Here is a 144,179-nt window from a genome sequence, read left to right on the forward strand (position 1 = left end):
AAAGACGGTTTAAATTTGAATCGTTTCTGTCTGTGAATGTTTTGCTTTTAGCAAACTGTATTGCTATAGGCTACTGAGTAAAAATCGAGTGAAATATGTTGAAATTTAATGTATTTGTATAAGCAACGTATTAAACTGCAAATTAACATTTATATTTCTTATAATAAAAACGAAAGTTACTATGTTACAGACATATGAAAGACAACATTTCATTGATTAGTTTTGGATAGATTATACATTTTTACTGTAAAATATCTGCCACCTCAAATAAAGTGTTTTTGTTTGCCAATTTTTGCTCATATGTTAAATATAGTATGTTTTGTCAACAATAAAGTAATCAAATAATATGTTGTAGTGTTTATTCCAATGTAGCCTAGGCTATATTCAAGTAATGAATCCTTAACTTTGAAATATGTATGATAAAATGTATACTTTAGTTTTTACAAAGAAAGATTACACTTGAATTGTTGTTGTAATTGTAACCTTTTTAATTAATAAAAAATACAAGGTAGATGTAAACAAACTAATAAAAGGTAAATATAAGCCTTTTCTTTAAAATAATTTTTTATTGTGTTTTATTAGTGACAAATTTGGGGAGAGGATAAATATTCCAAAACTGAAAATACAGTATGAGATTTAACTGCACAATTACTAGACATGTTTTACTTTTCATATTATAGCCCAATTTGCAAGCACAATTTGTGTAAAAATAAAAAAAAACATGAGATGCTTCCAACTGTTGCTCTTGCATTCTTTCTTGTGACACACCTGAATGAATGCCTCATTAAGTATGCGGCCCCATTGTCTCCAGGTGTGAACCACTAAATATGCATGATCGTTGACGCCCACTCCGCATATTGCCTTTCCAGACAGAAAGTGTTTTGCAAAATATAAATCAATGTATTGTGTTCTGTGAATGATTAGGCAGGATGATTTTCACATCATTTTGAAGAAAAAACACTAGACAATGGCATCCATAAGTCAAAAGTCTTATTGAAACATATTTAGTATGTGTTTTGTGGCCTTATTTCAGAAACTTTAATTTTTAGTTTTTTCAATAACCATGCATAAACATTATTCTCTCAAAAATGAAAACATGTACATACATGTGGCTCACATATTATGGTAGTCCTGTTTGTGCTATATAGAGTGTATTTTTTTTTTGCCATTGATATGTTTATAAGCAAATAAAAAAAGCACAAATGTCAGGGCATGTCAGAACATCTCAAGGACCCCAAAAACACCTCAGACCCCAGAGGGTTAAACTGATGCAAGTTAAGCTCCATCCACAAACAAAAATAAAATCAGCATTTTTAAGCCATAAACAGCTCTCATAAAGGTAGTGGGGGAACGGATTTCGACAGCTGAACTTTTGCCGTCGAATTCCGTTCCCCCTATGTTTATTACGCAATAAGGTTCCAAAATGTATCAACATTTTAGTATAAACCGGTCTACAATAGCCTAGTGGTCAGTTCCCTGAAAATATTTACTTTTTTTTAGCTTTGGACGACCTAAGATCAAGTCCCGGTTCGTCAAACATTCTTGATACTATACTGTCCTATCATAATAAAAGGCAAACAAATATATTCTTTAAACTGATGCAAGTTAAGCTCCATCCACAAACAAAAATAAAATCAGCATTTTTAAGCCATCAACATCTCTCATAATGGGAGTGGGGGAACGGATTTCGACAGCTGAACTTTTGCCGTCGAATTCCGTTCCCCCTATGTTTATTACGCAATAAGGTTCCAAAATGTATCAAAATTTTCACATATATCTGCCCTTAATAGCCTAGTGGTCAGTGCCCTGAAGTGTTTTTTTTTTTTTTAGCTTTGGGCGACCTAAGTTCAAGTCCCGGTTCGTCAAACTTTCTTGATACTATACTGTCCTATCATAATAAAAGGCAAACAAATATATTCTTTAAACTGATGCAAGTTAAGCTCCATCCACAAACAAAAATAAAATCAGCATTTTTAAGCCATCAACATCTCTCATAATGGGAGTGGGGGAACGGATTTCGACAGCTGAACTTTTGCCGTCGAATTCCGTTCCCCCTATGTTTATTACGCAATAAGGTTCCAAAATGTATCAAAATTTTCACATATACCTGTCCTCAATAGCCTAGTGATCAGTGCCCTGAATTTTTTTTTTTTTTTTAGCTTTGGGCGATCTAAGTTCAAGTCCCGGTTCGTCAAACTTTCTTGATACTATACTGTCCTATCATAATAAAAGGCAAACAAATATATTCTTTAAGCTGATGCAAGTTAAGCTCCATCCACAAACAAAAATAAAATCAGCATTTTTAAGCCATCAACATCTCTCATAATGGGAGTGGGGGAACGGATTTCGACAGCTGAACTTTTGCCGTCGAATTCCGTTCCCGCTATGTTTATTACGCAATAAGGTTCCAAAATATATCAAAATTTTCACATATGCCTGTCCTCAATAGCCTAGTGGTCAGTGCCCTGAATTTATTTATTTTTTTAGCTTTGGGCGACCTAAGTTCAAGTCCCGGTTCATCAAACTTTCTTGATACTATACTGTCCTATCATAATAAAAGGCGAACAAATATATTCTTTAAACTGATGCAAGTTAAGCTCCATCCACAAACAAAAATAAAATCAGCATTTTTAAGCCATCAACATCTCTCATAATGGGAGTGGGGGAACGGATTTCGACAGCTGAACTTTTGCTGTCGAATTCCGTTCCCCCTATGTTTATTACGCAATAAGGTTCCAAAATGTATCAAAATTTTCACATATACCTGTCCTCAATAGCCTAGTGGTCAGTGCCCTGAATTTTTTTTTTTTTTTTAGCTTTGGGCGACCTAAGTTCAAGTCCCGGTTCGTCAAACTTTCTTGATACTATACTGTCCCATCATAATAAAAGGCAAACAAATATATTCTTTAAACTGATCCAAGTTAAGCTCCATCCACAAACAAAAATAAAATCAGCATTTTTAAGCCATCAACATCTCTCATAAGGGGAGTGGGGGAACGGATTTCGACAGCTGAACTTTTGCCGTCGAATTCCGTTCCCCCTATGTTTATTACGCAATAAGGTTCCAAAATGTATCAACATTTTAGTATAAACCGGTCTACAATAGCCTAGTGGTCAGTTCCCTGAAAATATTTACTTTTTTTTAGCTTTGGGCGACCTAAGTTCAAGTCCCGGTTCGTCAAACATTCTTGATACTATACTGTCCTATCATAATAAAAGGCAAACAAATATATTCTCTAAACTGATGCAAGTTAAGCTCCATCCACAAACAAAAATAAAATCAGCATTTTTAAGCCTTCAACATCTCTCATAATGGGAGTGGGGGAACGGATTTCGACAGCTGAACTTTTGCCGTCGAATTCCGTTCCCCCTATGTTTATTACGCAATAAGGTTCCAAAATGTATCAACATTTTAGTATAAACCGGTCTACAATAGCCTAGTGGTCAGTTCCCTGAAAATATTTACTTTTTTTTAGCTTTGGGCGACCTAAGTTCAAGTCCCGGTTCGTCAAACATTCTTGATACTATACTGTCCTATCATAATAAAAGGCAAACAAATATATTCTTTAAACTGATGCAAGTTAAGCTCCATCCACAAACAAAAATAAAATCAGCATTTTTAAGCCTTCAACATCTCTCATAATGGGAGTGGGGGAACGGATTTCGACAGCTGAACTTTTGCCGTCGAATTCCGTTCCCCCTATGTTTATTACGCAATAAGGTTCCAAAATGTATCAAAATTTTCACATATATCTGCCCTTAATAGCCTAGTGGTCAGTGCCCTGAAGTGTTTTTTTTTTTTTTTAGCTTTGGGCGACCTAAGTTCAAGTCCCGGTTCGTCAAACTTTCTTGATACTATACTGTCCTATCATAATAAAAGGCAAACAAATATATTCTTTAAACTGATGCAAGTTAAGCTCCATCCACAAACAAAAATAAAATCAGCATTTTTAAGCCTTAAACATCTCTCATAATGGGAGTGGGGGAACGGATTTCGACAGCTGAACTTTTGCCGTCGAATTCTGTTCCCCCTATGTTTATTACGCAATAAGGTTCCAAAATGTATCAAAATTTTTGCATACACCTGTCCTCAATAGCCTAGTGGTCAGTACCCTGAATTTTTTTTTTTTTTTTAGCTTTGGGCGACCTAAGTTCAAGTCCCGGTTCGTCAAACTTTCTTGATACTATACTGTCCTATCATAATAAAAGGCAAACAAATATATTCTTTAAACTGATCCAAGTTAAGCTCCATCCACAAACCAAAATAAAATCAGCATTTTTAAGCCATCAACATCTCTCATAAGGGGAGTGGGGGAACGGATTTCGACAGCTGAACTTTTGCCGTCGAATTCCGTTCCCCCTATGTTTATTACACAATAAGGTTCCAAAATGTATCCAAATTTTTGTATAAACCTGTCTACAGTAGCCTAGTGGTCAGTTCCCTGAAAATATTTACTTTTTTTAGCTTTGGGCGACCTAAGTTCAAGTCCCGGTTCGTCAAACTTTCTTGATACTATACTGTCCTATCATAATAAAAGGCAAACAAATATATTCTTTAAACTGATGCAAGTTAAGCTCCATCCACAAACAAAAATAAAATCAGCATTTTTAAGCCATCAACATCTCTCATAATGGGAGTGGGGGAACGGATTTCGACAGCTGAACTTTTGCCGTCGAATTCCGTTCCCCCTATATTTATTACGCAATAAGGTTCCAAAATGTATCAAAATTTTCACATATATCTGTCCTTAATAGCCTAGTGGTCAGTGCCCTGATTTTTTTTTTTTTTTTAGCTTTGGGCGACCTAAGTTCAAGTCCCGGTTCGTCAAACTTTCTTGATACTATACTGTCCTATCATAATAAAAGGCAAACAAATATATTCTTTAAACTGATGCAAGTTAAGCTCCATCCACAAACAAAAATAAAATCAGCATTTTTAAGCCATCAACATCTCTCATAATGGGAGTGGGGGAACGGATTTCGACAGCTGAACTTTTGCCGTCGAATTCCATTCCCCCTATGTTTATTACGCAATAAGGTTCCAAAATGTATCAAAATTTTAGCATAAACCTGTCCACAATAGCCTAGTGGTCAGTGCCTTGACAATATTATTTTTTTTTAGCTTTGGGCGACCTAAGTTCAAGTCCCGGTTCGTCAAACTTTCTTGATACTATACTGTCCTATCATAATAAAAGGCAAACAAATATATTCTTTAAACTGATCCAAGTTAAGCTCCATCCACAAACAAAAATAAAATCAGCATTTTTAAGCCATCAACATCTCTCATAAGGGGAGTGGGGGAACGGATTTCGACAGCTGAACTTTTGCCGTCGAATTCCGTTCCCCCTATGTTTATTACACAATAAGGTTCCAAAATGTATCAAAATTTTTGTATAAACCAGTCTACAGTAGCCTAGTGGTCAGTTCCCTGAAAAGATTTCCTTTTTTTTTAGCTTTGGGTGACCTAAGTTCAAGTCCCGGTTCGTCAAACTTTCTTGATACTATACTGTCCTATCATAATAAAAGGCAAACAAATATATTCTTTAAACTGATGCAAGTTAAGCTCCATCCACAAACAAAAATAAAATCAGCATTTTTAAGCCATCAACATCTCTCATAATGGGAGTGGGGGAACGGATTTCGACAGCTGAACTTTTGCCGTCGAATTCCGTTCCCCCTATGTTTATTACGCAATAAGGTTCCAAAATGTATCAAAATTTTCACATATACCTGTCCTCAATAGCCTAGTGGTCAGTGCCCTGAATTTTTTATTTTTTTTTAGCTTTGGGCGACCTAAGTTCAAGTCCCGGTTCGTCAAACTTTCTTGATACTATACTGTCCTATCATAATAAAAGGCAAACAAATATATTCTTTAAACTGATGCAAGTTAAGCTCCATCCACAAACAAAAATAAAATCAGCATTTTTAAGCCATCAACATCTCTCATAAGGGGAGTGGGGGAACGGATTTCGACAGCTGAACTTTTGCCGTCGAATTCCGTTCCCCCTATGTTTATTACGCAATAAGGTTCCAAAATGTATCAACATTTTAGTATAAACCGGTCTACAATAGCCTAGTGGTCAGTTCCCTGAAAATATTTACTTTTTTTTAGCTTTGGACGACCTAAGTTCAAGTCCCGGTTCGTCAAACATTCTTGATACTATACTGTCCTATCATAATAAAAGGCAAACAAATATATTCTTTAAACTGATGCAAGTTAAGCTCCATCCACAAACAAAAATAAAATCAGCATTTTTAAGCCATCAACATCTCTCATAATGGGAGTGGGGGAACGGATTTCGACAGCTGAACTTTTGCCGTCGAATTCCGTTCCCCCTATGTATATTACGCAATAAGGTTCCAAAATGTATCAAAATTTTCACATATATCTGCCCTTAATAGCCTAGTGGTCAGTGCCCTGAAGTGTTTTTTTTTTTTTTAGCTTTGGGCGACCTAAGTTCAAGTCCCGGTTCGTCAAACTTTCTTGATACTATACTGTCCTATCATAATAAAAGGCAAACAAATATATTCTTTAAACTGATGCAAGTTAAGCTCCATCCACAAACAAAAATAAAATCAGCATTTTTAAGCCATCAACATCTCTCATAATGGGAGTGGGGGAACGGATTTCGACAGCTGAACTTTTGCCGTCGAATTCCGTTCCCCCTATGTTTATTACGCAATAAGGTTCCAAAATGTATCAAAATTTTCACATATACCTGTCCTCAATAGCCTAGTGATCAGTGCCCTGAATTTTTTTTTTTTTTTTAGCTTTGGGCGATCTAAGTTCAAGTCCCGGTTCGTCAAACTTTCTTGATACTATACTGTCCTATCATAATAAAAGGCAAACAAATATATTCTTTAAACTGATGCAAGTTAAGCTCCATCCACAAACAAAAATAAAATCAGCATTTTTAAGCCATCAACATCTCTCATAATGGGAGTGGGGGAACGGATTTCGACAGCTGAACTTTTGCCGTCGAATTCCGTTCCCCCTATGTTTATTACGCAATAAGGTTCCAAAATGTATCAAAATTTTCACATATACCTGCCCTCAATAGCCTAGTGGTCAGTGCCTTGAATTCGTTTTTTTTTTTTTTGCTTTGGGCGACCTAAGTTCAAGTCCCGGTTCGTCAAACATTCTTGATACTATACTGTCCTATCATAATAAAAGGCAAACAAATATATTCTTTAAACTGATGCAAGTTAAGCTCCATCCACAAACAAAAATAAAATCAGCATTTTTAAGCCATCAACATCTCTCATAATGGGAGTGGGGGAACGGATTTCGACAGCTGAACTTTTGCCGTCGAATTCCGTTCCCCCTATGTTTATTACGCAATAAGGTTCCAAAATATATCAAAATTTTCACATATGCCTGTCCTCAATAGCCTAGTGGTCAGTGCCCTGAATTTATTTATTTTTTTTAGCTTTGGGCGACCTAAGTTCAAGTCCCGGTTCATCAAACTTTCTTGATACTATACTGTCCTATCATAATAAAAGGCAAACAAATATATTCTTTAAACTGATGCAAGTTAAGCTCCATCCACAAACAAAAATAAAATCAGCATTTTTAAGCCATCAACATCTCTCATAATGGGAGTGGGGGAACGGATTTCGACAGCTGAACTTTTGCTGTCGAATTCCTTTCCCCCTATGTTTATTACGCAATAAGGTTCCAAAATGTATCAAAATTTTCACATATACCTGTCCTCAATAGCCTAGTGGTCAGTGCCCTGAATTTTTTATTTTTTTTTAGCTTTGGGCGACCTAAGTTCAAGTCCCGGTTCGTCAAACTTTCTTGATACTATACTGTCCCATCATAATAAAAGGCAAACAAATATATTCTTTAAACTGATCCAAGTTAAGCTCCATCCACAAACAAAAATAAAATCAGCATTTTTAAGCCATCAACATCTCTCATAAGGGGAGTGGGGGAACGGATTTCGACAGCTGAACTTTTGCCGTCGAATTCCGTTCCCCCTATGTTTATTACGCAATAAGGTTCCAAAATGTATCAACATTTTAGTATAAACCGGTCTACAATAGCCTAGTGGTCAGTTCCCTGAAAATATTTACTTTTTTTTAGCTTTGGGCGACCTAAGTTCAAGTCCCGGTTCGTCAAACATTCTTGATACTATACTGTCCTATCATAATAAAAGGCAAACAAATATATTCTTTAAACTGATGCAAGTTAAGCTCCATCCACAAACAAAAATAAAATCAGCATTTTTAAGCCTTCAACATCTCTCATAATGGGAGTGGGGGAACGGATTTCGACAGCTGAACTTTTGCCGTCGAATTCCGTTCCCCCTATGTTTATTACGCAATAAGGTTCCAAAATGTTAGCCTGGGTTTCCCCATACTGCCTTGAGCAGCGCGATTTTATTCACGCTGCAAGGTAGTCTGGACACCATGGACTAATTTTTCCCCTGAAATAGGGAACCAATCACAGAACGGGGAGGGAGCAGGAAGACGATGACGAAGTATATGCGACACACCGAAGCAGTTTGTTTATCTATGGATCCAACATGACAGACGTAAAAATATATGCATATTTTTAGGAACACATCTACAAAAATATGCCTGTATTTCAAGTTGATAAAATAATTTAAAATCCACATCAGTTTATTTGTGCCGACGCGCCACGCCCTCCCAGGATCTATAACGTTACCAAGGCTACTTCCACTTTTAAAAATGCATCACAACCGCGCGCGCGCGTTCTGCTTGCAGTCGTCGAGATAGATGCTGAGGAGTTGAAGAAAAGAATAGCTAGTGGAGATTGTAAAGTTGTCGACAATACGTCATCAAAAATCAAGTCTAGTGTGTGGGAGAAATTTGGAGTTATCTGAAGAAAATATTGTGAAAGGCTTTGCTGCAAACATTTTCGTGTTGGATAGCCGCAAATGTGGAACTTCATCCCTGAGGAAGCACGCAGATAACTGGTAACAAAGCAGCTCTATCGAACGGTATTTTTCATATTTAACACTGTTAAGTATGTGTGGTGTGCAGGGTGTGTTTGAACCCAAAATTGTCAGATGTAGGCTAGACGAAATTGTGTGGCATATAGTGGTGTAGCCGCGTCTGTTCGATTTGTGTGGTAACGTTAGCCATGTTCTTCATGTATCGGCCTTTTGACAGCTTCGGCTATAATGGTCGTGTAATAACTTCTGTATGACCTGGCAATAAAAATGTTTGTAAGTGTGTCTATAATGTGATAGTCTAAACTGATTTTTTTATTTCGGGTGCGGGTCGGGTGTCGGTTCTATTTTAAGCGGGTCGGTGCAGATTTTTATTAGTGCTGCTGTTGGAAAACGGGTCGGGTGCGGATTTACAAAATCGGACCCGTGCAGGACTCTCTGGTGTACACATAAATCTCTGACCCATCGTCGTCTTCTTTGAATATCTGTCGCTCTACATACGTCATCTGGTATAATTTGAAACGATTGGCTATGAGCTGCGTACAGGCGCATTTGATAGACATTCGTAGCGCCCAATAAACGGCTCTTGGGCATTCGTAAACCACGCCTCAAATACGAGAAAATGTACATGTGGTTTCCAGACCACGTCTCAAAGAGAAAGTGGTCTGACGTTAGCCAGGCTACCAAAATGTATCAAAATTTTCACATATATCTGCCCTTAATAGCCTAGTGGTCAGTGCCCTGAAGTGTTTTTTTTTTTTTTTAGCTTTGGGCGACCTAAGTTCAAGTCCCGGTTCGTCAAACTTTCTTGATACTATACTGTCCTATCATAATAAAAGGCAAACAAATATATTCTTTAAACTGATCCAAGTTAAGCTCCATCCACAAACCAAAATAAAATCAGCATTTTTAAGCCATCAACATCTCTCATAAGGGGAGTGGGGGAACGGATTTCGACAGCTGAACTTTTGCCGTCGAATTCCGTTCCCCCTATGTTTATTACACAATAAGGTTCCAAAATGTATCAAAATTTTTGTATAAACCTGTCTACAGTAGCCTAGTGGTCAGTTCCCTGAAAATATTTACTTTTTTTAGCTTTGGGCGACCTAAGTTCAAGTCCCGGTTCGTCAAACTTTCTTGATACTATACTGTCCTATCATAATAAAAGGCAAACAAATATATTCTTTAAACTGATGCAAGTTAAGCTCCATCCACAAACAAAAATAAAATCAGCATTTTTAAGCCATCAACATCTCTCATAATGGGAGTGGGGGAACGGATTTCGACAGCTGAACTTTTGCCGTCGAATTCCGTTCCCCCTATATTTATTACGCAATAAGGTTCCAAAATGTATCAAAATTTTCACATATATCTGTCCTTAATAGCCTAGTGGTCAGTGCCCTGATTTTTTTTTTTTTTTTTTAGCTTTGGGCGACCTAAGTTCAAGTCCCGGTTCGTCAAACTTTCTTGATACTATACTGTCCTATCATAATAAAAGGCAAACAAATATATTCTTTAAACTGATGCAAGTTAAGCTCCATCCACAAACAAAAATAAAATCAGCATTTTTAAGCCATCAACATCTCTCATAATGGGAGTGGGGGAACGGATTTCGACAGCTGAACTTTTGCCGTCGAATTCCATTCCCCCTATGTTTATTACGCAATAAGGTTCCAAAATGTATCAAAATTTTAGCATAAACCTGTCCACAATAGCCTAGTGGTCAGTGCCTTGACAATATTATTTTTTTTTTAGCTTTGGGCGACCTAAGTTCAAGTCCCGGTTCGTCAAACTTTCTTGATACTATACTGTCCTATCATAATAAAAGGCAAACAAATATATTCTTTAAACTGATCCAAGTTAAGCTCCATCCACAAACAAAAATAAAATCAGCATTTTTAAGCCATCAACATCTCTCATAAGGGGAGTGGGGGAACGGATTTCGACAGCTGAACTTTTCCCGTCGAATTCCGTTCCCCCTATGTTTATTACACAATAAGGTTCCAAAATGTATCAAAATTTTTGTATAAACCAGTCTACAGTAGCCTAGTGGTCAGTTCCCTGAAAAGATTTCCTTTTTTTTAGCTTTGGGCGACCTAAGTTCAAGTCCCGGTTCGTCAAACTTTCTTGATACTATACTGTCCTATCATAATAAAAGGCAAACAAATATATTCTTTAAACTGATCCAAGTTAAGCTCCATCCACAAACAAAAATAAAATCAGCATTTTTAAGCCATCAACATCTCTCATAATGGGAGTGGGGGAACGGATTTCGACAGCTGAACTTTTGCCGTCGAATTCCGTTCCCCCTATGTTTATTATGCAATAAGGTTCCAAAATGTATCAAAATTTTCACATATACCTGTCCTCAATAGCCTAGTGGTCAGTGCCCTGAATTTTTTTTTTTTTTTTTTAGCTTTGGGCGACCTAAGTTCAAGTCCCAGTTCGTCAAACTTTCTTGATACTATAATGTCCTATCATAATAAAAGGCAAACAAATATATTCTTTAAACTGATGCAAGTTAAGCTCCATCCACAAACAAAAATAAAATCAGCATTTTTAAGCCATCAACATCTCTCATAAGGGGAGTGGGGGAACGGATTTCGACAGCTGAACTTCTGCCGTCGAATTCCGTTCCCCCTATGTTTATTACGCAATAAGGTTCCAAAATGTATCAAAATTTTTGTATAAACCTGTCTACAGTAGCCTAGTGGTCAGTTCCCTGAAAATATTTACTTTTTTTAGCTTTGGGCGACCTAAGTTCAAGTCCCGGTTCGTCAAACTTTCTTGATACTATACTGTCCTATCATAATAAAAGGCAAACAAATATATTCTTTAAACTGATGCAAGTTAAGCTCCATCCACAAACAAAAATAAAATCAGCATTTTTAAGCCATCAACATCTCTCATAATGGGAGTGGGGGAACGGATTTCGACAGCTGAACTTTTGCCATCGAATTCCATTCCCCTATGTTTATTACACAATAAGGTTCCAAAATGTATCAAAATTTTTGTATAAACCAGTCTACAGTAGCCTAGTGGTCAGTTCCCTGAAAATATTTACTTTTTTTTAGCTTTGGGCGACCTAAGTTCAAGTCGCGGTTCGTCAAACTTTCTTGATACTATACTGTCCTATCATAATAAAAGGCAAACAAATATATTCTTTAAACTGATGCCAGTTAAGCTCCATCCACAAACAAAAATAAAATCAGCATTTTTAAGCCATCAACATCTCTCATAAGGGGAGTGGGCGAACGGATTTCGACAGCTGAACTTTTGCAGTCGAATTCCGTTCCCCCTATGTTTATTACACAATATGATTTATCAAAATGCTGAAAATAACGGTCGTCAATAGCCTAGTGGTCAGTGCCCTGACAATATTTATTTTCTTAGCTTTGGGCGACCTAAGTTCAAGTCCCGGTTCGTAAAACTTTCTTGATACTATACTGTCCTATCATAATAAAAGGCAAACAAATATATTCTTTAAACTGATGCAAGTTAAGCTCCATCCACAAACAAAAATAAAATCAGCATTTTTAAGCCATCAACATCTCTCATAATGGGAGTGGGGGAACGGATTTCGACAGCTGAACTTTTGCCGTCGAATTCCGTTCCCCCTATGTTTATTACACAATATAATATATCAAACTGCTGAATATAACGGTCCTCAATAGCCTAGTGGTCAGTGCCCTGACAATATTTTTTTTTTTTTGCTTTGGGCGACCTAAGTTCAAGTCCCGGTTCGTCAAACTTTCTTGATACTATACTGTCCTATCATAATAAAAGGCAAACAAATATATTCTTTAAACTGATCCAAGTTAAGCTCCATCCACAAACAAAAATAAAATCAGCATTTTTAAGCCATCAACATCTCTCATAAGGGGAGTGGGGGAACGGATTTCGACAGCTGAACTTTTGCCGTCGAATTCCGTTCCCCCTATGTTTATTACACAATATAATATATCAAACTGCTGAATATAACGGTCCTCAATAGCCTAGTGGTCAGTTCCCTGACAATATTTTTTTTTTTTTGCTTTGGGCGACCTAAGTTCAAGTCCCGGTTCGTCAAACTTTCTTGATACTATACTGTCCTATCATAATAAAAGGCAAACAAATATATTCTTTAAACTGATCCAAGTTAAGCTCCATCCACAAACAAAAATAAAATCAGCATTTTTAAGCCATCAACATCTCTCATAAGGGGAGTGGGGGAACGGATTCCGACAGCTGTTTTGTTCCCTTCGGATTCTGTTCCCCCTATGTTTCTTATACAGTGAGGTTCTAATATTTATCAATATGCAGCTAATTACTAAACCCTAAAATTAATTGCTTTTCAGCTTATTGTGACCCGAGTTCAAGTCCCGGTTTGTCAAACTTTCTTGATACTATACTGTCATATCATAATAAAAGACAAAAAAAAAAAAATTCTTTAAACTGATGCAAGTTAAGCTCAATCCAAACACAAAAATACAATCAGCATTTTTTATGCCATTACATCAACACCTCTCATAATGGGATTGGGGGAACGGATTCCGACAGCTGTTTTTTGTTTTTTTCATCGGATTCTGTTTCCCCCATATTTCTGACAAACTGAGGTTCTAATATTTATAAAATTGATGCTGTTTAAGCTCCATCCACACACAGAATAGAACAAGCATATTTTAAGCCGATACATCAACATCTCTCATCATTGGGGTGGGGGAACGGATTTCGACAGCTGAACCTTTTGCCATCGGATTCTGTTCCCCCTATGTTTATTACACAATAGGTTTCTAAGATTTATCAAATTATAGCAACCTACTAGCCTCAATAGCCTAGTGGTCAGTGCCCTGACAAATTTTTTTTTTTAGCTTTGGGCGACCTGAGTTCAAGTCCCGGTTCGTCAAACTTTCTTGATACTATACTGTCCTATCATAATAAAAGGCAAAAAAAAATATCCTTTAATCTGATGCAAGTTAAGCTCCATCCACACACAAAAATAAAATCAGCATATTTTTAAGCCATTACATCAACACCTCTCATAATGGGAGTGGGAGAACGGATTCCGACAGCTGTTTTTTTTTTTTTGCCGTCGGATTCTGTTCCCCCCATATTTCTGACACACTGAGGTTCTAATATTTATCAAATTGATGCTGTTTAAGCTCCATCCACAATGAAGACTCAAATTTGATCATTTAATGTTGTTTTTAGTATTATTATTACGTTTTATTAATATTCATAATCAGTAGTACTATGTATCTCTTTTATACTTTTTATATACATTCATAATTATTTGTACTCATTGTATTTTGTGAAGATGTGGGGGGGGGGGGGGTCGGGGGGACTTTGGGGGACTTTGAATGTGTGATGGACTGAAATGTATATGCAGTGTTTCACCAAGCATAGCATAAGGGTATACATTCCAACATTAATGGAAACCATATGTTTCTCTGGTAATGTATGTGTTCCTATGGTGATGTAGTTTTCTTCTTGGTTAGAAGTATAAAGACTGAGCCCTTTGTCCGAAAGGCAGAGAAGATGATGAGAAACTAGAATGAGGACTTTTGTTTGGTCCATTGCCTCTTCTCGCTATGTCTTATATAATTAAATAAATAAGAGATCTCTTTGCAAAATCACTGCTGTCTGTTTCCATGAAATCAAACAACAGGGTAAAGCAATATTTTTAAATCAACACACACACATAATAGAATAAGCATATTTTAAGCCGATACATCAACATCTCTCATCATTGGGGTTTTTGTTTGTTTTATTTGGATCCCCATTAGCTTCAGTATAAGCTAAAAGCTATTCTTCCTGGGGTCCTACAATCTACCATTTGACAATACAATTTATGACATCACATTACACACATACTCACAAGACATTACACAACATTTGAAAATACATATTGTACAGTGAACGTTATTAATCACACAAAATAAATAAATAAATAAATAAAACATAAATAAAAATAAAATGTCGCTACTCCTAATAGATCTATATCAAAAATAAGATAACTAAGAACCCTATAACAGTATCTCCTTAAATTAAATTAATATTAACTATTTTAATTTCTTTGAAGGTAATATTTCTTAAGTGATGTTTTGAAACCATACAGAGTGTTTTGTTGTTTGATAGTATTTGGGAGAGAGTTCCATCCACACATCGCTCTGTACCTGGTTCCTGACTGAACGTTGAATTGATTTGGTTTTCACTATAGGTAAAATAAAACTACCTCCTACTGCATGCCTCGTCGGATAATGATGTGTATCAGTACTAAAGGATAGTTTTGTATATAAAGTAAAAGCTGTTTTGTTTGTTATAACATTATATAAAAATACCATTAGTGAATACACCAATCTATTTTTAACTTTAAACCATGAGAGGCTTTCATGCATTTTGTCAACATTTGATCTAAACCCACATGAGAGAGCCACACGTGCAGCTTTATTCTGAATCACCTGTAGTTTTTTTATATTAGTTGATGAAGTATTGGACCAAACCACAGAGCAGTAATCAAGGTGTGAAAAAAACAAAGCATGAAGTACTTGTTTAACGATCTGTGGTGTAAAATGTTTTGCACACCTTTTAATAACAGACAAAGTGTTGCCCATTTTAGTTAACAGTTTCTGAACATGTCTGTCCCAACACAATCTATTATCAATCATCACTCCCAAAAGTTTAGCTTCTTCTCTTTGCTCAACAGAATTTTGCTCTATGCTGAGTTCAAGTTTTGGTTTGGAAAGTAAAGAAAAAGGAGTTCCAACCACTAAACAGGTAGTTTTAGATGCATTGAGAATCAGTTTGTTACTCCTTATCCAGTCCACCACTAACCAATATCAGTTCCTGCTAAATATATAGTGGAATCATCAGCAAACATTGAAATGCTTGCCTTATCTAAAACAGATGGAAGGTCATTGGTAAAGATTGTGTAGAGGAGCGGCCCAAGACAACTTCCTTGAGGCACGCCATGTTCCACAACTCTTACCTTTGAAAAGCTTCCATTAAAGTAAACTAATTGTCTTCTGTCTGACAAATAACTTTTCATCCATAATAATGCGGGTCGTGAAAAACCATAATATTCCAGTTTTTTTTAACATTAAGTCGTGGTCAATTATATCAAATGCTGCAGTGAAATCAAGCATTACAACACCTATTATTTTCCTCTCCTCCATATCCTTGAACCAGTCATCCACCATCTGAGTCAGGGCAGTGGCTGTTGAGTGTTTTCCTCTATATGCATGCTGAAAAGTTGTAATTAAATCATTATTCATAAAATAAGACTGAATCTGTTCATAAACAATTCTTTCCATTATCTTACCGAGAATTGGTAATAAACTTATTGGTCTACTGTTTGACCCAGAGAAAGGCAGTTTCTTATTTTTAGGTATTGGCACAACTTTACATATTTTCCATGCTTGCAAACATATATTATCCATAAAACACAAATTAATTATATGAGCAATAATAGGAGCAATGATTGCAACTATTGGCTTAAGCAACTTATGTTCAAGGTAGTCACCACCAGGTGGTTTGTTTTTACAATTCATCAGAAGTAATTCCACTTTGGAACCACTGACACTCTTGAATTTAAAGCTACATGATTTACTTTCCATCATCTTATTTATCAGTGTATTTGATAAATCTGTCTTGTATGGCTGGGTAGTATTTTTAAGTTTATTTATTTTATTTATGAAATAATCATTAAGATGATTCGCTATATCACTTGGTTTAGTAAAAAATTCACCTTCATGTTCTAAATAAGCTGGAGTTGATTTATCATTTCCTCTTAATATATTATTCAGTGTTTTCCATAATTGTTTACTATCATGTTTTATTTCTATAATTTTCTTAGTATAGTACAATTTCTTTTTCTTCTTATTTACCTTAGTTACAAAATTTCTAAGTTTATAATATATTTGCCAGTCCGATTTGAATTTAGATATGATTGCTGCTTGTTTAGCTAGATCTCTCTCTTTCATAAGATCTTTTAATTCTTGATCCAACCACGGGGTGTTGACATTTCGAACTGTAAACTTTTTTATTGGTGCATGGTTTTCTACAATTGTCATTAAAGTTTGATCAAAAAGCTGAAATGCCTTCTCTGGATCCTTTTGTAGAATTACCTCTGACAAATTTGTGTTTCTGACATCATCTTCATATTGTAAATGATTGAATCTTCTAAATGACCTTTTCATTATTACTTTTGGACCCGATTTAGGAACTTTTGTTTTCTTTACAATTGCAATAAGATTGTGGTCACTAAAACCAACTGGCACTGATAAGCAATTTGAGCAAACTTGTAGTCTATTTATAAACATGTGGTCGATACAGGAAGCTGATCGAGTGCCATCCCTTTGTATACATATTCTAGTCGGTTTATTAATTACCTGTGATAATCCACATGCTGTTGCTGTGCTCATTAATTTGATTTTCCTAGGACAGTCAGAAGAATTCCAATCTATATTGAAGTCACCCATTAAGTAAGTTTCCAGATTCATACTGCTAGCATGATCTAACATATCACATATTTTAAACTCAGAATCGAAGACCAGGAGACTTTGGGATCACGTTCAAGAAGGTTGTATTACAAATTTATTAAAATGTTTAATTTAGGTTTACATTGAATTTAGCATGTTAAAGCTCCACTATGTAACTTTTGTATGTGACCACAAGAGGGCGCAGTTTCCAACAATAACAAAGGCGAAGCTTGATGACGCTATGAAGGAGGTGACGATGGGAGATGTCGTTTTTAATGCGTTTTCACCATAGCAATGTATCTAAATGAAATTAATGAATCATGATCACGGATGAGGTAATTTATTCGTTTTTGTATTACCTGTATGTCTGATCGTATTATTTTATGTCATCATAATTAATGAACTGCAAGGAACGTGAAATGTTATGCTATATTATCCCGTTACAACATACAGCTATTTGTCAAATGATTTGTTTGGTTTATGTTGTGCAGTTTTACGTTTTTATGGTTAATGCCGTGTTGTTTAACGTGTTCAAACCAATATCTAAAAGTAAATTTGAACTAACATTTGCAAGTAATGACTAAATATATTTTTTAACAACATATCCGATTGTATTTAATTGTACTGCCATAATCTCGGTCACCACACGTGATAAAAAGCCTAACCGAAGTACAAAGAGCAATATAACTGTTTATAAGTGCTATTATTGACAGTTGCATGTCTTACCTGTCTATCAATACACTCGCGAGAGCAGAGTCTCTGTCAAGTCCAAGATAGTCGCGCAGCTCTCTCCATCTCGAAAACGCCTGGCGATATTTATCCGGGTTTTATTCCTCCGTTTGTCACACAGTCCGTGACTCCGCGTGTATCCGAATATGGACGCTTTCGTTTTGTTGGCACTTCAATACTCGCCAAAGAGTAATCGTGATCCATAACAGCTATAACCATACAGTCTATGGCAATAACGCTATAACCACCACTTCCGCGTTTGACCGTGATATTCCTGTGTGGTTGGTCATATTTTTTATTTTATTCTTTTTTATTCTTTGTCAGACGTCTTTATTGTTTATTGTGATAAGAAAAAAAACTCAATAAAGTTGTTGTAAAAAAATAAAATAAAAATCCGGTGTGGTGGAATATCCTATCACATGGTCGGAAAAAAAGGATAGAGCGGACATTGCGTCACTGAGGCGCGACATTTCTTTTCCGGGACGGCCAGTTATTTAAAATCGGAATTTCTCTGAAATAAAAAATCTTTGGAGACTTTTGAGATATTTTAAGTACACAACTGGAGGAAATATATCACACTGTCCAAGTTATTTTCGGAAATTTTATTACAAAATTCCTACATATTGGAGCTTTAAGGTTAGGTATAAATTATTATTATCAGAGTTTTCTAGCAAAAGACTCCGGTCAGTCCTGTTTTACTGAAACTCTTAATGGCTCTTGGAGCTTGTGTTTTAGCAAGAGAGTCCTGCCAGTCCTGTACTCGGGTCTCAGCATTTGAATAGATATGCTGAGTGGATTAGGATGGGCAGCACTCTCAGTCTCGAACAGGTTCCTAAACCTGTCTCATCACAAAGTTTTGGTATCTGCCCCTAAATGTATATAAACTGTATGTGAACGTCCACTTAGTCAGACTTTGGAAGAACTGCAGCCACGTCAACGCGAAGTCCTCAATAAAGAATAACTTCTTGAACGTGATCCCAAAGTCTCCTGGTCTTCGATTCTGAGTTTCCAACAGTGCCATCTTGGAGGTTTTACAATCCTTGATGAACGTTTAGGTTTCACACAGTCATCCTCAGTCTCCATTCCAGTAGCCTCTCTGGCTCGAAGGACCATGTAGAAATTTAGCAGAAATTCTAGGCTGATTTGGCTGTTGCTACTGGAATGGTGTGTCCATTAAAACTCATTCAGTCATCAAGTACTTTTCCCAGTTTATTTGTGGTGACATATAGGAGTAGACATTTCACAGATGGCGGTAATTGTTGGTTTCTAAAACCTATAAACAAAACCATTAATAAATACAAACATAATTGCAAATCTTAAATCATACATCTGAAATCAGCTTTAACAATCAAACGAGTATAACACTGAAGAGCTACTAAACATAACTAGAATTCAATATATCATATCAAACACACATAATCCTTTAAACTAAACAAACAATCAAAAAAGGAAACTTACATGGTCAACAACGCAACAATTCCACACAAGCCATGTCCGAACGACAGCTTTTTGGTTCAAACAAGAGGAGACTGAAACATAATTAGTAAGGGGCAGTGGCGGCTGCTGGTCTTTCAAAGAGGGGAAGCTCATTTTCGGCCTACATCATAAAAATTGTCCATTTATTTATACGTAAATTCTGCCCTACGTTCCTTTTCAAGAAAATACTCTGTGACCCTGTCGTACCAACTAGGCGTCTTTTCCATTGACTTGACCAGTGTCCTCTCAATGGCCAGCAGAGTTAAATATAATTGTATAAATGTAATAATATAATAAAGGTATAAATAATAATATAATAAAGTATAATACTACTACTGTTACAGAGGCGGTTCCCGTACCGTCTCCTCCGCACCAAGTATTACACCAAACTGGATCTACGCAACGCCTACAACCTGATTCGTATTCGTGAGGGTGACGAGTGGAAGACTGCATTTTCCACCACTAGTGGGCACTATGAATACTTGGTCATGCCCTTCGGGCTAGCCAACAGTCCTTCGGTATTCCAGTCATTCATGAACGACATCTTTCGGGACATGTTGGATAAATGGGTAATCGTGTACATCGACATCCTAATTTATTCAAACTCTATGGAGGAACACATCCAGCAGGTCAGATTGGTCTTACAACGTTTAATACAATTTCAACTTTATGCCAAAGCTGAAAAATGCGAGTTTCATCAAACCAGCATATCATTTCTGGCATATATCATCAGTCAAGAGGGAGTCGCCATGGATGAGAAGGTCAGGGGAGTTTTGGACTGGCCGTTACCCCAAACCATCAAGGAACTACAATGGTTCCTGGGGTTCGCAAACTTCTACAGGCGGTTTATAAGAAATTTCAGCATTGTCGCCGCTCCTTTGACTGCCATGACCAAACGTCACTCTGCTCGTCTAGACTGGTCCACAGAAGCACGCCAAGCATTTCATGAACTGAAAACTCGATTCACATCAGCTCCCATTCTACGACATCCTGATCCAGAATGACAATTCATCGTTGAAGTTGATGCCTCTAACAAGGGGGTAGGAGCTATACTGTCGCAACGTCAAGGTAACCCATCAAAGATGTATCCCTGTGCCTTTTTCTCCCGCAAACTAACTTCCGCCGAACGTAACTACGATGTGGGCAATTGTGAGCTGTTGGCCATGAAACTGGCCTTGGAAGAGTGGTGTCACTGGCTGGAGGGAGCAAGTCCACCCTTCATCATTCTCACTGACCATAAGAACCTTGAATATCTACGATCAGCCAAATGTCTCAATCCCCATTAAGTATGTTCAGAACTGCCTTAACTGTAACACCTCCAATTCTCTCAGACAACTCCCAGCTGGTCTCCTAAACCCCCTTCCGACACCTCAACGCCCAAGGTCTCACATTGCCATCGACTTCATCACAGATCTACCCAACTCCCAAGGACATACCACCATACTCACCATCGTTGATCGATTATCCAAGGCCTACCGATTAATACCACTAACCAAACTACCCACTGCACTTGAAACAGCAGAACTTGGCTTACCAGAAGATATAGTTTCCGACCGGGGACCTCAGTTTACCTCCAGGGTCTGGGCTGCGTTCTTCAAGCATCTCAATGTGAATATTAGTCTTACCTCCGGTTATCACCCCCAGTCCAATGGTCAAACCGAACGCCTGAATCAGGATGTCATCCGCTTCCTCCGTTCATACTGTCAACAGCAACAATAAGAGTGGAGCAGATAACTGTTTTGGGCCAAATACGCCCAAAATTCATTGGTCAAACCTGCCACGGGTATTATTCCCTTCAAATGCATTCTGGGCTTCCAACCTTCTCTTTTCCCCTGGTCCGACGAACCCACTGAACTTCCTTCCGTCACAGAATGGTTACAGAAGAGCGAAGAGGCCTGGGATTAAGCACACACCCACTTACTTCATGCCGTCCGACGACAAGAACAGCAGGCCAACCGTCATCGCCGTCCAGCTCCAGAATACCACATTGGCCAATGGGTTTGGCTCTCCACCAGAGACCTAAGACTCCGACTTCCATGCCGCAAACTCAGTCCCAGGTATGTTGGTCCGTTCCAAATTATTAAACAAATATCTCCTGTATCATTTCAATTAGACCTGCCCGCTAATTATCATATTTCTCCCACTTTTCATGTTTTCCTACTGAAACCTGCCGGTGGTCCGAGAGGAAAGCCGGAGGAGGGAGCCACCTCTCAGACTCCCCCACCTATCTTGGCGACGGCGAGGAGGCATATCGTGTGGACAAGTTGCTTGACTCCAGACGTCGGGGTAATATTCTCCAGTATCTGGTTGACTGGGAGGGGTTCGGTCTGGAGGAGCAATCCTGGGTCAATTCAGGGGATATCCTGGACCCCACACTCACTGAGGAGTTTCACCGGATGCACCCGGAAAAACCAGCCCCTCGACCTCGTGGAAGACCCGGCGTCGTTTGCCTCCTCGCGTCAGGAGCCGCTTGCAGGGGGAGGGCTCTGTTACAGAGGTGGTTCCCATACCGTCTCCTCCGCACCACCGGAGGGATCCGTCTCCAGAATATTAACCTCTCTCTCCAAACTCAAATTCCCATCATGCCTCACACCTGGGACTGATTGTGCAACACACCTGCACCTCATTTACACACACACATAAAAGCCACTTCCACACCACACTTATCTGCGAAGTCTTGTTTGCCATGGCTATCACTACTGAGCGTTATTTCCCGTGTTTGCTTTCTGATTTCTGACCTTGGACTGTTTACCCATTTCCTGATTGTCTCTCTGCCTGGCCTGACTCGGATTGTGTATTGGATTCTGATTATTGCTGCCTGCCCTGACCTCTGCCTGTTTCTCGAATGTTCTCTGTGTTCTCTCCATTGCCCTGTTTGCTGTTACTGACCCTGCCTGTATGACTATTCTTAATAAAGCTGCAAATGGATCCAACTGAGTCTGGTGCTTTGTTACAACTACCAATATTTTTTAAATTATTTTAATAATTATTTTTTAATTATTACTTTGGAAGTAAAATAATGTCAAATGTTTTTGAAATAAAAAGCCTGTTGAATTGCACTACTTGAAAAAAAAAAGAGATTTCATTAACCATGCTTGCATTTTAATGCATTGTATTTTTAGGGCTTGCATTTTTATGGGCTGAAATTCAACATGGTTGAATATTTAAGCTGTGAATATTTCAATTAAAAACATTTCAAACACCTTTTCATTATTAAAAATTCAATAATCCATATTCACCATTCATATTTCACTTCCAAAATATTCAAACTGTTTAAAAATACAATCAATAATATTCAACAGGCAATTTTCGGTCCATTTTATTTCGCTTTGCAAATTCGCTTCCACAAATTCAGTGGGTCAAATTCGACAGTAAATCCAACATTGACGTCCAGGAACTGCAGGAATAGCAGTAGATTGCCGAGCATATTCTCCATCTGCTGTTAGTCGACCTCACCATCAGATGGTGCAAAAGCGCTTGTTGTTGACGAAGACATTCATTCATAAAATGAAAATGATTATCTGTGTCAGTATGCGGAAAAGATGATAAACACACAAAAGCTGTGTGTTTATGTTTCATTCAATAACTTCATTGTTACTTTCCCTGTGTAGCCTACATGTCATCAGCTTTCTCTACCATGAACAGGATTATAATCGGTTTCCCTCAATACCTCATACTCAAGGATTCCCCTTCCGTTGGGACAAAACGCTTAACGTAGCTTAATGGACTAATATATGAAAGACCAATCTTGCACCTTATTGGGGAAGTAGGCTGTAGGCTACTATAGGCTACAGGCAAGAAGATGGACTCAGAATATGAACTTAACGCGCAAAGTTTCATGCTGAGCGTTTCGTGATATACTGGCATAAAATCAACACTTGATCAATTAATACTAACACTCTATTCTATTCTATTCTATTCTATTTTCTCTCTCTCTCTCTCTCTCTCTCTCTCTCTCTATATATATATATATTTATATATATATATAGGGGACCATCTCTAAAGTTGCATACAACATTGGCATACACGTTTCTAACTTCAATAGCAAACTTAAATTTATTTGAATAAATATCAAAAATCCAAAGGGTGCGCATTATGCCTGACACTACATGAACACTTTACAGTTGGTTTTATGACTGTAAGTCATTTTATTCAAATGCTATCGGAGTTAGAAACGTGTATACCAAAGTCGTATACACTTTAGAGACGGTCCCTAAATGTGCGAATGTCCAACATCAAGCCATCTTTATGCCAGTCTGGGAAACGCTCAGCATTAAAGGGGTGGTTCGGGATTTTTGACATCGGACCTCATTTTTAAGTCAGCCTGGTTGTTATTCATCAGTGGAGACATTTTTTTAAAAAAATTATCCAGTCCTTATATTTGGATATTTAGCCGATGCTAGGCTAGCGCGAGTCAATGGTATATGTTAGCCAGCCATTAAAAACCGTTTTACCCACTCCACAGTGCACCAAACGCAAATCAATTATAACACTAGACTATCGATGCAAATGTCCGTTGAGAGAATAATGTTAGAAATCAAACTTACCTTTCATCTCAATGATCCCAAAGGAACTAGTTTCTCAGCAGCTGCGGAATTTTACTTTGCTCCGGTTAGTAATGCGGCAAAAAGTAAACACAGAACAGAAGCGCACTACAGTTGTGCCAGCGGCAGGTAAATACACTTGCGTCATGTGTGTACCGGCTCACTCGGTTGCCTAGGTAATCAATATCACTCCGCTGCTGCTGTAGACAAGGCTTATGATTACAGGGAACAAATTATAACTAATCCAATGTGATGAAAGGTAAGTTTGATTTCTAACATTATTCTCTCAACGGACATATACATCTATAGTCTAGTGTTATAATTGATTTGCGTTTGGTGCACTGTGGAGTGGGTAAAATGGTTTTTAATGGCTGGCTAACATATACCATTGACTCGCGCTAGTCTAGCATCGGCTAACTATCCAAATATAAGGACTGGATAATTTTTTTTTAAAAATGTCTCCACTGATGAATAACAACCAGGCTGACTTAAAAATGAGGTCCGATGTCAAAAATCCCGAACCACCCCTTTAAGCTTTGCGCGTTATTCTGAGTCCATCTGCTTGCCTGCGAGTTTGGTCTTTTACATCACTGTAGTCCATTAAGCTACGTTAAGTGTTTTATATGTCCAGCAGGGGAATCCTGAAGTATTGAAGGAAACCCTATAGCCTGCATGCAGCACATCGCCACAATATAAAGTTAAGGCAACTAAACAACCAAGAGAAATATATGTCAACCTCAAAAATGTAACATTGGATCTGTATATCCGCATCGGGGAATAACATTATAATCTTGTTCACGGTAGAGAAAGATGGATGTAGGCTACACAGGGAAAGTAACCGTGAAGACACTGAATTTAACATAAAACAGCCATTTTTTCCATTATTGATCGTACATCGTACAGAGGTCAAAATTATCGTACAAATACGATAATTATCGTACATCTGGCGACACTGATGCTCAGCAATCTAATGCTATTCTTGCAGTTCCTGGATGTCAATGTTGAATTTACTGTCGAATTTGAACCACTGAATTTGTGGAAGCGAATTTGCAAAGCGAAATAAAATGGACCGAAAATTGCCTGTTGAATATTATAGGTTGTATTTTTAAACAGTTTGAATATTTTGGAAGTGAAATATGAATGGTGAATATGGATTATTGAATTTTTAATAATGAAAGGGTGTTTGAAATGTTTTTAATTGAAATATTCACAGCTTAAATATTCAACCATGTTGAATTTCAGCCCATAAAAATGCAAGCCCTAAAAATACAATGCATTAAAATGCAAGCATGGTTAATGCAATGCCTATTTTTTTCAAGTAGTGCAATTCAACAGGCTTTTTATTTCAAAAACATTTGACATTATTTTACTTCCATATATTACTAATAATAATATTAAAAAATATAATAATTAATACTATAATAAAGATATAAATGTATAATTGTGTGAAATGTATTATGAAAATTGGCTAGCAATTTCGACAAGCAAATACCAAGAAATAGGTTGCAGTTTGTCTTTGAAAAATCCGCGATGGGACTGAGCTGGAATAGCTTCAGCGTCAGCGACTTTTTATTGTATGAAATCGCTGTCAATCAAAAGGAGATGCAGCCTTGCAACAGACCCTCCAATCATCACGCGGAAGCCCGGAGTCCAGGCCAGCCCACTCCTCATTCACTCCAGAGACGCTGAGCGTCCGTGGGCGGGACATAATCGCAGCATTTATCCAATGACCGTCTAGTTTCAAAGCACTGAAAAAAACTGTTCAGAGCAGCCCCATTGAAGTCAGTGGACGCTGGGCTTCAACAGGTAAATGCACTGTGACGCTACGGAAATGTATGAGAATCAAGTCAGCCGACCTGCTATATGTAACTGATTCTGAACGAACTCGTTTTTGAGATGAACGTGTTCTAACGCATTTTTAGTAAATAAAATGTTAACACAATAGTACATATTTGACCATTATTTTTTTTACATTATAGGGGAAGCCGAGCTTCCCTTGCAGTCTTAAAGAAATCCCCACTGGTAAGGGGGCACAGGTGCTCTTTATCAAGACTCAGTCAGCCAATCAGATCACAGCAGGATTTTCTACACCATTTAATGACAGCAACAAGGCAGATCAAAGTGCTGTACAACACAAAATAAAAGACTATAAGATAACAAATAAAAGAAAGCAGAGAAGAACAAAACAAGATAATAAAAGCCAATGAACAGAGATATGTTTTAAGACTGGATTTGAGTGCAGATCAGGTAGAAGCAGCCCTACTGTGGTTATAAAGAGGGACCAGACACAATTGCAGCCAAAACTTCCAATTGCATCTGTGCTTAGATTCTAAAACAGCGTGCTAAGACAGGTTGCTTTTTCACAGGACAACACTGATTGCAAAACGCTATTGCTTTTTGCAATTGTTTAAATATGCAGAATGGAGAATGACATTTAAATGCTGCAGCAGAGGGAAAGATTTTTAGTGAATAATGACTTAAAGTTCAGTTTTGTTTGTCTACTATATGATAGAGCGGCACAATTACTTGTTAAAAGATTGTGATCTTGATTCAAACACCCACGTGATCTTATTTCTAAATGACAATGATTCTGAGCAGTTGCCATGTATCGGTATGAACATATATGCTCTATATAAATGATGTATGACATACACTGCTCAAAAAAATAAAGGGAACACTTTTTAATCAGAGAATAGCATCAAGTCAGTTAAACTCCTGGGATATTGATCTGGTCAGTTAAGTAACAGAGGGGGTTGGTAATCAGTTTCAACTGCTTTAGTGTTAATGAAATTAACAGCAGGTGCACTAGATGGGCAACAGTGAGACAACCCCCAAAACAGGAATGGTTTTACAGGTGGAGGCCACTGACATTTTTTCCCTACTCATCTTTTCAGACTGTTTTTCACCAGTTTTGCATTTGGCTAGGGTCACTACTGGTAGCATGAGGCGATACCTGGACCCTACAGAGGTTGCGCAGGCAGTCCAGCTCCTTCAGGATGGCTCATCAATACGTGCCATTGCCAGAAGTTTTGCTGTGTCTCCCAGCACAGTCTCAAGAGCATGGAGGAGATTCCAGGAAGACAGACAGCTACTCTAGGAGAGCTGGACAGGGCCGTAGAAGGTCCTTAATCCATCAGCAGGACCGGTATCTGCTCCTTTGTGCGAGGAGGAACATGATGAGCACTGCCAGAGCCCTACAAAATGACCTCCAGCAGGCCACTGGTGTGAATGTCTCTGACCAAACAATCAGAAACAGACTTCATGAGGGTGGCCTGAGGGCCCGACGTCCTCTAGTGGGCCCTGTGCTCACTGCCCAGCACCAGGGAGCTCGACTGGCATTTCCCATTGAACACCAGAATTGGCAGGTCCGCCACTGGTGCCCTGTGGTTTTCACAAATGAGAGCAGGTTCACCCTAAACACGTGACAGACAGGAAAGGGTCTGGAGAAGCCGTGGAGAATGTTATGCTGCCTGTAACATCGTTCAGCATGACCGGTTTGGTGGTGGGTCAGTGATGGTCTGGGGAGGCATATCCATGGAGGGACGCACAGACCTCTGCAGGCTAGACAATGGCACCCTGACTGCCATTAGGTATCGGGATGAAATCTTTGGATCCATTGTCAGACCCTATGCTGGTGCAGTGGGTCCTGGGTTCCTCCTGGTACACAACAATGCCCGGCCTCATGTGGCGAGAGCATGCAGGCAGTTCCTGGAGGATGAAGGAATGATACCATTGAAGGGCCACCACGCTCACCTGACCTACGTCCAATAGAACACCTCTGGGACATTGTGTTTCGGTCCATCTGACATCACCTGGTTGCACCTCAGACTGTCCAGGAGCTCAGTGATGCGCTGGTCCAGATCTGGGAGGAAATACCCCAGGACACCATCTGTCGTCTCAGTAGGAGCATGTCCCGACGTTGTCAGGCATGCATACAAGCACGTGGGGGCCATACAAACTACTGAGAACCATTTTGAGTTGCTGCAATGAAATTTCAGCAAAATTGACAAGCCTGCTGCATCATTTTTTCACTTAGATTTCTGGGGTGTCTTTGAATTCAATCCTCTGTAGGTTGATTATTTTAATTTCCATCAAACGATGTGGCATCCTTTCGTTCATAACACATTACCCAGTCCATATTAGTATAGATATCCAGCATGATATTTTTCCCCATTGAGATCTGATGTGTTTTCAAAGTGTTCCTTTAATTTTTTTGAGCAGTGTATATGCTCTGATAATATAGGGTATAGGTTATATGCTGTTATAAAATAAATACATTTTCTGTATTCAGATATAACATTTTTTTTTTTTTTTTTAGTAGGCCTACAAATAAAATGACAAAATGTAGATGTTAAAAGACATTTATATTAAATGTAATATTACAAAACAACACATTAATGAATTGAACCAATTTGGAATTATTAAACAACTCACAAAAATATTGACATAAACACAAAAAATATTACAAGACCTTGTACTCAACAGAACAGATATTACTTTACCCTCTGAGAGGAGGTCAGATAAATAAAATAGGTTTGAAAGCAGTGAGGCTTGTCTTAAGTGAGACCACACTATGGATACGAGGCCTCCACACACGATAACGTCCTTTAGAAACTGTGTATACTGATTCTGAAACTCTTTAACTGCATTCTCCTCACGACTGTTAAAATAACAACAAACATCTTCACAGAAAGTGCTCTCCTTGCTTTCACTGTTCCAGACAGTGACTGACACCATGTATTGCTAGCACTTCTCCTGCTACTGCTTTCTCTCGAGACAAAGTGCTTGTTGTATTCCTCATTTGTAAGTCGCTCTGGATAAAAGCGTCTGCTAAATTAATAAATGTAAGTGTAAATGCGCTCACCTAAACAGCAGTTCGCCAGGTAGAGGAGAATGGAGAAAGACTTTATTTGCAAACTAAATAAATTAACTGTCAATTCAAGTTATAAATACTATCACGTGATTTAATTTATGGTAAGAATAACTAATTCAACAAACGCTGAAAAACTACTGTCAAACACACACTGAAACTGTCTGATTACATTTAAAATGAAAGTTTTTATTCATTTCAAAACACATCATATTTGATGCTACATTTGTATTCAATCATAAAACATAGAATCCAGAAAAATATAATAAAACACACTTTAGGAAGAAAAATAAAAAATAAATGTGGGCCCTAAATTAAAAGGTAGCTTACTCTGTGGAGTTTAATTGTGAACAAACAAATTATGATGATATTTTTGGCCATATCCAGCTCTATTTTTGAATTATGAATCATTTGTGTCTATTTAAGAGGTTTTAAACAGGATTTAGAGATATATGTGGTATAATATCCCGCTCCAGTGCAGTAGGTGTCGGTGTGCAACTGTTCAGCTGTTCCAAACCCTCCTGTAAAACACAGGAAGAAGAGGAAAACGAAAGTAACAGCACCTGGGCGTCGTTTATCACCGCTGCGTCGCACAGAACAGGCCCTGAGAGAGGCGGACGACACTTCCGACGCATAAGATGTGATTTATAAAGACAAACTTGACGGGAAAATGTGCGCATCTGAACGCAAACTGTGACCTATGTCTATGTGTACGAACGTTTTGGAGACGAAGCAGTGCTGGGTCGTTTAGTGAAACTGACGCATATCTAAAGGCAGAAGAAGGAAAACCGTACATCTTCATTATGAGTCATAATCATAAATACAGTGCATGTTCACAATAACAGTTTAAATAAATAAAAGAATGATTTAAAATGTTTTACTTCTGATATAAACATTTAGATTAAATATAATCGATAACGGACGAACGGTTTTACAAGTCTGGATATTTTTTTGGGCGTACGCCATTTTTGGCTTTCGGGCGCACGTACACTTTTAGTAAGGATCCTACGCACAGTTTTATAAATGAGAGCCCTGATACCCAAACCTGTTACTCACTGGATTTGATCTGATCTATGATCCAGAAAACATTTCTCCAGATTTAGCACAATGCCTCCAAATCTAATAACACTCGCGGCCATTTATGTGTTTAATCCACAATCCATCGAGACCAGCAAGAGATTCTGAGAACGACGCGCGCGGACTGACAACAAGCGTTACTGAGTTTACAATACTTATAAATTCGTATAATTATTATTATTAATACATTTTCCATTAAAGTCATTTGTAATTATTAGGAACTTTATATTGTATATAAAGCGAGATTTAAATGTGAAGTTACAGAAGGCTGTTCTTCTGCTACTCCGAACAGACGAAGAATCTGCCAGAAATTACAATCTTTTGAAGTTAAAACATGAAGTTTTATTGAGAAAGGTTTAGTGAAAACGAATATGTTTCTGAAAGTTTCCCCCCATTTCCTCTTCAGTTTTAGGCTGTTGTTTTTGTGATGTGAAATCGAAAGTATTTTTGAAGCAGACATTTACAGTAGACAGACAGATGAAGCCTGACGTCAATGAACAACAATCTGCTGTTATTAAACTGAATATTTCAGTTCATATATGGGCCATTCTACAGAATTGGTGCAAACTGCTGTCCCTCATCCAAAAAACACATTTGAAAAGCATTTAATTATTAAAATCTTAGATGTTTACTAAGATCCTTCAATTATCTATTGAAACCCACAATAATATTTAAGATATCAGTAAGCTTTATATATATAAAATCATAATTTATGGGCTACTTTCAATTAGGAGGTGGCTGTCCCAAACCCTAACCCCTAAATTTCAACTTGTGAAAATGATATTGAATAATTTTTTGCAAATTTTTCCATTCTTGTTTTAAAAAAAATATTTTTGTTTTTTTAAAAAAAATGAAGTTAAAAAAAATATTTATTTTATTTTTTATTTTTAAATCATGAAACTTTATCTAAAAAAACATGTCCCGCATTTTCATGTCACTACCAAAACAGTGAATGTTGTAGTCCATTGGCTGAGACTGATTTTAACCACACTCCTACATTTTTGATCAGGAAATATTCCTGTGTCCCTCTCTCTCATGTGCTATATGGTGAGTAGATTGATCCCATCATTTTGAGGTAAATGTGTTCTAAAGTCTAAAAATCTGTGTGTAACTTTAAGGAATGTCACTACCAAACTCATTTTTTCTGCTATTGAGTATTTTTTTTGGGATGTTATTCCATAAAATTTAGTTGTTATATGTGTTCAACTGTTCTGACCAGTGATGGCTAACCATGTGCTGATTAGCATCTTCGAGCTAGGCTCAAAAGTTATCTAAAATTGTCACTACCAAAACAGTCACAACCGAAACATTTTCTTGAAGTTTCGGTTGTGACATTGTTTTGGTAGTGACAAAAGGGAACACATAATCCTTTATTTGGAGGAATAAACTACATTTTAGTACAGTTATGCAAATAATTACTACTGTAGTATGTTTTAGTAGTGTTTTAGTATGCAATATTCTGTTAAAATTCTGTAATGTGATGAGGTTACAATTACTTAAGGTTGCAGTCCATGATACTAGCTTAGGTGTAAGGTTGTTGTCAGTAATGTTAATTTCTATGATTAACTTGGCAAGGAGAATGACATAAAACACCAACATGCCTAAAAAAAATAGAAAAACTACAACAGAGAGACAGAGAGAATACAAACAAAGGTTGAGGGAAGACCCAGTGAAGTACGAGGAATACTTAAGGAAAGAAAATGAAAGAAATAAGAAACGAAGGGAAGAAGGAAAGTTGAAGAGTATCAGTGAATTATCTGACAGGGAGCAAAGACATGTCAGAAAAGCATGGAGGAAAAGACAGAAAAGACACAGGATGATGGTGAAAAGACAAAAAGAGATGGAGACATTTTGCAGGGCTTCCACACCACCTAGCACTTCCAGTGAGGGTGATCAGACACCAGTACACACACACACACACACACACACACACACACACACACACACACAGTTCAGTGGTTCTGGAGATTTATCTGAATGAGGAAAATTATTCTGAAATTAATGTATTATGTAAACACACACACACACACACACACACACACACACACACACACACACACACACACAGAGTTCAGTGGTTCTGGAGATTTATCTGAATGACTCATAAACAAAATGTTGAAAATGTGAAAATAAAACAAAGTGGTTCTGAGTCTACATTGTAAGTTGTTGTTTTTTTAGGAAGAAAAATCTATGAGCATACCTCTTCTCACTTGCACCTCAAGACCAAAGTATAGAATAGCTCGAGGTGTTCTTATAAGATATTTACTGTCAGATGTGTGTCTGCTATATGTACTGACTGCATATGTGCATCATAGTTATTTATTTATATTAACATAAAATGTGGACAGTCTGATTCAGCCATGGCAAACTAATTATTGTGGTCACTACCAAAACATTACTGTCACTACCAAAAATGTGCAGTCACTACCGTAACATGGGATGTTTTGTCAAAAATAAAGTATATTGAATTATCAACTAAGATGTTATGATAGTGTTTGGTTCAATGCATATTAATACTAATGAATCCTTAACTTTGAAATCAGTACGATAAACTTTATGCCTTCTACAAAGAAAGATTGGGTTCAAAATACAACAAATCTCATAAATCACACTTAAACTATTATTAAAATTATAATCTTTATTGATTTAACCAGTAAAAATATTTTTTAAAAATAGAAAAAATATATATTTATAAGGTAGATGTAAACAAAATCTTAATAGGTCATTATAAGCCTTCTTAATAAATTATTTAATATTGTGTTTCGGTAGTGACAAATTTGGGGAGAAGGAAAATATTCCAGCATTTTCTGAAAATACAATATGAGAATTAACTGCACAATTACTAGAAAAGCATACCTTGGATATTATACAATTTGCATACATGCAAAATTTGTGGGAAAAAACAAAAAAATTTCAAGATGTTTCCAACTCTGACTTTGCACCAATTCTGTAGAATGGCCCATATAGCAATTATGATTAGTAGTTATACAGTATGTCTATTATAATTCTGCTTTTACTCAATCAGTTATTTTAGGATCATTTGAAAGTAATGAAATCAATCATCATTGTGAACTTGAAGTAATGATTAAATGACAAACGATTCAACAATTAATACAGATTGGGTAAATATGATTGTAAAATGACATTAAACTGTAATAGAGAATATAACAAATCAGCTTCAATTTTCCCACTCAAAGTTTTAAACACAATTTCTGTTCCCCAATGAATTAATATTTAGAGTCAGTTAAACTCATTAAACAATCAGAAATGATTAAGACCATTCGGTTATTTTACATGGCAATATATTTGTCTGTAACTCACTTTATTTTATAGATAGTTTTTGCTGTTGCTGTTGTTGATGATAACTCCGCATTCTTCATTATTGTCTTAAATAAGATGTTCTTCATCTGTGTAAAATGGTGTCATCTCCAGGTGATGCTGAAGGATTGAGTGTTTCCAGAAAGCAGTGCTGATCAGTTTTCAGTGTCAGTTTAGCTGCAGTATGTCAGAGGAAAGAGGAAAGGACTCTCTCTCTCAGATGAGTCTCTCAGAGAAACACAGGTAAGACTGTGTCTGTTTTCATCAGTTTAAACTCGACTGGACTTTGTGTTTCCCTGTCAATAGCACAACTTTAAGCATATTTGCACATGCTTTGCACAATTTCTATTTTTAACTTCTTAAATTAACTCTGACATTGTCTATAAAGCCCTGTTTGCTCTATAGAAAATATCACAGTTAATAATTTGTTAATAAACTTCTAGACGCTGAATTAATCCAAATAAATGACTTCAGTTTTTAGATCATACAATTATTGACAGACATTAGGAAACAACTATACACTTAATTTAATTCAAGTATGCTAACACAACTGTGTCACACAGACATTTCTGCTCTCTATTTCTGTCAATAAACAAAAACTTGAAATGTTCTCATAAATTAGAGTGAAGTATTTTTTAACATATTAAATCTCTCTCATATATACTGAAGAAATCGTTAAACTAATGTGAGCCAGTAAAATAAAATAGTAGTTAACAATAAAACAGTAAATTGTGTGAGTGTGTGTATTTCTGTGGAGGATTAGATTAAGACACAGATGTGTTTCACACACAGTTGATCCTCCTTTACTAAAGTGTTTTCTCTCTGTTATTTGTGTCATCAGTGTAAGATCAGGCTCACATGTGTCCAGCCCAGCTCGCTGTGTCTCTGAAGAGTGATCGGTCTAAAGGTGGAGGACCACCAAACTTCAGTGAGAAAACACCATCATCTAATAAAAGGTATTTTGTGTTTACATTGCATTATATTGTTGTATTATTTGTCTACAGTGGTGTATATGAATGGACTTGACTGAATGAAACAATAAGTCTCAATAAAACTCAGTTCCTGGGAACCTTATGAAACTCATTCCAGTAACACAATTACACAGGCAGCCACAAGGAGACACAAATACACTATGGAAAATAGATCATGAAACTAAACATGTATATATGTTTATCCCTCCGACTGTAGTCATAAATGGACAAATGCACAGCTATACTGCATTTAATTACTATTTGCAACATTAAACCTTTTCAGATGAGACTAAAGTATCTCCTGTACTAAAGTGTTTTCTCTCTGTTCTTTGTGTCATCAGTGTAAGATCAGGCTCACATGTGTCCAGCTCTGTGTCTCTGAAGAGTGATCAGTCTAAAGGTCATGGACCATTCTTCAGTGAGAAAACACCATCATCTAATAAAAGGTACTTCATAAGTTTCTAATTTTTTGTCACACGTTGTCTGTGTTTAAAAGTTGTATCAGCGAATACCAATCATGAAACATTTCTAGATCCAATATTTATCATTATTTATCATTGAATCATTTATCATGATATTTATCATTGAATACTCTGATAAATATTTGATCTGATAAATATTTATCAGAGTATTCACAGCTAATGCTTTTTCTCTTTCTGTGAAATTTTGCCTGGAAAATCAGTATTTATTTTATTTATTTGATTACAGGCTTCAATATGAGACATTAGACTCAGACGTTCAGACTCACAGGAACCACGAGAATTTCAAAGACAATCTTCTAGGAATCTTCCAGGTAGGAAAACACATTTTTATAAATGTTTAATATTCTAATAAACAAATATGTTATTGAACAAATACATTTTATTTAATTCCTCCAGATCCATTTTTTCCTTTGAAGCACTTATATATTTTTTATTTTTCTATTTGTTAAAAATATCAGCTGGTTAACATGTTAGTCTTTTAACTGGATTTTTTTTATAGATATTATAGTTATTGAATAAATTGTGTTGACAAAATGTAGATGTACAATTTGGTTTAAATTGTGTCTTTTTTCTTACTTTTGTTTGTAGGATCTTGAGAGCAAAATAATCATGTTTCTGAAGAATGAGCTGGAGAAGTTTAAGAAAATATTACAAAAGGAGAACACAGAACACTTTGTGAAGGACTTTATTGAGAACAGATCCAGTATCAAAGAATCAGCTCTTGATCTCACACTACATTACCTGAGAGAGATGAAGCGAGATGAAGCTGCTGATGCTCTAGAAGGTTAGAGACTCATGATCATCTGTCTGATTGTCTCTTATAAATGTAGGAGAGAAAATGAAGACTAAAACTGTCTATTTTCTGTTCCTGTGTTTAGATGAGCTGTTCTTCATTCATCAGCTGAAATGTGGCCTAAAGAAGAAGTATCAATGTGTGTTTGAAGGAATTGCGAAGCCAGGTGACTCCACACTTCTGAATAACATCTACACAGATCTCTATATCACTCAGGGTGGCAGTGAACAGGTCAATACTGAACATGAGGTGAGACAGATTGAAGTTGCTTCCAGGCGTCATGAAGCACAAGAGAAACAGGTTGAATGCACAAATTTGTTTGAAGCTCATGAAAAAGACGAGGAGATTCGAACTGTACTGACAAAAGGAGTCGCTGGCATCGGGAAATCAGTCTCTGTGCAAAAGTTTGTTCTGGACTGGGCTGAAGGAGAAGAAAATCAAGATATCAGCTTCATATTTCCTCTTCCATTCAGAGAGATGAACTTAAAGGAGAAAGAAAAACTCAGTTTAATGGATCTTATAACTCAATTTTTCCCAGAGACAAAAGGACTGAACCTTACAAGAAGGAATCAGTTCAAAGTGCTGTTCATCCTTGATGGACTGGACGAATGTCGCCTTCCTCTGAAGTTTGACCGTAATGAGACATGGAGTGATGTATCGTCACCAGCCTCTCTGGATGTTCTCCTAACGAACCTCATGAAGGGAAATCTGCTTCCTTCTGCTCTCATCTGGATCACCACCAGACCAGCAGCTGCCAGTAAGATTCCTCCTGACTGTATCGACCGGCTGACAGAGATACGAGGATTCAGTGACGCACAGAAGCAAGAGTACTTCAAAAAAAGATTCACTGATCAGAATCAGGCCAACAAAATCATTGATCACATTAAACAATCAAAGAGTCTCTTTATCATGTGCCACATCCCAGTCTTCTGCTGGATTTCAGCCACGGTTCTCCAGAACATTCTGGAGGAAAAAAGAAATAATGATGTGAAAAACACTCAGGCTCATGCGATCTCTAAAACACTGCAGGAATCAAACACTGAAGACACTCCCAAGACTCTGACACAAATGTACACACACTTTCTCCGCTTCCAGATCCAGCAGAGCCGCCGAAAGTATGATGGAGAATACACACCAGATGTTTCCTGGGATAAAGACGCCATCCTTTCACTGGGGAAACTGGCATTTCATCAGCTGGAAAGAAGCAACCTGATCTTCTATGACACAGACCTGGAAGCCTGTGGTATTGACGTCTATAAGGCATCAGTGTACTCAGGCATGTGTACCCAGATCTTTAAGGAGGAAACAGGGATCGTTCTTGGTACCATGTACTGCTTTGTTCACTTGAGCATTCAAGAGTTTATTGCAGCCCTTTATGCACATCTGTTTCTGGACATCAACAAGAAAAGTGGGTTTGACCATGAGTCTACAGAACAGGAAAACAGAAATGAAACCATGATTGATTTTCTCAAGACTGCAGTGGACAAGGCGCTCGAGAGTGACAATGGACACCTGGACCTTTTCCTTCGCTTCCTCCTCGGTCTGTCGCTCCAGTCCAATCGACGACTCTTACGAGGTCTGTTGACACAGCAAGACGGCAATGACCAGAGCAACAAGGAAATAGTTCAGTACATCAAGCAGAAATTAGAAGATGATCTTCCAGCAGAGAGATCCATCAATCTGTTCTACTGTCTGAATGAACTGAACGACCAAACTCTGGTGAAAGAGATTCAGACCCACCTTAGCAAAGGAAGTCTCTCATCTGGTGACCTTTCACCTGCCCAGTGGTCTGCTTTAGTCTTTGTGTTGTTGACATCAGAGGAGGAGCTGGAGGAGTTTGAGCTTCAGAAATTCAAGAAATCAGACGAGTGTCTCATTAGATTATCGGCAGTCATCAAAACCTCCAGAAGAGCTCTGTAAGTATTTTAATATATTTTGTCATCTTTTGCTCTCATCTGAAAAATGTCTTATCTACATTACTCTATAGTGATTCCTCATCATGAACATGAACTTATCCCTGTAAAGCCTGACATATGAAATAATAGTCTGAATTTTTTTTTGTGTGTGGAGACAGTTTATCAAACCTTTAGAAAAAATATAAAAGACCATGTAAAAATGTTTGCATGTTTGTCTTGTATCATATGATACACCAGACTTTAATGACTTGTATAGAATTATATATTAGCTCATACTCATACTTGTGGAAAAATAATTGGGGAAATAATGTGGGGGAAATAATGTAATTTGGTACAGATGTTATTTATATTGCCAACAAGTAAGATGAAATTCTGAAAGGTTATAATATAAAACATTGAGATTTTTATAAAACAGGCTTAAATAAAGTACATATATATTACCACATCATATATTAGTTGTCACGTGTCAGCGTTTGTTTGGACTTTCAGTTCGAGTTTTGCTTGGTCTCTATTTGCCTTTCTATGGTTACCGTCATTATCAGTTCAGTTGTGTCACCTGTTTAGTCATCATCATCATTAGTGGTCGACCGATATATCGCCAAGGCCGATATATAGGCAGATATTTGGCACTTTTAAAATATCGGCATTGGCCGATTCGTTTTTCTGATTGGCCGATGTGTTGGAAGCGGGACTTTTATTTTGACGGCGCTCCGGACTTTTATTTTGACAGGCGGCGCTGAGAACACCAGCGCCTGATCACACAGCGCTCACTCACATCTCCGTCTTCATTAGTTTACAATCTCTGTCAGTCATATCTAATACTTTGTTAGACAGAACTGGTAAACAAAGAAAGTAAATGGTATGCGAAAAAGTAAAGTGTTGCTTTTATATTATTTGTAACAGAAAAGGCAAACAATCAGGCGAAAATACTTTCTCGTTTACTGTCAACATTCAGCAAATGCGCATCTACATAATTTAAACAAATCTCTGAATATCTAATAAACATTTAATATCACAAACCTTGCAGATTTAATTGAATCCAGCTGTGATATCTTGTGAGGTGTGCATTTGTAGCCTGATAAACGTGTGACTGCGGGTGACGGTCGAGTGAAGTGAGTGAATGTGAACAGAAGATCAGCTTCACAGTAGACGCGATCGAAAAACTTTAAATCCTTAATATTAAAATATGCTGTGCTATATCCAGTTGGCCACTGTGTCATATTCATATAGTTTTCACTGTGTGCTGTATGTAATATTAGCGTTACCTTGTCTTTATTTGCAAAAATATGATTACCAGTGCGCACGATATTACCAGATTACTGAGTGCCCTGTTAGTGTTTTCTTCCTTTTTATTAACATATTCATGTATTTTTAAACAATTACTTTATTTGTGAAAAATACTGTAATAGGATTGCAGATTCAAGAAGTTGCCATCTAAGCATGTTTATTTTAAAGATTTGTTTTCTAATTTATTTAAAATGTATAAAATATTGATTAAAATAAATATCAAGTATATAATAATAATATCGGCTTTACATCGGCTATCGGCCATCCTGCTCTCTAAGATATCGGCATCGGCCATCAAAAAACCAATATCGGTCGACCACTAATCGTCATCTATCTCACCTGTGTTCTGTTAATCAGTGTAATGTGTGTTTGTATTTAAGTTCCATTCTGTTCAGTCAGTCCTTGTCCGATCTCCGTCGTATTTAGTGTGTGTGAACCTTCTGCCCGTCTTCTATGTACCTGTATTATTTATATTGTGAGTAAATGTTTGCATTGGAACTTTAGATTCTCCTTCGTCTTCTTCTGCCTGCACCACACCGTGACAGTCCCTCTGTATCTCCTAGTAATTAGACATTTTAAATGCTTATTTTTATCAGTAATTCTGTAGTTTAATGTAATAATAATGTAATGTAATATGTAGATTGAGAGATTTACAAATAAACATTTATCAAAAGCCTGTTGTATAATATGTGATGTACACATTTAAAGTTGTTTTTTCTACAAAAAAAGTTATTTATTTATTTAGTAAATATTAAGTAAAATAAACTATAAATGTAATTTCAGTAATTGTTATGGATGCTTTTTTACTATCTTTAAATTAATGATATATCACCCATTGATCACCCTGCTCTCTAAGATATCGGCATCAGTCGTTGGTTAAACTTAATTTTGAAATAATACAAATGCAATTTCTTAGGTTCTTAGGTTAGGGGTGGGCGATATGGCAAAAATATCATATCACGATTTTTTTCAGGAAAATCACGATTCACGATTTTATCACGATTCTTTTTATGTTGGTTTTACTATTTTGTGACTTAGCATTACAGCCAATCTAATGTCACTATTTTAAAAACAAAGCCTTAGGTAACAAAATATAAAAATATTTGTCATTATTTTCTTTGTTATTAATTATTAAGATCAAAGATACATATTACACATACACAACTTAATATACAAATTAAATAGGCCAAACAGTGCTTTATATTTTCAGCTACAGTAGGTGTATTTAACAGTAGCATTGAAGAAAGTAATTAAATGAACAAATATGAAAATAAAACAAAACAGACTTCACTGTATAAATTATACATTGATACTTATTAAAGCTACTATTAAAGTTATCAGTCAAGGGCAGTGAGTGATTTTCTCTTTGCATTGTGTTGTTTTATTAACATTAAAGGGATAGTTCTCCTAAAAATTCAAATTATCATAATTTACTCTCTCAAGTTGTTTTAAACTCGAATAAGTTTCTTTCTTCTGTTGAAAATAAAAGTTATTTGGAAGAATGTGGGTAACCAAACAGTTGATGTACCCCAGTGACTTCCATAGTATATTTTTCTCCTATGGAAGTCAATGGGGACCAGCTACTGTTTGGATAGCCACATTCTTCAAAATATTAATATTAGAAAAATATTAGAAAATATTAGAAGGAAATTAATACAGGTTTGGAAAAACATTAGAGTGCGTAAATGATGAGATCATTTTTATTTTTGGGTGAACTATCCCTTTAAGGACAAGCGGCAGCATGTTTACTATTACTACTGTCTCTTTAAGAGTTGGGCGCGACGCGTCTAATATACACGCATTTGACAAGCAGATTTTCTCTCAATTTTCTCAAGTTTGCTTTCACTTTAGACATAACCGACTTTGTTTATGTAAACCTTGTGTGTATTTAACAGTATAAGCACAATAAGACTCGAACGATAACTTAGTCCAGTATCCAGGCGCTGGTAGACAGGCTTTTAGTGCATGTGAGCTTCACATGTACGCGCTGAGAAACGCACACGTTAGAACAGCGCATCAGCATGCGAATTAAATGTTTAACCGACAAGGCATTAAAACACATGCAAATTGTGAACTTTTGTGAACTGCAGTGTCCCGTTCCGCTGCGTTATCAGTTTATGTGAATATACGTCGCGTTGTTAAGTATGTTGGGACAGAGGCGCCAGAACAGATATAATGCACGATTCTACGATATTTCTTCAAAAGCAGATCGTGGAGACATTTTAATCGTCCACGATCAAAAATCGTCATATCGCACACCCCTATCTTAGGTTTAAGTAATCTTAGCTTTACTTAAATCATTAAAGATTTTATAACAAAAAGACATGTACATGTGAATGAAGGCATTTTTAGAATTATAGTGAAAGGCCTTTAACTTGCCATAAAACTGTGAACTGTCTCATTTAATAGTGTCAGTGCAATCAAGTCAAGTCAATAATATTGTTGAATTTTATGTGTCCCCAACTAAGCAAGCCAGAGGCAACAATGGCAAGAACCCAAACTCCATCAGGTGACAGAAATAGAGAAGAAATCCTATAGCTATAAATCTTAACGCAAATATTTTTTTCAAACATGCTTAATTTTATCTAGGAATTTTGTCACTGAATAAAAAATGCTAATGTACTGGAAATAGTATTTTTTGTAGATGAATGCTGTTTGAATGCATTGTATGCTGCATTCAAACAGCATTTGTTTATAGAAAATGTATTGTATGTGTGCCATCTAATTCTGTGTTGTGATTTATTGTAGGTTAAATGATTGTAACTTAACAGAAAAAAGCTGTTCAGCTCTGGCTGCAGTTCTTGGATCAGATACCAATCTGAAAGAGCTGAACATGAACAATAATAATCTGCAGGATTCAGGAGTGAAGCTGCTCTGCACTGGACTGACGAATATAAATTGTAAATTGGAGATACTGAGGTAAGTTGAGCCACATGAGTCACATGACTAAAGTAAGGTGCAATGACTGACGGGACGATCCCAGAGGCTAAAAGTTATAAATAAAAGTTGCATTTCTTTGTTTAATATAAGTAAGTTTGTCTTTGTTCTATTGTTGTTGTGTTTTTCATTCAAAATAATAATGAGCCACAAACTAAGCAGTCCAAAGATCTTTTATTTATTTGTTACAACGTGGGTATAGCATATCATCCTTCTTATCAATTTTGTTAATAAAAGTCCAATGTTTAATATAAGTGAATTTATCATTGTACTATTTTATTATTGATGTATTTTCATTAATACTAATGAACCACAAACTAAGCATTTGTTTTAAATTTAGGGGAAAACACTAAGACCTTCATTTATCAGTGTTACAATGGGGGTATACTATGCCATCTGTCCTATTTGTTTTGTTGATAAAAGTTTGATGTTCAATATAAGCGAGGTTGTCATTGTGCCATTTTACTGTTGTTGTGTTTTTTTCAGTGAAGTGAACATTAAGCGTTAATTTTGTGCTGCATTCATTTGGTGCTGCACTGTAATGCAAATAATTGCGAGTTTATAATATTTAACCCTCTGGGGTCTGGGCTGTTTTTGGGGCCCTTGAGATGTTCTGACATGCCCTGACATTTGTGCTTTTTTCAGTTGCTTATAAACATATTAATGGCAAAGGTGTAAATTCACTCTATAAAGCACAAACAGGGCTACCATAATATGTGAGCCACGTGTATGTACATGTTTTCATTTTTGAGAGAATAATGTTTATGCATGGTTATTGAAAAAACTAAAAACTAAAATTTCTGAAATAAGGCCACAAAACACATAGTAAATATGTGTCAATAAGACTTTTGACTAATGGATGTCCTCGCCTAGAGTTTTTTCTTCAAAATTATGTGAAAATAGTCTTGCTTTATCGTTCACATAAAACCATACATTGATTTAAATTGATGTAAAACAGGTTTTGCTTGGAAAGCCAATATGCGAGGGGGGCGTGAACGAGGAGTGGTTTACACCTTAGAATACAATGTCCCACCCACTCTGCATAATGATGAGCCATTCACTCAGGTGTGAAACTGACTGAGCCACAGTGCAAGGACAAAATATATATTTAGAAGAAGACTTATATTGACCATTTAAGATTTTGCTTACATCTATCTTGTAAAAATGTTTTGCTATTTTAATAAAAAGGTTACAATTACAACAATAATTACAATTTCAACAATATTTCAAGTGTACTCTTTCTTTGTAAAAAAAAAAATGATTATAGGCCTACATTTTATCTATGTATTCATTAGTTTGAATATAGTCAACATTGGAACAGCTAAAATCTTAGTTGATGACTTTATCATTTTATTTAAAATGAGTATTTTATATATAGAAATTGCTAAACAAAAGCTTATTTGACGTGGCAGTATATTCTACAGTAAAAACTGTACCCAAATCTAGTCAACAAGATGTTGTCTTTCATATTTCGCCTGACTGTAACATTGTTTTCATGAAATATTAGGGCATATTGTTAATTTGCAGTTTAATACGTTGCTTATACAAATAGCCTACATTTTATTTCAACATATTTCAGTCGATTTTTACTCATCTCAGTATAGCAATACAGTTTGATAAAACATCATCATTCATTCACACACGCGATTTAAATTTAACTTCTGGCAAAGATGAAGTTAACGATAGGCTATTGACTCGCGATCTTCGCAGTAGGCTAGTGAACGCACCGGAGAAATGCACATTTATTAGGCTACATAGTTTTTTGTTTTGGATGGTTTTGTTTAGAACCAGCTTTCTGTAAATATATTTCACATTTTTTAGACATGTGAGGCGAGTAGGCTACGGTCTGGTTCATGATGATCTCCAGTTCAAGCACCTTATGTTGTGATTGCTATATTTACTTTAAATCCAGGAAATTTGTTAATGAAAAAATTATTAAAATTAAGATACAATTGATACAAAACGAAATTCGTTTTAAAGAAAGGATTTGTACTTTCTGTTTTGAGGTCTCTGTGAAAGTTTGAAAGTCTTTTAGTGCTTTTTTTAGAGCGCTCGCGTCCATAATGGAGAACTGTCACGTAATGTTGTTTTTTCCTCATAAATGCGAACACGAAAAATAAAAGACAAAAGACTTTTAAGTAAAACTTACTCCGAAATTGTGTCCTCGGCGGAATTCAGTCTTCAAAATGCTGCCGTTCGTCGTCTGAGGCATTGATCGGGGGGCGGGTGCGATGCATACTAGATCACCTAACTATTTACATGTGAATCGCGCCGGGGGGCGGGGCGGCCTCAGCTCATTTAGAGATAATGAAGGGAGAAGGAAAAACGGTACCTCTCCTTGCTTTCAAACGGATTACATGAGTTGAAAACATTTGTTTTTTATATAAATTACTTCATTTAAAAGAAGAGATTTCAAGCTTCATAGAGACATATCTCACGTGCCTGTGTGAGAAGAATTCGCTGAGTTATGATTCATTCTCGGACGCGTTTCAGAATGGACTTAACTGGCAGAGAGAAGGCAGAACTCGCCTCGTGTTTATTTTTCTTTATTTGGCAAAAAGCACAACACTTTGTTTTTATTGTGAGTATACACAAAAATAATACACATTTAACAGAATCGATTGATGTATGAAACTCCTATGGAAAATCAAAGTCAACAGAGTTTTTATGAGTTTCTTTTACACTGATAAAAAAAAAGCGAGCTGGTATCGCCGGCGATACCGCCGACCTCAGGGGGTTAATGGATAATGTATATTCCATATATGTATATTCTGCTTCTTATAAGTTAACACTTAAATTGGGCTGTTTTTGTTTATAGTAATTTATAATTTAGTGATTTAATCGTTATTTGCATACCTAGTGTTGAGTCAGAATTCAGATGATTCTGTTAGAGCTGGTAAATCTGCCACAGAAAGGAGGGTGAGATCTAGTAGAAATCACTTATCTTAAGATTGTATATAACATAGGGCTGACTTCTAATAGTCGAGGATTCGACGATTCGATTCGGAGAGGTCTGATTCGACTATGAACCTCGTAGTCGAATTTACATGGGCTTCAGTTTGGTTTGAAATGTGCTGGGGACAGAGACGCATTCGCATTTTCAGAAGGGCTGGGTACAAAACATTTTTTTTCCGCTTTCACGCAGGTCATGTTTTGAAAGACGGTGTCCTGTAGCTTACTAATGTAAATAAATAAAAATGTATTAAAAAATCTGCTTCACATTTTCAGCAGGGCTGCGGAGCGGCTGTGGGTTGACTCCACACGGTTCTCATTGGCTTTATATATAGGCTAAGTCCTAACGTGAAAAAAGCTTTACGTGGTTTAATGTACCTAAACAATGATTACCAAATTTCCCTCTCATATTGCTCCTCATAACCACTGAAAATGGTCAAAAAATCAAACCCAGAGTCCAATTATTATGGACGTTATCTGACATTAAGCGTTCACATTTTCAGCAGGGCAGCGGAGCGGCTGTGAGTTGACTCCACACGGTTCTCATGGGCGTGAAAAATCTTTACGTGGTTTAATGTACCTAAACAACGATCACCAAATTTCCCTCTCATATTGCTCCTCATAACCACTGAAAATGGTCAAAAAATCGAACCCAGAGTCCAATTATTATGGACGTTATCTGACATTAAGCGTTTCTGCTTCACATTTTCAGCAGGGCAGCTGAGCGGTTGTGGGTTGACTCCACACGGTTCTCATGGGCGTGAAAAAGCTTTACGTGGTTTAATGTACCTAAACAACGATCACCAAATTTCTCTCTCATATTGCTCCTCATGTTTATGAAATGTTATGATATATGAAATGTTTTGTTCATCTGGCTTTAAATGGATAAAAGGTATTTGTTACACACCATGTTTTTCTTTTAGTTTTTTTAGCTCTTTTGTTTGAAATGGAAAAAATCTAGCTGCTATCTAAAAAAAAAAAAAAAAAAAAGGTTCGACTATCAGTCGACTACGGCAAAATCTAACGAATCAGATTCGACTATGAAAATCCTTAGTCGAAAACAGCCCTAATATAACAGGATTAATGTATTTTAGTGCTTTTGAGGAAGCTGTGTATCTTTTATTCTGCTTTCAGCTTTGCAGCTAGTCTCGACTAAACACTTCCTGTAGTTTATGAGTGTTTTACACCACTATTAAGGTATTTTGGTCCGTTTGTCTCACTCAGTGGCTTAAAAAGTGGGTATGCGCTATATGCGGCGCATAGGGGCGCAGCACCATGCGATGGTAAAATAAATAAATAATTACAATTCTTTTTTTGGTATTTTCTATATGTAGCTGCTGTTGTGCATTTATAAATCATTTCCGCATTTCCTCAATGTTATATAACATTTTATAGGACTAACAGGCTAGAGTAGGCGCCCTCATAAGATTCCATCATAGAATTTTGACATTGAAGATATCGTGAGCGTAATATTGCGAGGGGCGCCGTGAGCACTGAGCGAGCAGGTACGAGTAGTGAATTGTCGTTGAAAAAGATGGATAAAGCAAAAAAACTGTCGGGGCTAAAGATAGAAAAAGAAAGAGGGAAAGTGAGATGGCATGTCAAGGGATACCAAAAGCAGCTAAATAAGTGGATGGTGAATGGCAACAGGTAGGATTTAAAGTAGGGCTGAATGATATTCTGTTTTAACATCAACATTGCGATGTGCGCATGAGCGATAGTCACATCGCCGGAACATGCGATGTGAAGGTTAGTAGCACCCATGGTGTATTGAGAAGGGTAGCACCAGGGTAGCACACAGTAAACACGAGTTTGTTGTATGTCTTGTTGCTGGGGTGACATGTACGTTCCGCGTGCCTGCACAGTGATTGATTCGCTGTGCCGCTGCTCACTGCTCACAGCCAACATTCAGTCGTGATTATCTATTGTCTGCTATATTTACTTTTTATTTATTAAATCTAGGAAATTGGATAATGAAACACTGATTAAAATTAAGATACAATTAATACAAAACGAAATTCGCTTTAAAGAAAGGCTTTGTGCTTTCTGTTTGAGGTCTCTGTGAAAGTTTTAAAGCAGTCTTATAGCCTGGATTGATGGCTCGCAATATCGCAATATATATCATTGGGAAAAAAATATTGCAATGTAATTTTTTCCCAATATCGTGCAGCCCTAATTTAAAGTGTGATGTCTGTGCTTGGAGGCTTTCAAATGTTCATGTTAACAGACATTAGCGCTCTAAAGTTCTCTGAAGTGTGGCTGAAAAAGCCAAGTAAAACTTTAAATAACCATTGAATCAAATTAAAATTGTATTCTTATCTGTGAAATAAGCATGTAACCCGTTTCAACTCCACCACTCAAAGAATTGTTAAATTGTTCACCAAATTTATTGCTTCATACCCCTCTGACACTGGGTAGTTGCGCCCCTGGTCTCACTCATCCTTGCAAAGCTGCTTCAGCTCAGTGACATTTGTAGGCTTTCCAACATGAGCTGTGTTTCAAGTCCTTCCACAGCATTTTAATGGAATTGAAGTCTGGACTTTATTGGGCCATTCCCAAACTTTAATTTTCTAATTTTCCGACCATTTTCAGATCATAGACTTTCAGAGTTGTACAGTTTTAGTTAATTGCAATCTTGAAAGGGATGTTGATGTCTAACATATTAAAGTTCACTGAGCCTTTTGTTTGCCTCCATATTCAATTGTCAGTTTTTGCAACTGACTTTCAATACATTTGTATGAAGAATAAAATTAAATTCAGTTTAAGGATTTATATTGTTTAGGTTTAACTGATTAATCAGCTGAATGTTTTCCTCTCTCTTCTAGACTCTCTAACTGCAGTGTGACAGAAGAAGCTTATAAAGCTCTGGCTTCAGCTCTGAGATCAAACCCTTCACACCTGATAGAGCTGGATCTCACAGGAAATGATCCTGGACAATCAGGAGTGAAGGAGCTCAGTGATTTACTGCAGGATCCAGACTGTCAACTGAAGACACTGAGGTGAGACGGGATCAAATAATTAACTAAATTAGCTATATGCAGGCTAAATATTCATAACTAATATATTATTTTAGTTATATAATAAGCTGTACAATTTGTTGCATCAAAATGATCAAGATCAGATCAGATGCTGCAGGTTCTGTCATGATGATGATAACCGTCAACACAGTTTAGTTGTGATACGAGCTACAGGTCAAATAGACATTATGGGTCAGTATATGTGTGCTGACATTCAGGAGTATACCTTGATAATTAACAATAATAGTTTTCCATCAAGCCCAGATTCACTGCATCTCTCTACACCAGGTCTATGAGTCTCCAGATGTTCTCAAACATGCAGTTTCACAAGCCAGTTTTCTCTGTGCTGACGTTTCTCACTCCTCCTGCTTTAAAGACAGAAAGATCTTAATTTCACACTCTGTATTCATACTGAAAATCATGATCTAGTGAGCTTTTGCCCTTCTGCTCTGTGAGACGTTTCTGTTCTTATGCTTATGTTTGCTTTAGGACTGAGTGTTGCTCTAGTTTCTTTTAAATATATATTTATTTGTGTATTTAAATGTTTAAAGAAAAAATTGACATCTAAATAACTAACTTAAGCTTGTCTTTAAAACAATAATTACGTTTTTTATCATATCAATCATTTTTTGTAATGCAGTGGACATTTAGTTGATACCTGAATTGCCTCTTCTGCAGGTTTGTGAGTCCTGCTGCTGAGGAAGCCTGTCAGTATGTGAATAGAGTTGTGGGTATAAACCCGTTACTCCAGAGAGAGCTGAAGCTGAGTGAACATGAACTAGGAGACACACGAGTGAATCAGATCGCTGCTCTACTGCAGGATAAACACTGTCAACTCAACACACTGACGTGAGTATTGCTCATTCATTTAATATATTACTTTCAAGCAGTTTTTTCCCTCAATCACACAGAGCCAGAACAATTTAAAGTAATAAAATTAAAGTCAATTAAACTATTAAGCTGCAACCCCACTTTTGAAAAATCCCCAGAATGTCACATGATTATGGCACTTTTTCATGTGTTCCATATATGGACTAAAGCTGCGTCCGAAATCGCGTACTATGGGAGTAGGTACTACATTTAAATTAGAACGTACTTCACGACTGTTAAAAAAGTACGCTCTATATAGTATGAATACGGGTATTCAATATTGGTATTGTCACGTAACATGCGCGGTCACATCAGCGCGAAAAGTTAAAGAGCCCATTCCACTGACTGCACCATCTTAGAGCAATGTTTTTAGTTGTTCTTTCCGCTTTCGTCTGCGTTTTTACGTCGTTCGTGCTCACAATTCAGAGGAGTCGTCGGTCAGCTGCTCGCAGATCACGCCTTTGTCGAGAGCTTTTGTGTAATTTCTCAAATAAGTTAAATATCATTTAGCCAATACATTTTACCTCAGAAAAAAAACAAAAAAAAAAACACACACACACACATAAACCTGTGAACAATGACAGATGTTGATTTTTGGTAAGGAAAAAATGATGTATTTGCTTGTGATATTACCATCAATGAATAAACATGAATGAATCAATAGTATGTGTGTGTGTGTGTGTGTGTATCTCTGTTGATTCATTCATGGATGGCAATATCACAAGCAGTGTGTGTGTGTGTATATATATATATACAGGGTGGGCCATTTATATGGATACACCGTAATAACATGGGAATGGTTGGTGATATTAAAGTCCTGTTTGTGGCACATTAGTATATATTAGTACACTATACACATTAGTATATATATATGTAGGGTAACACACTGAGGTCAGATACAATACACACACACATTCATATACATGTGTATACATGAAGACTTCAGATGTAAAAGAAAAAAAATATTCTAAAATGAGCATTTTTATCAAGCCTGTATATTTAGGTTCAGTAATTTCACTTTAATGACAATTAATAGGTCCTTTTCATTGCCATTAAAGTGAAATAACTGAACATAAACATACAAGCTTGATAAAAATGATCAAACTAGAAGAAAATTTCAGATGACACTTAGAGGCTTTTACATCTTAAGTATTCATATATGTGTGTGTGTGTGTGTGTGTGTGTATGTATGTATATATATATATATATATATATACACACACACACACATACATAAGAAGTGGATCATATACATATAATACATACATACATATTATATTTATAAATAAGCCAACACAGAAAACAAAAAACTATAAACACGTTTACAGATTGTGAGCCCTACAACCTACTGCGCCAATTCTTCATCTATATTTTAAAGATGGAGCTGACCTCCGCCCCGACCTCCGACTCTCACGGTAGTCCATCCAGTCACTGATTGCGACCATGGGTGGAAAAAAAGCACATCGAGGTGCTGGTGTTCTAGCTACATATCACATATTTGAGCTTAATTTTTTACCAATTATTTACTTTAAATTTGGGTAGGAAAAATTCAAGTGGAAATCCAAAAATTACTATCTTGTACACATGCTTTTAAAGAAACAGATTTTGAATTATTTTAAAGTGATGCCCTACAATTGAGATTGTTAGTAAGAAAGTCCCTTTAGATCTTTTAGAAACCTGTGAAGGTTACCTTACTGAAGCTGCTGACGTTCATTTTCTTCCCTCAAGACGACGTTTTAAAACTTTTGCTTTTGGTGGTGCTTTAAGCTCTATTATACTACTTTGTGCCAAAGTTTTGTGATTTTGTTATAAGCTTTGTATTCTGTATCCATTTAAAAGTTAAATAACATACGAAAATAAAGCAAATACATTTTAAAGGTGTCTGGAGTGTGTGGGTATTTCTCTATAGTGCGGCACTCATATTTTTCAGATATACCTGCAATTTGCTAGTTTCAAAAACCATCTGGAATCTGCCACAAAATAAGTGCACACACAACACCCTTTAAAAATATTAATTACTCAGTTCCACATATTAAACACTTTACAACTGACAATCCCTGGGAATTAAGTGTTTTGTAATAAAACTTGCTAAAACAGCATGACAAAATGAACTTAATAACAAATAAATGGAAAGAGAGTGTGTAACATTTGTTTTCTTTATTATTATTATTATTATTTTAGCAATTATTTCTAAAAGCTGAAGGAATCTTTCCTCTCTCTGGCCTCCTGTTCTCGTCTCTCCTCATGCTCTCGTCGCTCTTTCTTTTCTTTCCTCTCTTTCATTAGCCACTCTCCACTCTACAAGAACACAGGTGTGTTCATCAGCCCCCTGCAAAATCAACACAGAATTTAACATTAGTGATGAACCATGGTCAATCTATATTATTAAATAAATATTAATGTTACATGGACAAGTTGAGGTACACTTGATAACAGTAGCTTGCTACGTAGCCAACACATACAGTATTACATATGAACACTGGTAAAGGAGAAATAATATCGCTGTAAAATAAAAAATAAAAGTTTTGTAACTATCATTTAACTGAGAAACAACGTCGTTGTTTAAATAAAACAGTGTTAACTAGCTGACAGGCATTAGCTCGTTCTTTTCGGTAATAATAATGATAAAATTTTCAATTTTGCAGCCAATTCACAAAATTGTACCCTCGATTTACATTATTTAAACTTTTAACAAGTCATTCATTTACTTATATGATGTTAAACAAATACAATTTAACCACAAAGAAACAAGAAGTGTTTTGTAAAGTATTTACACTTGAAAACAGCCGCATCTCCGTTTTCTGCCATTTTCGAATATAACGATGACAACTCCTCTCCCGTGGCATCATGGGATAGTAAAGTGTCCATTATATGCGCACTTCAGAATCTCGCCGGAAGTAGTAGGTCATCCGGGTACTTTTTACTATATAGTAGGGAAGTATTCGATTTCGGGCGCAGCTTAAATGTGCATAGGGCGCCCTCAGGCTGCTGGTATGGATTAAAAAACACAGTATACAGCACAGTAACACATTTTTTCATTTCATAACTCCTGACACAAATTAAGACATAACTGTCACTATAAGTTTCTCAGAATACAATAGTGGTCAAATACTGAAACTTGAGTCTTATATCTTTTTAATGATGTATAGTTTGTCAAGGTATAACATTAAATCTGATAGTAACTTTGAACTATAAAAAAAAAAGAAAAAAAAAAAACGCTTCAGTGTGCCGGCGCACTGGCGAAGGTTAACAGGTTAATAAACACAAAATTAAAAAGGTGATATCAAGCTTTAAATATTTGATTAAGACAGACAGTTTAATCATGGATCAATAATTATATCAGTTTCTGTAGAGGCAGAACAATGTTTTTTTCAGACATCAGGATCAGAACTGTTCATAACTGCTTTCAATTTAATCTTTGTATTTCACAAATATCAAATTTTGGTGCAACATATACTGTAACTTGTAAAAACCGATTAAGTGCATTTTAAAAGTCTGTGATCAGTATCTGCCTGTAATAAGATCCACTGAAGGTAAGTTGACTGAACGCTAGTGATGGGCGCTTTCGAAACACGGTTCATGAAGCTGTGAAACCTTTACGAATCTTTTGTTTCGGATCAGTGGTTCGGAGTGTGTATCAAACTGCCAAAGTCACATGATTTCAGTAAACGAGGCTTTGTTACGTCATAACTGTTTCAAAACGTTTAAAAATGTCAATGGTTCACCACTGGGGGGGCGATGATCTCTGTGAACCCATGAATCATGCAGATTCACTGAGATTGAACAAGTGTCTGTGGGTTTTACCTGATCTCTGATCAGTTTTATACATTTGTAGACATTTTAATTAGACATTAGTATAATTAAAAGCAATAATAGTAGTTAATAGTCTCTTATTGGCCTGTTTAGCTGAGCCATCCATAAAATACACCGACACTGCCTCACGGTGCAGCACTAAAGCAGATGAACTACCTTTTACAAAACTTGTTTGATTGTCTTCTGCTTAAGGAAATACTTTTATTCCTTAATCTGATCATGTTAGTTTATACAGTTATTCTTTGTTCATGTTAGTTCACAGGGGATTTACTAATGTTATTCTGTTAACTTTTGTATTTAAAAATGTATTAGTAAATGTTTAAACTTAAGGTTATTAAATGCTGTATAGTATTGTCCATCATTGGTTCATGTTAACTAATGTAGTTAATGTTAACAAATGAAACCTTACTGTAAAGTTTTAGCAAGTAGACAATGTGTCTGAAAACAACCGACATAAACACATTTGACCCAGTGAGCAAACCAAGGGTAACATTGACATGAAAGACCCTTTAAGATTAAATGAAATTAGTGTGTATACTAACATAAATAGATCAACGCTTTCAACCTTTGTATTGTTACAGTGTTGGTAGTATATTTAAATGAACAATGTGTAGTCTTTCTCCATGTTACCTTTACCTTGATATCCCTGTTTATTTGTCAGCAAAAGTCTGCTGGATGAAGATGAACACGTTAGTTGATCATCATAGATCTGAGTCATTTTCTCTTTCTGTCTTCAGTCTGAATAGATACAGTATTACAGAGGAACAGAGTCTCATCCTGACTTCAGCTCTGAAATCAAACCCGTCACACCTGAGAGAGCTGAACCTGAGCTGGAATACACTAGGAGACTCTGGAGTGAAGCACTTATGTGCCGTACTGAAGGATTCACACTGTAAACTGGAGAGATTGAGGTCAGTCACATTCACATACAAGAATCAAAATGCTTAAAATCACTTCAACAGTTTAAACTAAAACACTGTAACACTGTATTTGTGCAAACTTAGTATTTTGTGATCTGGTGAAATAAAGATGAAGATCTCTCTTCCTCTCTCTGTTTTATTTGCTTATGAAGATGATGTGACTTTACAGAATAAAGAGTTTTCTTTTCTTCTGTCTTATTTTCTTCTCTCTCTCTGCTAATGTAGTTTAAGCTGCTGTGATATGACAGATGAAGGTTGTTCTGATGTGACTTCAGCTCTGAAATCAAACCCGTCACACCTGAGAGAGCTGAACCTGAGCAGGAATACACTAGGAGACTCTGGAGTGAAAAACCTCAGTGATCTACTGATGAACTCACAATTCAAGCTGGAGAAACTAGAGTTAGTATCATTATACTGTACAGCAATTACAGTGTGACTGAAGTTTATTTATTTGAAGACAGCAGGGCTTATGTTTCATTGTTTATAGCAGTGCACTTTCTGGGTTTCCCCTTTTGCTCACAGGGGGTTAAAGTGGGATGTGAGTGTGCCGCTACGAGTGTCTACACGTATAGGCGGGAATGAAACGCTCCTTTCCTCTGATTTGTCAGCCGAAGATCAAACTGTCCCGTCATCAGTTCTTCCTCAGCTCTGCTCTGAACGCGTTTATTGCAACTACTACATTTCATCTTTTTCTCATCAAACACCCAGACTAATGGCTCGACACGACCCGCACCGGGGAAGAGCCTCGACAGGGCTTTCTTATGAGGCTTTCAGTTCTCAAGTGCCAGGGGGTCCGTGAAATAATTTACTATAACCTGCTGTATTTTCCGGACTGTAAACTAAAGTCACGTTTTTATCATGAAACACGTTGTGATTTATTCCAGAGTGACCTAGGCCTTTATGATGCATTTAACTTAGTTCACATAATCTAAATGTTGACTTTCAAAAGTAGGCGCGCCAAGAAGACTATTCACTGTATTTTGGTTTATATATATACAGTATATACTTTTTTTTTTTCATCAATCTCTTTATTAAATTTTGAACATGAAATAAGAACTAACAAAGTTCCCCTTCACATACAAAGAAAAAAAATACAAAAACATAAACACCAAGAATCAACAAAAATAAACGACAAACAACATAGTAACAATGAAGAAAAACAACAACCATTAACTAATAGCTGTGAGTGACGGTCCAAGAACTACTGCCCAGTCATTTGCAGCAAAAAACGTGGGACACTAAGTTTACTCAGGATTGTCTGGGAAGGTCAACTTCCCAACATATTCAAAAAAAGGGGGTATATATGTAAGGGTTAATGCCCGACGAGGTGTCCATTATCAGGTTTTAATGGACGACGGCGAGGCGTGAACCGTCCGACGCGCAGCGGTTGCCTCCGCCGAAGTCCATTAAAACCTGATAATGGACACCTCGAAGGGCATTAACCCGCTTATACCATGGTTACTTACGAAAGAAAGAAATATTTAATCAATTAATAATACTTTAATGTGTTTTAGAGTAAAAATCGTGAGGGTTTTTATTTATTAAGTCGAGCGCACTATTTAATATCTCCCGTATAGACCCTTTTACAGTTGGTAAACATGGTGACGTATTTGTGTGGGCGGGGCTTAGCTGGAGGCAGAAAGATCCCTCTGGCCGCTTCACTAATGCTAGTTTGCCAGTTTTGTTAGCTTGTTTTTTAACAATGACGGGAGAAAATCCAATCTTATCTTAATGTGCAAGGTCACTCACTGTCCAGGACCGCGATTGTTATTTGCAAAAGTTAATTTTAACGGACGGAACCAGATGACCGTACACGCTCAGTCAATGGACGAACTAACAGGATTAACGTTAATACTACCCCCGGTTGAGTGGCCTGACTTCTACACCTAGCTGCTACCCGATAGAGAAACCGAGGGTAAAGAGAAACTGAGGCCATATAAATATATTTAGATGCCTATATGTGCTGAATGGTCATGTAAAGACGATCCGCAGTTCTGCCTAGTCAGCGCCATGAAGACAACAATGTAAAGAGTGACACTACGGTGAAATTTTAATGATATGAATATTTTCTAGAAATAAAAATTCCAGATACAGCATATCCATTTTTCATCGATTCTTGCACCCAACAACACAACAAGATGACATTTAATAATAAAAATAATAATTTAAGCTCCTTATTATGTAGCCGAATCTGTGCTGGTTTGTATTGGCCGCCTCCAGTTTTCCGTTTGTTTTGCCTCCAGCTAGCGCCGTGATGTAACTGTGACGTCGGCGCAAAAGGGGTCTATACAGGCGTTGCCAAGCAACGTGGCCACAGCGACCCGACCGCAGCAGTTGATCAGTGAGTTTGAGCCAGCGCATCATTTAGAACTGTCATCAGGCAAATTGACGGGACGCCTTTCCTAGGTGTCCATTATCACTTTTTAACGGACACCCTGCAGCCAATCAGAATCGAGTATTCACCCAGACCATGGTATAAATATATAAAAAGCATATATATATATATATATATATATATATATATATATATATATATATATATATATATATATATATATATATATACATATATTAGGGGTGGAACGGTACATGTATTCGTATTGAACCGAATCGGTACGGGCGTCACGGTTCGGTGCATGAATTTACACAGAGAATACACGGTATAAAAAAAATCTTTATCTTTTCTATTATTCAACAAAAACAAGCAATAAATCATTGTAAAATAGGGAAGGGAATCTTTAGGCACCTCATGAGCCGATCTAATTTTTTTCTTATTAATTAATCTTATTAATAAAACTTAAAATATTTAATTACATATGTAATTATAAGTAGGCCTACTTTTATAAACAATTACACATTAAAAAACTAAATTAATACAATTACATGTTAATAATTTTAACTAATATAGCTTCAAAACAAATAACAAAGAGGGGAAAAAAATATTACAAGCAATAAACAAAGTGCTTTCAGTATTTAAGAGTCGGCTGTCTGAACTTTTTCATCTCTTTTGAAATTATAAGATGTGGTTTGTCCTATCTGTTTAATAACTTAAGATATAACTGACTGTGTCACATTAATTTTGCGTCATAAAAGCATTTTGAGATGTAAGTACATTTAACCACGTAGACGGAGTCGCTCACAGCCGCATGCTCAAACGCTCTTCGCAAAGCGTGCGTGAGTATTTGAAATTGAAAGCAGCTTCTGTCGGTGATTTTCATATTTGTAATATATAAGCCAACTGCATTCCAAAAGACATATGATGCCTTCGTAGAGCATTTGTAAGCAAAATACCGGCGGGCGAGACCGTGCACTACAAAAGTAACATCAAGCAGACCGCGCGTATCATGTGCAATGAAGCATGCGAATGTTCTTGTAATTCGCTTCAACTTTTCCGAACTTTATGAAAGATTATTTTTTGGAAGGTTCGAGTGGTGTCGTGTGTGTGTGTGTGTGTGTGTGTGTGTGAGACAAAGGAATTAGAAGCAAGCAGAATACGGTTGTTTATAAAGCACACGTAGCGTCATCACGTATCTGTGTTGAGAACTAAGCTCAGACATAAATCTGAAATTATCTTAATCAATACAGAATCGTTGGAGAGAATCTATAACACAATATCACATAAATTAAACATAAACTGTTATTTCCTGTAGCCTACCTATGCCAGGCCTATGCGCAGCGTGACAAGTTGATGCTTCATCTGCAAGACTGGTTTACTCTCGCGTCACGTGACCAGAGTGTAATCACGGCTTTGCGATTAAAAAAAAATCGCATTTCATCAAATCGCGATATTATTGCAAATGCAATTAATCGTTCAGCCATACTTTCAATACATTTGTATGAAGAATAAAATTAAATTCAGTTTAAGGATTTATATTGTTCAGGTTTAACTGATTAATCAGCTGAATGTTTTCCTCTCTGTTCTAGACTCTCTAACTGCAGTGTGACAGAAGAAGGTTATAAAGCTCTGGCTTCAGCTCTGAGATCAAACCCTTCACACCTGATAGAGCTGGATCTCACAGGAAATGATCCTGGACAATCAGGAGTGAAGGAGCTCAGTGATTTACTGCAGGATCCAGACTGTCAACTGAAGACACTGAGGTGAGACAGAATCAAATAATTAACTAAATTAGCTATATGCAGGCTAAATATTCATAACTAATATATTATTTTAGTTATATAATAAGCTAAACAATTTGTTGCATCAAAATGATCAAGATCAGATCAGATGCTGCAGGTTCTGTCATGATGATGATAACCGTCAACACAGTTTAGTTGTGATACGAGCTACAGGTCAAATAGACATTATGGGTCAGTATATGTGTGCTGACATTCAGGAGTATACCTTGATAATTAACAATAATAGTTTTCCATCAAGCCCAGATTCACTGCATCTCTCTACACCAGGTCTATGAGTCTCCAGATGTTCTCAAACATGCAGTTTCACAAGCCAGTTTTCTCTGTGCTGACGTTTCTCACTCCTCCTGCTTTAAAGACAGAAAGATCTTAATTTCACACTTTGTATTCATACTGAAAATCATGATCTAGTGAGCTTTTGCCCTTCTGCTCTGTGAGACGTTTCTGTTCTTATGCTTATGTTTGCTTTAGGACTGAGTGTTGCTCTAGTTTCTTTTAAATATATATTTATTTGTGTATTTAAATGTTTAAAGAAAAATTTGACATCTAAATAACTAACTTAAGCTTGTCTTTAAAACAATAATTACGTTTTTTATCGTATCAATCATTTTTTGTAATGCAGTGGACATTTAGTTGATACCTGAATTGCCTCTTCTGCAGGTTTGTGAGTCCTGCTGCTGAGGAAGCCTGTCAGTATGTGAATAGAGTTGTGGGTATAAACCCGTTACTCCAGAGAGAGCTGAATCTGAGAGGACATGAACTAGGAGACACACGAGTGAATCAGATCGCTGCTCTACTGCAGGATAAACACTGTCAACTCAACACACTGACGTGAGTATTGCTCATTTATTTATTATATTACTTTTAAGCATTTTTTCCCTCAGTCACACAGAGCCAGAACAATTTAAAGTAATAAAATTAAACAGTCAATTAAACTATTAAGCTGCAACCCCACTTTTGAAAAATCCCCAGAATGTCACATGATTATGGCACTTTTTCATGTGTTCCATATATGGACTAAAGCTGCGTCCGAAATCGCGTACTATGGGAGTAGGTACTACATTTAAATTAGAACGTACTTCACGACTGTTAAAAAAGTACGCTCTATATAGTATGAATACGGGTAGTATGAGGAGTCCGGACGTACTGGACGTACTACATGCGCCATGTTGGTTTTGTCACGTAACATGCGCGGTCACATCAGCACGAAAATTTAAAGAGCCCATTCCACTGACTGCACCATCTTAGAGCAATGTTTTTAGTTCTTTCCGCTTTCGTCTGCGTTTTTATGTCGTTTGTGCTCACAATTCAGAGGAGTCGTCGGTCAGCTGCTCGCAAATCACGCCTTTGTCGAGAGCTTTTGTGTAATTTCTCAAATAAGTTAAATATCATTTAGCCAATACATTTTACCTAAAAAAAAAAAAAAACACACACATAAACCTGTGAACAATGACAGATGTTGATTTTTGGTAAGGAAAAAGTAATTTATTTGCTTGTGATATTACCATCAATGAATGAACATGAATGAATCAATAGTATGCGTGTGTGTATCTCTGTTGATTCATTCATGCAATATCACAAGCAGTGTGTGTGTGTGTGTGTGTGTGTGTGTGTGTATGTATATATATATATATATATATATATATATATATATATATATATATATATATATATATATATATATATATAGTGTTTCCCACAGATTATAAATCAATTTGTGGCGCCGGGGGGTGATTATTGTCCCATCTTTTAACTAAATCCTAAAAGATGGGACAATAATCTGTTACACAGAACTTTATTATATTAAATATTAATCAAAAATGATTCACACCTTCACAAAATTCAAACATTCAGTGTAAGAGTAAAAAATGACATAACATTATTTATAGTAAGTTTATTTTATTCACAGCTTATTTTGAGTTTTGATCTCGACAACCCAACTGCATTTACCGCAAACAGTCTAAACTAAAAGATTGTTTTGGTTGAATCGGTTCAAAGGAGTCATTAGTTCGCGAATCGGACGTGTCATTAGTGGACTTGTACGCGTTGTGTGATTATCCCGGCAGTTAGGACATCGCACAAAATTTGTCAACACAGAAAACATTTCATCATAGATTTGTTTTGTTTATTGAAAGTGTTTTTCGTGTCAGCTGAATGGGCGGAACGCTTTTCAGAGAAGATAAGGCAACGTAATTTTTTTTAGCACAACACCCAGCAGTAGCCTAATTCAGGAAAAAAATATCCGAATGCTCCACATGAAACTTCGGTCTTCCGATCTTTTAACATAGTGTCAATTCTCAATTGATTTTGATTATGCGCGAGGGAGCTAGAGAGAGCAAGACAGTTTGAAGACGGTGAGGGCGCGCGCGACCGGGCCTCTCTCTCTCGTTCTTTCGGTAATATGCTTCCTATCGCAAGCGCAGCAGTCATCTACATCACTCACCGATCAAATAAGGCTTTGGCGCTTATTAAAAATCGCTTGTGAGAGAGACGCGTGAGTGACAGAGAGACGGCGGGAGAGCAGGGAAAAGAAATGCAGCTGAATGAACACGCTGCGTGTTTTAAATAGCGTAAATTTTTTTGAAAAAAAAAAATTATAACGAAACGCAATTTGTGGCGGCCGGTGTTGATTCTGTGCCGCCACAAATTAGTCTATGTGTGGGAAACACTGATATATATATATATATATATATATATATATATATATATATATATATATATATATATATATATATATATATATATAGGGTAACACACTGAGGTCAGATACAATACACACATATACACACACACATTCATATATATGTGTATACATGAAGACTTCAGATGTAAAAGAAAAAAAAATCTTCTAAAATGAGCATTTTTATCAAGCCTGTATATTTAGGTTCAGTAATTTCACTTTAATGACAATTAATAGGTCCTTTTCATTGCCATTAAAGTGAAATAACTGAACATAAACATACAAGCTTGATAAAAATGATCAAACTAGAAGAAAATTTCAGATGGCACTTAGAGGCTTTTACATCTTAAGTATTCATATATGTGCGTGTGTGTGTGTGTGTATATATATTAGGGCTGGGGGAATTAACGCGTTAATCTTTGCGATTAATTTGAGATGCTTAACGCGTTAAAAAAATAATAACGCAATTAACGCAGCACTTTTTTTTGCCTCGTTTTAATGACTTCCTGTTGCGGCTGCTATTGAAAATACTGAAAATATCCTGTCCCGCCCCTCCGTGTTCGGCGATCAGGTTTCATTCTCTCGCAGCTTTCATGAGCGGGTCTTTTCCACGCAGTGCTCTCCATTCCGTGTGTGTGTGTGTGTGTGTGTGTGTGTGTGTGTGTGTGTGTGTGTGTGTGTGTGTGTGTGTGTGTGTGTGTGTGTGTGTGTGTGTGTGTGTGTGTGTGTGTGTGTGTGTGTGTGTGTGTGTGTGTGTGTGTGTGTGTGTGTGTGTGTGTGTGTGTGTGTGTGTGTGTGTGTGTGTGTGTGTGTGTGTGTGTGTGTGTGTGTGTGTGTGTGGGCCGTGTTTGCGCTGCTGGTTCTGCTCTGTCGTTAACGGCCCAAATGCTCGAATCATGTACCGATCACGCACTGGAAAAGCACCTTTTCTCCACCGGCACCGAGAAAGAAAGAGAAAGAGTTATGGACCGTGACAAAAAAAGTTGGCTATACCATATACTGACAAACTTAATAATGAAGCCAAACAACGCTACTTAAAAAAAGTGAGATTATAGGCGGAATCGATCCCTATGAACAAAGTATGGAGTAATAATTATGAAAGTTTACCAAGCCTCAGTTTCCCTGATATTTTCTCCTACCTGGTCTGTGGAGTGAGCGCTTAGACCTCCGATCCAGGACCGGATTAACAATTTCCTGTGGCCTCGGCAACAACATTCAAGCCCCCACACACATTTTAATTGTTTATTGTTAACCTGTTAACCGTTGCCAGTGCGCCCGCGCACTGAAGCGTTTTTTTTATTATTTAGTTCAAATTTACTATCAGATTTAATGTTATACCTTGACAAACTATACATCATTAAAAAGATATAATACTCAAGTTTCAGTATTTGACCACTATTGTATTCTGAGAAACTTATAGCGACAGTTATTTCTTAATTTCTGTCAGGAGTTATGAAATGAAAAAATGAGTCGATACCTTTAATATGAATTATGCGCGTCAGCCGCTTTCATTCATAAAAAAAACTCAGTGCTGTTGTCATGACAACGATACACAAAACAACTTCCCTCAGGGCTTTAGCTAAAAACTGTGCAGATTTGGAGAAATATTGATAGATTCTCATAGGTTTACATCAGATTTCTATTGACAGGAATAATATTTATTGAATTTATACCCAAATGCGTCGATGTAATCTTTATGAGCATTTGGCACTCTCATTTACTGGGTTTTCAATTCATACCAATAGCCTGAGGGCGCTATATGCACAATAATAACCCATATATGGGACATGAAGAAGAGCCATGATCATGTGACATTCCAGGACGTCACTGATACACACAAAGCTAACAAGAGATCGCTGTATCATGCAGATACAGATATTTTGAAGACAATAAACATGATTGCAATGATATTTGAGTTACCTGTGTTTTTCAAGCCATGCCAGGTATTTTCATAATAATAGATTATATTTATAATGTAATGCTAATCTATAGACCATCATTGTGCAGAATATGATCAAATAGTATATTTTCTGTCTGATTTTTTTTTTATCTGATGTCAAATTAGATCACAGAAGATTATTTAAAACACTTCACTTGCGTTTTAAAGTAAGTTTGGAGCACAAACATGGTTTTAATCTCATAAATTGTCATGTATTGATGGTGTGCTAAGCTAACATGCTAGCTAGCTCTAGGTGCTTCTATCTTGAAAAAAAATTAACTAAATACAGAGTTTTAGACTTATCATCTTCAGATTTTAAACATAAAATGTTTAGACAGATGGCTTTAGCTGTAGTGCATTTCTAGATTGCTACAGGGTCAACTTCAATTTTATTTTCATGAAGATGTTTCATAAAAATAAATTTCTAATAACTTTACAAAACTTTAAAGCTATTTATAACAATTATTTTCATTATAACAATAATTAATTCTACTTTTACAATAAACTGCCAGGTGTCAGCTTTCAAATGAGATCATACTTGTGCTTTTAGTACAAATGGTTCATGAACTGTATCTGTTTCAGTTTGGGTATGTCATTTCTGGGGATTTTTCAAAAGTGGGGCAGCTTAACAGGTTAATAAACAAGTGTTTTTTGTGGGGGGGTTGACGATGCTGACTCGCGATCTGCGCTGTAGTGAACTCGCCAGAAAGAAATGCACATTTCATACGGTTTACATATGCAGAGTGCAGACTGTTTTCTTTCGTTTTGAATTGTTTGTTTAAAAGTAGACATTTCAATATAGATATATTTTTCAGGTCTGTGAAGCAATAGGCTACCTTATATGCTGAGTTTCAGTTAATTTATTAAATCCAGGCAATTGGTTGATGAAACATTTATTAAAATACAAAAAGAGGGGGACAAAAAGATGGCGGCGGTAGGTGCGCGCAGGTTGGCAGGTGCTGTGCACCCTTTACCTAAACCGTCTAAACCATTTATAGCACGCTGGTTTTTAGTATTGTATGTGTCCACAATACTTGTGATTTGTGTGAGACAAAATTATTTACAAAGAGTTCAAAGAGAATGCGGCAATATTGTCACTGAGTGCCAACATGCTCTCTATACAAAACTGCTAAACAATGGACATGCTGCGATTGCCTCAAAGACGCACGAGAAGAAGAGCAAGCGCAACTATGCAGAAGTTGAACTGTTAATTGTACTGCTACTTGCCGGTGATATAGAACTCAATCCTGGACCACATCTACCAGCTTCGAGTACCACACTATCGGCTTCTACTCCAATCAGCCCCCAGCGTTCCGGTTTTGACAGTCCCACTAACCAAACTCACTCACCATCGTTGGGGCTTCTGTTTCCGCTGGATGTGTTGACGACGGCCTGCGTTCACCTTGGGCCGGCGGCTGGTGGTGTGCTGTCTCCTGGTTTGGTGCCCCCGCTGTCCTGTGCTTCTCCCGTCTGTTCCTGAGCGGTTTGGGGGCGGGTCTGTGGTGGTGGCGGCGGGTGTGGTTGGCGGCGGCCTTGGTCCGGCTCTCTGCCGTGGTTGTGCACGCGGCGAGGGGTTGGGAGTTGTTGGCGTCTCGGTGGCTGGCGGGGGCTGCTCGTCGGCTTGTTGCACGGCCGTGGGAACGACACGTGCTCCTGGATCGATTTCTGATGGGCAGCTTTCATCAACGGCGGCCCCGGTGGTCGTTGGCTGTGACACGAGGGATTGCATGGATGTGTTCAAACCAGGAATTCAAACTACCGATTTAACTATTGGAAATGGCATCGCGCTGCCTTTGCAAGACTCAGTAATTTCCATTGAGGTGAGTGGAGGTGCTTTTACATCCAACGTTACAATCACAGATGCGCCTCAACAAACTGTGAAAGCGAAAGACAAAAACGCGTAGGTTAACCCTTTAAAACCCCGTGTTTACTCAGACTTAATGGATACAGACTTGTGTACAGACAGTGCGGCCTTAAAGCAGACAACGTTTAGGTTGTTTCAGACCGTAAATCATGCAAAAATACTCTGGGACCCTAAAGTTAAACCAAAGGGTATTCTTGGTGGACATTTGAATATTAGGAGTGTTGTGTCAAAGACTGAGCAACTAGAGCATTTGTTGACAGACTCTAATTTGGATTTTCTGTGTCTGTCAGAGACTTGGTTAAAACCATCAACTCCACAGAGTGTTTTTTACGTACCAGGGTATAACGTTTTTAGATGTGACAGAAAACAAGGAAAAGGTGGTGGAGTAATGATATATGTGAAAGAGAGGTTTGACTGTAAATTAATTGAAAACCTCAGTGATTCTATAGAATGTGTGGGTATAACCATCAGACTCTCACCGGAAATGTCATTTGTAGTTATTGTGCTGTATAGACCTCCAACGGCAAAGGACATTTTCTATACCCATCTCACTGAGATACTTAAAAAATGTAACAATAAGGAAATTATTTTGCTAGGAGATTATAATATCAATTGGCTAGATAAAAGCTGCAGGAAAAAATTAAAACAAATAACAACTAAGTTTCACATGGCGCAAATGATAAAGAATGCAACTCGTATAACAAAATCATCCCAAACATTGATTGATCTTGTATTTTCAAATAGAGAAGAACGAATTGCAAAATCTTATAACCTGATAACTGGACTATCTGACCACAACCTTACTTTGATAGTCAGGAGATTATCAAAAACTAGATATAAAACTTCTAATAGAATTGATATCAATTCAGGGGCTACATATATCTCAAATAGAGACTTGAAATTGTTTTATAATGAAATAGAACAAATTCAATGGAATCAGATAACTTGTGGCAAAAATTGCCAATCAGCAAGTAATGACTTCATGATAACCTTTAGTGATCTCCTATCGAAATACTCCAAAGAATCATCTCGGAAAATCAAAAGTAAAACACCCCTTCCATGGATGAATGAGACGGTCTGGAATTTAATGAAACTAAGAGATGCAGCACTTAAAAAGTCCTTGAAAACGGGCTTTTTGACAGACTCGCTTCTGTACAAGGAGCTCAGAAACAAAGTTACCACACTGTTACGAAGAACGAAAGCAAATTTTTTTATGAATTTAATTGAACAAGCTAAAGGAAACACTAAAAGAGTTTGGCAAACCATTGATAAAGTAACTGGTCGGAAGATTTGTAAAGGTCATAAACTAGAAATTAATATTAATGGAAATCCGGAAACTGATGCTCAAATAGTGGCGAATCATTTTAATAATTATTTTATAGAATCAGTCAAAGAACTGGGAATTAAAAATATTGCATCAAATAATTATGTACGAGCATCTGACTGTATTTCACACAAACAAAACATGCTATATTTTAAATTGACAAATGAATTTGAAATAAATAAAATGTTGCAATCATTGACAAATTCTAAAAGTAAAGATATTTGGGGAATGGACAATGCTCTTCTTAAAAAATATAAAGACAAATTTGTAACTCCCATCACATACTTGATAAACAAATCTATAGAAGAGAGCTCTTTTCCGACTGCTTTCAAAACTGCAGTAATCACTCCAGTATTCAAATCGGGGGACAAACATGAGGTCTGCAATTACAGGCCGATTAGCATACTTCCTGTTGTCTCAAAGATTACAGAGAAAGTAATTGCGGAGCAATTAAAAGAACATTTAAATAAAAATAATATGCTACATCCCATGCAATTTGGATATAGAAAACACCATTCCACCGAAACTGCATGCAGTTACTTTATTGAGGTGGTGAAGGCAAAGCTGGAAAAGGGCGGGGTCGTGGGCGCCGTGTTTTTGGACCTACGCAAGGCGTTTGACACGGTCAACCATTCTGTGCTACTGAGGAAGCTGAGCAACTATAATTTGTCCCTAAGAGCACTACAGTGGGTGGAATCATATCTCAGTGATCGTGTCCAGTGCGTAAGAGTCAAAAGTAAGTTATCAACATCTAAGACTAATTACATGGGTGTCCCACAAGGCTCTGTCCTTGGCCCATTGCTGTTCGCGCTTTACATAAATGATTTCCCTTCGGTGTGCGGTGATGTGGACATGCAGATGTACGCGGACGACACTGTAGTTTACGTACATGGAAGTGATGCGACCACTGTAGCTAATAAACTAACCAATGTTATGGGAAACATCTTGAATTGGCTTTCGTCTGCCTCGCTTACGCTGAATGTAAATAAAACAGTAGCAATGTATTTTACTAAAACTCTAAAACGGCAGTCCTCCTTTCCATGTATTTACGCAAATCAGAGTCAAATAAAAGTGGTGGAGGAATTTAAATATTTGGGCCTTATTTTGGATTCTACCTTTACTTTTAAAAAACATGTTAAGAAAATCTGCTGCACGCTAAAATACAGTTTGTCCGTTTTTAGACATATTAGGAATACACTGACTCATGATGCTGCAAAAATTTACTTGGAGGCAATGATAATTCCTCATATCAATTATTGTATTTGTTGTTGGTCACAGACAAGTGAAACAGCAATAAAACCTCTAAAATCTTTATATAATCAAGCTGTTAAAGTGTTAGACAAAAAGCCACTGAGATACCATCACTGTCTTATTCTTGGAAAATACAGCATGTTAAATTTTGATAATATAATTGTGTATGCCAATGTGCGACTAGTTTTTAAAATTTTGAATAATATTGCACCACCACCCCTGAAAACATTTGTCCAGCTTTGTTCCGAACAGATGACTAGGAGCTCCAGGTCCACGAGTCGCAATGACTGCAGACTGCCTAAACGTGGCTCGGCTTTTGCACAGACAGCCTTCTCATTTAAAGGCATCAAAGAATGGAACAAACTCCCACAGAGTCTGAAACTTTCCTTAGACCTAAAGGACTTCTCTCGTAATACAAAGAAAGCGTTATTGGAAACCCAGTCGTGTCAGCATAGATAATTGTGTATGTATATATGATTTTTAGTAATGTTTTACTGTAGTAAATTTGGTATGTTTATAATAGGATTGGTGGCTGTAATGGGTGTATGGCTGATTGAATTAATTTATAATTGCATTTGAGTTTTATATTGTATATTTTGTATTGTAATTCACCTGCTCAGGGACTGCAGATGGAAACTAGCTTAGGCTAAATCTGGTGCAAGGCATCTTTAATTAATGTTTTTTGCACATTGTCCCTGTTGAAATAAATAAACAACAACAAAAAAAATTAAAATACAAATTAATGCAAAATGAAATTCACTTTAAAGAAAGGCTTTGTACTTTCTGTTTGAAGTCTCTGTTCCGATCAATTTAAAAACTTGTCACTGGAGGCTCACTTGCAGTTCACAAATGAATGAGTGCAAGATCTGCAGATCTACAAAGTAAACGCAGAGAAAACAATCGTTCGCACTGTTAACCAAGCATCAGTGGTGACACACACACACACACTTGTCAGATTCTGTGAGCTATGAAGCTTGTCTACGCAGGTTTGTTACACTTCAGGAGTAATTTATCATACGTGCAATAATCCACTGTTTTCGTCCGGTAGTAACGTTATATTGACGACCAGCGGCGACCCACGCCATCCGACGAAAATGGGGGAAACTAATATGATTTGTGAGGCGTTTGCCCTGTCGATCATGAGACCGATTACAGCAGTTCACAATACAGCAATACTGAACCATTTTCCAAAAAATAACCTAAATTAATGACCAAATGACCAACGTTACCTACTGCCTACTATACGCTACTATACAGTACATCTACTTCTGTACCGTGATTCCCACAATGCATTGCGACGTGACGCAACGATCCCGAACTCTGTAGTCATGCTGGGCAACAATGGTAAAATGACCTGCTCTGATCACATGCTCTGGTAATAATAGCTTATTTTCTTTTGATAATTAGTAAAAAAAAAAAAAAGAATAAAAAAAAAATGTTAAATTGATTATGTTGATTGATTATCGAAAAAGAATAATATATTGATGTTTAATATTATTTTTATACAGGGCTATTTTCTGTTCCTTTTTTCCCCCTGTGTTGTTTAATTTAATTAGGTTATTCTAAGTTTAAATATAGATGATTACAAGCTTGAGGGAAATGCAATTAATTGCAATTAATTACAGCAAATTGTGCAATTTTTTTTAATCGATTCCCAGCCCCAATATATATATATATATATATATATATATATATATATATATATATATATATATATATATATATATATATATATATATATATATATATATATATATACACACACACACACATAAGAAATGGATCATATACATATAATACATACATGAATATTATATTTATAAATAAGCCAACACAGAAAACAAAAAAACTATAAACACGTTTACAGATTGTGAGCCCTACAACCTGCTGCGCCAATTCTTCATCTATATTTTAAAGATGGAGCTGACCTCCGCCCTGACCTCCGACTCTCACGGTAGTCCATCCAGTCACTGATTGCGACCATGGGTGGAAAAAAAGCACATCGAGGTGCTGGTGTTCTAGCTACATATCACATATTTGAGCTTAATTTTTTACAAATTATTTACTTTATATTTGGGTAGGAAAAATTCAAGTGGAAATCCAAAAATTACTATCTTGTACACATGCTTTTAAAGAAACAGATTTTGAATTATTTTAAAGTGATGCCCTACAAATGAGATTGTTAGTAAGAAAGTCCCTTTAGATCTTTTAGAAACCTGTGAAGGTTCCCTTACTGAAGCTGCTGACGTTCATTTTCTTCCCTCAAGACGACGTTTTAAAACTTTTGCTTTTGGTGGCGCTTTAAGCTCTATTATACTACTTTGTGCCAAAGTTTTGTGATTTTGTTATAAGCTTTGTATTCTGTATCCATTTAAAAGTTAAATAACATACGAAAATAAAGCAAATACATTTTAAAGGTGTCTGGAGTGTGTGGGTATTTCTCTATAGTGCGGCACTCATATTTTTCAGATATACCTGCAATTTGCTAGTTTCAAAAACCATCTGGAATCTGCCACAAAATAAGTGCACACACAACACCCTTTAAAAATATTAATTACTCAGTTCCACATATTAAACACTTTACAACTGACAATCCCTGGGAATTAAGTGTTTTGTAATAAAACTTGCTAAAACAGCATGACAAAATGAACTTAATAACAAATAAATGGAAAGAGAGTGTGTAACATTTGTTTTCTTTATTATTATTATTATTATTTTAGCAATTATTTCTAAAAGCTGAAGGAATCTTTCCTCTCTCTGGCCTCCTGTTCTCGTCTCTCCTCATGCTCTCGTCGCTCTTTCTTTTCTTTCCTCTCTTTCATTAGCCACTCTCCACTCTACAAGAACACAGGTGTGTTCATCAGCCCCCTGCAAAATCAACACAGAATTTAACATTAGTGATGAACCATGGTCAATCTATATTATTATATTAATATTAAGTTGAGGTACACTTGATAACAGTAGCTTGCTACGTAGCCAGCACATATTACATATGAACACTGGTAAAGGAGAAATAAAATCGCTGTAAAATAAAAAATAAAAGTTTTGTAACTATCATTTAACTGCGAAACAACGTCGTTGTTTAAATAAAACAGTGTTAATTAGCTCGTTCTGTTCGGTAATAATAATGATAAAATTGTCAATTTTGCAGCCAATTCACAAAATTGTACCCTCGATTTACATTATTTAAACTTTTAACAAGTCAGTCATTTACTTATATGATGTTAAACAAATACAATTTAACCACAAAGAAACAAGAAGTGTTTTGTAAAGTATTTACACTTGAAAACAGCCGCATCTCCATTTTCTGCCATTTTCGAATATAACGATGACAACTCCTCTCCCGTGGCATCATGGGATAGTAAGGTGGCCATCATATGCGCACTTCAGAATCTCGCCGGAAGTAGTAGGTCATCCGGGTACTTTTCGCCTACTGTTTTTCGAATTCTATGATTTCGGACATACTACTCTGCTCGCGTACTGTTTTTCGCATACTATATAGTAGGGAAGTATTCGATCGGGCGCATCTTAAATGTGCATAGGGTGCCCTCAGGCTGCTGGTATGGATTGAAAACACAGTACATCAGAGTATCCAGCGCTCATAATGATTACATCGACGCATTTGGGTATAAATTCAATAAATATTATTCCTGTCTATAGAAATCTATGATAATGAGAATCTATCAATATTTCTCCAAATCTGAACATTTTTGAGTTAAAAGCCCTGAGGGACGTTGTTTTGTCAAGAGTTGTCATGACGACAACACGGGAGTTTTTTTTCTGAATGGGAGCGACTGACGCTCATAATTCATATTAAAGGTATCGGCCCTGTAAGATATTTGTATTTGTAGTGATTCGTCAATTTAGCTCAAAGGAATTATTCATTAATTTATAGGGAATTCGAAAGAGTCACTTATTACAACCGAGCAAATGACTCGTTCGCGGTTCATTTGAACTGGCTGTAACTATCAACTCTGCAACGGATATAAATATCCGAACTATAGTGAAACACTATATAGTTAGCAAGGTAACTTAGATCAGAAGTTTAAGACATTAAATTCGTAAGCACATAACACAAGTAATACTTCTCTTTAAAATACAAACAAGACTTTATTGATTATTCTAACACATAAAACTAATATCTAACACAAACACACGCACACACATTCATACGAGTTGCAGAAAGAAAGAGAGTGAGGAAAGATTAAGTTTTAAGAGTGAGTTTAAGAGTGAGATGATGAAATCCCAAGTTTCAATATGCACTTATAAGACATGACCTGGAACGAACCATCAAGCATTAATTTAACCCTTCTATCGTTTCTTAGACAGGTTATTACATTTATATCAATACACCAGTTCAGCTTAAAAGTCTGGAGGCAGTACTTGCTTGTCTTTGCTTTGGGGATTCCCTTTGTCTGCGTAACAGGGGTTTCCAGAGTTCGTTGGCTGGTCTCCTCGTGCCTGGGTCTGGGGCGGCCAATCACGTGGTGTGCTGGCGGTTGGATTGAGAGTCTTTGTCTTTGTCTGAAGCTGGTTTTGTCGAAATATGAAATATGCATTCATTCATGCATTAATATCTCATGAATCATCAGGAACTAACACAAGTTCAACGTTTTTCATTCATGACTTCATGGATGAACAACACCTTAATTAAAACATTAACTAAGATGAGTACATCATCATGAATTATGATTTATTACGCATGATCATGATGTTTTCTTTGTTCACACAAAAAATTGGTCTTTACCACCCATTGTGGATAAAGCTATGGTTATGGTACATGAATCATCATGAATTCATGTATAAAAAAGTATTAATTCATGAATGCAAGACTACTCTTCGAATTATAAAGGAATGTACAAAAATAAAGGTACATTCAGGTAAATGGACAGACCCCAAAATTGGCCAATCACAGCACATAACATTCGAATTCTGTTGGCGTTCAAATACAGTAGTCATCATTAACTAAGCATTATTTATCTATGACTTCATCATGTTTGTGGCCCCTCAACTAAAGTGGTGACTTGGTGCTTTGAAACATTGATGAACAATGTGGCATAACTGTGAAATGACATGAATATGAACATGAAAGTTCAAGCCTTTGCAAACAATGTACTGTGGACACAAATGGACTTTGATCTTAACTTTACTGCTTTATTCTTAAACGGTAAAAACCATAAAGCTGTTTTAAAAAAAAATGTTTCACAAACAGCTTGATCTCTTTTGGGGTAAAGAGTCACCTTTTAATGTATAAAGCTACTGATGTGACTCCTCCATATCATGAAATTGTAAAACAGCTTTATGGTTTTGTAAAGAGTTTTCAGATATACAGGCACTTAAAATAAAGTTCATGGTGTATTGAATTCCTTCTCAGCTATTTCCAGCTGTTGATTTAACTGGTTTATACCGTTTGGTTTCAGAATAAAGCAGTAACATAACATTATTACGATTTACAGCTAAAAAATGTACGTTAAACTATTTACGAATATTTCATATTATAAAGATATCTGTATAATTTCCCTTTTACCATTTTATAGATTATAAATGTAAGATCCCTTAGCTGCTAACCCTACTCCCACACTTAAACATACCCATTTTATAGACAATATTAAAAGGAAAAAACGTAATGGACAGATATGTGTAGGGAAATGGCAGTTTTATTAACAATATAGCATTAAAAGATAGTTTGAGCCACTAATCCTACCCCTACCACTAAACCTAACAATTTCTTAAAACTACGTAGGCAATTATGAATTAAAACAACAGACAGACAATCACAATCATTTATTTATTGTGTAACGGTGGCACGCCCTTGAAAAGGATTTTTAAATTCTACATGAAATAATTCGGGCGCCAGGTAGAATTGAATCCACCAAAATAATTCAATGTAATATTTTACCCCAGAATAGTTAAACCACCAATTACACACTATTAGATTACATAATGAAATTCGTTCACCCACACAAAAAAAAAACACCCAATAGATTCAATAACAAATCAAATTGTAATATTCAAATATCAAAACAGAAAAGACAAAGTTTCACACGGTGAATCAATGCAAATACACGAATCAAACACACAAAACAGAAGTCTTTTGATGCAGTGCGTTGTAGGAGATTATTAGTTCAAAAGGGAGTTCGTTAATTACTCAAAAAGAAAGAAAAACAACCGTTCCAAAACAACAGTTTCTCCCGAAAAAAAAGGACACAAAAACAAATAACCAAAACACGCTTTTGCAGTGAGTCTACGTGTGTGAGGTAGGTGAGGTACGTGTGGAGTGTGTGTGTGTGTGTGTGTGTTTGTGTGTGTGTAAATGGCTCTGCGCTTGAGAGCTTGAGTTTATCGTCAGAGAAGTGCTTGTTTTTAGTGAGTACTTGCAGTGAGTCGGTCGGCAGTCTAGGAATCACCAGGGAGAGGAGAGGAGATCCAAGACGAATAATCCCTCTTTGTCCACTGAACTTGAACACACATCGAGGTAAAACACCCACGGGTGAATCCAGCAACACTTTGCAGGCGGCTTCGGTAACGCAGGAACGAACGCTCAATCAGCACACAGTCTCGGAAGTGAACCGGCAATTTTTCGTGCCAGGCAACACGCTGTACTCGCCAACAAAACAAGCGCTCTGTAGTCTCTGCTAGAAAGTTCCAAAAGCCAGCCAGGCGCTGGTAATCCAGTGTGATTCAAATCTGCCCGCGACTAGAATCTGCAGTCTCTTTTCGCACACTCAATGCAATTCGACTCTCCCCCTGCTCCTTCCACTTCCGCTTTTATTCGTTTATTTCCTCTGAAGATCCTCCAAACCTCTCTCCTGATTGGTAGACTTGTAGTCAAGACCGCCTAAACCGAGACCAAGACACTACCAAGACCAGAGGGTATCGAGACCAAGACAAGACCAAGACCAAGACCAAGACAGAATAAGTCAAGACCAAGACCAAGTCGAGACCGAAAAAAAAAAAAAAAAAAAAGACTAGTGTTGAAGCTAAGCTATAACTTGTATGAATTCAAGAACAGCAGCATAGGGTTCAGCCGCAGTTGGCAGAACAATACAGAGACAGACCATGTCATGTGTGTGACTGTGAGCTCACTGTAAATGTTTTTGCAGACTGGGTGAGATCAAATATGTGAGCAATTATTGCATGACGGCTTTTACTGCACTATTAGAGGATTGAGACTCCCTTAACTTTTGTGTATGTTGAGGACTGACATGACTGGTACTGACTGGTTCATCTGACAAAACATCAAACACCTCCAACACCATCTTGCTCCTCCAACAAGTGTCTAAAGAATGAGAAATATTTAACCAATTGAAATTATACTTAATGTGTAGATTAAATCGTAACAGCAAATTAAAGATGCACAATTATAAACTTGGATTAGGCCTAATGTTTAGTCAACACAACATAGATATGCAGATGATATTTAAAAGACCATTTATTTAGTCTAACACCATCTTAAATACAATACTGTATTCAAACAACACACACACACACACACACATATATCAAAGACACAAATTCATCTAAGCAAATGCCTGTCTATCTCTGCCGATTTCGGAGTCTCAGACTCCAAATTAATCCATTCTGCAACTTTTAAATACATAATTAATTTTTTAAAAACGAAATTATAGGCTTAAGTGCAGGATCCGAAAGTTGGTCGTTTTGTCGCTATGGTTACACACACAACACACACACACCGTTTGGCGGTGCGCTCAAAGTCATCTGTCAGTTGTGCAGTTACCCAAAATCTCCTGAATGAAGATAAAACCCATCATGTCACTGATATGTGTTTTTTAAACCAAGTGATCAAAGTGTTTGTTGCCGCTGCGATCAGTGGCGCGGATACAGTGTTTTCTCGTGTGGCTCGCGCACACACCGCACCGTCATCAATCCGGCGCGCGCTTCAATTCGTTCCGTTGCGGATAATAATGTTGCATTATCGAACGTTGTGTCGTCGTGGATATTGTAGTATTGTATTTCTAAATCCCCCGACCACTATGTCGGTCTGAGACAGCGAGACCTAGACAAGACCGAGAGGTCCGAGACCAAGACAAGACCAAGACCAAAGACCGTCAAGGCCGTGACAAGACCGAGACCACGTAAAAGTGGTCTCGAGACCGGTCTCGAGACCAAGACCGGTCTCGAGACATACATCACTACTGATTGGCTCTTGCATTTTTATACAATTAAGCTGTGCGGTTCATCTCAAATCCGTCACAATTGAGAAAATGTCAAAACCGGTACCAAAAGTCGTTCACATGACGATGTGTCCTCTCTGGCAGTAACGTTATATAATAGTTTTATATGAGGTAACGTTACAGAGCAGAATTTAAGTTATTAATCCATGAAAATGTTGATTCGGTTTCGGTTCGCTGTTCGCTTCGCTCTGTGAAGGCGCACGCGCTTCTCCATTTCAAATGTAGTACACAACTTAAACACGGCATGTCACAATCTGCGACGAAGCATGCGAGAGCCAATGAGCGTTTGATATCACTGCCGTAAAACATGTCGTAACGCTTCGAGCACAATTTTTCAATTTGAATTCATCACGAGCGCGGGATTTGACGTTGACGGTCTCCGCTGAGAATGAGAAATGGAGATGAAGATCACTGGATAAATTGCATTTGGATCTTGCAAACAATGTATGGATTCTAAAGATTTAGATGACATTAAGCTAATACAATTTATTTCTTTTGTAAATGTATGTTGTGTTTTAGTCTATTATGAGTAACGTTATAGGAGAAAACGCCTTTTGTGTCTCACGGTAAATAAACCAAATATTACAAAATGGTTAAACGATTAAAGGAGGTATTTTTATTATATCATATATGTATTATGTGTATTCTTGTTTAAAACCATGTAGGCTAATCCTCCGAAACGAGTTTGCAGCAGAAGGCACTAACAGAGCGAAATGTTATTTATGAGTAGCCTAACGTTATTATAACGTTAAAATGTATTAATAAATGCGACTGAAAATGTAATTGATAAGACAATTGAATGCAATAGAGTCAAAACATTAATGCCACAATTTTAATATGCATAAGTTAAATAGGAATATGCCCAAATTTGTACGTCGTTGTTTATTAGCCTACGTTTTTGTGCTGTCAATACGTAAATGTTATGTTTTAGTGCTGTAAATACGTCAGTATTATACGTTTCTGTTTATAAAACGTAAATAAATGTACATATGGTAGAACTACACTTTAAAAAATACACACGTAAAGTATTCTCATGAGATCACGTTGCAAGTTAAGATCAAAGTCCATTTGTGTCCACACAGTACATTGGCTTGAACTTTCATGTTCATATTCATGTCATTTCACAGTTATTCCACATTGTTCATCAGTGTTTCAAAGCACCAAGTCACCACTTTAGTTGAGGGGCCACACACACATGATGAAGTCATTGATAAATAATGCTTAGTTAATGATGACTACTGTATTTGAATGCCAACAGAATTCGTATGTTATGTGCTGTGATTGGCCAATTTTGGGGTCTGTCCATTTACCTGCAGGCTATGAAGAAGACATGAACATGCTGGATAACTCAGATCATAATTGAGAAAAAAAGTTCTCACATTAATTGATATACTGTTCTAGCCTGTATGCATGCATTAGAAGATAATGTGGATTTTTGTACATTCCTTTATAATTCGAAGAGTAGTCTTGCATGCATGAATTAATACTTTTTTATACATGAATTCATGATGATTCATGTACCATAACCATAGCTTTATCCACAATGGGTGGTAAAGACCAATTTTTTGTGAACAAAGAAAACATCATGATCATGCGTAATAAATCATAATTCATGATGATGTACTCATCTTAGTTAATGTTTTAATTAAGGTGTTGTTCATCCATGAAGTCATGAATGAAAAACGTTGAACTCGTGTTAGTTCCTGATGATTCATGAGATATTAATGCATGAATGAATGCATATTTCATGCATGAATTTATACATGAATTCATGATAATTCATGTACCCTTACCGTAAAGTGTTACCACTTTCATAAATGAATTAACCCCAATTTTGTGTCGAATGTTTAATTACGCATTAGAGAAGGGAGATCCTCCAAAGTCATGGGCTGAGGCAGTAATTACAGTTATCCATAAAGCCGGGAAAGATCCCACTCAGTGTTTAGCCTATAGGCCCATAAGCCTCCTTTGCCAGGATTTAAACATTTTAACCTCAATTTTAGCAGAGAGGATTCAAAAACATATCAGAAAATTAGTGAAACCAGACCAGACAGGATTTGTTAGTGGACGTCATGGTGCCGACAATGTTAGGAGAGCTCTGAACATACAGATGATTGCAGGAAAGAGACAGGTCCCTTCCATGTTACTTAGTTTAGACGCGGAGAAGGCGTTCGATAGACTGAATTGGACATATTTAAAACAAACACTGACACATATGGGCTTTCATGACAGATTTGTTGCATGGATACAAACATTTTATCATAATCCTAAATCAAGAGTTAGGGTGAACGCCCACTGTTCAGACTTTTTTTTATCTTGGGAGGGGAACAAGACAGGGAGATGCTATGTCCCCGGTTTTGTTTGCACTTAGCATTGAACCCTTGACCGAGAGCATAAGATGTAATCAGTATATACAAGGAATAACTGATTATGAGGGAAACAGTCACAAGATTGCCTTATAAGCAGATGACATTCTATTATTTGTTGAAAACCCAATTGCATCAATACCAGCTCTCCTTGATTGCCTTGAAGTATATGAATCCATTTCTGGATACAAAATCAATTCAACCAAATCAGAAGCACTTACAGATCTGGCCTTTAAAAACGCGCGTTTTCTCCCGCGGCATTCGGCAATTCGTCTCGTAGAGTCTCGCAGAATTCTGCAAGTGCTTCGGGGGGGCCTACTTAAAAAAATCCCTCAATGTGTTTCGCTTCACAGAATATCCACCAGGTGGCGCATAAAAAACAACTTTACATTAGATTTTTTATTTTACTTCACATTACGTCATGATTGTGAGAAAACATCCACAATAAAATATAAATTATAAATAGTAATAGACACAAATATTTACAGTAGGCTACTGTATTATACAGACATTTGAAAATATTTGTAAATGCAAAAGGTTCATTAAGACAAGAAGGGGTATTGGACAACGTTTACGAATTTTTATATGCTTTGTCATTGCTGTGGTTTCCAGGAGATGAGTGCATGCAGAATATTTAACATTGCTTTTATTAAAACAGCAAAGTGACGTTCTTGCCAGCGCATAACTTTTTTGTACAACTATTAAGATGATTGTGCATGCAATGCGCATTTATACTAAGCGCAACAGAGAATTTAGTGTGAGCATAATGCACGTGGCTCTGCCTGTAAAAACCCAGCAGTATTTTTTATATACACAAAATCATCCTAACATAATGCAAGGCTTAAATAATGCGACTTACCCAGATTCTTAATTCGTGCAGATATTTCTTGTGTGATTGTTCTTGGGCAGATATATCTTGTGAGGTAATGTCGCAGCACAACGCGTAGCATACGTTGGGCGCATCTGATTTGCCATTAAATTATTAATAAATATTTTAATTAAACTGTCTTAATGCATTAAGCATAAAGATTTTTCCACGTTAGTCTCAGAATGTCCGGGGTTGGCTTGAGGTCTTGCCGACAGTTTGTAAATATTCTAAATATTCATATTCACAAAATCCATATAAAGGGTGATCAACAGTTATGACTTCTAAAATAAAATAAAAATGACCAGATAAGAGGTATCTGATTGACAGTTTGACAGATGTTGTTTTAAAAAAATAATTACAACATTATGGGGAAGTGGTATTAAATATTCGGTAACACATAGCCTAATACAATTATTTTAATTATGCATTTTGTTCAGTTTTGCTTTTACAAAATGTTCCCTGTTTTTTATAATTAATTTAACCTGAGATGTGCGTTATATCGCTTTTGGATCATTCTTTGTGTTGTCGAATTTTGACACAGTTTCATTACTTGTTCATAATAATTTGATTCATAATTATGTCATTTTTTTCTAAAAGTAAAAAAAATAAAAGTTTTTCTAAAAGCAATATTCTAAAGAGATACAAAGACAGTGTACGTGTACCCACCAGATTTCGTCATGAGTCATTTTGTACCCACTACTTTTAACTTCCGTTGACCGTTTTGGTTATGAGGAGCAATATGAGAGAAAAAATTTTGTAATCATTGTCTGACACAAAAAAAAAAAAATATATATATATAATATTCATTTTATTTTAGTTTTCGTGTTCGCATTTATGAGGGAAAAAACAACGTGTCAGTTTACGGTTATGGACGTGAGCGCTCTAAAAGCGGCACAAAAAGACTGCTTTAAAACTTTCACAGAGACCTCAAACAGAACAGCTGCCTTTCTTTAAATTGAATTTCGTTTTGTATTAATTATGTCTTAATTTTAATCAATATTTCGTGAACCAATTGCCTAGATTTAAGAAGTAAATATAGCAGACAATCACGACATTGGAGGCCCCGGCGATATCTCATAAATGAACCGAAACTCAGCGTGTAATGAACATTCACATTTACAGTGTATTTAGACACATTTAGACGCATTCATAATCATTACTTTTACCGGTTCTTTGTGGCAAGCTTTATGCGTGCGGTCGTGCGATTGAGTGCGGCTATATTATAGTAAATGCTCATTACTTAAAACAAAGCATAAGCCTCTTCCTGGCATGCAATGGAATCTACAATGTCAGTTGGTTATATCAACATATGTCAAATTAAGTTACGCGATATCAACAAATTAAGCTATAAACATTAATTTGAAATAACTTAAAGCGTATGTATAGTAGATTTGCTTATAGCATTTAAACAAAGGAACTGCAAGGGATTAAAACCCCAACCACACGCTGGTGAAAACTGGAAAAACCGGTTTTCTTTTGATTCCCTGAGAGGAGATCGATTAGCATTGGGGGTTGAATCGGCAGACCTGGGGGGTGGGTGGTTGTACTTCCTTGACTCTGTGCAATTGTTAGCAGCTAAAACAAGCAGCTAAAACAAAGACTGTGCAATTAATTACATTTTGGAAATAACTTTCTTAATGTCGTTTTATTTAGCCTATACACTGCAAAACAATTTTTTTTTTTTTTTTTTTTTTTTTTTAATTTGTAAGTATTAAATATGTTTTACAAACAATTGGTTTACAAACTCTTGGAGGTTTGTGGTTACCATCATTCAGAAGAGTGGTGCTTGTGTTTAGACTTATGTTTTACGTGATTAAATCAGGAAGATTATATTGGTTTCTGTCCACGAAGACGCATTTAAGACTATTTAATCAGGAAATGGAGGCACCGGCGCGATATAACTTGCATTGCTCGTGAACTGAGCTCGTCTCATAAATGAACCGAAACTCAGAAATGTATCTAGAAAGCTTGAAATGTCCACTTTTAAACAAAACAATTCAAAACGAAAAGAAACAGACAACTCTCTTATGTAAGTGTGCATTTCTCTCTATAGGCACGTTCACAATATCTGCGAAGATGACGAGTCAGCATTGTCAACATCTTTGACTGACACATAAAACACTAGATTATTAGTAAACAATTAAAATGTCTCCTTGCTATACTTGACACATGATTACTTTTGCCAGTTCTTTGTGGCAAGCTTTATGCATCCGTTAACTATCGAATATCGTGACTCATATTTTGTACCAGACCATTTATGGTTGTTCATATTGTTCAACAAAGTTCTTGATAAAAAAAGAAAAGAAAAAAAGAAGCTACTGTGCCTAATATTATTGTTGTATAGCGCGCAAGGTTTATGCGCATGCTTTAAGTCTTCTACGTTTTTAGTATACTGTGGCAGAATTACAGTGCCTGGTCTGGTATGTATAGCCTACTAGGCTACATCGTTTTAAAATCGGTTTCAGTGGTTTCGTGTGTACGCAGATATTTCTTGAGACGACGCCATGTTTTTATGTTTTTATGCACTTTTACTCTTTTAGTTTTGTTGCAATTTCACCAAAAGCTTATAATTAGGAAATACACACAACACGCTAAACTTATATTCTCTATTATGTTAAAAATGTTGTAAAAAATACGTATTATTCTTATATAATAAGAATAACAGTAATGTACATTTATATTGCACTCGAAATGATTTAGATATGGAAAGAGGAATTCTTCTCAACTACCACCAATAAAGTTTTAAAATTCTTCTTTAGAAAATATTATATTTTGATGATTCTGCAAGTTCAGCAGACAGTGAGGTTCGGGTTTGTTCCGATCAGAGCTCGTGAGTGGAGAGCGCATTTCTGAATATTCCGCTCCGCTCGTTCATTCCGGTCGCTCGCTCAACACAGATGTCATGTTGCCTGGTTTGAAAATATGTGGAATAAGGGCTGCTTTCGACTAAAAGGTTTATTTTCTTTTTTTTTTCTAGTCGACTAGTATACTAGGCTAGTTGTTCATTTAAGTAATTCATGGACAAATCGCCCCTTTATATTAATTTAATTAGCCTACTTATATGGATCATGAGTGTTTACGTAATATAGCCGCACTGCGCACGACCGCACGCATAAAGCTTGCCACAAAGAACCGGTAAAAGTAATTATTGTGAATGCGTCTAAATGTGTCTAAATACACTGTAAATGTGAATGTTCATTACACGCTGAGTTTCGGTTCATTTATGAGATATCGCCGGGGCCTCCAATGTCGTGATTGTCTGCTATATTTACTTCTTAAATCCAGGCAAATGGTTCACGAAACACTGATTAAAATTAAGATATAATTAATACAAAACGAAATTCAATTTAAAGAAAGGCAGCTGTTCTGTTTGAGGTCTCTGTGAAAGTTTTAAAGCAGTCTTAGTGACGCTTTTAGAGCGCTCACGTCCATAACCGTAAACTGACACGTTGTTTTTTCCCCTCATAAATGCGAACACGAAAATTAAAATAAAATGAATATTATAATTTTTTTTTTTGTTGTGTCAGACAATGATTACAAAAAAATTTCTCTCATATTGCTCCTCATAACCACTGAAAACGGTCAACGGAAGTTAAAAGTAGTGGGTACAAAATGACTCATGACGAAATCTGGTGGCGTACACTGTCTTTGTATCTCTTTAGAATATTGCTTTTAGAAAATCTTTTAGTTTTTTTTTACTTTTAGAAAAAAATGACATAATTATGAATCAAATTATTATGAACATATAATGAAACTGTGTCAAAAATCGACAACACAAAGAATGATCAAAAGGCGATATAACGCACATCTCAGGTTAAATTAATTAAGCTCCTCATAACCACTGAAAACGGTCAATAGAACCCAAAGTCAAATTATTATGGACTGAAGTTAAAAGTGGTGGGTACAAAATGACTCATGACGAAATCTGGTGGGTGCATACCCACCGTCCCCACCGAAATCGACGCCTATAAGGGAAACATGATAATATAAAAAGTACTGTACAGTAATGCAGAAAAGCGCATTACAACCATGTTAAAACTATTTAAAACGTTAAGATGCAAAAATGAACTAAATGTAAAATTAGATAATGATAATGCGCAAATGATCTCGGTCTCTTCAAAGGTCTTCGCAAATTATTGTGTTATAAGACTCAGTTATCATACATCACATCTCTTCTTCTGTAAGTACACAGAAAAAAAAAATAAGACAAATGATGCGCGTTTGAGTCAGATTTTTATGAAGAATATGTGACTGTTTATGTAACTGGCAAAAGAAAACATTGTATTCGTCATACTTCGTCAACTCAGTATGGCCACATGAAACTCGACTGCCATCTACAGGTTTTATTATTTCCTGCGTCCAACATCTAATCCCCCTTCTGCACGATCCCGCAGAATTTCGGAAGTGCTCGCAGCATTCTTCTCTCTGAGACGCGCATTTTTAAAGGCCACATCTGTATGATCACTGGAGTCTGGCCCGTAGAACTAAACAATAGAACATCTTTTAGATGGTCTAAACAGGGATTCAAATATTTAGGAGTTACCGTTACACCTAGACTTCCACAGTTGTATCAGGCAAATTATAATAAACTAATCAATACCATTAAAAAGGATTTATTAAAGTGGGAAGTGTTGCCACTTTCGCTGTTTGGTAGGATTGAGACAATAAGAATGAATATTCTGCCTAGATTGCTCTTTTTATTTCAATCCCTCCCAGTATGGATTCCTGCAACTACATTTAATATGCTAGAAAAACTCGTATCAAAGTTCAAATGGCAGAATAAACGACCCAGAATAAAATTAAAAACATTGACTTTAGGAAAGGACAGAGGAGGGCTGCGTCTCCCTAATTTAAGATATTATTATTGGGCTGCCCAGCTAACATCGATAGTGGCATGGATTAACAACGATGTTGAAACAGGATGGGTTAGCATAGAACAGAGCTCTGTACCAAATGCCCCTTTATCAATACTAGCCTTTATGACACCTCAATCCCAGAAAAAGATGAAAATAACAAATATATGGGTTAAGCAAACTCTGAGAGTGTGGACAACAGTTCAGAAGAAACTGAAAGGAGTGGCAACCATATCAAGGGCTATGTCCATAGCAGATAACCCTGAGTTTCTACCCTCTAGGTGGGATGCTATTTTTAAAAGATGGACTGAGAAGGGTCTTACCATGATTGATCAGCTTTTTGACGGAAGTACATTGCACTCTTTCTCTGATCTTAAAGAAAAGTTTGTTATCATCAAATGATTTTTTCAGATACCTATAAATAAGAAACTATATTACAAATCATAAGGAAAGGGAAATAATTAAGAAAGCCCCGACTAATGTTGAACAGTATTTCATTACTATAATCAAACAACACCCATTACATAAGAAGCACATGTCGCGCATATACAGCAGACTACTGCTTGATTCAACAGATAATACGTTCCATATAAAGACAGTGGGAGTTTGAAATGAATGATCATATAGAGGATGAGACGTGGGTAAACATATGCACAGGATGTCATAAGGGCATCAACAGTCATAACTGGAAAGAGTTTGACTGGAAAACAAAAATCAGGTTTTTTAGAGCACCACAGGTGATATCAAAATTTGTGGATAATCCAGAAGCAGATAAATGTTGGAGGGAGTGTGGGAAGGTAGGAGACCACACACACATATTTTGGGAATGTCCAAAATTATTTACATTTTGGCAAGGGGTTAAGGATGAGATTATGAAAATGATGCATGTAGATCTGCCTTTTACTCCCCTGTATTTTTTGCTTGAAGGAATACCCCAAGATTTTTGTAGTCAAGACCAGAGATATATTCTGATATAAGAGAAAAACTTATATCTATATATAGAATGGAACATATGACTGCCCAACTCCAACTGAAAATGGACACTTTCATACAAAGGTGGACACCTATTAGTATATATATTGAGGCATTTAGGGGGAATTGAACTGATTGTGTGAAACTTTTAATTATTCCCTGTTGTATAAAAAAAATATATATATTTTTTTTTTCTTTCTTTTTTTTCTTCTTCTTTCTTTTCTTTCATTCTACTATTGTATAGTGCTTTATGTATTTTATTTTTATTTTTATTTGGGCCACCGTGGTTGTCAAGGAATGTTTAGTTTGTTGTTGTAACTTGTTAAAATTTATAAAAAATAAAGTTAAAATATATATATATACACACACACACACACACACACACACACACACACATATATATATATATATATATATATATATACTTTTTAACCACAAATGCCCGTCTTGTACCATCTCTGAGATGTGCCACGTATCACGTCATCACGTTGGAAAGGTCACACGTCACGTCATCAAAAAATGTGTTTTGGGGTTTCATGACCCTTTAAAAATGAAATGAAATGAATGTGTAAACATGAATACATCAACAATTTCAACCTTTGTATTGTTACAATGTTGGTAGTATATTTAAATGAACAATGTGTAGTCTTTCTCCATGTTACCTTTACCTTGATATCCCTGTTTATTTGTCAGCAAAAGTCTTCTGGATGAAGATGAACACGTTAGTTGATCATCATAGATCTGAGTCATTTTCTCTTTCTGTCTTCAGTCTGAGTTATTGCAGTATTACAGAGGAACAGAGTCTCATCCTGACTCCAGCTCTGAAATCAAACCCGTCACACCTGAGAGAGCTGGACCTGAGCGGGAATAAACTAGGAGACTCTGGAGTGAAGCACTTATGTGCCGTACTGAAGGATTCACACTGTAAACTGGAGAGACTGAGGTCAGTCACATTCACATACAAGAATCAAAATGCTTAAAATCACTTCAACAGTTTAAACTAAAACACTTTAACACTGTATTTATGCAAACTGAGTATTTTGTTATCTGGTGTGATCTCAAGCATTAGCCTACTATTCCTGCCAAACTTCCATAGTTGCAGTTAGTGTTACTACAGTAAATCCATGGTGAATAATGCTGATCTGTGGACACTGGATAGTTCATTCATGGCACAATGTTTCTTCCTGGCTTCCACGCGCTGTTTGATCCGTTAATAACAGAGAAATGTGAGTGTTTATAAAGATATGCAAGAAAAATGGTCCAACGAACCGTTCGGTTTGAAAATGCGTACCGAACACCGAACCGAATCCGCGCTAAAATATCAAGGTGAAAGTCATCATAGCTTGCATAGACCCAGCTCCCAACCCAACTTTGAGAATAGATTAACGGCGATATTTTTTTTAGCGTCCGATAATTGTCTCACGTTAACGCAGCACGTTAACACCGATAACGGCCCACCACTAATATATATATATATATCAATGCTAATTCAATAGACCACATAAAATATATAAAATAAAGATATGCAACAGGCACGTTTAAACGACAAACAATAAAATCAGAGCCAGTATTCTGTTGCGTTCATGGTTCCAGTGGCAGTAATGCATTCACGGCTTTTCAAAATGTCACAGAGCATTTTGAGATTGTTTTGAATGAAATGTTGAAGTTTATAATTAAGTGTTTTGGCACACCACGACGAGTGGCAAACTCTTTGTTTTGTTTTGCAAACTCAGATAGCCTGTGGGGGTTTGGTGAAGGCAGTTGCTTTATCGTGGGGGTGCAGGACAAGAGGTGTTAATGTTCCGTCTTTCATATGGAGAGTGTCGGATAGCCAGCCTGATGAGCAGGCAAAGGCTAAATTCTTTTAAGAATAAATCTCAAAATCTCCAAAAGTCCATATGTAGGCCCTATATCTTATTAAATTATAAATATTGTAGTTTTATTGATTGTATTTAAAGGTTTTCCACACACAATTTCAATTTAGCAGATACAGAGCTCTTTAATTCGCGATCAACCTCGTTTTATTGTAGCCTAAGGTAAATTCAGCAAGGCATGCTGTATCTTTGAAGCAACAAAGGCTGTTTGTTACAGTTTTTTCTTTCGTGATTTGTGTGGATGACACGCAGTGGCATATACAGTATTATCAGCTGTATGGTGTTTTTACCCAGAAGTGTTTTTTCGAGAAAGACCCGGCACGCGCAGTGGGAGACAAAAGAAACTTACTAAAAAAAGATCCAGCGAGAGAGAGAGGCAAAGAAAAATGCCTGTTAAATAAACTATACCTTGAAATGTGCGATGGGTTTTCAAACTTAATTCATTTTATTTTTATTTTGCATTTTCATTGTTTATTTTTTAATTGAAAGCAATAGGGGAGCGCGGGGCACAACCTAACGCTGGGCTAGTTGTAACACGCTTGTTTTAAATACTTCCACACATGCTTGGATGACAAAACTTTGTGTATTTACTAGTTGCCATATCAACACTATATAGAGAAAAAAAAAATCCGCCAATTTTTTTTTTTTTTGGAAGATATCCATAGACATTTATTAAACCATAGCAAAAGTAAATTACTTACTTATTTTAAATAAACACAAAAAATACAGATGAAAAATTAACTTAAGACAAATCTGATATTATTTTAATCTCCAAGATGTTATTTAACAGTTGAGATAGTTAGTTAATACTTTGCTAACTAGCAGAAGACACTAGCAGGGTTTAAATCCCAGATGAGCAGGCGGGGGCATGTTGTAACACTGCGTTACAATGTGCCCCTATTAGAAATATGCTATTATATTCTATACTTTTATTTATTCTATTGAGAAAACGTGAGAAAAAGGTAAATAAAGACTGAGAGTCAATATTCAGAAATTACTAATTATTTATTTGTTTTGAACTATGTTGTATAGCTGTGTTTTCCTGTGTTCGTAGTCAAAACTCAAAAATGAGTTTATATTTAATTATTAAAAATTGCCATTATTTTATATAAAAAAAGTTTTTTAATTGTATTTTATGTAGAAAATATTTTTTTTTTTTTTTTTTTTTTTTTTTTTTATTAGATCAGATAACATATTAAGCTGTCATATGTTATGTTACAATGTACCCCACCTATGGGGCATGTTGTCACATTTCACTTCCATTCTTTCGGGGTATATCAAGAAAAAAGTATATACTGTATTAATAAAACAAAAACACATAATTGTACTAGACATGTGGGAAATTAATGTGGGACTGACAGACTGACAGTCTTCCTTCATCAGATGTGTCGTCTTTGCAGAGGCTCAACTGGAATGTAGCAAATTTATGTTGTAATGTACAATTGATAATTAAACAAGATGCTTGACTTTAATAAACAGATACATATTTAAGCATCAAGAACGGAAAAACATAAACACTGTCGGCAACACTGAGATTCGATCTCAGATCGCTTGAAGCTCCGCGAGGCTCATGTTATTGCATTGACCACAGAGCTATCGTCTGAATACTGTTAATCTAATGTCTTATGCTCTTACAAAGCCTCATTGATGTGGCTTAATATTTTTCTATTACAATGTTTTATGTTGATTTTTTTTTCATTATTCAATTTAATTTCAGTATTGTGATTATGAATTCGTTCAATTTTTCATTTGAATTGATTTGCTACCAGCTTTCAATCGCTCTCAATGAGCCGCGGCGCGGCGGCAGATTACGCAATAGAGAGAATAAACTGACACTTTGCAAAGTCTGTGATTGTAGCGCCTCTTAGCGGTAAGAGACTGCAAATACACACACGCAATTTACTCCGCTCCTCGCTCCCTCCCCACTCCGCCCTTAATACGTCTCGCTCCGTTTTCGCTCCACGGTAAATTTTTCTTCTTTTTTTTTTTTAAATAACACCAACCTCTGATCAGAAGATGCATGTACTGTAAAACGAATACGCAGTACTAAGAGAAGAACATCCACATACTTTATTGGAATTTTGAACAGCCCCAAACCAATAAATTAGGCTATCCTTTAGCTCACTTTAAAACAAAGCAAAATAGGAATCACAAGGAATCTTTTGACGTTGTAATCACCTCCCCGCACTCGCGTTCTCCTTTGTCATCACTACCTTTTACAATATATTTATATTTTTTTATAAATTAGGCTATCCTTTACTGTTGGGGATACAGATCAGGAACAACAACGTCCAACGCACAGAAAAATCATGAAGCAAAGAGGACACGGAGATCGACAGAAAACGCAAAAGTAATAACTTTTATTCTGCGTTTAGATGACCGTTATGGGAGGGAAATCTGCGTGCATATGGTGACGCAAAAGTGTGTGAAATTCAATGTAGTATGCACTCAGCGGCAAGGTGGCAATGTGAAGCACTGATCGGTGCCTTCACTGTCTAGCAGACTTTTGCTTTTACCGTCTAGACGGAAACAGGACGGTGGAGCGTTTTTAAGATTTCCACTCTGGAGGGTAGTTTAACTTTTTTTGCGTTTTTAAGCCCCAAAAACGCCGTCGCCGTCTAAACGAAAGGTACATCTGATAAAATATTTTTACGTTTTCACCCACGAGCATTCTCGTGTAAACAGGCAGGGCCTTATAAAATATAAGTTATTTTATATAAAATAACTTATAAAATCGTCCATCATATAATGGAGTTGCACAGGTAGAAATTGCGAGGGGGTCGGTAAAAATATCATTAAAAGCATGTGTAAAATTAATTACATGATATATACTTTATATAAATGTTTGTGAAAGTACTAGTGAAACAATACAAATGCAAAATATGATTAGAAACATTTTGAGTCCCCCTCCGTTGCCTCACAGTGGTTTGGTCCTGAGCGATAGTGGAGCGTTTTTGGAGCGAGATAAAATCACAACGCTCCGACATTAAAAAAATCCGCTCCTCGCTCCTGGCAAAATCACACAACTCCGCTCCTTGCTCCGCACCCACTCCGCACCGCTCACATATACTCTGGTAAACACCAAGAATCAACAAAAATAAACGATAAACAACATAGTAACAATGAAGAAAAAAAAAAACACATTTACTAATAGCTGTGAGTGACGGTCCAAGAACTAATGCCCAGTCATTTGCAGCAAAAAAACGTGGGACACTAAGTTTACATATATACACACATATATATATATACACACACACATATATATATATATATATATATATTGTAACCACAAATGCCCGTCTTGTACCATCTCTGAGATGTGCCACGTATTACGTCATCACGTTGGAAAGGTCACGCGTCACGTCATCAAAAAGTGTGTTTTGGGGGTTTCATGACCCTTTAAAAATGAAATGAAATTAATGTGTAAACATGAATACATCAACAATTTCAACCTTTGTATTGTTACAATGTTGGTAGTATATTTAAATGAACAATGTGTAGTCTTTCTCCATGTTACCTTTACCTTGATATCCCTGTTTATTTGTCAGCAAAAGTCTGCTGGATGAAGATGAACACGTTAGTTGATCATCATAGATCATCATAGTCATTTTCTCTTTCTGTCTTCAGTCTGTGGAACTGCAGTATTACAGAGAAACAGAGTCTCATCCTGACTTCAGCTCTGAAATCAAACCCGTCACACCTGAGAGAGCTGGACCTGAGCTGGAATAAACTAGGAGACTCTGGAGTGAAAAACCTCAGTGATCTACTGATGAACCCACAACTCAAGCTGGAGAAACTAGAGTTAGTATCATTAAACTGTACAGCAATTACAGTGTGACTGAAGTTTATTTATTTGAAGACAGCAGGGCTTATGTTTCATTGTTTATAGCAGTGCACTTTCTGGGTTTTTTAAACTAAAACACTTTATTCTCAATATCTCACAGTGAGTCTGAGTTCACATTATATTTGTGTAAAATTCTTCACATTCATGATTTGTTTGTAAGATAATCTCTCTTCCTCTGTTTGTGTCTTTCTAGACTATATTGCTGTGGCATTACAGATGTTTCTTCTCTAACTCAGTCTTTGACTAACTCAAAAGCACTGCAGTTTCTAAAAGAGCTTGATCTGAGTTTCAATAAGATAGGAGACTCACAGCAGCGGCTCAGAGACGAGCTACGAGACTCAAACTGTGTCCTGAGGTGAGGAAACATCACTGAGATATTAAAGAGATCTTCATTTACCTCTGATATGTGAACAAACCTTTCAAACATTCGTGAAAGGAAATTATCATTAAGCTTTATTGCAACACAGGGTTTGTGTGAGAACAAAATGTGAAGTTATTGAAATGTTTAACACAAAGGAGGAAAGAGAACAAAAGCTCACTGTCACAGCTTTATCCATTGTCGTAGAAATTTTAAACTGTATATTAAACTAACCATGTTTCTAACATCTAACCTTATTTAACATCTAACATCTGAACAGGATGTACTATACGAAACCAATGGAAAACTTGTGTCTTTGAGTGTGTGCATATGTGTGTAAAAATAACATAGTTTGGGAAATGAAACTAGACAGTCTGTTAGAATCTTGTGATTAACAAATGAAGTCATCATTAAAACAAAGTTTGCTTTACCTAGTAACAGAGGGGTTTGCATATGAAGAACCTATCAAATAATGGGAAAATTATGTAATGCAGCCTGACATTTATGCCATACCTCGATTCTATAAAAACTGTTGTATCTGTGTTTTACGGTGGGATTTCTCAATGGAATTTGTCTGAGATCCTCCGGCCTTGATTCTCCTTGGGAGAGTTTCTCTGAGAACTGCTCGAAGACTCTCCCGGCCGTTATTAAAGCATTTAAAGGACATTTGCTGAAAGTCTGTCTGTTAATTTCTGCTTAAACTGGTCAGTTTAGGGAAGCAAGTTAGTTAGAAACTCGGCCAGTTGTCGACAGAAGACGCAAAGAGCTGGAGTATAAAGGTTATTAAGTGTCGATTGTAGACGCTACAGTTTTATTTATTAAGTGTCGATTTGTAGACGCTAGAAAAATCCACTACAACATCAACACCTGCTTTATTAACAGTAGAAGTGAATCATTTCAGTGTGAAAACAGACTTGGTCAGACTGTAGGAAAACGCTGCACTCCTGCTAAAATCAGTGCAGTTCCAGCTTCAGCTCACAGCGTCCAGCTCACATGAGGAATGTCTCTGTCTCTAGTGTGTTTTACTGTGACAAGCAACACGTCACACTACTTTACACTTACTTTACTCTCAGTTATTTACTAAGAGCCTACAAACATGTTTAAACTAGAGGACAAACGGCTTTAACTAAAGGTTTGTGTTTGAACTCAAAATAACATTTGTATTTGCTCCCTGTGGTTTATTCCATACGCCGTACACTCATTAGTTTCTCCTTTACAGAGACTCAATAGGAGTCGCACAGACACACACACACACACACACACACACACACACACACACACACACACACACACACACACACACACACACACACACATATGATTCATGCTTTACATATATTATATTTAAAAACACAAATATCTATCCAAGATCATGTATTGTCAGTAATTAATCTGATTACAGGAATTCAATTTAACTTATTTTTACCAAAATAAAAAAACAACAGTAATTGAAATATAATAATTTGCACTTTGTTCCACTGAACACTGATTGCTTTCTCTTCTGTTCCACTTTACAGAGTAGATGAAGGTCGATCACCAAACTCTGATAAATGTGTTGTATCGTAGTGTGAAATGATCATGACAGGAGCAGAAACCATCAGCTGATCCACAGAAGAGTCTCACTACTGTCTATGAGGAGAAATACGTGTGTAAATGTGTTTCATAAAGGTGGAAGAGACTCAGACTTCACAATTAAATAAAGCAGCGTGTGTGTTAGCATGCGTATTATTAGAAACGTGATATTGAATGATCAATGTTGGTTTAGTATGAATAATAATTATTTATAATAATTAATATAATAATTCATTATTATAAATATCTATTTAGTTTTGTGTGAAATCCAAGTTGTGGAATTGGGAATGTATTGTTGATTCTGATTTGTATATTTCATTGATATTTTATGTGAAGTTGTACATGTCTTATACAAAAAAATATTATTTATAGATTTTTTTTGTAAAATCTATGTTTTGGAATACATTTGTGACTCTGATCAAGTGCCCATTTATTTTTTTATTTTGTGATTGTAGTTTAACCAATACATTTAGGGTTGATTTAAGTTCTTATATTTTAACCCTATAATGTTACCCACAGTTTTATCCTTAAAGATATTATTTTTTATTATAAAAACCCAAAATCGTCATCTCTTGAATATGTTGTTAATTTCTTTATTTTATATGCAAAATGTTTCACCCACAAAAGTGGCTTAAATCTCAACATGTTTAACTCGTTTCATCCCTCAGGTTTATAAATAATAAACTTTTTTTTTTTTTTTTTTATGTATTATGATCAATTATTCAAATATATTTAACCTTGTAATTGTGCTTTTCCCCCTGTGTATATAATCTCATACAATGATAAACGCAAACCCATGATATTTATGTTTTCTTATTTTGTTTTGTTTATTGTCATTATGATTGTTCATTGTTAAAGAACTGGAATCTTTCCCTGATCTTGTATGTAACTATAAGTTATGAGTGACAGGTGCACTAACACTTCATAACATCAGTAACTCGCCAGCCTAGAGCAGTTCTCCTCAGCGTGTGTAATGTGTGTAATGTCTGCACAGAGGAGACGGGCGGCTGATCCAAGATCTCGCCTTTGGAGAAAACTGGTGATTTTATACTCCAAAAATGTAAATATCCCTCCTTAAAAATAAAGATTACCCCAGAAAGAATTGCATTGCTATAGCCCACCCCAACACTAACACACAATTATAATGATAAATGCTGACCAATACTTAATTATATTACTTTTTTAACTGAAAATTATATATTTCAGTAAAAGAAACAAATGGCATTTGTTTTGTCATATGATATAGATATGCATGAATACACACTAAATAAATGCAGTGAACACATCTCAGTTTTCAGTCTAGCAATGAATCAATGCATATATAAATGAAATAATTATATTTTATTTACTGACAGTAAGAAACATGAATAAATGAGTAAAAGTGACCATCACAATAAACAAATGCATGTACAAGTCAACAACACACCAAACAAAGCTTTATTCAAACTTATTGTTCTAGCAATCACATATGTCCAGGCGGTGAACCCCACATCTCACTGCCATCTCAACACAGCGGTTCTCATTCTGTGTGTTTATTCTGATGAATCAGCTGACCACCGTTCCCACCTTCACCTGTCTCTGCCGTCCATCATGTCCCTCATCGCTGCAGTCAGACTCAACAACACACACTCCTGTGAGACTCAACAACACACACTCCTGTGAGAGAAGCATAGTAGAGCGAGTCTTTAACACGCTGAACACACACTGATGCTTTATAGAGTCTGAACTGAACCTGTGAGACTCAACAACACACACTCCTGTGAGTGAAGCATAGTAGAGCGAGTCTTTAACATGAACACACACTGATGCTTTATAGAGTCTTCTGTGTCAGGTACTACAGACTGTATAGGTCATTTTATGAGGATGTCACTGAATGAACGAAGACTTAGATCGGGAGGTGAGGTAAACCAACAGACTGCATAGCCTGAAGACCCAGATAAGCAATTAATCGTTTCTGTTTCTCATAATTTTCAGCTGGTTCAAACAGTTGAATGCACTAGTAGTTAGTCAGTTTATAGCCATGAAATTAAAAGTGAAAATTATAACTTTTTTACAGAATGTTTCAGTGCTTATTATAAATGAGTTATCCGTGCACAATATTATAATTTTTTTATATATTAATATGCCCTTGTAATCTTTAATCAAAAACGCTAACTCACCCCCTGCAATGCCCAACTTCATACAATCCAATGGGACATTTTCACATATACAATATACTTGCTTTCATGCCAACTTTTATCACCACTCAAAATTAAAACGCTGTCGTCACTGAAGCACAAACACTGAAACAGGAGCACATAAATAATAGGGATTCACTGATAGTATTCAGTACTTTAGATACATTTATCAATACATTTCTTAGAATATTTGTAGATTTCTTAACATGTCCTATACACTTACATGCTTGTTTTGTTTCTCCCTGCAGATAAGTTGCGTGAGCTGCTAAAATCAAGATCAGTGGAAAAAGGTGATCATTGGACCATGTAAAGATGTTTGCAGATTACACTTGTAATAGTTGTAGTGTTTCTGTGAAAACCCTAAAAGGTTATGTACAGCATCAAGGGCTACACAGAAATGAGGCACATTACCTATATGCATGTTGCATGGCAGGTTGTAAGTTACGCTTCAGAAATAACAACGCATTTAAATGTCATGTTTACCGTCATCATCGGCAGTCATCTTCTGGTCTCTGCAGGGACCCTTCACATGTGAAGTTACAAACTGTCAGAAACAGTTGATTGATCTGTCAGATCTTTTGGGTCACCTTCAATTTCCCATTTCAAAAAGAGAGCAGGTGCATTGCCCCTTCAAAGACTGTGATCGCTCATTTTCACGTCCCACCTATCTAGAAAGCACAAATACTCTACAGCTTTGCATGTCTCTGGTGCATACTGTCTTCCTTCAGTTCCTAGTGAGTCTCAGTTCTCTGTTACTGAAAGCCACTCAGGTGAAGGGGCAGATGACGATGGGCATGAGGAGGATATGCTGGACCCTGCACAAATGAAAAGTTTATACATGAGAAATCTGTCCTTGTTTTTCATGAAGTTGCAGGCAAAGCACCTGATCCCTTCCTCAACAGTACAGTTAATCGTAGAAGAGATACGTTAGCTTAGTGGAGAGTGTGCCAGCAGTACACAAAGAGTCAACTTAAAGTATCTCTTCAAGCTAAAACTAAACTCTCTGAGATAGAAATTGAAGATGCTTTGAAAACCCTATGGACATGGATATTCATGGATCATGCAGCTCTGCTCTTTCCACAAAGTACAAGACAAAACAGTACTTTTGAGGAAAACTTTCCATATGTGCATTCAAAATGCATTTTTTGGGGGATTGATGAAAACAGAAAGGAGAGACATGCCCAATATATTCCCATAAAAGACACATTAACAGCACTCCTGAAAGATCCTGCTGTATGGGAAGAATGTTGTACATCTAGGAATGAGAGTACACCTCTCATTTTAAATTATGTGTGTGATGGATTGGTATTCAAATCCAATGAGTTGTTTTTGGAGCCAGGTGTCACTTTAAAAGTGATCCTGTATCAAGATGCATTCGAGGTGGTTAATCCCCTTGGATCTGCTAAGAAAAAACACAAGATGCTTGGGGTGTACTTCACTTTAGCAAACTTTGATCCTTTTCATCGATCCGCTATTGACAACATGCAGCTTTTGCTTTTGTGCCGAGAAGCTGATTTCAAACAATTTGGCCATGAAAAAGTGTTCTCTCCACTGATATCTGATCTTAGAGAACTGGAGACAAATGGACTGAACATACATGGAAACAATGTGAAGGCAACAATCTTTTGCATCACAGGCGATAATTTGGGTTCGCGTAATATCGGGGGTTTCACAGAAAACTTTAGTACATCTCGCTATTTCTGCCGATACTGTAGTGTAACAAGAAGTGAGCTAGATAATCTGGAGCACCAGGCTCCGATCCGCACAGTTCAAGACTACAATGACACTGTTGAAGAGCTGCAGAATCATGATGCTAGTGAAGCCAGAAGTTTGAAATTTGACTCCGTCTTTAATTCTCTGGCTTTATTTCATGTCTGCCAGCCAGGCCTGCCACCCTGTACTGGCCATGAGGGTGTAGTGGCATCCGACCTTGCCATTTACCTCAACTATTTTGTCAAGGTGAAGAAATTCTTCACATATTCTGAACTTAATCGCAGAATCAGGCAGTTTACCCACCAAGGAAGGATCTGACAGTAATTCTACACCCTCGAATGTTGAATGAAGGCCTGCCACCCTGTTATAATTGGTGAGAAGATCACAGATACAGAGGATCCAGTTTGGCAACTCACTGTCCAGCTGAAAGAGGTAGTGGAGGTAGTGGAGGAAAAATGGAGCGCAACTGGAAGAAAACAAAACTAGAGGTATTTCGCATTTCATGGAAAGAGAGCTCAATTACTTACAGAGAGGCTTTAAAAGCTGCTAGATCTGCTTATTTTTCAACCCTATTAGAAGAAAATAAACATAATCCTAGGTATTTATTTGAAACGGTGGCTAAACTAACGAAAAAGAAAGCTTCAAGCACCGAAGTTTCCAAGCAACACAGCAGTAATGACTTTATGAACTTCTTCACTTATAAGATTGATAATATCAGGGACAAAATTATAACTATGCAACCGTCTACTACAGTATCACATCAGGCAGTACATTGTAGTCTCCCTGAGGAAAAATTTGATTAATTCGTTACTATAGGAGAGGAAGAATTTACTAAACTCATTAAATCATCTAAATCTACAACATGTATGTTAGACCCTATACCGACTAAGCTACTGAAAGAGATGCTTCCAGAGGTCATAGATCCTCTTCTTAATATCATTAATTCATCTTTGTTTCTAGGATACGTACCAAAAAACTTTAAGCTGGCTATGATTAAACCGCTTGTTAAAAAAACGCAACTTGATCCTTCAGAATTAGTCAATTACAGGCCGATCTCGAATCTACCTTTTCTGTCAAAGATATTAGAAAAGGCAGTATCCTCACAACTGTGTTCCTTTCTTGAAAGAAATGATATCTGCGAGGATTTCCAGTCAGGATTTAGACCGTACCATAGTACCGAAACAGCTCTCGTTAGAGTCACAAATGATTTGCCCTTATCATCCGATCGTGGTTGTATCTCGCTATTAGTGTTACTCGATCTTAGTGCTGCATTTGACACCATCGACCACAACGTTCTTTTAAATAGATTAGAACATTATGTTGGCATTAGTGGAAATGCACTAGCATGGTTTAAATCATACTTATCTGACCGTTATCAATTTGTAGCAGTAAATGATGAGATGTCTCATCGATCACAAGTTCAGTATGGCGTACCACAAGGCTCAGTACTAGGACCACTGCTGTTCACTCTGTACATGCTACCCTTAGGAGATATCATTAGGAAACATGGCATTAGCTTTCACTGTTATGCCGATGATACTCAGCTCTATATTTCTTCAAAACCTAACGAAACTTATCAATTCACAAAATTAACGGAATGCATAGCGGATATAAAAGATTGGATGACTTGTAATTTCCTACTTCTAAATTCTGAAAAAACAGAGTTTCTAATTATTGGACAAAAAACTTCCTCACGTAATAACCTAGAATACTGTCTAACACTTGATGGCTGCTCTGTTAAGTCTTCGTCGTCGGTTAGGAACCTGGGTGTGCTCTTTGATACCAATCTTTCATTTGAAAGTCACGTGTCTAGTATCTGTAAAACTGCATTTTTCCATCTTAAAAATATATCTAAATTACGCCATATGCTCTCATTGACAAATGCGGAACAATTGGTTCATGCGTTCATGACCTCAAGGCTAGATTATTGTAATGCTCTACTGGGTGGTTGCCCTGCACGCTTAATAAACAAACTACAGCTGGTTCAAAACGCAGCAACTCGAGTTCTTACCAGAACCAGGAAGTATGACCATATTAGCCCAGTTCTGTCAAAACTGCATTGGCTCCCTATTAAACATTGCATCAATTTTAAAATATTGCTGATTACTTACAAAGCACTGAATGGTTTAGCTCCGCAGTACTTGAGCGAGCTCTTAACGCATTATAGTCCGTCACGTCTATTACGATCTCAAAATTCCGGCCAGTTGATAATACCTAGAATATCAAAATCGACTGCTGGCGGTAGATCCTTTTCCTATTTAGCACCAAAACTCTGGAACAGTCTTCCTACCATTGTCCGGGAAGCAGACACACTCTGTCAGTTCAAAGCCAGATTAAAGACACATCTCTTTGACCTAGCTTTCACATAATACATTATAGACTTCTATAATTTAATATTAGGCTGCATATAGTAGGTCAGCCGGAACCGGGAACACTTCCCAAAAATCCTGATGTACTCGTTACATCATGAGAAGAATGGCATCTACGCTAATTTTAGTGTCTGTGTTTATCCCGAGGTTTTCCTGCAGCCTGCCGGATCCAGGCCGTATCCAGATCTGACGAAGGACCTTCGCCTGGACCGATGACAACGCAGTGCTGAAGTGCCAACTAGTCTCTCCCTATGGAGGATCCCACTACCACTCTACAGATAAGGCGTTGTCGGGAAAATTCGTCTCGCGGTCCTACCACAAAGCAACAAATAAAATAAATTCCTTATCAAAATTTATAAGGAAAGACAAGTATTTTGTTTAGGCTTGGCTTGTAGGGAATTCCAAACCTGCGTATATTCAAACGCACATAACTATAGAACCCATTCTAAATGCGCATGTGACCGCCATCAGTGTTTCTCACAGGTTCGCGTTTAAAGTCTGTGTAGAGAGAATGGTGTCGTCTTAGCGGCCCCTAATTTAATAACAAATGATCATTGCGACGGAAGCAAATCAATTAAAACTAACTTTAGATGGAAATAACTTAACTCTGCTGTAAAGCCGAAACAATCTCTGTTACCTTAAATTATACGCTTATCTCTGTAAAGCTGCTTTGAGACAATCTACATTGTTAAAAGCGCTATATAAATGAAGATGACTTGACTTGACTAATTTGTGCACCTAGAATATCAGTACCTCAGATTACTTTGCTTAATGTTCAGATCCGTGACTATCTAGAGGCAAGGAAAGAAATGTTTCCTGCACACAAACTAAAACCAAAGCATCATTTCCTCACTCACTATCCTGCGTTGATACTGAAATTGGGCCCACTAATACGGTTGTGGACAATGCGGTTTGAAAGCAAACATTCGTACTTCAGAAGGTGTGCGCGAAGAACACAAAATGTCAAAAACGTGTGTCAAACGCTTGTCATCACGCGCAAGCTTCTGCAAGCATACCTACATTCAGACTCCTTTTTTGCACCCTTATTGGTGGCAAAGAATTTCACTCCTTTCCATGCTAAACTTTATAACAGTGCAGTGTAGACTGCTGTGGGAACAACCTTTGACAAGGAACCCAATATTGTGGCATCTACAGAGATACAGTGGAAAGGCACTCTGTATAAAAAGGGGTTCTTTGTTTAAGCCAAGGCGAGTCAACAGAATTCGAATAAATTGAGCTCATGCTGGTGAAGGAGGAGAAGCATGTGTACTTTATTGTTACACCTCATGATGTGTCCTATTTGCCAGAGTTCGGACTATATGAAGTGAAAGATGCAAGGCAGAGCATGAAGTGTAGGAAAGCAGAGCTCAGACTGGATTACTATCCATTGCCTGTGTACAAGCTTTTTGGGACAAAAGTCATTTCTGTCACAGTGTCTGGTTGTGTTTCCCCGGGTACCCACTAGATGTCCTCCTTACCCCCACGGTGTCTTGCACTAGGAACTTCATCTCCCACAATTCTGTCTGTGATTTGCACCCAGGTGTCTGTATTTTGTATCACCAGCTGTCTCTTGTTATCCCCTTGTCATTCATGTATATAAGCCCTGTTTGTCTTGTGTTCTTTGTGAATCAATGTTTAACGTTACACCGCGTCTGTTGCCCGAGTTTTGCCCTGCCTTGTCTTTTCCTTGTTTTTGTTATTTGCCTACCTGGATTCTGACCTTTGCCTGTTTTGGATTTCGCTTTTTGGATTACCCTTTTGATATTAAACACCTCACTTTGCTGCACTTTGGATCCTGTGCTCATTACCTTGGCGGTCGTGACAATTTCACTGAAACATAGCATTGTTGACACAGAGTAAAGATAATGCTGGGCAACGATAAATAGCAATTAATCACATCCAAAATAAAAGTTTATGTTTACATGATATATGTGTGTGTACTCTATAATTATTTTGTATATATAAATACACACACACATGCATGTATATATTTAAGAAATATTTGCTTGTATGTACTGTGTATATATATTTATATATAATTTATTTTATAACTATAAATATTTTACACATAAATAACACATTTTTCTTAAATATGTACATGCATGTGTGTGTATTTATATATACAAAATTATTATACACAGTACACACACACATATTATGTAAACATAAACATTTATTTTGGATGCGATTAATCGTTGATTATTCGAAAATGCCTAGCACTAGTAAAGATGTATGCAAAGGTGTCCATTCCTGTTCCTGAAGATCTGCCTACCCATAGATATCATATATAAATGAGACATCTAGCGTTTATATATGATATCTATGTGCCTACCTGCTGGGTTCAGATCCAGCCCTGATCAAACACACCTGTTTGTAATCAACAAGTTCTCCTGAAGTTCTTAAAGGGTTAGTTCACCCAAAAATGAAAATTCTGTCAGTAATTACTTACCCTCATGTTATTCCAATCCTGTAAGTGTTTCGTTCATCTTCAAAACACAAATTAAGATATTTTATATCAAATCTGAGAGCTGGATCACTTCTTAATAGGCTTCTATGTAATTTCATTCTGCCGGCCAAGAAAAGTTAGTAAAAACATTGTTAAAATATTTAGAGTTACTACAGTGGCTCAACCTTAAAGGGATGGTTCGGAGTAAAATCAACCCAGGGTCCTTTGCACCATGACCTCGAGCCAAACAAGGAGTGAGACATGAAGGAGTGATACAGCCTATGAAGGAGTGAGACAGCTCTCAGATTTACATGAGGGCGAGTAATTACTGACAGAAGTTACATTTTTGGGTGAACTATCCCTTTAATTAGCTGCTTCAGTTGTGTCTGAGGAGAGTTGGAGCTGAACTCAGCAGGTAGTTAGATTTCCAGGAACAGGACAGGGCAGCCCTGCTATACACAAATCTTCTAGAGAAATAGTACTCCATTTTACATTTTTGAACAAATCAAGACTGTTATATACAATGAGCTATTGAGACAAAGTTCAAAATTCTTACCTTTTGACATCCCAACGCAATTCCAAAAGTGAACATACACTAAACACACCTTCGTATGAGCAATGGTGGTAAGAGTCTCTAAGAGGAAATGTTAAACTGAATGGTTTATGATATTTTATCCACTTTAGCTGGAGCTGACTATATGGTTAAGAGTTAAGCAGCTTTTACTACTTGCGTATTATTTGAGTTGTGCATAAAGAACAGTGATCTGAGAAACCTGTGTTGTGTTTCCCAAAAGCATCACAAGCCTAAGTTGATCATAGAGACCATTAGTGGCAACGGTTCTATGATTAACTTAGGCTTACGATGCTTTTGGGAAACGCGTTTGGCTGTCTTGTCTCTCTGTAGTGTCATGGATGGAGGGAGTGCTCTTGCCTCTTTTATTAAATCAGCTCTTCCAAAAATGAGCCAGCTTGAGCCTTTGCTTAAAGCGCTGGGGGAGTCCAGGACCGCGAGGACATGAAGTATGTCCAGGAGAGTGACCTTCTTCCCATCCTCAAGCCAGTGGAAGCAAGGAGACTCCTGTCATGCTTCAAATCCACAAGTATGTGTTTGAATTTGTATATAATGCAACTCATATTTAAGCAATAAGACAGTTTAGAACAGCTAAGGGGGGTTACTGTATTTGTATTACTCTTGCAAAATATATTACACAACATGAGTCTATGATTATGTCCTTTATTAAGGTCAAAGTGATGTGTCTGAAAGCCCTTCCAGCAACCGACTGTCCTCAAATAAGTCCTGATGAAATGTCACTTTCTGGTGAGTACATGGTGTACTGAATGCCTTTAAATGAATAGTTCACCTCAAAATGAAAATTTCCTGATAATTTACTCACCCCAATGCCATCCAAGATGTTCATGTCTTTCTTTCTTCAGTGGAAAAGAAGGAAAACATTTTCCACTTTTTGAGGAAAACATTTCAGGATTTTTTCTCCACACAATGGACTTCAACAGTCATCAGATTGTTGAAGTCCAAATCAATGCAGTTTAAAATAAATAAATAATAATAATAATCCTGAAATGTTTTCCTCAAAAAACTTAATTTCTTTTCCACTGAAGAAAGAAAGAAATGAACATCTTGGATAGCATTGGGGTGAGTAAATTATCAGGAAATTTTCATTTTGAGGCGAACTAATCCTTTAATGGGACATTTAGATCTATTTTAGATCTACTTCTAGGTTTCTCCTACCACTGCTATGCTGATGACACACAGCTCTTCCTCTCATTTCAACCAGATGATCCCACAGTAGCTGCACGGATCTCAAGCTGTCGACATGGATGAAGGAACATCACCGGCAGCTCAACCTGGCAAAGACTGAGCTTCTCATCCTCCCTGCCAACCCATCTCGACAGCACGACTTCACCATCCAGCTAGATTCATCATCAATCACCCCATCAAGGTCGGTCAGAAATCTTGCAGTAATACTGGATGACCAGCTGAGCTTCACAGATCACATTTCAAAGACAGCTCGATCATGCAGATGATGAAGATCAGGCCTTTCCTAACTGAGCATGGTCATTTCTAGGCTTGACTACTGCAATGCTCTTCTGGCTGGACTTCCATCATGTGCAACTAAACCTCTACAGATGATCCAGAACGCTGCAGCTCGTCTGGTCTTCAACGAGCCCAAAAGGACCCACGTCACTCCTCTGTTCATCTCTCTGCACTGGCTACCTCTCGCTGCTCGCATCAAGTTCAAGGCATTGATGCTTGTTTACAGATCTATCACAGGCTCAGCTCCCTCATACTTTCACTTACTCCTACAAGTCTTCATCCATATCAGAAGCCTACGATCGGTCAACGAGCGACGTCTCGTGGTTCCATCACAGAGAGCCACAAAATCACTCTCCAGAACATTCTCATTCACGGTTTCAAAAGACAGCTGAAAACCCGTCTCTTCCGTGAGCACTTAACCTCCTTTTTCCTTTTTCCTTTAAATCCTCGCTTATCGGGCTTATGCTACTCTGAACAATGCCTGCACTTTGTATTTTGAGCACTTCTTGCGTTGTTTTTTGCATCTTCACGATGACTCGTTTAATTTAGTCCTAATTTGTAAGTCGCTTTAGACAAAAGGGTCTGCTAAATGACTAAATGTAAATTTCAGGAAAGTTTGATGAATTATGTCACATTTTTCACGTAAAGAATCGTAGGGTGAACCTTTCATTCATCACACCTGAATTTGCTTGTTAGGTGTTTTTCAATGATATACCCAACCTTAAATAATGTTCACACACTGTTGTACAAGCCATCATTAATTGAAAAACCATAATATACTATAAAACAGGATGTAAATATGTGAGGCTCCTCCAGCTTTGGCATCTCCTTGTGTATCATCTGTTTCTTTGATGGATTGAAACATTAACTAACCCACACCCCAAATTTTACAGTGTGTGGAAAAATAGATGGCTTTACAGTGCATGTAGCATTATATCATTACAGCCTATGTTCTTTGTGTACTTCTGCATCTCTTTAGGTGCCTACAGCTCAGCAACTGAGTTCAAACTCAGTGTCAACATCTAGTTCAAGTGTGGGTTTCACACCTCATCAACTGCCTGACGACAGCTGGCATTATAGTTTTGAAATTTCTTGGAAGAAGATGCCATCTGAGATCATCTGAAAACTGGAAACTGGGACTCGACCAACAAAAAATGAGAGACTTGAAATTATACGACTGATAGTGAGTGAAATATTAACAATATGTCCAACACCCGGGAAGAAACACATCAGTGAGATTGCAAGAAAGATGTCCAAGGCATATCCTGGGGCATTCAGAGATGTCATTGAAGGTGAAATTGTAGGCAGTGGGTATGATTCAGTCATCAAACAGATGATCAGCAGAGTGGGTAATGTGAGGAGAGGAATCACATCACTTTCTTTAAAGAGACAAGCTGTTAGCAACAGTGAAGGTGAAGATGCTCCATGTAGAAAGAAAAGACTAGACACCTATAGGTGTTTCAACTGGCAACCGGTGCGGCTACCACCTAATGAAATGCCTGATTCCCAGAAACGTGTACAGGAGGAATTGAAAAAAATGTACAAAGAAGGGTGCCCTGACACCAAAGGTATTGACAACATGATGAGGGCCACCTTCTTCACCCAAAGAAAAGACATCATCAGTGGTACTGAGACCTCTGATTTGACACATGAATGGCCATATTTATTTGAGACAGTTGGCATGAAGACTCATTTACAGGAATGGACATTGATAAAAGCATAGCAAGTAAGTGTGCAAGGGTTGTGTCCTACTTCAAGTGTAGTGACAAGACAGCAAAGATGGAGACCATCTTCAGAGAAATGTCACAAGAATGTCTTCAGAAGAATGTGGATGATGTTTACACTGCTGGGTTTCTTCAGCTAGTTCTCCAGTACTTCAGCGAGAGAGAGGACCAGATGTTCTATAAAGTGGATCTGCCCTCTGAAGTGGACACTGCTGAACTTCCAAGGACACCCTGCATAATTGTGTGTGGTATGTTTGAATATTTTTAAAGTAAAACTATATTTAATAATTACTGGAATTTATGTTCTTTGGGCTCAGTTTGTCACAGTGCTATAGATCCCTTATTTTATCTTATGCATATGTTACAACAGGAAGTTCTCCTTTGAATGCAGAGTACTTTTTGTAAGTCTGTGGTCTAGGTCTGGTCTGTGGACCAAGTGATAGTGAACATCCACATCACCATCTTCAGTGATGCTGTCAGGTTGATGTTTGCCTCATACCACTGCTTGAACATTTCATACCCAGCAGACCAAGAAGCAACCCTGGAGTTCTTGCAGAGGTAAAAAAGCAACAATGTCAGTCAACAACCTATCCTATCTCCCTTTCTTTCTCTCTCTCTTTCTCTATCACACACACACACACACACACACACACACACACACACACACACACACACACACACACACACTCTCACATGCATCCTCACATACACTCTCTCACACACATCCTCACACTCACTCTCTCACACACATCCTCTTATTAGGGCTGTGCCGGTAAACTTGACAACCGCACCACCGCGGTGGCTTAGTAGCACTGGTGGTGGTTCGCCAAAAAAAAAAAAAATTTGTATGTGAATGCTGTATTACATTAATATTATGAGCGAATTTAACAATATTCCATTAGTTATTCCATATAGAAAGCTTGAATTGTCTACTTTTAAACAAAACAATTCAAGCGAAAATAAACCGACTAGCATATGCTAATGAATTCCGTATGAAGTGTGCATTTCTCTATATAGGCGTGTTCACTGAGAAGATGACGAGTCAGCATCGTCAACTTCATCCTTGCAGCCGACTCAGAAAACACTTTATTAATAAACAATTCAAATGTGTCCTTGCTATATTTGACACATTCATAATCATTACTTTTGCCGGTTCTTTGTGACAGCTGTAATGTGCGTTACTGGCAGTGTCACCATCTGGTTACATGAACGTCACCACCGCATCAGCACCAGAACATGGAGATTTTATTATACCACTTTGAGAACGCCCGATCTCGTCTGATCTCGGAAGCTAAGCAGAGTCGGGCCTGGTTAGTACTTGGATGGGAGACCGCCTGGGAATGGCTCATGACCCCCCCAAGTACATATTGCTCAACCCTGGGATCGATCGAAAATGATTAAAACGGATGGTGCCATCTGGTGGTCAACGTCCTGAAGTGTTATTTACTGTCATGTACAAGGCCTAGTTTATTGAAATCCACTAGTCTGCTGAATGTTTTGTTTATTATTTTCATAGTTTGAGTTGATGTAGCTGATGAGATTCATATAGTCAAGTGGAAAAGTGTGCAATTGTTACATTTCTGGGCTGAATTAAGAAAGGGTGTAATGTATCAGTGCACTCTCACATTGTTGTGACCACCCAGGGGGTACAGCCAGCGCACAGTGGGGTGTATTCACACCTCTGGTAGTGGCGGAGAAGAAACAAGGACTTCTAATTGCTTTGATGTGTTTTTTTTTACACTATCCCACCCCTTCTGAAACCCAAGCATACAGAGACTTCAAAATACTTGAAATACTTTTACAACTTTTATTTTTCACCCAGAATGTATTTCATTTAAAAAGCAATACATGAAAACACAAGTAAACAAGATCTGTTTGGTTTAAAGCTCGCTCACCACGACAAGGTACAGATCTACGAGCGAGAACACGAGACAAGACGAACATTTACTACCATTTGCAAACATTGTTAAACATGGAGCTGACAGACATGCAAACATCACAAGGACACGCACACATAAATAACATTAATAATAATCAAAAACACTTGACAATTAAAAACACAAACTTGTACTTAAGATAAAAATTAACACTTGGTTTGTACAGGCCAAAGCCCAATAAAGAACAGGATTATCCAAAGACTCAGGTCACCAATCAACAAATAAAGGCTTAAGCCATTCCTGTCTGTTACAATTTTTTTGTGTGTTTTCTTTGGCAAACTTTTGTTAAACATGAAGCAGAAAGACATACAAACATCACAAAGACATGAAGCTGACAAAGACATACAAACAACACGCATGACAAAAACACAGATTATCTGAACATGAACAACCACTAAAGGGTATGTAAACTGATTGTGTTAGATCGGAACTGATTAAGGTTTAAATGATTGAGGTTAGATTGGCCTTGATATTGAACATAGGCCAGAACATGTTTGTATTAAAAAAAAAGATAGTGCATTTTAACGGCAACATAAATAATAATAAAAAAACAAACACAAGAACATTCTTAAGTAAAACTGTAAAGTGCATTTTTTGAACTATATAAATAAATAGATTGTACTTGCGGAAGCACTTTGAAACAAACAAACAAACAAACAAACACAAACAAACACACAAACAAACACAATCAAGCCTCTTTCTCTCTCCTACAGATGGCACAGGAGAAGTGGCATCACACAGGTAAGTTATTTACACAGTTATTTACAGTTATTTACACAGTTCTCCTCTTTTCCAACTCCGCATCCACCACACTTTTAAAGTGTTCAAAGCTGCCGTACACCACACTGTCAAACCCAGAGGTGGTGGATTTCCTAGTGGATGGACAGTAGGAAAATATCTTCTGGGTGCTTCCAGCCACTTTGTCCTTGGAGGGTGTGTACCTCTTCCGCTGTCCACCACAATTAGGCACGTGGCAAGCCCCACATGGCCGCGAGGACTTGTTCGACATGAATGCCTTGACTGTTGGTGCAGGAGGTACAAAGCTCTGGCTGCACGATGGCCCACGAAACAGGACGGAGGGAGCCTGTGGCTGTGCGGGGAGAACCAGCAGTATGGGTGCTGCCGACACAGGGGGTGGTCCATAGGTGGGCGCAGCAGGCTTTGGCTGGAGGTGGGTGGACACAGCAGACCTTGGCAGAATGGGGGTGGGCGCAGCAGGCTTTGGCCAAGTGGAGGAGGACGACGCCGTGGGCTGAACGGGCTGGTTCACAGGAGGCACAGGCTCTGGCTCTTCAACAAATAATCTGGAAATATAAAATACACATGTAATGAGTATTGATATGACATGTGTGCTATTTGCTTTCCACAGCCAACAGGTGAAACAAAGTGCTTATGACAACTTACCTCCGCTTCTCACCACGCCTTTTTCCAGCCTCGTGATGAACGTGCTGGTACTGGACCTGAGGCCGGTCTGGCGGTGGGAGGGATGTTGGCAGCGCAGGAGCTTCCAGGAACGGTGCGTCAGACAGCACTTTCAGGTGAGGCGTCACCTTCGGCAGTACCGTCGCCCCGTAGTTGGCCTTTTTCTCCTCCCTGGCAGCGAAGGTCGAGATGGACTTGGCGTTCAAGTTGGGCAGTGGAATGGCGAGACCGCTGAGGATGGGGTCGTCTCGGACTCGGTCTGCAATCCTCTTTTCAAAGAAGCCGTGACCTTGCTGGGGGAGGTGAGCTGATTGGCCGGCGCTCGGTTGTTCAGCATCTTGAGGAGGAGGTAGAGCAGGCGACTGTCCTCGGTCACCTGTGCCACCTGAGCGTACCTCATGCAGCCAAACTTGGTCTTCTGGGCTGCTCTGGTCTCAGGAGAGTCCGCCCCAAGGCACCGACCGAACAAGGTGTAGCCCCACCTGGACTCGTAGCGCTCGACGAAGCGGGCGGCGGTCTTGTCGTGGTCGTGGAGAGAGCTGGCGGCGACGGCGATCTTCTGCCTGAGGTCAGCCGGCACTAGGTGGTGGTCGCTGTTGTTGGCCAGTTCTAGGAGGAGCAAGGCCAGTGCCTCCACTTCCTCTATACCTGGCAGATGCAGATGTCGATGGCTCATCAGCACGTCTTGCAGGGCAGGACTGTCCTCCTCTTCCGCCTGTTCTGCCTGGGTGAGGACGAAGTGCTTCCCACATACTCTGTCTATCGGGTCCTCCTCTGTATCAGAAGACATGCCAAGACCCTCGTCCGCCATCTCGTCGTCTCCCTGCTCAGCCGACTCCTCCTCCTCCTCCTCCTCCTCCTCCTGCGACTGCTCTTCCTCAACTGCAAATATGTAATTGTACTAATCACAAACGTGTCTACACAACAATAGGTTTTTTTTTGCACCAGGTTTGTCATCATTGTTTAAGTGTGTGATCAAGTACAGTACCTCTCTGCACGTAGTAGTCCCTGGCAGTGAAGCTGGTGGACTGGCACATGGCGTACTCGACACCAAGGAGCTCCTCCTCGTCGGGGTGCTCGTACGCTTCGGAGACCGGCATCGGTGCAGCAAAGTTGGGCTCCAGGACGTGCTCCTTGCCGAAGAGAACCTCGGCCTGCTGGTTGACGCGCTGGATCTGCCGCGCGTCCAAGCACGACGTCTGCCGGCCATGACCACCAGCGACACGGAGCGATGCCATGCGGTGGTTCCACTGCACGGCAAAGGACACCAAGTATACCTGAAACACATTTACATTTTGACTGTTATTGTGTACAATGTTTACAAGTGATGACTGGAGCTGTGAAATAAAATGTATCATTGAAACTATCATTGACACTTTTCTTTTTAAATTATACTGTATGATGTGCTATATGAACATTTATAAAACGGTTAGTTCCAATCCTTGATTCTGATTGGTCAATAGCTGTGCTTTTTTCACGATAAAACACGGCTATGACTGCTTCACCCAACGGTTCTATTTATCACTGCGCCCTTAGCAACACCCTTAGCAACCACAACTACAGATCTACTGGAGGGCAAACTTAAAACAAAGAAAGCACTGGAGCGACATTCTTGCTGCAACAGAAAACACTGCTGACAGTGCTGAGCCCCAACTAAAAAGAACTGCGTGAAATATCACCACAGTGGAGCCGATTGAAATGAGACAAATATTTAATGCGTGCACAATAAACGGAGATGTTCAAATAAATTTAAAGGTCCCGTTGCATGCGATTCCATGTTTCAAACTTTAGTTAGTGTGTAATGTTGCTGTTAGAGCATAAATAATATCTGTAAAATTATAAAGCTCAAAGTTCAATGCCAAGCGAGATATTTTATTTAACAGAAGTTGACTACAAAAAACGGCTCGTTTGGACTACATCCCTCTACATCCTGCATTAGTGACATCACCAGAACCGTTTCTTGACTAACCTCCGCCCACAGGATCTGCTCCCTCAACTCTACTGGCTACTTGCGCACTTCTTATAACTTAGCCTACTGTGTTTACTCAGCTCTTACGGTGATTTTCTGAAGTAAAACTTACGCTTCATCTTTTGTGTGATGTACAATAAACTTTATTAAACTCATCAGTACATGTTTGATCATCATTCAGACAGCAGACTTGTAGGCTATTAATAAATAATGGATACATAGCCTACAAGCAGATGACAAATACGTTATAATAACCGTAATTAAACTACTAAACCATACCTGTTTCATCTCTATACAGCAATCTGACTCTGTAGGCATTATTGTCCGACTCGAAATGAACGCCGTTACTGAGAGTTTCTGATATTATCATCATTCCGTGAGATGAATTTTTCCTGACAGACTGAGCACGAGCTCATGAAGCTCCGCCCCCTGTGTCGTCCAGCAGCACCTCATTTGCATTTAAAGGGGACACACTGAAACGGCTCGTTTTTCTGAGCCCCAAAAAATGTCAATTTAAACATGCTGTAAAAAATGATCTGTTGGGTATTTTGAGCTCAAACTTCACATACACACTCTGGGGACATCAGAGACTTATTTTACATCTTGTGAAAAGGGGCATAGAACGGGACCTTTAAATAAACAACAATAAAAAAAGTATCTCTTGTTAGGCAGCATTTTAGCAACTAAATTAATAACATTAATAAAATAGATTAAAGACCTAACTGTTACCTATCAAAATATGTGCCCTTGTGTTTTTATTTAGGCTATGTAAATATTTAGTTTAGTGCAGAGAAAAAATAACGGAATAAACCAAAAAATAAACGTTAGCTAAAATAACCTATTCCTATTTGTGTGAGGAAATTTCACAAATATTATGTTGTAAAAAATAAAAAGAATGAGACAAAGTTTGAGAACGGTTTGTTGTTTTTATTTGAGCTTTCATGCATATTACAAATTGGAACGTTGTTGTTCACGGTCAGGGACTATTTTTTTTCTAGCGGAAGGAATGCTTTTATTGATTTAACTTCATGAAAGTTGCACGAATACTTTTTTTTTTTTTTTTTTTTATATTGTGTGGTAACCGTTTTATAAAAGCAATAAACCTATGCTCCACTTCGCTTCGCGTTGTGCCTAACAACACCCTTCAGCTGTTACTTATTCACGATACAGCAGAGCCTCTCGTACCTTATTGCTTACGTGTCTGCAATAAAGCTTTATATATATATTATGTTTTAATCACTCACTTGGAATGGCATAATCCCACATCGCTGTGAAGGGACGGCGTTGACCAGGTGGGCGTGCAACCCCTCCAGAGAGTTGCTGCCTCGCCGGCACTTGTGCTTGTTCAGTCGGACGCCGTTCATCACCACCACCTTCACAGACACATACAGCGGTATGTCAGGGGGATCCTGTAACACACAACATATTGCAAGGTCCTTATTTATTCTGGTGTCCTTTTGAAATGTTGCCATATACAAGTTTGAATGGTTTTGACACACGATGACCGCAAAGACATTAACCCACCTGCATGCAACTGAGGTGCTTGCTCGCAACTGCCCAGTGAGCGTCGACTGCCTCTGGCGACTTGAACAGGTGAATGCCATCGATGTCAAGGCCGGCTGGTCCCCGGAACTCAGCAAGGATGGACTCTATCACCAAAGCAGTCTCCTGTAACACATAGGATATATTCTCAGCATCGAGTGTTTAATGGATCTGGATCAGTTGAACGTCGTCGTAGTCGTCGCTGTCGTCCGCGTGCGCCTGGCTCGGCTCCTCCCTCAGCTTGAGACAGTGTTTGCACATTAACCTCTCGGTCAGCAGGGTGTAATAGAAGTTCATGCCGCACACTTGCCTGGCATAGCTGCCGTACCCTTTCTTCTCCAGGTAGTACTCTGGCGGTGCGGGGCAGTTGGTGTTGGGGCAGCGGATCAGTGCCTTCATCACGCCGACCGGGCGCCAGAAGAAGGCAGGGGTGGTGAAGAAGGAGAGCATGTTGGGCACAGCTCCCTTGACGGCCATAGGAGGTGGGGGCGGGTGGAACTCCATCTTCTCCTTAAAGAACTTCCTCTCGGCCATCTCTCCCCTGACATTCTTGTACTTGGACGCCCTCTCGAACAGCCCGTAGGTCTCGTTGGTCTTTAGCCACTTGATGTTCGCGGGGGCTATACCAAGGGCTTGGGCGGATTCAGGCGGCTGCTCCCAGAACTTCTGCCAGCCCTCCAGCACGACGCCACCGGGTTCCGAGGTCTCTCGGAGGGACGGGCCTGTTGTCCTGGCACACAGAGCTGGCGAGGTCTCCCCAGGTGGTCAGCTGCGTGCTGACCGACGCCTCGGACATGTCCAGGACACTCTCTGAAGAGGAGAACACCACAAAAATGTATCAACTGCCTTGCTCGATACATACTGATGAATTTCACGTGGCACAAACACAAGTCCTAGCAGCTCCACAGCATACTACAAAGTAATTTCATGTTCATTTCAGCATAATACTACTATACCTGCAGCAGCCAACAGCTCGGCATCGCTGGCGTACTTGGGGTCCTGCTGAGAGAGGTCGGGGACGGTCGGAGGAGCCCGGTCTTTCTTCGATTGTACTTTCTGCAGAAAATAAAACACAACCATAAAATAATCTCATAAAATAATGCTTTTACTAATACTGGTTACTGCTTAACATCAATTACTCAAGTCTAAAAGGTAACGGAGTTTATCTTACCTTCAACCTCCTGTCAAGTGACAGGAGGGAACTCTCTGGCGTACTCGAGCAGTCGCTCCTTCTGCCACTTCAGCAGCTCCTGCTGGCAGTACTGGAACAGCAACCACACCAGCCAGCCGACATCGTTTTCTAGAAGCCACCTGAAGGTCTGACCGGCGTACTTCCCAAACACGATGACCAGCTAACCTTTCCAGAGTTCACCCCCGGACCTCTTGGCAGCCGCCTCTGCTGTCTTGGGATCCAGCCATGTAGGGTCAACAACGGTGTTGGGGGCCTCTGCCACAGACTTTGCTGCCTCTGTACACTGCAGCCTGGCCTCCCCTTGCCGGTACAAAACGATGTTGGGGTACTGGTGTCAGGGTTGCCAACTCTCACGCATCTGGCGTGACTCTCACGCTTTCAGCATCAATCTCACGCTCTCACGCACACGCAAGAAATGTCACGCCAAAATCCACGTTTCTCCCCTCTCAATCCGTTAAGTTTCTGTTGATGACTATACTAGACCACAGCGTATTAATGACAGGAGAGGAGTTTAAGGCACACAGCTGTAACATCTGCCTACAACGTTCTCACTGCAGTATTCTCTGATCGTTGATTCGCTGAAACCTGATACGTCAGTTGCGTGTGAAAAGTTCAGGTTCGGAGCATTGGTTCGGAGTCAGAGCCGTTTATATACTGTCTATGGTCGGAGCCCACTGATGCGCGTTTGAAAGTTTAGATGATAATCAAGGTAATCAGATAATAAAATGGTGCGCCTTGTCACTACAGACATCAGGCAAATTATCCAAAAATATATCGAGTTTCATTCATTACTTAACACATAATTATACCAAATGTACCTGAGAGTAAAAAAACAGTCCAATCGGTCATCAATAACGCCGACCACAATAAATTAGTTAAAGGCCGCCAGTATTTTTATAAAACAGCTCACACAGCTAGATGACGTTTTCCGATCCTCGCTCAATGATTGGTCTGTTGAGCGCTGAGCTCTGCTCAGCATTGCTCAACCATTGGCTGATCGCTGCTCAGCTCTGCTCAACCATTGGACGGCTGACGATCGCTTAGGTACTTGGAGGGGAATTTGCTTGGGAATACCAGGTGCTGTAAGCTTTTTACGTTACTTCACTAATGTTCTAACCTTTTAAATAGCCCATTTTTTGGCAGCAGATTTCGCTTACGGCCATACCACTTTGAGAATGCTAGAGGGAGCTAGTGAGTTACAGGAAGTGACGTGGCAATAGCTGGGAGAGGAAGGCTCTCCCATATTTGTTTGTTTTTGTTTTGCTAAAGTTTTTGGTTAGTTTTGATAGTATTTTGTGTGTGTGTGTGTGTTTTTTTTTTAACCACCTTCCAGCAGCTTAACGCTGTCTGGGGGGTGTTTAGTTTTTTGTTTTTGTTTTCGGTTTGCTTTGTTTTTTGGATTAACGGAAGGAACTTATGGAACACGACATGGAAACGGCTGGAGAAACACAAACGGATTTTGAAAAAGGACTGGACAAACGACGAAGTGTGGGTCAAAGAATAAATGGAGAAGATAACAGAAGAAATGAAAGAAGAAGGAATTATTCAAAAGAAGCGACAGTGATAGTGGACTTGGAAGGGGTACAAGATGGAAAAGCTGAGGACATTATCAAGATGGTGACAGAGAAAATCGGTGGAGGAAATATCTTGGCGGTAAGGCCCAGGCAGGGCAGAGAATATGAAATGACTTTAAGAAATGAGAATTTGTGTGACATTTTATTGGATGGAATAACCATTAAAGGAAAGGAATGTGGAGTAAGAAAACTACAGACAAGGGAATATGTTGTATCTTTCATGCATCTGCCTGCTTATCTAGAGGACAAAGACATTTTTAACAAATTGGAAGCATGGGGAGTACATCCAACATCACAAATTAAAAGAAGGGTATATCCAGGCACGGAAGTGGAAGATGGAACGCGATTTGTTCGTGTCAAATTCCCAGATCAAGTGGTTTCTTTACCATATAGCGCAAAGTTTGAGACGGCGGAGGGAACAGTTTTTCCGGATAATACATGACCGACAGGTGAAGACTTGTCAGTTGTGTTTGAATCCGGGACACATCCTCAGGGACTGTCCAGACTTCAAATGCTATCAATGCGAGGAGCAAGGCCACTTTGCACGGGACTGTGATGCAGTGAGATGCCCAGAATGCCACAAAGTTCTTGTGAAATGTGAATGTTGGATGGGAGATGAGGAGGAACAAAACACAGAGGCTGGAACCGAGGAGGAAAGCAGGCAAATGCGTAAAGTAGTGGAAGAAACAGAGTCGAACAATGCTGGTGATGAGCAGGCAGAGGTTGAAAGGGAACGGGAGAAAAGCGGAACAAAAGGAGAAAAAGAAGAACAAATGCTGGAAGAAACATGGACACTAATGGACACTTCATTAGAGGACAGAGAACTTGAGCATAATAAAGAACAACAAGAGGACTGTGAACAAGGAGAAGATGAGGAAGAGACTGAGAAACAAAAGACTGAAGGATACAAAAGAGACAGAGAAATGAGTCGTATGCAAAGAAGAAGTCCACTTAAGGTAAAACCAAATATTGAATGTGCTAAAAAGAGAAGAGAAAAAATGAAAGAAAAAGCTGTATATAAAGGGAGATTTGATGTGTTAAGTAGTATAGGAGAGGAAAAGGAAGAAAAATGAAATGATGATTATTTTTAAATATTTATTACTTTTAATGGTTTTAAGAATTGTATCGCGGAATGCAAGAGGTTTGTCGAATGTGATGAAATTTGAAAAAATGAAAGAAATGTGTAAAGGTGAAAATATAATTGTATTACAAGAAACAAATTGGAAAGATGAAGTAATGGAAGATTTTTAAAAAAGATGGAATGGCGAAATAGTATATAATAATGGCATGGGCGTAGGTTTAGGGGGGGACGCTAGGTACTAGTCCCAATCAATATTTTGAGATGACAAATTTGTCCCCACCAATATTTAGCAAGCTCCTTTGAACTGCTATTTGGATCTTTGCGCTGCTATTTGGATCGATTCCAACGGCCAAAACAACGACAGTACAAGAAACGCCGTAATTTGATTGGCGGCGGTGTATCTGACAGGCTACACGTGCGGGCCGGGACTACTTTTGTGCTTGCACTGGCAGCGAGCGGGTGGTGTGTGTGTGTGTGTGTGTGTGTGTGTGTGTGTGTGTGTGCGCGCGTGTGTCGACGACGCCGACGGTAAGTTACCAGGGCTGTCTCTCTGCCACATACAAAGGCCAGAGTAAAACATTTTAATATTCCGTTTTTTGCCACTTTTTGTACTTTGTAGATAGATCAGCTATGCCACCCAAGAAGAAGAAATATACGAAGCTTTTTCATAAAGCAGTGTAAGTAGGCAAAATAACTAGCCACACAAAGAAACTGGCAGTAGTAGTGACTGACCAGTCTTTCAAATGCAGATTCTACTGTGGAAAATAGTATTGGTGATAGTATGTGTTACCTAGGATGTTGTTACAGTTAAACCTAGCAGCAGCAATCTTTCAACTAAGGTTAAGAGTATTGATTAGGCTGTGCAGCACAGCACTGATAGACTCATAGAAGTCGCGCTATCATAATGCTACGTTAGCAAGTCACTGAATGTTAATTAGCTGACCTTAACTTAGAATCTTGCAGTCAACATAAACAGTGGATCTGAGACATTTTTCGTTTCTACATTCTATTTATGTAATGTATTTGTGAGTGAGTGTAGCCTAAGAATTTAATATTTAAGAATAGAATATATCAATAGAATTTGATATAGAATAGTAGATACAATTTTAGTATTAATGGAATACTGTAATCATGGATAATAATAATAATAATAATAGATAATAATAATGGATTTGTTGTGTTGAATGCATACTATGATACGTGTGTATTTTATTCATTTGTTCATTATTTAATTACATATGGAAAACTCAGACATCTTGTGAAGATGTCACAGAGCATGTTGAGGAAGAAGTAGCTGGACCTATACAGTTATACTAGCTCTTTAGGGACAGTATACAGGATGGTGTATTGGGGTCAGGATACAATATAATGAGATGAAGTAGATTCACTTCTGTATTGTGATATTCTGTATTGCCAACAGTCTGAAATCGCCATTAAAGCACTGGTATCTTACAACAAAAGAATTCCAGGGGGAAGGGGAGGGGGGATGTCCCCACCAAAGCTGAGGCCAAACCTACGCCCTTGAATAATGGTGATGGAAGAAAAGGAAGGGGAGTGGCAATTTTAATTGATAATGATATGAATGAAAAATGGAATGTGGTATTTGATAATAGAAATGGAAAATGTTTAGCATTAGAAATAAGTAGTGGAGAGGAAACTTTTGTTTTATGCAATGTACATGCGCCAAATGAAGAAAAGGAAAAGAGGGGTTTCTTTAATGTTTTAAGGCGTTTTACAGAAAAGTATAAGAAAGTTATTTTAATGGGTGATTTCAATACGGTTTTTAGCAAAATGGATATGGCAGAAGGGATGTTTTTTAGAACAGATACTGCAAGAAAAGAGCTGAATGTTTTAATGGAAGAAAATGACTTAATTGATATCTGGAGGGATAGAATGAAAAAAGAAGAGAATATTCAAGAAGACAATTAGTAGAGAATCTTTTATGTCAAACAAGGATTGATTATGTTTTAATCACAAGAGTTTTAGAACAATATATTGAAAAGGTGTATTATAAGGAAACATCGTTAAGTGATCATAGTTTTGTTTTTATGTTGATGGATTTCAATAAAAGAAATGGAGAGGGGGCCAGGAATTTGGATTGTGTAGCGTTTATGGTAACAATCGTAATTAGGTCATATATGAAATATTAGCTCGAGCAATATTCAAATTTGGGGAAATATTAAAATCATAACTCATAGTCATAATTCATAAATTTCACATATGCTATTACATTACCTGCTAATTATCAAAAATATTTCGTTCTATAACTGGTCTCTCATCAGTCATTCGACCAGCGAATACTTTGATTATACCAGTTAAGAAGGAATATTTATATTATCAAACCTCAGACAAATTCTCTCCTGGCCGTGGATGCAAATTGCTGGGTTTATGAATCAAAATAAAGAGCTAGTAGCCAGATCTTATCGCAATTTCATTGACAATTAAATTGGTGGGATTGTAACACAGAGTCAGTCAAAGTATAAAAGATTTATTTAATCAAAAATGACACACAAAGGATTATATGCATATAGGAAGTAATATAGGCTAATCTACGTACGTAAAATTACACAAGACCCACGAACGTTTAAACAAAACAAACATAAAACATGACTTGATCAGAATGAAAATAGGAAGAAAGTGAGGGAGAAAGTGTGGTAATTTACAAACAGAACCTTTTAAGACACAACGGGAAAGCAGCTTCGAGAGATTGATCATTTTTATACTTGCAAATTGTTCCTTTGTCTGTGTGTGAAGCTGGCGGAGCCGGATCACGTGCGTCCTTCTTCTGGATCGTGTCTCACCGATTTGTGCTGGCGTTTCGCGAAAGTTCTCAAAAGCTTACTGAACGTAACATTACCGAGAGGTACGGAAGTCTCTTCCCGGTGCGGGAAGGGCGAGAAAACTTGGTTACAGGACGAGACTGGATTTTTACATCCGCGGCTCGTTTGGATGAAGGCCCTGTGCCTTCTCTCGCTCCGCTGCTCGTGGTGCAGGGAGGGGTGAGAGTGCAGAGTTCAGAGTTCGGAGTCACGAGGGTGAGAGTGTATGAGCTAAGAGAGAGAGAGGCGTCTGCTTGTGTTGTGGTTTTAAAGCAGCGCGGGGTAACGCCCTGTTTGATGACGGGACCCAATAAAATCTTTCGGTTCTGAGGCGGGAGCGTTTCATTGTTTGTGAAGGAACGCCTCTTCTGATCGTACACAGAAAAATGCATTAAAACTTTAATACCACATTATGTCTAGGAATAAACATTTGTGCGGAATATAGTTTATATTTCTGTATCAGGAAGCTCATTACGATCAGTAGGATATCACACCCGACATTAATATCAGTTAATGAAACAGATACATCTCAAATGTATAAACACACGTGTCCCTTACATCTGCAGAAGGGCATAAATATCTCAATTTATCCCATCACATCCCATAAACAAGAAAACTACATAAAAACATTTTGATAATGATTCATGCGTGTGTGTAACTTGTGTTTTAGGAGTTTCAGAGTGGTTTGGTGTGTGTGTGATTCAGAGCGGGTTTTCTGTTGAGATCGGAATGTCAGTAATGTCTTTGAAGCTCCCACTGTGGAAAGGGGGAAGTGAGTCGTAAAAGGGGGTTCAGTTACAGACTTTGCCAAGTCTGTGGGAATTAGAAAGTGTTTTCACTTTTAATTAGTATATAAATTAAAAGTCCATTTTTACCCATCGAGCCATAGTCGCTTCATATTCCCCCTTTTTGTTAGATAAAGACCTCGGAAGGACTTTATCGAACAACAAATTAGCGCAATGGTCGATGGGAAGTGGCTGATGACTGAGGACTCAGGTCAAATGAGGTTTAGGCGAGCCCCGGATCGGGACCCCCTTTTTGCGGTTCCATAGGAAACCACCAGACACGGCTTTGTGAGCTTTGCTGTGGCTGCTCACATTTGCAAGGGTCTGGTACAGGGTGAAAGCCAAGACGGGAGTCAGGGCGTGGTCGGTTGCTGTGGAGGGGCACGGCGCAGCGTCAGCTGCGGTCCAGGTATGGACACAGGTGAGGTGTTCAGGCTGGGCGGTTGCCCATGCTTGGAGGGACTGTGTTGAGTGCGAGTCCTGCCTTGGTGTTCAGGACTCAGGGTTGCTCTCTCCGTGCGATGCCGGATGCCGGACCTGGTGATGTCTGATTGTGGCTGCTTTCTCGCGAACCACCACAGCATCCTGTTAGAGGCAATAGGGAGAGAGAGAGAGAGAGAGAGAGAGAGGGAGAAGGAGAAAACAACAACAAAAAAAGAAAATTCCAGCGAGGGACGTCCATGGTTGGCTTAGGACAGTCTTTTGTTTTCGCTGAGGTTGGTATGCCACATGCTTTAATGTCCCATGTGTGGCTTTGGTGCTGCGGTGTTCAGCACATGGTGTGTTTACTGGGCACGCTTGACCCCCCTTTTGTGCGCTGTGATCTTACAAGCTGTGGCGCTGTGATGGCAACATGTGCACAATGCGATTTGAAAGTCCGGTGAACGCAGCATGTGCGTGGACTCAGAGAGCAATCTGAGTTACTGGCTGTCAGTGTTCAGATGTCGTGTGAGGGTGGCAGGTGGGGTAAGCGGTGGCATAGGACAAGTTTGTTCTTCAGAGGCCCGCATGACCTTGTTTGTACACGGCGGAGGCAGCGTTAGTGGCTCTGAGGTGTGCAGTGTAATTGTCAAAGTTCGTTTGTGCTGTGTAATCACTGCAATCATGAGGGTGTTTGAGTGGTCGTTGTGTGACCATGTAACGTGTTCGAACCACCCCCTTTTCGATCAGTTTCCTTAGAAACGTTGGCGTTTGAGCTGGTGAGGTGATCGAAGGGTGGCTCAGGCTGATGTCGGTGCTGTCACTTTGTGAAGTGCTGTCACTTTGTGAGGTGACAGTTAGCATTGTAGCCTGTGTGTGGAAACAAAGTTCTTGGTGTTGTTTCAGGTTTTATGCTTGGGCATAAAATGTCAGGCCTGTTCTATTGGTCCGTCCTGTGAAGGAGCTCTTTCAGCAAACTCAGGATGTCAGTTGTATCAGAAGTGGCTGCGCTGTCTTCATCTGTGGAGTAAGAAGAGTCAGGCTCACCAGTGTCCAGGAGAGAGTGGTTCCAGGGCTGGTTGTCAGGGCTTGGAGTTCTGGACGGCTGGTGATTCTGGTCCCAGAATCTTTCAGAGTGCTCGCTTGGGTGCTCTGGACTAGCACTGTCACAGTAGTACTGCCCTCCGCTGGCCTGGAATGGTTCTGACCCATTACAGCTCTACTCTCTTCAGCTTGTGAAGTGTTGACAGGCATGGTGTGGTGCAGTGGGCTTGCGCCCGCCTTTTCAGCTTTGTGTGTGTGGCTGAAAGGCACAGACTCGCTGGAAGGGGATAACAGTGTGAGGTGTGTTTCCTCTTCCCGGTCACCTTTAAGTCTGTCAAAATGTGCAAGTTCTTTGTGAGCAATGTCAAGTTCATACCTGAGATCATGACTTAGCTGAGTAAGCTGATGGAGTTCAGCTCGGGCCATTCGTAAATGGGTTTTACAGGCCTTGATTTCAGAGTCTTTGTCTCTGAGTTCAATATGTGCTCTCTCTATGAGAGCTTCAGCCAGTTGGAGTCTTTCGTCGAGGTCCTTCCGGGCCGCTGTGGCTTGAAGCCGTAGTGTGGCTGTCTTTTGCTGCAGGTCGGCGTTGCTCCTTTCGCTGTCCCGGGCCCTGGCGACGAGTTTGAGTGCGAGGTTTCCGAAGATTTTGGACAGCTGCTCGTGGCTATATGTCTGGGCAGGATCATGGGACTCGAACTGGTCCAGGTCTGTGTCCCGTTGCTCTTGGCTCAAGGTCGTCCCAGCGGACTGCATGACAGGGTGAGCTCGACATCTCGGCTTACTGTTGGCGAGAGAGCACAGCACACACAAAAAGAAAACCAAAATGCAAGTTTGTTTTTAGGTTAATGCGCTAGACTCATACGGGCCGCTGCCGTTATGAGAATTTGGGCTAACTGATGTTGACAGTTAGCGGAGCCAATTGCGTGGGTACGTTTTAGACCCACAATAGAAATTTTGGCAGGTGGTAGCCTGGTGGTAGCCTGGTGGTCGCCTGGCGATGCCAACTTTGATCGTCACTCTATTATTCAGCTTTCCTGGGGGTCTCTCTATAAGGTTCTGTCTCTAAGTAAAATGAGGGAACAAATCACACAGAAAAGAGAGAGATAAAGGTGAGAGCAGGGAAAAAGGTAAACACAACACAAGGAAGTGAATTGATCTGCAAATGAAATGTAGTAAACAATAACACGGGGAGCGTTATTTAAAATAGAGGCCTAAGCCTCTTAAACACTGCTAGAGTTCCTGATAGGTCCAGCAGGCGTGAGTTATCGGGACAGGATCTCGGAAGAGGGGGTGTCTAAGAGAGAAAAGTAGGCCAAACACCTAAAATATGACCAAGGGAATATCTAGTATTCTGTGGTTTATAATAAGTGGATGGGTTTTATCAAATTTAGTTTACCTGGGGTGAATAGAGGTCACTCTGGTGGAACCCAGCGGGCGCGGTCAGACTCTCCGACGGTCTCCCTAACACTCTGTGTCAGTAAGGCCGGACAGATGATTCCCGCCCACTGGAAACCAACCAGAAGTGACTGTCGAATCACCGCAGTGCACTGAGAGGGTCCTGCCAATATATACACAATCAGGGATGAACGTTAGGCTTAATGTGAATTAAGGCTTTTTGGGTTCAACACATTGAGTAAATATGCATGCAGGAGTCAAAGGCGAAAGGTTTTACTACTTATGATAAAAACGAGAGGGAATTATGATAACTGGTTGTAATTATCAGAATAAACCCTCCCCCTTTTGGAGATTGGAGAAAGAAGAAAAGATTATCTGTGAGATAAAATTTTGAATAACAACACAGGCTTGTGATGCAGGAAAGGACTAGGCCTCTGACGTGTGTTTGGACCACAGGGGGGCGTAACTCCTTTCCACCTGGTTGAGCAGACACAATTTAAATTAAAATTCAAACTAGTTTAAATTAAAATTCAAATAAACATGCAAGAGATCCAAAGATAACAGAGGGAAGAAAATTAGAATGATAGCAGTGAAGTATCCATACTAATTATCAAAATAATTGAATTGAAAATCGGAATGATTTTTTTCAATCCTTACAATAACCTTTAAGTTATTAGAAGTGGTTATGGTTAACCACAATGTTGAGACACTTCAATGCAGACTTGAGGGGAGAAATGATAATCCGACCCAGGAGGACCACAAGGTGGCGTGCTTCCCCCCCCCCTGGGTGGGCTCTCAATGGACTGAGTGAATTCACTTTTAAGCTCTAATTTGATTTTCTTTTCAAATTAAACTCAAAATGTGACAGTCAAAAACAGAAGAGAGAATTTATCTAACTCTCAAATAACATCCGCATAACAAACTCGGGGTTTTGAATGCATGTCCCATTTGAGAGCTCAGAAAAATTCAGTCTAGAAATGAAAGCAGTTTTAGAGGAAACGCAGGTCTTATCTGAGAGCGTCCACGAGATGGCGTTGTTGCGCTCGTGCAGGCTGACAGTAAGAGGGAGTGCTTGTTCAGATGACGTCAGCGTGGGGGCGTATACTTTGAGAACTGCCACACACCTAAAGGCTGCCCTCTAGTGTTGGTCAGTGTAGTGATTCAGCAACTGAGGCTTGCAGACTTCCTATGTCTTTTAAGAATCACAAATAAACTCTGGCTCGTTTTGCGCGCGTTTTACAAATGTGAATTACAGGAATTTAACGTCTGTCTTCGATTACACATTTTACAGGAAACGGTTCAAATACACACAGGAATTATCATCTGTAGTGTTTACAAGTAGGAATTATCGTCTACTTTTTATGCAGGTATTTTTCATCTGCTAGTAATTACAGTCTCACATCACACAAAATTTCACTAATATGAATTTACATGCGTGGCTTCATACTGAGTAGCTAATCCAGTGTTTCACCAGGAGAGAATCGTTGCTAACGATTTAAGAAGGGGGCCCTAGCGACTGAAATGGGGAAACTCGCCCAGATCAGATTTATGCCTCGCACGGAAAGAGGAGAGCATCGTCCTAATTCGGCGGTAATTAAATACTGATCAGATTTATACGTACTAATTAAGAGTTTTCTTCGTCTTAACAGTCGTTTAATTTTAATACTGCAGTTTATACAATTTAACAGTGACTAAATGTTTGCCATTTGTGGACACTATTAATTTGTAAGCTGAGCTGGCTTTGTGCCTCGGTCAGCTGGGTGAGTTCGCTTTACGACTTCTCTCACAGTTCAAAAACATGCATGCACAATTTTTAATCAACAGATCAATACACTTATGACTGAAACTGAATTTTTTCACCAAGTAAAGTTTGAAATGCGTCGCGTTTCTCCACCATGTGTAGCTTTATGGTAACAATCGTAATTAGGTCATATATGAAATATTAGCTCGAGCAATATTCAAATTTGGGGAAATATTAAAATCATAACTCATAGTCATAATTCATAAATTTCACATATGCTATTACATTACCTGCTAATTATCAAAAATATTTCGTTCTATAACTGGTCTCTCATCAGTCATTCGACCAGCGAATACTTTGATTATACCAGTTAAGAAGGAATATTTATATTATCAAACCTCAGACAAATTCTCTCCTGGCCGTGGATGCAAATTGCTGGGTTTATGAATTAAAATAAAGAGCTAGTAGCCAGATCTTATCGCAATTTCATTGACAATTAAATTGGTGGGATTGTAACACAGAGTCAGTCAAAGTATAAAAGATTTATTTAATCAAAAATGACACACAAAGGATTATATGCATATAGGAAGTAATATAGGCTAATCTACGTACGTAAAATTACACAAGACCCACGAACGTTTAAACAAAACAAACATAAAACATGACTTGATCAGAATGAAAATAGGAAGAAAGTGAGGGAGAAAGTGTGGTAATTTACAAACAGAACCTTTTAAGACACAACGGGAAAGCAGCTTCGAGAGATTGATCATTTTTATACTTGCAAATTGTTCCTTTGTCTGTGTGTGAAGCTGGCGGAGCCGGATCACGTGCGTCCTTCTTCTGGATCGTGTCTCACCGATTTGTGCTGGCGTTTCGCGAAAGTTCTCAAAAGCTTACTGAACGTAACATTACCGAGAGGTACGGAAGTCTCTTCCCGGTGCGGGAAGGGCGAGAAAACTTGGTTACAGGACGAGACTGGATTTTTACATCCGCGGTTCGTTTGGATGAAGGCCCTGTCCCCTCTCTCGCTCCGCTGCTCGTGGTGCAGGGAGGGGTGAGAGTGCAGAGTTCAGAGTTCGGAGTCACGAGGGTGAGAGTGTATGAGCTAAGAGAGAGAGAGGCGTCTGCTTGTGTTGTGGTTTTAAAGCAGCGCGGGGTAACGCCCTGTTTGATGACGGGACCCAATGAAATCTTTCGGTTCTGAGGCGGGAGCGTTTCATTGTTTGTGAAGGAACGCCTCTTCTGATCGTACACAGAAAAATGCATTAAAACTTTAATACCACATTATGTCTAGGAATAAACATTTGTGTGGAATATAGTTTCTATTTCTGTATCAGGAAGCTCATTACGATCAGTAGGATATCACACCCGACATTAATATCAGTTAATGAAACAGATACATCTCAAATGTATAAACACACGTGTCCCTTACATCTGCAGAAGGGCATAAATATCTCAATTTATCCCATCACATCCCATAAACAAGAAAACTACATAAAAACATTTTGATAATGATTCATGCGTGTGTGTAACTTGTGTTTTAGGAGTTTCAGAGTGGTTTGGTGTGTGTGTGATTCAGAGCGGGTTTTCTGTTGAGATCGGAATGTCAGTAATGTCTTTGAAGCTCCCACTGTGGAAAGGGGGAAGTGAGTCGTAAAAGGGGGTTCAGTTACAGACTTTGCCAAGTCTGTGGGAATTAGAAAGTGTTTTCACTTTTAATTAGTATATAAATTAAAAGTCCATTTTTACCCATCGAGCCATAGTCGCTACAATTTTAAATCAAGAGATTTAAAAAAATGAAGGTTATAGAATGGAAATAGAAAGAATTATTGACAAAGAAAAGGAAAGTAGTTTGTATGTAGAAGATAAAAGGATATGGTGGGATAGTGTAAAATATTAAATTAAGAAATTTACAATAAAATATTGTAAACTTCTGCAACAAGTTAAGAAACAAAAAGAAAGGAAAATCAGAAAAGAATTAAATGAGGAATTAAGTAAAGAGGAAGTCAATGTGCAGAAGGTTGTTTTGTTGGAAGAAGATTTAAGGAAAATAGAGGAGGAAAAGTATAGAGGTGCAATGATAAGAAGCAGGGCAAAATATACTGTGGAGGGAGAAAAATGTACAAAGTTCTTTTTCAATCTAGAAAAAAGTAGAAAAAAGGCAGAAACGATAAAAGAAATAAAAAGTAAAGATGGAAGGAAAGTAAAAGAAACAAAAGAAATATTAAAGGAGGTAAAAGATTTTTATGAAGAACTGTTTAAGATGCAAGGAATAGATGATGGGGAAAAAGACTTTATATTGGAGAAGGTGACGGCTGCAGTTAATAAACAAGACAAAGAAGAGTGTGATGAGGAGATAAAAATAGAAGAGATAGAGGAAGCCATTAATCAACTAAAGGGGAATAAAAGTCCAGGCATAGATGGAATAACAAATTAATTTTATAAAGTTTTTAAAGATAAATGAATGAAAATCCTAAAAGAAGTGTATGATGAGATTTTTAAAAAGGGAGAGGTAAATCAAAAAATGAGAATGGGTCTAGTGAAAATAATATTCAAGAGAAAAGGGGATAGAGATGATTAAAAAAATTATAGACCAATCACCAGTAGCGTACCGTGGGGTTTCAGTCAGGGCCTTCAGTAACGATCTAATTCCCCCCCCAAATGCAAAATACAATCATGCACTGTATGCACTGCGTAACATCAACGACGAGACAGCTGATCTTCAACCTCAGCGCACACGCACACCACTGTACATTATAAAAGCTGAGCTGAAACATCTCGCGCACGGATGTAAGTTACCTAATACAAATAAATAAAACATCTCCGGTTAACTAGCAGGACATTCATTTTCGTTTGTTGAATTAGATGCATTCTAGCGCTGAAATGTGTTGTTCAAGCTGAGTGCTCGTTGCCGCTATTATCAGTGGCGCGGATAGAGTGTTCTCTTGTGGCTCGCGCACAGTTTTCACTTAGATGCGCGCTTCAATCTATCGCCGTTGCGGAGACTTTCTATTCGTTGAAATCTTACAAAACAAAATGCACACAAATGCCCTGCTTGATATACAACCACTGATGAACAGATTCGGTAAAATAAAAATAAAAAACTATACGAGCGTGGATTCGAACACAGAACCTCTGACACGCTTGGCAAAAGTTCTACCACTAGACCGTCGTAGAATACAAAATTTACATAGTTATCAATGCATTTAGTCACGTGGAAATTCTCGGTACTAACAAAATTAGTAAATCTAGAATGACAAATGTGCCCAAAATGACCCAATGTACTAATGAAACTTATTTCTGGACATCGTAATGTTATTTTTCCTGAAAATTGTTATTGTACACAAACATGTATTGTATCTGCCCACCCATGTCGATGACATCAGCGCGGGCTTGCCGTCGACACATCGCTGGGCCTCTGGGGCGTTCTGTCATACGCATCACAATTTGATTGGCTGATAAAACACGTCAGTCAAAGTTATGATCAATTGGAAAACGGCAGCTTCAACGGAAGGCTAGCTATACTATTAGTGCTGGTCCACGGAGCTGCGTTTAGCTCAGACTCACAAAAAATAACCATATTCTTTCTGGAAATATAATCGTAACGTACTGATAGACAGTAATTGAATTTAGACATGTTCAGACACACATTAATTTAATTTTAGAAAAAAAAATATTTTTCTATTTTGACAGGGCCAGCAGAGAAGGCCCTGCTGGCTCTGACGGCACACCACTGCCAATCACTATGCTAAATGCTGATTTTAAAATTTTAGCAAAAATTTTAGCAAACAGATTGAAAACTGTGTTACCTAAGATCATTTTATCAAATCAAGCATATGGAGTTAAGGGGAGAGATATATCGGATACAGTTAGCAATATAAGGGATGTGATAAGTTATATGAATGAAGAAAAGAAGAGTGGTTATGTGATAAGTATGGATTTTGAAAAAGCTTTTGACAGGGTGGAGCATGAGTTTTTATTTGCGATTTTAAAACATTTTGGTTTTGGAGAGAATTTTAGAAAATGGATTAAGATTTTATACAAAGATACAATGAGTTTTATTAAATGTAATGTTTTTTTAACGGATGCTTTTAAGATAACTAGATCCATAAGACAGGGCTGTCCACTGTCAGCCCAGTTGTATTCCTTGGTGGCAGAGCCTCTAGGAATGATGATTAAAAAAGACAAAAGAATAAAAGGTATAAATATTGAAAATGGAAGGGAAGGACAAAAGATTGTTCAGTACGCTGATGATACCACCTTGATAATAGAAGAAGTGGAGAGCATTAGAATAGTAATGGAACTTATGCAGAAATTTTGTAAAGCAACAGGTGCAAAGTGTTGGATTACATATTTTATTAAATGTTTAATTTAGTTTGCAACAGAAAAGTTGAGTATATTGAAGTTAGCATTTTAAGGTTAGGTTAGGATAATGGTATCAACAGTTCCTGCCAGCCCTGTTTTCTCTATTGTGTTTTAAATGAGTCTTTAATGGCTCTAGCCAGTAGCTCCAAGACGCACCTTTTGTCTTTAATGGCTCTGGGATGGCCCGTGGAACGTCTCGGTTACGGATGTAACCCTCGTTCCCTGAGTAGGGAACGGAGACGTTACGTCGGATGACGACGATTGGGGTTTCGCTTAGAAAGCCTCTCACCTTCGAGTATATAAAACGAGCCAATGGCAATGAAATGCCATGGGTCTGCGGAATTTGCATAGCGTATCTCCGCCCACCGCAGGGGGTATATAAGGAAGTACGCTGCAATATGCAGATATGTCTTCGCTGAGGAGCCGAGACTGAACTCAGGCGTTTTTCAGCGATACAGCGGAAGTGGCAGGAAGACGTAACGTCTCCGTTCCCTACTCAGGGAACGAGGGTTACATCCGTAACCGAGACGTTCCCTTTCGTGGTCACTCCGAGTTACGTCGGATGACGACGATTGGGGTTCCAGTCTAATCACGCCACCTCGGCTGTCATCCAGTGCCCTGCGTAAGTCTGAGCTCCCTGTTGTGAGAATAGCACGAACGAAGGAGTCCTACTTAACACAGGAATACCAAGGTACACTGGGAAGCATATCTCAGGAGAAATATGCAATTATGCCCAACCATTAAGGGGGGGACTTGAGAGACACATATGACCCAGAGGGATGCATATGGGGTATCACTGAGGTGTCCAGCCGCAGGTGGAATATTTAAACCCCAGGGGTGGCAAGGTGGCTTGCCAAGGGAAAGACACACGCTCAAAAGAGACTTACAGTGGAATACACATGTGGGGGTCGCCCAAAGGGGGGACCATGCACATGGAGGCACCTAGTCAAGCGCAAGAGCTGTGTTATGGCAGATTGGCATAACTCAGGCGTTGACGTAACCAGTGCTGGAGGAACTCAGAGCTTATCAGACTCACCTGAGAAGATGATCGCACGTATCCCGTCCGTGGAGAGGAATGGCGAGCAAGCGAAGACACCTGAGCAGAATCTAGTACCGGCTGGTTGAAGCGAGTACATGAGAAGAAACTGGCTCTACTCGGAGATTATAGAATCTCGCGAATGTGTTGGGTGTCGCCCAGCCTGCAGCTCTACAAATGTCTGTTAGCGAGGTGCCATGCGCTAGAGCCCAAGAGGAAGCCACACTACGAGTGGAGTGGGCTTTCACACCAAGGGGGCATTGACGACCTTGCTGCTGGTATGCCAAAGCAATGGTATCCACTATCCAGTGAGATAACCTTTGCTTTGAGAGAGCCTTTCCCTTCAGCTTCCCACCATAACAGACAAAGAGCTGGTCTGAGGTCCTGAAACACCGCGTTCTGTCTACGTAAGCACGAAGGGCGCGTACTGGACAGAGCAGTGCCAAGGCTGGGTCTGCCTCCTCCAAGGGCAGCGCTTGCAGGTTCACTACCTGGTCTCGAAAGGGTGTGGTAGGAACCTTGGGCACGTATCCAAGCCGGGGTCTCAGGATCACGTGAGAGTTAGCCGGCCCGAATTCCAGGCACGCTTCGTCAACCGAAAATGCCTGCAGGTCCCCTACCCTCTTGATGGAGGCCAATGCAACCAGGAGCGCTGTCTTCATTGACAGGAACTTAAGCTCCACTGACTGTAAAGGCTCAAATGGAGCACTCTGCAGGGCAGTTAGAACCACTAAGAGGTCCCAAGAGGGTGCGAGGGGAGGACGAGGAGGATTTAGTCTCCTCGCTCCCCTCAGGAACCTGACGATCAGGTCGTGCTTACCCAGAGACTTACCATCAACTGCTTCGTGATGTGCGGCAATGGCGGCAACATACACTTTCAGGGTGGAGGGAGACAGCCTTCGCTCCAACCCTTCTTGCAGGAAGGAAAGCACGACACTGATCGGCATTTCGTGGGTTCTTGATGTTTAGAAGAACACCAGTTGACGAAGAGGTTCCACTTCAACGCATAGGCATGTCTCGTGGACGGTGCTCTAGCGGAAGTGATGGTAGCCACCACCGCAGGTGGTAGGGTACTCAAACCTGCCTCGTCCCATCCAGGAGCCACACGTGGAGGTTCCAAAGATCGGGACGAGGGTGCCAAAGGGTGCCCCGTCCCTGAGAAAGGAGGTCCTTCCTCAGAGGAATTGGCCAGGGAGGTGCTGTCGCGAGGAGTACTAGTTCGGAGAACCAGGTCCGGTTGTGCCAATACGGGGCAACCAAAATGACCTGCTCCTCGTCCTCCCTGATCTTGCGCAAGGTCTGCGCAAGAAGGCTCACTGGGGGAAACGCATACTTGCGTAGGCCCCGCGGCCAGCTGTGCGCCAGTGCATCCGTGCCGAGCGTGCCCTCGGTCAGGGAATAAAACAGGTCGCAATGGGACGAGTCGTGGGAGGCAAACAGGTCTACCTGTGCGTCGCCGAACTGATCCCAAATCAGCTGGACCGTCTGGGGATGGAGCCGCCATTCTCCAGCGAGAGGCCGAACTCGAGACAGCTCGTCGGCCGCCTGGTTCAGGTGTCCCGGGATATAAATGGCTCGAAGCGACCTCAGATGCTTCTGACTCCATATGAGGAGGTGGCGAGCGAGTTGCGACATACGGCGGAAGCGTAGACCACCTTGATGGTTGATGTACGCTACTGTCGCGGTATTGTCTGATCGGACTAGTACGTGCTGACCCCTGAGCAGCGCACGGAAGCGGTGCAGGGCGAGACGCACAGCCAGCAACTCGAGGCAATTGACATGCCAAAGGCGCTGGGGTCCTGTCCAGGAGCCTGCGGCAGCATGACCATTGCACATGGCGCCCCAGCCCGTGGCAAAGGCATCTGTTGAAACAACAACATGCCGGGAAACTCGTTCTAAGGGCCTTCCGGCCCGTAGAAACTTGAGGTTCGTCCACGGGGTGAAGGTCTGACGGCAGGCTGGAGTCACTGGGACTCGGAGCGTGCCGTGTTGCCATGCCCACCTCGGGACTCGATCGCGAAGCCAAAGCTGAAGCGGTCTCATATGAAGCAATCCCAGCGGCGTTACTGCGGCTGCGGATGCCATATGCCCCAGGAGCCTCTGAAATAGTTTCAGTGGAACCGCACTCTTGCCCTCGAATTGGCGAAGACAAGTCAGCAGTGACTGCGCGCGCTCGCTCGTAAGCTGCGCGCACATGGCGACCGAGTCGATCTCCATACCGAGAATAGAGATCCTCTGCACGGGGCAGAGTTTGCTCTTCTCCCAGTTGACCCGAAGGCCCAGACGAGCTAGGTGCCGGAGCACAAGGTCCCTGTGTTCGCAAACCTGGTCTCGAGAGTGAGCTAGGATTAGCCAGTCGTCGAGATAGTTCAGGATGCGAACCCTGTGTTCCCGGAGGGGAACAAGGGCTGCCTCGACGACCTTCGTAAAGACGCGAGGAGACAGGGCTAGCCCGAAAGGGAGAACCGCGTACTGGTATGCCTGCCCCTCGAAAGCAAACCGTAGAAACGGTCTGTGTCGAGGTAAAATGGAGACATGGAAGTAGGCGTCCTTCAGGTCGATCGCTGCAAACCAATCCTGCGGCCGTACACACTGGAGGATGTGTTTGGCCGTTAGCATCTTGAACGGCAGCCTGTGAAGGGAGTGGATCAAGACGCGCAGGTCGAGGATTGGCCGTAACCCACCGGACTTCTTGGGTACAATGAAGTAAGGGCTGTAGAAGCCGGACTTCATCTCGGCTGGAGGGACAATCTCGATCGCACCCTTCGCCAGTAGGGTGGCGACCTCCGCTCTCATGACAGGGGCATTGCCCCCGACCATAGTGAAGCGGACTCCCCTGAAGCGGGGAGGAGATATCGCGAACTGAATCGCGTAGCCGAATCTAATGGTTCTCGCGACCTAGCGGGACAGTCTGGGAAGCTCTAGCCAGGCCTCCAGAAAGTGCACCAGCGGGGTCATACGAACCACAGACGTACCGTCGGTGGGGCAGCGAGGCGGAATGACCGGCACCGGCGAGGGTGGCATAGCGGCCCTGTGCGGGGGCACGGTCATAAACCGCGTCCTGCCAGAGGAGGCCAGGGGAGGGCGCGCGTCCCACGGGGGCGTGCTCTGGCAGGGGTCTGGCGACAGAGGGGGGATGAGAGGAGCGTGGCCCGTGGGCGGCGCGTGCTGTCATCCACTGCCTCTTAAAGCTCAGAGAAAGAGCATCAGTTCTTTTAGAACAAGATTCTCCCCCAGCCCTCCACTGGGGGAAGGAGTGGTCCTGCTCCCAACTCCCCGAAGAACTGAGCCCTAACTCCAAGCTGCCCATCTCAGGAGTGCTGCTTAGCCAGGTGTTAGCCGGCTAAGGGGCAGAGACAGGCGGTGCCAGCCTCCAGCGACCTCCTCGTGCTCGGACCGGTGAAGGCTCGAGGGAAGGAGCCGCATGGAGGTGGCGTTGGCGGGAAGCGGACTAAGCAGACCACACCAACGGATGACCGTCAGTGCAGAGCCTCAGTCCGCTTCTGGAGTGATCGAAGACTGTTGGGCGCAGTCCTCAACCACACCGCCGACCAGGCTGCCCGCCTCAAGGGTGCTGCTTAGGCTGACGTGGCAGTCTAAGGGGCGGAGACGGGCAGCGCCACCCTCCTGCGACTTCCTCCTACTCAGAGCTGGTGAAGGCCCGAGGGGAGCAGCCGCATGGAGGGGGCCTTGGCGGGAAGAAGACTAAGGAGACCGCACGGATGGATGACCATCGGTACAGAACCTGAGTCTGCTTCAGGTGGCCGAAGCCACGCCGCCAAAGAGCTCAGCCTGGGACATGGGGGAGCTGAGAAAATGAATTCTCAGACCCTACCACATCAACCTGGCTAAGCCCATGTCTGGACCACATAGTGGACATCACCTGACCCAGGATCACGCAGGTACCGATGTCACCCGAGAGCGAGGTCAGTAGTGTGCGCGGCGGAACAACCAGGCCGGGCATGGGAGGCATAGCGTCCCAGCATAGGGGCGTGGTTAAAATTTTCCGCGTTCTGCCAGGGTTGGCCAGGGAAGGACTAGCGTTCCACTGCGGCCGGTTCGACAGAACTCCCGGGACAGCACTGCATCGAAGGCGCAGGCGACACATAGTACTGCATGACCGTGCCACGATAGTGACAGGGAACATACAGACCATGATCGCCGTGCGATCGAAAGCAGCGAAGGCGGAGGACACCCGCGAGCCGCGAAAGTCACGTGGAGTCTCGCGCAGCGCAGGCATCCTGATGCACGTCCGGGAGAAGCTTACAGCGCTCGGGGGGAGGGCGGGGCCACTCCAGCCGATGCTTTCAGCTGCCCGGGAAAGCATGGCTGACAGCTCTGGATCGGTCCCGGCAACGATGGCACTCCCGTGGGAGGCAACGCAGTCGAAACTTCATTTCCAGAGGAATCAAGCCCGCCTTGTGATGCTGTGAGTGCATGGTCTGCGATGTGGAGGGGGGTGTGGCCCGAGGAATTGACTCGTCGGTTGTTGTGCCACACCAAACCCTCAGATCACCCTGGCCACCAGCCAAAGTATCCCTTCTCGAGGAAGAGATAAATTGGGGTGTGGCAGAGGGGACTCTACTCACATGGAGATCATTGAGTCTTGATCTATAAACATCGCGATGGTCATGTTCCCGCAATGAAAACATGACTCATCAACGAGCGCTGCCAAGCGTGATTAAGCCCAACACGCAAAACAGCGCTCGCGACCGTTAGGCAGATGACCGCACAGTGCGCACACACATCCAGAAAATACACGGGCGAACCGTCTTGAAAAAGACGTGCCGCGTGCAGCTCTTTTAGAGAGTGGAAAAGCTCAGCAGAGTGCTGAAGCGCCCAGGGAGAAACACACTCACTGTCGGCAGATTACTGCACAAATCAGCAGCAGGAAATGCGATCTCGCTGGAAAGCGCCGTCACACAAACACACTGAAGAGCCGCTCGTCTCGAAGAGATTTGAGATGACACTCAAAAGGCTTGTGGAGTGAAGTACTGAACTTGGCTCCGAAGCGAAAACATATCTGCATATTGCAGCGTACTTCCTTATATACCCCCTGCGGTGGGCGGAGATACGCTATGCAAATTCCGCAGACCCATGGCATTTCATTGCCATTGGCTCGTTTTATATACTCGAAGGTGAGAGGCTTTCTAAGCGAAACCCCAATCGTCGTCATCCGACGTAACTCGGAGTGACCACGAAAGGGAACCAGAGTTTCCTGGCCAGTATTAGCATTTGAATAGGTATGCTGATTAAATTGATACTGGTAACACGCTGGGGTCTGGGGCGGGTTCCTTAACCTGTATACCTAATTTGCATGCTTTGTTCAACCTCAGTGTAAATCCCTCCCCCTAAATGTCTATAAATTTGCAAGGCAACTCTCTTGAATTAGTCTTGATGATGAACTACAGACTACTTGGAAGAATAAATCTCTTCTGCTTATAAGATCCATCTCAAGTCTCCTGGTCTCTGCTTTGAAGAAAGAAAACTTTACAACAAAAGATAAATGTGCAAAAAACTGCTTTTATGAGATTTGGAGAAGCGCCAGTATTACCAGCGTGCATTGCTTTTTTGATGAAAAGAAAGAAATTAAGATTTTGGGAGTAAATTTGGGGAAAGATGAAAAGAGCTCAAGAGAAAAAGGATGGGAGGAGATTGTGGGAGAAATGAAAAGAAGATTGATTTTTTTTGGAAACAGAGAGATCTGGAGTTGAAAGGAAGAGTTCTAATTGCTAATAGTCTAATGCTCTCTAAGATGTGGTACATATTATCTGTAACTGCAATGCCAATGTGGGTTGAAAAGAGAGTGAAGAGTATTGTGTTGGAATTTTTATGGAGTAATAAACCTCCCAGAATTGCACACAAGACATTAATTGGTTCTCAAGAGGAAGGAGGATTGGGGTTAATGGATGTTGAACAGAGGAAGAAGAGTATGAGAGTGAAAACTGTAAATAAATATCTAAATGGAGAAAAGATGGAGGAATAGAAAGTAATAATGAAACATTTTTTAAACAAATGTTCAAAGTTGGAAATGGGGGATGACATTTTATGGATGAGAGTTAAAAAAAGAATGATAAAGGGAATTCCAGATTTTTATAAAGAGGTTTTAGATGCATGGACGGATTTTTTATCACACATTGATTTTAAGCCACAAGGAAGAGAAACGATTTTGAATCAACCTTTGTTTATAAATGCAAAGATTGCTATAGATGGCAAAGATGTGTTTTTTAAAAAGTGGCTGGATGTGGATATTAAAAGGGTTAGAGATGTTTTATATGAGTATAAAAATGAGTTTCTGCCTCTGCAGTTTGTCATCGATACTTTGAAAGAGGCAAAAGAGGATTATAATGTTAGTACTGTAAAGAAGCAGTATGATGTTTTAAAGAAAGCAATACCAAAAGAGTGGATTGAAATAATAGAGAGTGGGGGAAAAAGAGGAAGAGAAAGTGGAAGTGTTTTTTAAAGCTGGGAAGAATAAAAATGATTTTAACTCCAGTTCTGTGAAGATGTTTTATAGATGTTTCAAGGAATCTGTTTTCAAAAAACCAAAAGCAAGTGAGTTTTGGATTGATCATTTTCCTGGACTAGATGAAAAGAATATATGGAGGAATGTTAAGTGGAGGTTTTTAGATGTAAAAATGGAAGCACTGGATTATTTTATAAGGCATAAGGTTGTTTTTTTCTGAGATGAAACTATGTAAAATTGGGATGGCACAAAATGCAACATGCAAAGTATGTAAAAGAGAAGATGAAGGATTTTTACATTTGTTTTTATATTGTGATGAATTGGAAGAGTTTTTTTAAGATTTTAAAGAGTTTGATAAATCAGCTAAGAGGAAAAGAAGATATTCCAAATTGGAATGAGTTGTTAATAATGGGACTGAATGAGAATTGTACTAATAAGGAGGTGATTAATCTGTGTATATCTATGGGGAAGTATGTGATATGGAAAAGAAGAAACATAGTGAGAAGTAAAGACTGTAAAATAGACATATGGATGTATTTTAAAAGAAGATTGAAAGAATATTTGCAAATGTTATATGTGTATTTTAAAATGGAAAGGAAAATGGATGTTTTTTATAAAATGTTCTCTGACAATGTACAAAATGTTTTAAGGAATTTTAATGTTGATTTCCATGAAATGTTGTAATGAAGTGTAATGTTTCGTAACAAATATTTTTTAATAAAAAAAAAAAAAAATCAGTGTACTGACATTTAGCACTTTTGGGCTTTGGACCACCCGAGTTCAAGACTCGACTCGTGGATTTTTTCTTGATCCCATACTGTCCTATCATAATAAAAGGAAATATACTGATTGCAGTTAAGCTCCATCCACACAAAAAATTGAATCAGCCTTTTTTAAACCACTACATAAGGGGTGTCAAACTCAGTTCCTGGAGGGCCACATCCCTGCAGAGTTTAGCTTCAACCCTAATTAAACACACCTGATCCAGCTAATCAAGGTCTTTAGGATTACTAGAAACTTCCAAGCAGGTTTTTTTGGAGCTGGTTGGAGACAAAATCTGCAGGACAGTGGCCCTCCAGGACTGGAGTTTGACACATGTGCACTACATCAACAGCTCTCATAATGGGAGTGGGGGAACGGATTCTGACAGCTGTATTTTTTGCCGTCGGATTCCGTTCCCCCCAAGTTTCTTAGCAGTGAGGTTCAAATATCCATCAAAATGCAGTCAAATGTTTGTCCCAGATAGCCAAGTGGTCAATGTACTGACATTTAGCACTTTTGGGCTTTGGACGACCCGAGTTCAAGTCCCTGACTCATGGATTTTTTCTTGATCCCATACTGTCCTATCATAATAAAAGGCAAAAAAACAAACAAAAAAACTTTAAACTGATGGCAGTTACGCTCCATCCACACAAAAAATTGAATCAGCCTTTTTTTTAAGCCACTACATCAACAGCTCTCATAATGGGAGTGGGGGAACGGATTCCGACAACTGTATTTTTTGCCGTCGGATTCCGTTCCCCCCCAAGTTTCTTAGCAGTGAGGTTCAAATATCCATCAAAATGTAAACAAATGTTTGTCCCAGATAGCCAAGTGGTCAGTGTATTGACATTTAGCACTTTTGGGCTTTGGACCACCCGAGTTCAAGTCCCGACTCGTGGATTTTTTCTTGATCCCATACTGTCCTATCATAATAAAAGGCAAAAAAAAAAAAAAAAAAACTTTAAACTGATGGCAGTTAAGCTCCATCCACACAGAAAATTTTAGCAGCCTTTTTTTAAGCCACTACATCAACAGCTCTCATAATGGGAGTGGGGAAACGGATTCCGACAGCTGTATTTTTTGCCGTCGGATTCTGTTCCCCCCAAGTTTCTTAGCAGTGAGGTTCAAATATCCATCAAAATGCAGTCATATAATTGTCCCAGATAGCCAAGTGGTTAATGTACTGACATTTAGCACTTTTGGGCTTTGGACGACCCAAGTTCAAGACTCGACTCGTGGATTTTTTTCTTGATCACATACTGTCCTATCATAATAAAAGGCAATATATATATATATATACTTTAAACTGATGGCAGTTAAGCTCCATTCACACAAAAAATTGAATCAGCCTTTTTTTAAGCCACTACATCAACAGCTCTCATAATGGGAGTGGGGGAACGGATTCTGACAGCTGTATTTTTTGCCGTCGGATTCTGTTCCCCCCATGTTTCTTAGCAGTGAGGTTCAAATATCCATCAAAATGCAGACAAATAATTGTCCCAGATAGCCTAGTGGTCATTGTACTGACTTTTAGCACTTTTGGGCTTTGGACGACCCGAGTTCAAGTCCCTGACTCATGATTTTTTTCTTGATCCCATACTGTCCTATCATAATAAAAGGAACAGAAAAAAATTAAATAATAATAATTCTTTAAACTGATGGCAGTTAAGCTCCATCCACACAAAAAACTGAATCAGCCTTTTTTTAAGCCGCTACATCAACAGCTCTTATAATGGGAGTGGGGGAACGGATTCCGACAGCTGGTTTGTTTGCCGTCAGATTCTGTTCCCCCCAAGTTTCTTAGCAGTGAGGTTCAAATATACATCAAAATGCAGTCAAATAGTTGTCCCAGATAGCCAAGTGGTCAGTGTACTGACATAAAGCACTTTTGGGCTTTGGACCACCTGGGTTCAAGTCCCGACTCGTGGATTTTTTCTTGATCCCATACTGTCCTATCATAATAAAAGGCAAAAAACAAACAAAAAAACTTTAAACTGATGGCAGTTAAGCTCCATCCACACAAAAAATTTAATCAGCCTTTTTTTAAGCCACTGCATCAACAGCTCTCATAAGGGGAGTGGGGGAACGGATTATGACAGCTGTATTTTTTGCCGTCGGATTCTGTTCCCCCCAAGTTTCTTAGCAGTGAGGTTCAAATATCCATCAAAATGCTGTCAAATAATTGTCCCAGATAGCCAAGTGGTCACTTTACTGACATTTAGCACTTTTGGGCTTTGGACCACCCGAGTTCAAGACTCGACTTGTGGATTTTTTCTTGATCCCATACTGTCCTATCATAATAAAAGGCAATATATATATATATATATATATATATATATACTTTAAACTGATGGCAGTTAAGCTACATCCACACAAAAAATTGAATCAGCCTTTTTTTAAGCCACTACATCAACAGCTCTTATAATGGGAGTGGGGGAACGGATTCCGACAGCTGTATATTTAGCCGTCGGATTTTGTTTCCCCCAAGTTTCTTAGCAGTGAGGTTCAAATATCCATCAAAATGCAGTCACATAGTTGTCGCAGATAGCCAAGTGGTCATTGTACTGATATTTAGCACTTTTGGGCTTAGGACGACCCAAGTTCAAGTCCCGACTCGTGGATTTTTTCTTGATCCCATACTGTCCTATCATAATAAAAGGCAAGAAAAAAACAAAAACAAAAAACTTTAAACTGATGGCAGTTACGCTCCATCCACACAAAAAATTTAATCAGCCTTTTTTTAAGCCACTACATCAACAGCTCTCATAATGGGAGTGGGGGAACGGATTCCGACAGCTGTATTTTTTGCCGTCGGATTCTGTTCCCCCCAAGTTTCTTAGCAGTGAGGTTCAAATATCCATAAAAATGCAGTCAAACAGTTGTCCTAGATAGCCAAGTGGTCAGTGTACTGACATAAAGCACTTTTGGGCTTTGGACCACCCAAGTTCAAGTCCCGACTCGTGAATTTTTTCTTGATCCCATACTGTCCTATCATAATAAAAGGCAAAAAACAAACAAAAAAACTTTAAACTGTTGGCAGTTAAGCTCCATCCACACAAAAAATTGAATCAGCCTTTTTTTAAGCCGCTACATCAACACCTCTCATAATGGGAGTGGGGGAACGGATTCCGACAGCTGTATTTTTTGCCGTCGGATTCTGTTCCCCCCATGTTTCTTAGCAGTGAGGTTCAAATATCCATCAAAATTCAATCAAATAATTGTCCCAGATAGCCAAGTGGTCACTGTACTGACATTTAGCACTTTTGGGCTTTGGACGACCCAAGTTCAAGTCCCTTACTCATGTATTTTTTCTTGATCCCATACTGTCCTATCATAATAAAAGGCAAAACAAATTAAAAATTATAATAATTCTTTAAACTGATGGCAGTTAAGCTCCATCCACACAAAAAATTGAATCAGACTTTTTTTAAGCCACTAAATCAACAGCTCTCATAATGGGAGTGGGGGAACGGATTCCGACAGCTGTATTTTTGCCGTCGGATTCTGTTCCCCCCAAGTTTCTTCGCAGTGAGGTTCAAATCTCCATCAAAATGCAGATAAGTAATTGTCTCAGATAGCCAAGTGGTCAGTGTACTGACATTTAGCACTTTTGGGCTTTGGACGACCCGAGTTCAAGTCCCGACTCGTGGATTTTTTCTTGATCCCATACTGTCCTATCATAATAAAAGGCAAAAAACAAACAAAAAAACTTTAAACTGTTGGCAGTTAAGCTCCATCCACACAAAAAATTGAATCAGCCTTTTTTTAAGCCACTACATCAACAGCTCTCGTAATGGGAGTGGGGGAAAGGATTCCGACAGCTGTATTTTTTGCCGTCGGATTCTGTTCCCCCCAAGTTTCTTAGCAGTGAGGTTCAAATATACATAAAAATGCAGTCAAATAATTGTCCCAGATAGCCAAGTGGTCAGTATACTGACATTTAGCACTTTTGGGCTTTGGACCACCCGAGTTCAAGTCCCTGACTCATGGATTTTTTCTTGATCCCATACTGTCCTATCATAATAAAAGGCAAAAAAAAAAAAAAAAAAAAAATTAAACTGATGGCAGTTAAGCTCCATCCACACAAAAAATTGAATCAGCCTTTTTTTAAGCCACTACATCAACACCTCTCATAATGGGAGTGGGGGAACGGATTCCGACAGCTGTATTTTTTGCCGTCGGATTCTGTTCCCCCCATGTTTCTTAGCAGTGAGGTTCAAATATCCATCAAAATTCAATCAAATAATTGTCCCAGATAGCCAAGTGGTCACTGTACTGACATTTAGCACTTTTGGGCTTTGGACGACCCAAGTTCAAGTCCCTTACTCATGTATTTTTTCTTGATCCCATACTGTCCTATCATAATAAAAGGCAAAACAAATAAAAAAATTATAATAATTCTTTAAACTGATGGCAGTTAAGCTCCATCCACACAAAAAATTGAATCAGACTTTTTTTAAGCCACTAAATCAACAGCTCTCATAATGGGAGTGGGGGAACGGATTCCGACAGCTGTATTTTTGCCGTCGGATTCTGTTCCCCCCAAGTTTCTTCGCAGTGAGGTTCAAATCTCCATCAAAATGCAGATAAGTAATTGTCTCAGATAGCCAAGTGGTCAGTGTACTGACATTTAGCACTTTTGGGCTTTGGACGACCCGAGTTCAAGTCCCGACTCGTGGATTTTTTCTTGATCCCATACTGTCCTATCATAATAAAAGGCAAAAAACAAACAAAAAAACTTTAAACTGATGGCAGTTAAAGGTACAATATGTAAGAATTTTGCATTAAAATATCCCATAATCTCAAGGCCAGTGTTATATATTTTGTTAAGTTGATTACTTACAATATCCCAAATGTTTCCAACTATTTTTAAATCGTGAGAAAATTGCGATTTTAACCAAGGAAACGGGGCGTTAGAGCAGGGGGGAGCTGGGAGTCGCCAGTCAATTGCGTCATATCCGCGTTACCCTCGGTTTCCGCTCGTACTGCGTGGAGTCCTGGACAAATGCGGAAGTTGTAGTTGTAGCGTCTATCAAGCAACAAACGTTAGCTTGTTTCTTGCAGTTGTTATGGAACACAATTATTCTTTACTGATTGCAGCTGGTTCTGTCGACAAAGTATGCTTAATTTTATATTTTCCAAATGTAGCATTCGGTAATAGTTATGTTTATGTAAGGGAAGTATTATTGCTTTAGATTTGTGTTTAGTTCATTGACATTGTTTATCACGTCTGGTGTTTATGGCCATGCAAATAAATATAGCATGTGTTATACATAAAGATTAATCAGTATTTTGGCAAATTATGTGGGTATGTTCGAATGTACTTTTACAACAATTGTTTAGAACACGTAAAACTGCGCTGCGTTATCACAACAATGAATTCGACATACAGTAACATCTATGATAACCAAGTTAGTATTAAACCTTACTTTTCTTGCGGTTAATTCATTTTAATGAAATAAAAGTATGATGAGGTTCAAGAGTCAGGAAGAAAGAAGACAGGGTCGGCGTGACTGGGACTCGTACTTTATTAAAATAAAGCAAAACAAACAAAAGTCGTGCACAACGCGCATTCACCGTGTCAACCGCGACGGCACAAAACAGTTCAAAAATGAGAGCTCGGATCCACCGGTTTTCTTTCTCTGCGTCCAATTTTCTCTTCAGTCTCTCTCTCGTTCCAGCGCGCGGTTCATAAGCGGTCTCTCCACGCGGATCACAGCAATAAGACACAGGTGTTCGTCATTTGCACTTGACCTACTTGCGTCCCGCTCGTCTCTTCTCTCTCCCATTACAGACCGCGCTGAACCACGTCCCCCTCGCCACAAAAAGCATGTCATTATAAAAATAGAACTTAGCCTCATCCATGAACATGATTTTTCGATTCCCGTCTGACTGATTTACATCCACGGTGGAGTTGAAAACGACAGTTCCCATCATTCCACGCTCCTTCACATCGTCATCAAGCTACGCTGCTGTTGTTGTTTGGAATGTAGCGCCCTCTAGCGGCCAAAAAATTCTTGCATATTGTACCTTTAAGCTCCATCCACACAAAAAATTTAATCAGCCTTTTTTTAAGCCACTACATCAACAGCTCTCATAAGGGGAGTGGGGGAACGGATTATGACAGCTGTATTTTTTGCCGTCGGATTCTGTTCCCCCCAAGTTTCTTAGCAGTGAGGTTCAAATATCCATCAAAATGCTGTCAAATAATTGTCCCAGATAGCCAAGTGGTCACTTTACTGACATTTAGCACTTTTGGGCTTTGGACCACCCGAGTTCAAGACTCGACTTGTGAATTTTTTCTTGATCCCATACTGTCCTATCATAATAAAAGGCAAAAAAAAAAATAAAAAAAAAATAATAATTCTTTAAACTGATGGCAGTTAAGCTACATCCACACAAAAAATTGAATCAGCCTTTTTTTAAGCCACTACATCAACAGCTCTCATAATGGGAGTGGGGGAACGGATTCCGACAGCTGTATTTTTTGCCGTCGGATTCTGTTCCCCCAAAGTTTCTTAGCAGTGAGGTTCAAATATCCATCAAAATGCTATCAAATAATTGTCCCAGATAGCCAAGTGATCAGTGTATTGACATAAAGCACTTTTGGGCTTTGGACCACCCGAGTTCAAGACTCGACTTGTGGATTTTTTCTTGATCCCATACTGTCCTATCATAATAAAAGGCAAAACAAATAAAAAATTATAATAATTCTTTAAACTGATGGCAGTTAAGCTCCATCCACACAGAAAATTGAATCAGCCTTTTTTTAAGCCACTACACATCAACAGCTCTTATAATAGGATTGGGGGAACGTATTCCGACAGCTGTATATTTAGCCGTCGGATTCTGTTCCCCCCAAGTTTCTTAGCAGTGAGGTTCAAATATCCATCAAAATGCAGTCAAACGTTTGTCCCGGATAGCCAAGTGGTCAATGTATTGACATTTAGCACTTTTGGGCTTTGGACGACCCGAGTTCAAGTCCCTGACTCATGGATTTTTTCTTGATCCCATACTGTCCTATCATAATAAAAGGCTAAAAAATAATACTAATTCTTTAAACTGATGGCAGTTAAGCTCCATCCACACAAAAAATTGAATCAGCTTTTTTTAAGCCGCTACATCAACAGCTCTTATAATGGGAGTGGGGGGGAACAGATTACGACAGCTGTATATTTAGCCGTCGGATTTTGTTTCCCCCAAGTTTCTTAGCAGTGAGGTTCAAATATCCATCAAAATGCAGTCACATAGTTGTCCCTGATAGCCAAGTGGTCATTGTCCTGATATTTAGCACTTTTGGGCTTAGGACGACCCAAGTTCAAGTCCCGACTCGTGGATTTTTTCTTGATCCCATACTGTCCTATCATAATAAAAGGCAAGAAAAAAAACAAAAAAAAACTTTAAACTGATGGCAGTTACGCTCCATCCACACAAAAAATTTAATCAGCCTTTTTTTAAGCCACTACATCAACAGCTCTCATAATGGGAGTGGGGGAACGGATTCCGACAGCTGTATTTTTTGCCGTCGGATTCTGTTCCCCCCAAGTTTCTTAGCAGTGAGGTTCAAATATCCATAAAAATGCAGTCAAACAGTTGTCCTAGATAGCCAAGTGGTCAGTGTACTGACATAAAGCACTTTTGGGCTTTGGACCACCCAAGTTCAAGTCCCGACTCGTGAATTTTTTCTTGATCCCATACTGTCCTATCATAATAAAAAGGCAAAAAACAAACAAAAAAACTTTAAACTGTTGGCAGTTAAGCTCCATCCACACAAAAAATTGAATCAGCCTTTTTTTAAGCCACTACATCAACAGCTCTCGTAATGGGAGTGGGGGAAAGGATTCCGACAGCTGTATTTTTTGCCGTCGGATTCTGTTCCCCCCAAGTTTCTTAGCAGTGAGGTTCAAATATACATAAAAATGCAGTCAAATAATTGTCCCAGATAGCCAAGTGGTCAGTATACTGACATTTAGCACTTTTGGGCTTTGGACCACCCGAGTTCAAGTCCCTGACTCATGGATTTTTTCTTGATCCCATACTGTCCTATCATAATAAAAGGCAAAAAAAAAAAAATTAAACTGATGGCAGTTAAGCTCCATCCACACAAAAAAATGAATCAGCCTTTTTTTAAGCCACTACATCAACACCTCTCATAATGGGAGTGGGGGAACGGATTCCGACAGCTGTATTTTTTGCCGTCGGATTCTGTTCCCCCCATGTTTCTTAGCAGTGAGGTTCAAATATCCATCAAAATTCAATCAAATAATTGTCCCAGATAGCCAAGTGGTCACTGTACTGACATTTAGCACTTTTGGGCTTTGGACGACCCAAGTTCAAGTCCCTTACTCATGGATTTTTTCTTGATCCCATACTGTCCTATCATAATAAAAGGCAAAACAAATAAAAAATTATAATAATTCTTTAAACTGATGGCAGTTAAGCTCCATCCACACAAAAAATTGAATCAGCCTTTTTTTTAAGCCACTAAATCAACAGCTCTCATAATGGGAGTGGGGGAACGGATTCCGACAGCTGTATTTTTGCCGTCGGATTCTGTTCCCCCCAAGTTTCTTCGCAGTGAGGTTCAAATATCCATCAAAATGCAGATAAGTAATTGTCTCAGATAGCCAAGTGGTCAGTGTACTGACATATAGCACTTTTGGGCTTTGGACGACCCGAGTTCAAGTCCCGACTCGTG

At 38.7% G+C, this 144,179-nt stretch overlaps 3 protein-coding genes across 3 annotated transcripts; all 3 read left to right on the forward strand.

Moving 5' to 3' along the window:
* Nucleotides 1-34,712: 34,712 nt before the first annotated feature.
* LOC307171835 (protein NLRC3-like) lies at nt 34,713-48,602 on the forward strand (the record flags this gene model as incomplete). Its single annotated transcript, XM_079893736.1, has 7 exons — nt 34,713-34,811; nt 35,074-35,158; nt 35,436-35,631; nt 35,726-37,556; nt 41,592-41,762; nt 47,558-47,731; nt 48,428-48,602. The coding sequence occupies exons 3-7, from the start codon at nt 35,457-35,459 to the stop codon at nt 48,600-48,602; spliced, it is 2,526 nt and encodes an 841-aa protein (XP_079749862.1). The 5' UTR covers nt 34,713-34,811; nt 35,074-35,158; nt 35,436-35,456.
* A 2,423-nt stretch (nt 48,603-51,025) lies between these two features.
* Nucleotides 51,026-91,440, forward strand: LOC307171838 (uncharacterized protein; the record flags this gene model as incomplete). The annotated part of the gene is made up of 5 exons (XM_079893739.1): nt 51,026-51,039; nt 53,170-53,343; nt 53,578-53,751; nt 89,710-89,871; nt 91,392-91,440. 5 exons carry the CDS (start codon nt 51,026-51,028, stop codon nt 91,438-91,440), a joined length of 573 nt encoding a protein of 190 aa, XP_079749865.1.
* On the forward strand, nt 53,931-58,898 carry LOC307166407 (ribonuclease inhibitor-like; the record flags this gene model as incomplete). The annotated part of the gene is made up of 3 exons (XM_079884741.1): nt 53,931-54,013; nt 57,277-57,450; nt 58,147-58,898. 3 exons carry the CDS (start codon nt 53,931-53,933, stop codon nt 58,319-58,321), a joined length of 432 nt encoding a protein of 143 aa, XP_079740867.1. The 3' UTR covers nt 58,322-58,898.
* Nucleotides 91,441-144,179: the final 52,739 nt, after the last annotated feature.

This window comes from Squalius cephalus (assembly GCF_949319135.1).
Source record: "Squalius cephalus genome assembly, chromosome: 1".
Taxonomy (NCBI): Eukaryota; Metazoa; Chordata; class Actinopteri; order Cypriniformes; family Leuciscidae; genus Squalius; species Squalius cephalus.